Raw genomic sequence first — 130,409 nt, 5'->3', positions numbered from 1 at the left:
AATAGCCAGTGTGTGGTGTAAAGCCTCCATCTCCAACTATATGTGTTTATAACCAGAAGGTCAGACAGCTGCAGTACGAACTTATCAGGTGATGATAGCAACACTCTCAGCGCTTCACCTTCCCTGAAAGTGTCCCATCAATGTTCAGAAATTACATTTTGCTCTTTATTTCTATGAATGCTCTTTTCTAAGCACTGGTGACACGTAGAAATATAATATTTGTTTCTGTTACAGGTTTAAATTTGTACGTTTTGCCCCTCGTAATAGAAGCAACAGAGAACCTCTGGAACAGGCTTCAGCACCCTCATGACTCTGACTTGGAAAAATAGTTAATAAAATGTATGGATTATATACTTATATTACATTTTAAGTCAGCTGATTGACAGTATTGAGTCCAGAGTCCAATAACTCTTAGTTCACATTTTAATTATCGCCATGTTGCAGTTTTGTAGCCTGACTTGGACTAATTTCACTTATATTCTGCACATTTAAGTCATTCTGTGATTGTAATAGGCCACACTGTGCTCTTTGCATGAAACCCAGGTATGCATGCATCATAACACACATACGTCGTCTCGTGAAACTGAAGCGGAAATGTTCTTTCCAGCAGGTCAGTCAAGTTCAGTAATTAAGCTGACTAGACACCAGAAACAGTGACAGTTGGTTTTCAATAGGCTCCTGTGGCGCGTGTGTGCTTCATACTTGTCATACTTCACATTCCTGTTTACTCCATGCTCTGTAGTATCGAACCATCAGATGTCTGTGTCTTTGTACAACAAATAGCATCCTGTTGATTCATCAAACCAAGTGTGAGTCACTGCATTTCTTTTTCAGGTAATTTTATTCATCCAGAGGGATCGCTTATAGTTAATAATAATCAAAGGGCGTATAAAATACTGAAGCAGCTTCTGAGTCTGAAAAATGTGGAAATGCCATAAACCTGCATTCTTTTTTAATACAGCATGTGATTGCAAAAGGACTGTTGGGGAAAACAGCTCTCTGACTTGACCTCAGAAGATACTTTCCAGCTGAGTTCATGGGCTCAGTCACTCAGTTCAGATCATATTCTTTATGAAACAAAACCTATGAAAATATTGGTCATTCTATGTTTTATCGGGGATCACTCACTAACAAATTGTGATTGACATCCGCCTATAAGGTTGCAGTGCATCACTCTCGCCACGTGGTTTCAAAATCTTTCATGTCTTAAAGAGAAAGTAAAGGAAAACATGCTCCGTCATACTTTTAAAGTTTGTACTCCAATCTAATTTTGGCCAGCTGTAACTTCAGAATTTTAGCTACAGAAGTAAATAAATAAAAAGCTCGACTGCACGTCAGCTATTTTAACTATAAACTGTTCTGTAAAAACTTAATTAGGTGCTAAAACTGGAGAGATGAAAATTCAGCATTTGTGCTCCGAGAAACAAATAAAAATATGAGCATTTAGATCCTTAAATGAAGCTTTAGCCCTGTTGTATCTCCCTCTGGCCAACCTGCTGGTTCAGTTCTCCACCTCATGATTTGCAATAATTCATTAATGTTATTGACAGATGTACAAATGTGAGCGATTCCGCTCAATAACATGAGTCACAGTTATACCCTGCCTCCTTTTGTACAAACCGCCCAATGCTCACAATGGAACCAGGCAATTAAAGTACAAGATTAAAAACGTGCACATTAGAGGAACATTATATGTTTTCAGTCAGTAAGAACACATCGATCCAGGTTTCCTTCAACATAAATCAGAGTTCAAAGTGAGCACACACCTGAGCTGCAAGCCGAGCATGTCGGATATAATGACTGATGTCTCTGCACAGGCTGAATCGAATGTTTTGTAAAATGCTGATGAGCAGCTCTGTCATCTCATTTTACAGATACATTAACATGCTAATGAAAGTCAGCAGTAATCTGAGCTGTTAAGTGCTTCTGCCTCTAATCAGATTCACAATAAAACAAACCACTGAGTCCATCAAGATGCTTCAGGGTGAAGCTTCATGTTGGCCAAGGTTGGTCGAGCTTCACTGCAGCCTGCATGTGCTCAGTTTCCCCTCTGAAGAAACAGAGGATTTCAAACAAGGTGAAAAAAGTCATTAAATGGAAAGGCTGCTCCAAAGTCACGTGCAGCTGCAGCAAAGGCCCCGTCCTTCAATCTGGTTCATGTACATGTCAGGAGCTGCCACGTTCTGGACCCCAGCTGAAAAAACCCTCATCTAACAACAGCTTTTATTTGTTTAAACCACCATCAGATTTCTTTGACAAAGGGCCCCTTCTGTTTTTTTCTTCGTTCAGACTGAGGAAGTTTAATGCCATGCATGATTTTATGTCAGCACGACAATCCAACAAGACTTCCAAACAGGCTGCGGTATTCCTTTTGAGGTTGAGATAGATTTAAGAATCATCTGCATAACAGTGAAATGAAAGTTAATACTTCCTGAGCCCAAAGCCTCTCAGGCCCAAACGACGAGTTTATTAAGGCTGTTGTGTTTTTAACATGTTTTAATACTTTGTTTCTTGTTTATTTAATCTGAACAAGCCCCTAAACACAGTCAGTGATCACTGTCGGCCTCTCTCAGCTTTAATCATCACTGTTCATTTTACAGCTCAGTTTTAAACCCTTCCGATGTAACTGCAGCCCAGCAGCAGTATATGAATGACTAACCTGGTATTGTGGATGGATTATCTCAGATGTTCTCCTGACTGAAGTTTGGTCCGTTTGACTTTGGGACCTGAAGCGGAGTTTGGGCCCAGACACGGCTAATGACGTCAGACTTGAATACCGTACACAACCTGGCTAATCAAGCATCATCCGGTCTTTGAGCATGAGTCTGTTTGGAAGAGGGGAAGTCGAGACCGCATGAGTTACAGTTTCAGGTGCGAGCTGCACATTTCAGACAGAAGCTAATTGTACAGATTTATGTTTTTATTCTTGAAACAGTCCACAAGAAGGCAAAAGTGAGGCTTATTTTGAACTTAAAAAATAAAATAGGTTAACAAAGAATAAAACATATTGGTTAAGAAGCTAAACAACCTTCAGAATGGAGAAGAAGGGTGGTTTACGTGACTTTGAACATGGCACGAGTGCTGGTGTCAGACAGGCTGGTACTGCAAACGTATTTCAAAAACTTGTGACCTACTGGGAGAACTATCATCTCTCTCTAGGGTCTGGATGAAAAAGAGAAAATATCCAGTGAGCAGCTGCTCTCTGGGTGAAACTGAATTTTTCCCTTCACTTGCCAAAGATGCCAGTGGTTCTAAGTTTCCTCAGTGGAAATGCGTGGATTAGGTGTCACACTTTTTTTCATTCAGAGTCCAATTTCATTTTCATTTGCTGTTTGGTTAAGTTTGGGCAATAAAACTACTTGATTAAGTTGTGCTGCCTTACAAGTTAACTTTAATTTAGTTTAGTTAACTTTAGTTTTCATTTTCTGTTGGTGAGGTTTAGATAACAAGGCTACTGGTTTAGGATAAAGTGATAAAAGGTCAGATTTATGCAATAAAAACTCTGATTTAGGTTTAGAAAAAGATCACGAGTTGATGATGCTTCAGCTCACAGAAAACTTATATGGTGCAGATACAAAATAAAGTCCTATTAAAATTCTTTATTTAAAAATATAGAACAACCTGTGTCCATGTAAACAAACACACAGTCTTGCCATGCGAATTCATGTTTACCAGATATCTAGCTGTGTTGTTCCTTTCTTCATTAGTATCATTATTAGTAGTAATTATAGTAATTATAGTTTTTATGAAACTGTCTTATCTCTTCAGCACCACAATAATCATGATTATCATGTTTACTGCTCCCCTCTTTCCTTATCTATTATCTAATGATGATTCAGCCTGCTGTCACCCTGCAAAGGTCACAGTCATACTGTGTGCGTGTGCTTATTTGTGCGTCTGTAACAGTTTGAATGCTGTATGTGGTAAGACCTACACACAGGAGGAGGAGTGTGTGGGAGTTACATCAGTACAGTGAGAGGAGGAGGAGGAGGAGGGAGATCTGAGCACGATCTGAGCGTGGTGGTGATGGCGTCTCCTGCTGCTGCTGTTAAATGTTGATCATGTGAAGGATCTGATGCTACGAGAAGCCTGAACTCTGGTGATGTTCTGTGTTTATCTTGATCTTCTTGTTCATGTGAAACAAAGAGCGAAAGCATGAACACATCACAGAATAACAGCTGTGCAGAAACAAAAGCACCACACTGACACGACACTCAAAACTGCTGCAAATGACACGAGTGTGTTATTAGGCTGCAGTGGCCGGGCTTCTTTTTGTACTTGTTCTTGTGTCTATTTGCATCTTTGAGGTCATCTTTGCAAATTATTTGCAAATCACTTTGTTTCTATGTGGTCTTTTTGCATCTTTCCTTTACTGTATGCATAACTGCAGTCATTTTATTGTCACATTGTGCCCGTCTGCCCTGTTCTGGACTTTCCATATTACTTTTGTGCCTGTTTTAGGATCTTTTCTACAACTTTGAAGTTGTTTTATGTCTCCTTTTGTCCTCTGTACCTTTGTTTATTTCCATAATTTCTTTTTGCATTTCTAAAATTTAGTTTTATTCTCTTTGCAGTCTTTTTTGTGTTGCATTGTGCCTATTTGTTATTCGCTTCTTTGGCTTTTTTGTGTGTCTGCTTATGGTTCATTGTGGTCTTTATTTGCATCTTTGAGATTGTTCTGTGTCTTGAATTTCCAAACTGTGTGACGGCCGTCCTGTTAGGCACAAATTTTCCCATCAGCTATTCTCCACAACCGCCTGATGTACCCACACACCTGCTCCCAGTACCCTCATCAGCTCAGCAGTACAGCTTCCTGCTCTTGGGCCACAGCAGTCATTTCTTCCAGCCTTTTTGCCTCTTTGATTTTGATTGTTTTTGTGATGCAGGGTCTCTGTGTGTTCAGTGACTCAGTAAATGTTGCCTTTACTCCACCTGTTCTTCCTGTGAGTCAGAGAACATGTTGGTTAACTGACCCTGTGGACAGATCAGGACAGCAGGTCCCTGCACACACGCATCTAACAGACCAAGGCTGAAAGAGACGTCAAACAGAAAACAATGCTTTGCATTTTTTCACTCTTTTTGTAAAAGTAAAAACATTTGAGATTGCATGAAAGGGAACAAAATGTGCTGAAAAATTCATAAACTAGTAGAAAGCTGTCAGAGGGACCAGCTTGTTTATAATTACACATTTAAAAATATCTCTAATACCCAGAGATACGCGTACAGACTAAATGAAATGTCAAATGTTGTTTTTCATTTGTTTGTTTTAAAAGTCAGAATTTAGACGGCTTGGGTTAACATGTTTATTTTAAACGTTTTTAGGAGCCAATATTTATTTGTTTGTTTTTGTATGAGTCTGCATTATGTCAAATATCAGCACACTTTACTTCCATCATGGCAGAAAGTCAGAATTTCTCTACATGAGTCACGTCACCTTCATTTCCCCCAGAGAGCAGCGGGCAAAGAGGCGGGGTTTCCCCTGTGAACTTTCTCTCCGCTACGTGATGAGATCCTGTTGCCAGTGGTGCTTTCGGGTTTTCTGGTTTTTAACCTCAGCTCACACACTGAACAGAATGAAAGTCTGGAGTCTCTAGTTTTCAGATGACAGACTTTCCCACCTCTGTTCTGCTTTTCCCACGGTCATTACAGATTGCTCCAGCAGTAAATGTTTGGCCACCTTTTGGGCCATTTAGCAGGAACTTTCCCTGGTCTCTTGAGTTTCTAACAAGCTTCTTGTTGCTGCAGGGGAAAGGGTGGGTATGAAAGTGTCACTTCCCTGAAACGTCCCTGAGGAAAGCAGCCCTGTTGTCACCCCTCTCTGGTTGCAAACACGCCACAAACGAGCCCGATATCAGTTCAGTCAAAAACAGGCACGAGGCGGGTGGAGCTCTGTCAGCTTTCTCCAGAAATGTAAAAAGTTGTTTCAGGGAAATAATCCACCTTTTCTTTGTATGAGTCTTGATGAGCTTGACTTTCTACTTCCTCTCTGGCCTCACCCCCGCTCCCCCTCCCTCCCAGAGGAATGTACAGCAGTGTTCAGGTGATACCAGGTAACATTCCAACTTGGCTCGACCTCATTAAGTCCTTGAGCTGCAGGAAACAGAGCCAATGAATACTGCTGCTGCTGGTAATGAGGATAATGCTGCACGCATAGTGACAGCTGTGTTTACCTGTGACTGACTCTGCAGAACGAGACCTGGACTGAGACCAGATCTGAGTCTGCTGTTCGCTTACAGGAAATCGCAACTGTCTCAGCAACGGGAGGTCAAAAATGAAACGAGCATTGCAGCAGCAACAACACAAGCAAGTGTGTGTGTGGTGGAGACTAAGATCTGAAATTTACTATACTGGTGGAGACCAAACTCCAGGTCCCCACGAGTTTGAAGGCATTTTTCACACTCAAAATGTGGTTTAGTGTCAGGGTTACAATTAGGTTATGTTATGTTAGGGTAAGGGTCAGGGTAAGCAGCAATGAGATGTCCCCACAAGGATAGCAACACCTAACTAAGTGTGTGTGTGTGTGTGTGTGTGTGTGTGTGTGTGTGTGTGTGTGTGTGTGTGTGTGTGTGTGTAGGGGGGTAAACTTTCTAAACTTTTTTATTGTGCCACACCTAGTTGGATAAGTGGATCATCTACAAATCGTCTTCTAATTAGAAGGCGGGTGGTTTGATTCCTGGCTGCCCCCGTTTGCACGCTGAAGTATCAGCCAGATTTGGTTACTTACAGCACAGTGCACCACATGCAGTGAACAAAATGTGCACAAGATCTGGTTCCCTGTCAGCACCCAGACTCAGGATAGACTATTTGAGCTGATTCTGGGCATTCAAGCATGCTGTGTATATGCAGGGGTACACAACGTTTGCACACTAGGCCAAGGTTTGCTGTGCATACATTGTTTGTCTATGTTACTGTTTTGTGTGCACATGTCCTATGAGTTACCATCTGATTTGTGCAGCGGAAGCTGTTGTCTCAGTTGGAGTAATTAACACGTTTGCAGAACAGTTATGTGAAGTTTTCTTGTTTGCACAGGTTTTTCCCATAGCTGAACATATTCACAGGGGATATTTTCTCATCCGTGTTCACAATTCCCATGAGGATAATGTCAGATGTTTTAGACACATCATTTGTGTTATTTGTATTGTAAATAGTGATGTGTCTTAAACTGTGATCTCAGGTATGCTGTTGACTGTGACACGCATTTTATTCTTATTCATACTCTCTTGCTCAGCTTCACACAGGCTACGTTCTTCACAAACATCAGTATTTTGTTGGCACGAAGCTTCTATGTTTGCTCTGTCATTAAGGACTTTACTGGATTTCTGCAGAAAGCATCAACAGAACCATCAGAGTTCACTCTGCCGGGCAGCGTGAGTGAATTTCACGTGAAGCTGACAAGTCATTTTTCAGTTGCACGCGCTCGTGCCGAACGCACTGAAGTCATCGTCCTGTCTGCTGCTAACAGCGCAGAAAACACAGATGGTAAAATCATGATCCACCAAAGTGCAGATCGACTGCAGAACAGCAGCAGCAAAACATGCTGAGACAAAGAAACGGGTGAAAAACAGACATGACAAAATCCAGAAAACTGTATGAAAGTGGAAAATGTGATAAAAGCTGATGACTGATTCCAGTAATAAGGACAAGAAGAAGAAGAAGAGGAGAGCAGCTCAACAACATGACTCAACAACATGACTCAGCACACCCAGCCCAGAGCTGGCCTGCTGCCAGTCTGTTTACTGTGAGCTTCACATGTCTTCATCTGATAATACAAACATGTAGCATTCTGTTTTTATTTGTTTTTAATGCATTTATTGTTTTCTCCAAATGAAATGTTTTTTCTTTGTTCGCCTTGTTGTTGTGTTTTGTTTTTAAACCTCAGCAACAAACTGCCAAAGCTTCCTCTTACAAGCAGAAAATGTTTATGAGCTTCTTTGCAAATATGTTTTGCTGCCGCCTTTTAAAAAACTGAATCAGTAACAGTCAGCAGCAGATCTTAGTCACCTTAAGCGGCTGGAAAATCAGTAAAAGTTTTCACATGCATTTCCAAACACGCAATAATTATGTGACTCTTTGTCTGAAAACAGACTGGGAGTCCCAAAAAAGCTCAGTGTGAGTAAAAACTGTGAGTCACGTTCAACCGTGAAGGAAACACAACACGTTTTGAGCTATTTTTGGGAGAACTGATGTTTCGTTCAACATAAGAGAGGAGACAGAGTCTGATCTTTCCAGACGGTGAGGTGGTCAGTGAAGCAGACATGTGAGTCAGGACAGACTAAACTGTCTGTCCCTCTGTCTGTCTGTGTGTGACTCATGTTGATTTTGGTTTTGTTCATAACAACCTGCAGCTGATAAAGCAGCTGATACCTGGTGTCAGTGCCCCCTCTGCTGGTCAAAACATGAATTAGCAGATTTTGCTAGCTCATTGTAGCGACCAGCTGTCGTTACTGAACCATCAGCGCCATCTGCAGGAAGACCTCAAGTCTCCTGCCACAAGAAATCCTCATGTTTTGCCTCACAGTAATGAAAGTTACAGAGTAGAAAGCATATCTAATGAAGTTATTCAAGCAGTTATTCAAACAAGCACAAATGACCAGTTCACACAGGAGGAGCACTAGCTCGGATAGTGAGTTACATCAATAGTGTGGTTGCATCACTCAGATACAAACATGTGGTAAGTATACACAAACAAAATACTGCAATTTCACTCATAATAACTGAAGAATAGACTTCTGGGATCTGCTGGTGGTACAATTTAAGACATAACAATCATTTGCCTGTTAAACTGCTTCTGAAGACGCTGGCTGTAAAAAAGAAAAATTAACTGAGCTGAAGCCGAGCAGACAACTAGCAGCAAACAACAACCGATAATAACCTGATTAAAAAAAATAAAATAAAAATCTATTATTGTCGATTCATTTCAGTTTTCTTTATATAGCACCAAATCCCAACAATCAGAGGACCTCTTCACAGGGAGACCAAAAACGTTTTTTCACAAATACTGGGCCTTCTAGCATCGAACGATGTGTGAATTGTCTCACTTCTGTGGTTAGACTCAAGTGGACTTAAGAGGAACTGCAGTTTTTGGCTGTAATAATTTGTGATTTCACAGTTACAGTTCTTTGAATATTCTTTTTTAGAAAGACATAAAACATTTAATGGAGAATAACTGCTGCTGCTCATTCACATAACCACATAAGATCAGTGGACTGAAGTGTGTGAGTGTATCCAAACTGTCAGTTTCACGTCAAGAAAAGACAAGCCTGAGAAACTAACACACTGAGATGCCGGGTATGTACACACATGTATACACACACACACACGCACGCACACACACAAGCGTGCATGCTTCCCGGAAACAACCAGAAGGAGGTGATGCTCACATCCTCCAGACTCTTCCCGGTTATCATGCCCCCCTCACGCGATGCAGCGCACCACAGCCCCGGAGAAAACTGATTGGCTGTTGGGAATCCAGCCTCTGGGGGACAAATCAGAGAGCATCTCTGTGATGTGTCCACAAACGAAACACAAGGCAGCGATAAGAGGAAAAAGAGACTTCCCGGCATCAATGTCAGAGGATAGTGTGTGTGTGTGTGCGTGTGCGTGTGTGTGTGTGTGTGTGTGTGCGTGCGTGTGTGTGTGTGCGTGTGTGTGTGTGTGTGTGTGTGTGTGTGTGTGTGTGTGGTATTAGACAGATCAATATCAACATAACAGATGTGTTTGAATAGAATAGCCCTGTACAATGATAATAAACACTAAACCATAACAGATGTGTTTGTGTTGAACTGCTGCTGACTGATGAACACTGAGCCCAGGCAGAGGTCTGTCCTTCTACCTTTCTGAGGACCTACATGAAAACATGATGCATTCCCAGGCCCCTGATACTAATCCTAATCTCAATATAGTTCAAATTTGACCCAATAGAATTTTAGTTTCAGTGTATTTTAGTTTCAAATCCAAACAACAACAAAAGCTGTCTTTGTGCCCGCTTCATGTAAACTTTCACAGAAGATAAAAATAAGTAGAAGAGGTCATCCTAACCCAAGTCTGCCCTCTGAAATTGGATCTTTTATAAGCATTTCAATCCTTTCCAAGAGGAATATCCCGAGATGTCTGGCACCAGCAAAAGAAAAGCAAGCTCACACTTACCGGCCTCATTATAGTTTTATCAGAGGAAACTCGGACCAGACTCAGGTTTACGGGGCACATCGTGACTCATCTGTGACCACCAGCAGCGTTAATCGCATACAACATCTAGAAATATTGTCACCATCACCATGGAAAAGCCTGTTAAAGCCCAGAATACTGCAGATTTTCCCGTTTTCCCCAGTTTGGGTTTGCGTTACTGAAATTAAAATAGTAAAGGCGAGTCACTCTGGAGACACTGAAAACCTTAAGACATTCAGGCTCAGTGTTTCCAGCTGTTTCCAGATAAATAGCTGGAAATAGCACAAAGTGGATAAGACACATCACAGATGATTTGAGACACCTTTCTTTGGTTGTCTGCTCCAGAGCCAGCATGGTGGATTCTTTGAAAACTTTCTCTTACACTGTTAAGTAACACATTTTGTATGTGTACTGGGAAGCACAATACTAGCATAATACAGTGCAGGGCTGCTAACAGAGGTGATAAGTAATAACCATGAAATACCAGCTCCAATGGACGAGGTTGTTCTCACTCCAACCGTGTAGTAGACCGACGATTTGTTACATCCCGAGGCGTTCCTCAGGAATGCGAAAGCTGACCTTCCGCGTTCCTATGATACGCGTCGGGTTGTGGATAGAATCCAATAGATTGATGCTCCCGGCTGTTCTCATGTTTCCTAATTTTTCCAAACTCCTAATACAGGATGTGTTGTTTGGCTGAAAGCTTAGCATACCAAAGATTTGTCACGTAGCATAAAATGTTACACTTTGGGAGTGAGAACGGGTTGAATGGACATAAAACCAGCGCTGAGATGGTGAAAATGATGCTTACAGAACTGGTGGAAACCAAGAACTGAGCCTAAAATCCTGAAGACACATCAAATTTATTGAAATTCATGTTGTGATGTGCAGCAGGCAGGATTGGACCCAAATGCAGGACTCTCAAAGATGGGACTTAAACTCAAAACACAGCTTTTATTGCTAGAAAAACGCTCGAGGACAATAAACACACAAACAAACCAAAACCTCAAACGTGAAACGAAACACTAGGAAACTAACAGGAGCACGAGACAAACACACAGCATGAAGAGGACACAACACACGGCGTAAATACACACCGGAGCAATCAGGGAATGGGAGACAGGAGGGAAACACAGCTGGGAAAAATCAGACTTAACGGGACAAGGGAAGCAAAACTGACAGGAGCGTCTCATGTCAGTGTTTCAAAGTAAAACAGGAAACACGACAGGCACAGACGTGACACTGAACACTACACTGAACACGAGGGGACAAGAACAAAACCTAAGGACTAAACTCTTAACCAGAATTAAACTGAAACATAGGATAATAATAATTATCAAAACAGCACAACTAGAGAATCAGAACATAAATAATAACACAGAATAATACCAAAACACAAGAACCTGAAAATACTGATCAAAATGATCCGAACCATGGCATTAAAAATACAGCTAATGTAAAGAGCACATTTTTGAACATGCATTTCATTTTCATATCACCCCAACTGAAAACAAATGAGCAAAAAATGTTTTTTTAGTACCTAAAAATGTAAAGATTTAAAATAACCCAAAAACAAAGATGAATGAAGCTTTAAATGTTTCAGCTTGGTAGTGCTGGATTTCTTTTTTTTTTTTTTTTCAATTTCATTGTGTTGTTGTTGAATTCTTGCAACACAAACTGAATCCTGTATTTGAGCTGCGGATGTTTAGGAGCCCTGGAGTAAAGCTTCTTTTTTAAACCTGCAGCAGCATCTTGTGTAAAACTTGCTCAACCACATTAAGAGTTTCCACAAACTGACATGAAAATCCAGAGGCCAGAACATCTGTACCTGTTCTGCAGGTGACTCAGAGTTTGAGGCTGGTGTTTTCCATTGTTTGAGTTCAGGACAGCAGATCAAACACAAACAGAGGAAACATGAGTCACATCAAACTCTGGAATCTTTATTTATGCATTTAATCCACCTGATTACACCATGTCATTCCTGCCATTTTACTGAATTCTTTAAAGTTTTTATCAAAGTCTTTGTGTAATGAAGGTAGCTTCAGTTTCACTTTTTCCCAACTCGTCTTCCTATCTTTTACGTATGCTTGCAGATTTTGATTTCTTGTGTCTCTACAAGAATGAGGTACAAAAAAGCAAGATAACAGCAGTGACACCTTGCACAAAAGTTGCAGGTATTATTCTAGAGACCGTTGCTACAAATGAGACTTTATTTCATAACACAGCTAACAGTGAGGCATGGTGACAGTTCAAGAACACAGCATGATGAAAAGCTTTATACAGTGAAATTAAATACAAAGCTGACGTGTACATAACATGAGCTCGTCTAACGTGTTCTAGTGTTTGTGCTTCGTAAAGTTTTTAAGCTCACTTATTTTCAGATTATAAATTGTCAAGTAAAATGGAAGGAAAGGCATTTTGAATGTAGCACGGTCAGCTTTCCTGCCAGGTAAAGGAACAGCCCAACATTTAGAAATCCTGTTGGTGTGATGAGAAAATACATATCTGAGGTCTTCAAGAGTATTAAATATAAAGGCTAGCTTAGCACAAGGTATGCAAAATTCCAGTTTAGCTCCCACTGTGGATCAGCAAAGTGGGGAAACGAGGATTCCCATAAAATCAGTCCAACACCAGCGTTTTCCCTGCCTCATGTTCCCTGCCCTGCTCAGTGTTAATAATCCGCACTGTTTATTTCATAATAAAGTCTCATTTGTAGCAACAGTCTCTAGAATGACACCTTGCACAAAAGTTGCAGGTATCATTCTAGAGACTGTTGCTACAAATGAGACTTTATTTCATAATAAAGTCAAAGGACAAACTGATGACATGTTAGCTGACTTAGAGGCTGCTGACCTTTCTTTGGACAAACATGTTTAAAAACACACTTAAAAAGTTCCAATAGACTAACATTACCTGTGAATGAAGTTAATTCAGAGTTCATGACCAGGTGCTGACATTTTAATGATGCAGTTAATAAACTGACAGATATGAACTGAGTTTAGAACGACAGACTGAATTACTTTATTTTCAAGTAGAACTTTGTAAGGTGAAAAACAAACTTTCTCACAGAAACTTAGGTGAATAAATGTAACAAGCACATTCAGTCTACAGTCAGAGAAGGAAGCAGGAAGGGTGGAGATATGAACTAAAACAACAGGAATCACAGCTTTCACGCTGGGTTTATGTCCCTTGTGTTTTTGTCATTTTATGATCTTAATTTATATTCACTGTGTTTTCAGGTTTAAAAGATGAGAATTTTTGGTGAAGAAAAGCTCACTGTGTACTTTTAACACAGGCAGTGCCTTGGCTGTCCCATCAGATGTTGTGCTTTTTACTTTTAAACAGACCCTCTCACAGCGTAGCTTAGCCATGACTTAGCTTAGCTATGTTAGCTTAGCCATGACTGTTATGTAACCAAGACAAAAGAAACAGAAACAAAACAAAGACTAACATGTAATAATGAATAAATAAGAGAAATTAAAGCATTGTGTAAAAGAACTCATATCACAAAACTAAAATAAAGCAAATACATTTTTATTTATAGTTGGCCTATAATAAAATTTTGAAGAGGTGAATAAATGCTTCTAGGTTACAGAGACTGTCCATTCGCTTCTGCTTATCCTTCTCAGGGCAGTGTTGCCAACTCCTCAGTAAGGAAAATTGCTATTGGCTGTTCTAAAAGTCATCGCCTAATTTGCATAATTGGTCATGCTAATGTAATTGTAACCTACCTTGTTGAAGAGAGAAATAACAACGTGGAACGAGACATAAAGTGAGCAAAGCACGTCTTAAATGCAGTTAGAATTTATTTAGAACTACAAATTAAATTTCTTTTAGCAATCATTGTTTTTTTTAATGTCACAACTCCAACCCTGCTCCTTTATCCGGGCTTGGACCGGCAAAAGTGACCCGAAATAGGCACTGTGGTGGAGTTACTTTGTGTGTGTGTGTGTGTGTTTATAAGTAGTTTTAAACCTTGTGATCCACAAAACAGCATAACAAGAATTGACTGGGTTACAGTTAGTGCGGGAGTGGCGGCTTTGCTCGATTCATGCAAACTCCACACAGAAAGACCCCGGAATCAAACTCAGGACCTTCATGCTGTGCGGTAACAGTGCTAACCACGGTGCCACCGTGCTGTTACAGTGACTGTTTATTCTTAATTTGATTGTCTTGAAGTGCATTTCAGAGGGGTCCAAGTTAAAACAGGTAAACAGTAGTAAAGCAGACTTTACTACTTTATTTATTTATTTAGATTAAAAAAAATAAAAAAGACAAAATTCAGGTACAAACTAGACTGTGTTGTGTGGCTGCAGGGGAAAATCCACCAAGCAGTTTGCACAAACAAATGACCAGTTACTCACACAAACCCACATATCTTGTACCGCACAGTGTGTGCTGACAAACAAATGTTCTCTGAGTCAACTGCTTGCACAGCAGCTTCTGGACAAAAAGTGCATAATAATAGTTTATTCAATGGAGTTACGGAGGACGAAGAAGGTCTCTAATATAATCTGACATTCACACTCTCTGGATTTCCGGTTACACAGAAGTGCCTCACAAGATAACCCAGACTCAATGGGTCTCAAGCTGTAGCACATAAAGTCACGTTATAAAGAAAGTTGACCCTTTTCAACTGTTAAATTAGGTTGAGTTTGCTCCTCACGAGTAAGACATCTGATTTATCTCTGTGCTGTCAATGAGACCCTTTGATGTGCCAATTTAAATGTCATTCATTAGATAGATAGATAGATAGATAGATAGATAGATAGATAGATAGATAGATAGATAGATAGATAGATAGATAGATAGATAGATAGATAGATAGATAGATAGATAGATAGATAGATAGATAGATAGATAGATAGATAGATAGATAGATAGATAGATAATATATATAGATGCCGACCACCAGATGGCAGCAAATTATTTTGTTGGGGTAAAAGCTTCACTGTTGCTAAACAACTGGTGTTTGCATAGAGAGAAGAGAAACAACAAGAAGAGTCCCTGAAGCCTTGAATATTTTTCAGTTTACACAACTTAAATACAAGCATATTGTCCCTGTGTTGCTGTGTGGGCTCTGGGTCAAAATCCATCCTTCACAGGACTTGGCCTACCTGGTCTGCTTAGACTGGGTCCTTGAAAGGCACCGAAGACCGGAAGTAAACAGTTAAATGTGACTGTTTTAAGTATTTCGTCGTACACTTTTCACACTTCTCAGTGATCATAACCAATCAGCAACTAGTTTCTAATCAGTCTTCAATCGTTAGGCCATCATCGGCACTGATGCCAGTGATGGCTTTTTTCCCCTTTATTCTTTTTTTCTAAGGTACTGACATTACATGTATGGGGTACTGTTGTGTTGTTGTCTTTACTGCAGAAAAAAAAATTTCATTATAGTTTATTTCCAAAAACTGCACAACACTCTTTAAAATTCATGCAAGTACAAGTGTACAAACCACTGACTCATTTTTACTGATGGATGCAATTTGAGATATAGCATAGGTAAGAAAATATAACTAATGCTCACATTGTTGGCAAGAAACTAAACATAAGGACTGGTTCTCATACAGCACTTTTGTACTCTGAGCACTCAAAGCGCTTTGCACAACTCATTCATTCACCCAATCACAAGTTTTTAGTGCTATCTAACTAACATTCATACACATTCACACGACCAGCCTGGGGTTCGTATTTTGCCCAAGGATATCTGGCATGCAGACTAGAGCAGACTAGGATTGAACTACCAACCTTTAGGTAGTTGACCTGCTCTACCACCTGAGCTACAGCCGTCATATGGCATTTGTATTTCCATGTTGCGACTTTAAGAGCTATTTTGTAGGTAGCACATTAACAGAACAATGCTGCAGGATTTTAAAGTGGAGCTTAAGCCCAGGTCAGTAAAGTAGATCAATACAGCTGTTTTAGTATATACACGTATCTATACCTTCACTATGATAACAATCAGATCCGTGCCACCACACAAACTGCTGTCAATGTCAAATTTGTATCAGATGTTTTCTGTTCAGCTCTTTTATTGGCTCTGTGGGAGCGGGGGGAGGGACTACTCCCATCTTTACCACTAAAAAATAATCTGTATTCCGGATTCTTTGGAGTGCAATATATATCCTTTTTATTCATTCATAGTTTGTGAGTGTCATTCATGTTGAGGAAATACAAATGAAAGCATCTTGCGTTCAGATTAAGTCAGTTAACCTGAACATGTACATGCAGTAGTGGAATGATAAGATCGTGAATTTGCTGATAAAAGAATTTATTGGCATCAATAAACTGCTGAGAGTTATTTCTACTGCCCACGTACAAAGTGCAGCCGTTTCTGATATTGCTAAAGCTGAACACAGCTAACAGTGAGGCATGGTGACAGTTCAAGAACACAGCATGATGAAAAGCTTTATACAGTGAAATTAAATACAAAGCTGACGTGTACATAACATGAGCTCGTCTAACGTGTTCTAGCGTTTGTGCTTCGTAAAGTTTTTAAGCTCACTTATTTTCAGATTATAAATTGTCAAGTAAAATGGAAGGAAAGGCATTTTGAATGTAGCACGGTCAGCTTTCCTGCCAGGTAAAGGAACAGCCCAACATTTAGAAATCCTGTTGGTGTGATGAGAAAATACATATCTGAGGTCTTCAAGAGTATTAAATATAAAGGCTAGCTTAGCACAAGGTACGCAAAATTCCAGTTTAGCTCCCACTGTGGATCAGCAAAGTGGGGAAACGAGGATTCCCATAAAATCAGTCCAACACCAGCGTTTTCATGTTCCCTGCCCTGCTCAGTGTTAATAATCCGCACTGTTTGGGAGCTAGTATGAACACAGAAATACATGAAAGGAATTAGCATAGCTCCACCGAGCTGTGTCTCTAATGTCCTGCTATAGTTTCATTTGTACACAGCTACACCTGCTTTCACTACGTCAGCCTGGATTTTGTTCAGGCAAAAATAGTGTTTGTTTAAAGTAGCACGAACAGCACAAATATGTACAAAGAGATGTTGTACTGGTCACTGCTGGTCATTGCAATGATGCGCCAGTATGACTGCCATAATGTTCAGAGAGATGTGATTTTTAAACAGGATGATTTGTTATGGGGCAAAAACTGTAATTATTAGAAAAGCTACTTGGATACGTTTAACGTGTGGTTTTAAAAGTTTTCATCCTAAAATGTTTATTACGAGTAACCATAAGAGTTCCAAAGTATAGTGTCTAAAATCAATATTGGAACTATATGTTACAATCATGCAGCATAAAACTTCTTTCACAGGTGGATACAAGTATCAAACTTCAAATATTCATTCTTAAATTAATAGTATTTTTATAATAATAAAAGCAATCACTCAAAATCCCACGATGGGGGCTAAACTAGTAAACTACACATGCTTTCTGAATGATGTCAGTGTAAAATTATAAACCATGTGGAAGAAGTCTGAACCCATCGGGTTTTTTATATTCATTTGATAAAAGGCTGTCAGTATAGTAGTGCCAGTAATACTGTTTCAGTCACATCTCCTGAAGCGAACTCTTATAGTTCTCACTGGTTACACAAAGCTCCTCTACGACACACTCAAAAATAATGTTGTTTACGGTGGTTCAGGATTTACTCAGACGACCTGTGGCTCTGTCTCCTGCATCTGTGTGTTGGATTCTGAACCATAAAATAATGTAAAAAGCACCTTGAGTAAGAAACTCAGGTGAAAATATGAAAATCTGAGTGGCAAAAGGGGTGTGACATGCAAATTTTGGAGTTTGGTACACTCTAACAGGTCCAGTGACATGGCTGATCGAGACACGTCTCACATGTTTCTGGTTATTTTAAATAAAATGTTTGCTTAGTTTGATTCTTTTTCAGGACAGTCAGTTAACATGAAGTCAGCTTAAAAGAAGAATTAGTTACTGTGATATTTTAGCTTTAACACGCTGGTAAATTTTGTAAAACACATTCTCAGCTTTGGAACAGGACTTCTTGTTCCTTAGATGTGACATTACTTTCATGGGAATATCAAAAGTCAGCACAAACATTTGATATTACATATAGGAGTGAGTCAGATCTCATAGTCAGACCCCAGAGCGAAATGACGGCAGAGATGCATCTCACAAGCTCAGGCAGTGCAGCTACGTGCACATATTTATGCAAAGCTCCTGTTTGATGCACTCAGAGATGCACAGACAACTGTTTCACAGTTTCTGCCACATTGAAAATAATATTTGAGTCTTATGGTCTTCTAAGCCGCAGGTTTCCTATTTGAATAATGACCAACATTAGCATTACTGACTAACCTGAGCTTTGAGGTCAGTTTCTTTTTATTAATATGTAAACTGTCATGACCACTGATCAGTGGCCGTGAGTACTGTCTAAAAAGACCTGGGAAAATCCTGCACTGTAAGATGGTAAAAGATGTAACCCTGTCCTTGGTAGAGAAATGACTGTTTCCTTTTCATTTTAATAGTAACGTATATTAATTATTTAAAAGCATCCAAAGTCAGGGTCAGCCAATCAGAGGAAAGCTACATTGCAGGGGAAGGAGCTAAAACAGCTTATTTGAGACGGACGATTAACTGAGGAATGGCACCAAGGCCTGTGATCAATAACGATCACTGTGAAACTGAGGCTCACAATAAAAATACAGAGCTAGAAACTAGCAGAGTGGACCTGTTTTAATAATGTTTGCCTCTCTGTCCTGACCCTGGTGTGTGAAAATAACTGATCTTTTAAGAACCACAAAAGTAGTTTTGGAATTAATTAATTAAAAGCATCTAAAAACTATCAACACTAACAGATAGTGAGTTAGCATTGCATAAGCATAAGACAGCACAGTTCATTATCTTAGGTTTGCTGGAAGTTTCCCCTGCTGCTTCCAGTCCTTGTGCTAAGCTAGACTAAACACGTCCTGGCTCCATCTCTGTGTTGGACACGCAGAGATGAACCACTACAAAAGGTGCTTCCAGATATTTTGGATTGTTCCTTTAAATCACTTATACAGTAGCTGCATGCTTCCCTGCACCTCCCTGCTAATGCTAACAATGTTTTGTTTTCTGTGTGTTTGATGAAAATGAAAACAGTGCAAAAGGCCAGCTGGAAAATCACTGAAGCCGTTTTGTAGTTTCCTGCTGAGTTAAGGTGAAATCTGATGTTTCCACTGCAGTCCGTCAGCTGAGAGTTCAGAGGCTAAACACTGTTAGCTTGCATGTTGAAGATCTAATCACAGCAGAAAGCTGAGCTCCAAGATAAAAAAACAGCCACGGCCACCAAGGAGGGAATCACAATAGAAAAGCAGTTAGACTTCTTAGATAAAGGATTATTTAATTATTTTTCTGCCCTATCTGCAGGACGGAGAATAAATGTCTGGTATATATGTGATGAATAGTCCTGAGGCAGCCAATCAAGAGTGCCACAGGATTTCAAAAACGTAAACCATGCTCCCCTCTGCCACTAGGGGGCAGCAAGCAGCCACAAATGTTCTTTTTGGGAATGCCTAATATATTAGCATGCTAGCATGTTTTAGCAAACCTGACAGCCCCAAATACTAGTGTTGAGCATGTCATACAGATGACTAAAGTAAATGTAGTATCACTGAGTTCATATTCTGCAACATCAGATTTAGCATGCTAACATGTTCCATCCAGTTCCTGGGTTTCTTGCTCATCATTGCATGTTGCTAGAATATCAACGGGGGACAAGTGAAAGCAGGCCAAAAGAGTTTCATCATTCTTGTGAGCTAATGGTTAATAGTTAATAACTGTTAGATTTTAAAAACTAGTGCTTTCTGGTTGTGTACTTAAACTTAGCTTAAGTGTGAAGCCTGCTGCGCTGGTTTTATTTCCACTATTTTAAGCAGCATGCCGAAAAATAAAATCTTACACAGGAACTACTCTGCTTTTTCTTACTTTGTTACATAAACATTTGAACATGTATTTATTGGGATAAACTCCTTGAGATGTACCATCTTGTGTTGTAGGAGGTCATGTTAAATTAATTGATATCCAGGGTACCACTATAGCTCACCTGGCTGCACAGGTGACCCTGTGAAGGCTATAGTCCTTTAAGTCCACCCTAGGTTGTTGTTTGTGTGTGTGTTTGGGTTTTAACTGTTTTCTTTTTGTTTACACAGTCATCTGCACACAAGCATTGCATGCTGCCCCTCGGCAGGCTTCCAACAGTGGGCCAATTCACACAAAGGACTCGGAGAGAAAGGGACCTTTACAAACCATGGAGGAGAGAGCTGGTTTTAGACAGAACTGAGGGGCTCTATAAAGGGCCAGTATACAATGAGTTTCTGTGAACTAAGAATCATGCAAGTCTAATGTTGTCGAGTCCCAGAAACATAATGAGCTGAAAATAAGATCATCTCTAAAATAAAGCTGTCAGGACCAGTTGGGTTGGTCCTGTAGGAACTGCTGGAACAAACTCGAGCTTAACCATAATCTGATTTTTGGCTCAACATTTACAATGACATTAGTGAAGTACTCCTTACTCTTTCATGTAATTGTTAATAGTGGCAGGAGTTAGTTGAGTGTGTAAAAAGTTTTTTGTTTGCTTTTTTTACAAATAGTTTAGACCATAAACACAATCCATGTCAGGTGTAGCAGGAGCCCGAGGTCTTGATATAAATATTCAAATATTCCAGATTCCATTTTAAGTTATTAGTCATTTTGTTCATTTGGGCTCTAGCATTCAGACAGACTCTAAAGTCTGTGAGTCCTTTGGAGTGAGTCCTCTGCAGCTGCCAGCTGCTCTACATGACACTGCACTTTCCCTTCAGCTTGTCAGCTCGTTTCTGTTTTCCCGACCGTTTCCCGTCGATGCTCAGGCTCATGTCCCGCTTCTTCTCTAGGGCCAGCAACTCCTGGAACAGTTCCTTGACGTTGGTGTTCGTCTTGGCCGACGTCTCCATGAAGGCACACTTCCAGGCAGCCGCCTGAGCCTCACCTTCCTTCATCTCCACCTCACGCTGAGCCGTTTCATCGCTTTTGTTGCCCACAAGCATGATGGGAATGGATTCCACGCTGCCTTTAATGGCCAAAACCTAAATGGGCATGAGATAACATCAGTTAGGACTAAACATTAGGTCATCAAAGATGAAGCTGTCAGTCCTGAGCATGACTTCTGCAGTGAACTGCATATCACTGAGGCATTTTTCACTTTGTTTCTGCACCACCAGACTGACGGTATCATCTGTGGAGGTGTGTGTTTGGTGTGTGCTTCAACATCTGTGATAACAATGGCGTTGGAAAACCAAAGTTTCTGAAAGATTTTTGTGAGTTTAATGTGCAGTGGTGCAATTAATCTGCAGAGTGTGACCTGTTGATAGATGGGTTTGAGCTCCTCCAGTGACTGGCGGCTGGTGATGGAGTACACTAGGATGAAGGCATGGCCTCTGGAGATAGACAGACGCTGCATGGCGGGAAACTGGTGACTTCCTGTTGTGTCAGTAATCTCCAGCGTGCAGACGCTCTTATCACAGCTGATCACCTGCAGGGATGACAGGCACTGATGTCAGGTATTAACAGTGACAGCAGATTTGATAGGAGGGTTTCGTTTACACATTTCTGTTACTGCAGTGTGGAAGGAAACATTATCCAGACGCAAGTGTCAGTTTCTTTTTAACTGCTTCAGCCAACCAGCTTTTTCTGCTTCTTATCTGAGATGCCCCAGATAGCAATGAATCAGTGCTGATGGCCTTATGATAATTCATAAAATGGTTCTAAGCCAAATATAGCAAAAGTATTCTACATCAAACTTGAGCCAATTTTGGTCAAGACCTGGTGCACTTAATAGTTTGCTGTGAAGACTGAATAGAGCCCAAATAACACTAAACGATGTGGGTGATGTTTGGCAAAGCTATGGCATGGTTGGGGCTCACTCTGTGTTAGTAATTGCAGAAACCTTAAATGTATGCACAGTTCATTCATGGTATTAGAAACTTTTACAGCCAAACTTTCTGATCATGCGTGAAGATGCTCAAGAGCCCCACCTGTCTGTAGGTGTCCTCGACTGTGGGGATGTAGGTGTCTCTGAAGGTGCCTTTCACGAACCGAAGCACCAGCGAGCTCTTCCCCACCCCGCCGGCACCGAACACCACCACCCGGTAGTCATTACTCTGCTCTGGCATTCTGGGAACTACAGTTCACCTGCTTCTCTGGCTCTACGATCTGTAAGCTAAAGAAGACAGGACAAGAACATAAGCTGGATTATTTAATACGACTGGATCAAAATGAAAGGGTCAAAACGATGTCCTGCACATTATATCACCTTAAACATTGCATTCATTTGAAGTGTGGGGCTAAAAGTGAAGTGTGGACAACTACTCTGTTTCCCTAGGTGTCCATGAAGGTAGCAGAGCACCTTCCAGGTCCACCTAAGGTACAAGATAGTAAAAAGCCCAGCTTTGCTTGTGCCTCGTGTAGCTCATCTCACCTTTATAAGAACACTTTATTTAGTTTTGTTAAAGCTTTACACCTTACAGCTCACCCACACAGAGTTTTACACGTGCCTGTCGACAGTTATTTGATGGCCAATGAATTCAATTTAGATTCATCACTCTATACAACTTGTTTTCAGTCCAGTCTTGTGTAATTTGGTATACCTCGGCCTTTTCTTCCTGTTTCACCTCTTTAACGATGTCTCGTTGACAGCCAGACTTCCACAGAGACCATATCTGATGAATCTTTGGCGAACAGTCGATGGATCGAGGGTCAGATGCGTCTGTCATGTCCTGTGTCAGGTCTTAGCTGCTTTTTTCCTATTTCTTAAGGACAGGACTTTCGGATGCTGTTCATCGGATGTAGATAGTTTTTCAGGCCAATTTTGTTCAATTTTCAACTATTTTTGTTCACAACACAAGACTGACAAAAAATGCCAAGACATGGCAAGTTTTAGCTAAAAGCCCTCGGAATCACTTTGCTGGTGCAAAACTACTATCTTACATCTATTTGTGTTACCTTTTGCATTTAGAGATTCAACACTTTCGTTGTATATATGCAGTGACAATAAAGGGCTATTCTACTCTATTGTATTCCTTTCTAACTGAAGAATTTGAAACAAATGATGTGTTTTTGTGACATGCTGGTAATAACCAACAATTAAAACTGGTCCTTTGCTAAGTTGTCATCCCTTAAGTTAGGTCCCTTTTTGTGTCTAAATAATTCAAAGGTAACTGTTACGCAAGTTCACAAAGAAAAAACACTCCTCTAAAAATGATCAGGTACAATGACCGGACTTTAAATTATTGAAAAATCATTGAAATGACTGAAAAATGTAGAATTTTTCTTTTTGGTTTTTCTTTAGTACTTACTTTCATTATTGGTTTAATCACTTGAAACAGTACAAATACATACAGGCAAATTTAAGTAATTTCAGGATTTCCAGGCTGTGAGCCTCCCTCCACCCCTTCAGAATGACTAACGTGCACAAATGACACTTTTCCATGTCGTTAAAGAGGAGAGCTGAAAACAAACCCCAGAGAAGGAAAGACAACAGCGAATCTAAAGGGAGCTCCTTCTCCTCCTCACCAACGTCACCACCTCCTTATCTCTGCCACAGATTCAGACCACCAGCCAATCACCACCTCGTTAATCCATCAGCATGACGAGCATCACACATACACCTGCCTCATGATAGCTTCCATTGTGCTTCTGGATATAACCATGGCAGCATCTCAATGTACTGTGTGTGTGTGTGTGTGTGTGTGTGTGTGTGTGTGTGTGTGTGTGTGTGTGTGTGTGTGTGTGATAAAGAGAGAGAGTGTGTTTCCAGTCGCCGTGGTGACGGCACTGAGAGAGGAGAGCAAACATGTCATCGGCACCAGCAGGGCTGTTGTCAAGGTAACCTGCCTGCCCACATCACTTGATGTCACTTCCTGCGCGGAGGCAGGCAGCAGGGAAAACACCTCCAACTAAAGCAGCAGCATCAGAGCTGCAGACGCAGAATCTAAAAAAAACAGACCAATGTGAGACCAGGATATGAATTTCATTATTCTAATTATTACTGTCATTGCTACTGACAGTGCAGGCCTGCTTTAAATGGAGACGAAGCAAGAACGATAAAAATTATTTTTATCGTATAAGTTGTGCTTAAAAAGATTATTCCACTCTGCTCAGCTCACCAATCGATCAGACTGATAAAGAAAAATCTTCTATAACAGGCAAAAGTCAAGTTATTTGGTGGATTACGCCCTCTGATGGGCCAACACACAATAAACACAAAACTCTATCCACAGCCTCGTTCATAATCCGTCATCCTGTTTTATCATAGTCATGGAGAGGATCTCAGGGCGAAGTTGAGGTGCGTCCGTTTTTGCAGATGAACACAAATGACAGCATGCACTGATGAAAGTCAGCTCTTTCAGTCTAAGGCCATTGTTCTCCAGCAGAAAAAGTCGATTCTTTCTCACTCCAAGCTCCAGCTGCTGAGGTAACCCTCTAAGTAGAGCTGGGCGATAGAACGATAACGATATGTATCGCGATATAACTTTTACTCGATAGAGAAATTAAGCTATCGCGATAGACCTCGCCTCTCTTGTCCTCTTAAAATAAAAAAAAATAAAAAATAAAAAAAGGTCAGCCAATCCAAATTAAGTAGCGCAGAGCCGAACCAATCACAGCCGCAGCGTCACGTCGCGTGACTTGTTACGTACAGCACAAGTGCCAAGCCGCACGTGTGTTTGTTTGGGAAGCAGCCAGCGCATAATGGAGGAAATGAGTGTGCCGACTAGAGAAATCAACCGAGCGTGACCGAAGAGAAAACAGATGATGGTTCCAACGCCGGAGAGATTGTCGAACGGAAGAGCCAAAGAAGTTCCGTAGTGTGAAGGTATTTCGGCTATTTCAAGTCTGACAAAAAACAGAGTAGCTGCACTGTAAATTGTGCCGAAATCAAGTCTGGAAATACAATAAACTGGTGCATGCGTCACACTGTGCGCCACGTTATTGTTTCGGTGAAATGAATTTCTACAATACTGTTAATTCTACTCTCTGCAGTGTTTAAATGCTTACATATACACACAGTTACTGTCCCTCCACACATACGACTCGGTTCTGCTTCTATGCCCCAGCTTTGTTTACTTTTTCCCACCGAGGCTTCTAGACTTCTGATTGGCCAACATTTCTGCACGGTTAGGAATCTAGCGCCACCTGCTGCTTTGGCATGTTCATAGCAGCGTTTTCCTTCATTTCTGCCTTTATGTGTGGACGGGATTATTTTTTAAAACGAAAACGGAAAATCTCCGTTTTCAAAAATACCCGTGTACGTGTGGACGTAGCCTCAGTCTCTGACTGGAAGCGCTAATTCGTCATTCGGCTTTTGTCAGACTAAAGTAACTGTTAAAACTGTTTGAAAAGCTAAGCTATACAACAAGGAGAGATTGAGAATTTCCTTTTAGTTCTCAGTTTATTTGATATTGACAAAAGTTAGTCAGTTTTGTCTGTTATTCTGTAAAACAAACTAAGATTTATTTTTAGAATTAATATTTTGTTTCTAAGTGGAATTGACAATTTAGTCTGTTTCGTTTGTTCTATTTTGAAACTTAAACGCTTTAGCGGCTGCCTTTTGTGTAGTTTACAATATTTGCCTTTATTTATCTGAAAAAGTCTCATGTTCCTTAAGTACATCTACCCTGTTGAACTTATTATGGGAAATAAATATTTAAAAACAAGCTTCTGATTATTTCACATTTTACTTGTGAGCAACGGCACATTTAAATCTTACAAATATAGTTATTTGGCTTATATCGTGATAGATATCGTTATCGCCTGAAATGAAAAAAACATATCGTGATATGAAAAAATCTCATATCGCCCAGCTCTACCTCTAAGGTATGAGGAAAAAAACACTCTTTACTCAAAATGATAGAGATTTTCATTGAACTGCCTTTGAGCTAAGTTTAGACTGGGACTTGCCCACTTCATGCTCCTAACTGTTATTTTGCTCAGCCTAGAGCCACTAAAAAGGAAGTCGCTGAGGTGGTTGATCAGGATGCCCTCGGGTGCACTGAGGAGCTTATATCCAGCCAGCATATCATCCAGCTAGGAAGTTTCTACAGATGCCTCAGGATTTCTGAAATATTACTTTGCTGCTTTAGTGGCCTGCTTCTTTAAGAATTTAACTCAATAAATATTTAACTTTCAAAATGTAAGAGTTGAAAAAAGACTCAAGGTGGAGCCTCCCTCTTTTTATTGTGTCGAGCTAAAGTTGAGTTTGTATCAGGCCGTATAAAAAATGCAGTTTTATCAAAGCCACCTGCATCGCTCAGTCAGGCACAATGTGAACACAGTGTGACATCGGTCTGTTAGTTTCACTCATAAATTTTAAACAAGCTGAGTTACTGGTTTGAAAGGGTGAATTTTAACGTAAACCACAACCTTACCCAGTAACTTTAACTTTTTACAGAAATTTTAATGAAGTGATTAATATTAACATTACATCAACATTTTAGAATAGTATTAATGCTATTTTTTGTAGTATTGTTAGCAGCATTGTTTAGCCTGTTCATGCTGTTGGCTGCTATAGGGTGTCACCTTTCATGAATTCAAGCCTATTGCTAGATGGTTGCTAGGCAACATGACAATATTATAATATATCATGTATTATTTAGATATTGCAGAGTTATATGAATGTTAGTGTTGTGAAATTAAAATGATAGCATTCTTTTTTTTTAGCTATTATAGGTGTGTAAATGCTAAAAACAGTCCATTTTAGCCTATTGCTAGTTGGTTGCTAAGACGACACGATAGCAGCATAATAACTGATATAGATGAGAACCTACAGGGGGCGTGTGCAGACTCTGTGCCAAGTTTGGTTTCTCACCTCCTGACTGTTTAGAATGAGTTGGCAAACAGAGAGATTAAATGTATATATTAAGATTCTTGTGACACATTGTGTCCTTTTTCTTTCTTTTTTCTGTATTTGTTTATTTTTCCCCATCCTTAAATCCATCCATTTTTCTTATCCAATTCAGGATCGGGTGGGTGGGGGCCTGGCAAGAGACAGGGTACACCTAGGACAGCTCGCCAGTTCGTCACAGGGCTGTTCACACTCACATCCACACCTACAGCATGTTTAGAATCATGGGTTAACTGAACAACCATTTCTGACTGTGGGAGGAAGCTGTGGGTCCTTTCTTATTGTTTTTCCATTTTTTCTTACCACATTCAAACCTTTCCCCTTTGTGCCTTACTGTGTGTTAATATAAGACATTCTATTAATAGTTTTCGTCTATTTCTTCTATAGCTTTGGTGATTTAAATGAAACTTCACAGGATTTAATGAAGGATTACAACGAACCCGAAACATGAAATTATTAACACGTTATGTAATTTCCCTCCTGTCTAAAATAAGAAGGTGTGACCTGAAAAAAATAGCACAAAGTTCACACACGCATTTTATCGCGTAACACTCAGTCACTTCCTGAAGAGTTAACAGAACCTTGAAGTCTTCATTCTAAAATGTAACAACTGGCGGTATAGAAATGTTATTTTTTCTCTAAAAAGAGAAGCGTCACCACAATGTGACTGCATGAACTCATTCATGTCCCCACATCGTGAGAAATCCAAGTACTCACACTTACACTGAGGTTGCTGCAGTTTCACACCTCCAGCTGAACTCCTCACATCATTCACACTCTGTTGAAAATCTCAGTGTTTAATATCCTGCAGCAAAGAGCTGAATGTGATTCAGAAAGCCACTTCTTCCTGGAGATGAGTTGGAGTTGCTGTTAACTCTCTGAGATGTTTGTGGAGAATAACATCTGAATGAATCGTAAACTGAAAGCTTTTCAGATAAAATCTGATTTTGAGGCGTGAACATGTGGGAAGCGAGTATACCGGTCCAACAGGAAGCTTGCAGCAGACTGAGGAGTACAAAAATGCAAATAACTCATATTTCAGTACTGTACTTTTTCCTTCTACTTGTGTCACTACATACTTGTGCCTGTCTGCTTGCCAGATCAAAATTTTAGGATTTGATTAAGAAGTGGATTTTAAAAAACACACATTCTCCTCTAAAAGCATCCAAATGCTCCTGCTTCTCAGATGTGAGTTTGTTTCTTTTCTGTTTCCAGCCTTTAATCGATCCATTTTCTATTCTTTATCCAGCTGGAGGTTGGAGCAGTCTAAGTAGAGATCTTCCTCCCTCTGCCATCTCCTCCAGGTCTTCCAGGGATACTGAGGCAATCCCAAGTCAGCCACAGGGCATAATCACTTCAGCGTATCCTGGGTCTGTCCCCGAGGTCTCTGAGCAGGCACACAAGAGGCATCCCATTCAGAGCCACCTCAGCTGGCTCATTTCTTAAGGAGGCTCCTCGCTGCATTTCCACTTACTTATTTTTTAATTTTAATTTGTTTTTGGCTTTTAAATATGAGGATAAGTAAGAGGATGATCAATGTTATAACTGGACTATTAATACAAAAATACAAAAAGAGTAAGATACATTCCAGAGTAAGATCCATCATATTGACTAAATAAAGCCAAAAGTTTCAAACACTACAGTCGGTGTATCGCTGTGTTTTTGCCATGGACCACAACCATCGCCCACTGGTGGCCATTAAGAAGAACACATCTGCACATCTGTGTTGGCTTCATTTTTCAGACCCGGAAGCTACATTTGTCCTTTTATATTGATATGGATACTCATACACTCATCTCAGGCACACAGCGCTGACACTTCACTTACTTCCAAAGCTTTTTATATGCACTGTTAATGGCAGCACGCAGCATCCTGAACGCCAAACAATCGAACACTTCAGAGAAGAATCAGTCTCAGGCCAACTAAGATTTCTTATGCTTTGCTTTAATGTTTGGTGTTCCTCATGTTTAATGTGGTCTATGCCGCCACAATCATCACAGCACGAGTAACTAATTATCACAGAGCACGTTAGCCAAGCTTTGATCAGCAGTTAGCATTATCCCAGCTAGTTGCTGTAACTGTTTGAAAACGACAGACTGAAAATCAGCTTCTTCAACTGCACAGGTGAGCCTGTCATTGGCTAACAGCCACATGGAGCAGAAACACGTGACGTCAACTCATTCAAAGTGAATGAGAAGTGAGAGCAATGAGGTCTGAAGTGTATCTTTGTGACTCCTGCCAAACTGCAAACTGCGAATTATATTTTTCACTGCGAATATCCAAACCATGCAGCAACATAGTAATAACTAACCTCCAGCTGTGCATGGGCTCATCCCAAATGTTCTTCTGGCTAAAGTTTTCGATGCCATATGATGACATTCCTCTCTCCAGATCAGGAATGATGAGAAGAACCGAACGCTTATCTTACCTGTGTTAATGTGTTTGCATTCGTTTGGCAATGGTTCTCTATGTGACTGGTTCAACCCTCTAAGCCACCAGATGTGCATGCTGTTCACTTCTTTTTCCTGTCTGTGCTCACATCCAAAGTTATAGGGTAGATGTAGTATTTAGTATAGTGTCATCCAGACACCAGATAGTTATCTAAACTCCACTAAACCTCATAAATCCTTTTCCGTGGACACTTGAACACCTTTATGAACAGCCACGCTGACCATTTTATGTCAGACTTTGGACCTTTTCTAACTCTCAGAGGCGCCTCTGCCTCTGTTTGCTTTTGGGAACTTGAAGAAGCATCTGACCCGGAAATGGCTAATGACGTCACATGCGCGTCACAGCGCCGACACTAAAGGAAAACTTGAGTTTATCCCTAAGACAGCAACGGCTTTGACTAAAGAGCAGTAAATCATTCTGGGACTCAGTGAGTTTGGTAATCGTTTAACTAACATGTAATAAAAATCAAAATACTATCTGTGTAAATATCATCTCAGTGCAACTGTTGACTTCTCGTGTTAGCTATGACATCACACATAATGCAACATATAGTTCACAAAGTCATTTTTCTTGCACAAACTAATGACACAAAAAGGTTACATCAATCATTGATAAACAGTATTGATTATGATTTCATTAGCTGTTAAGACACTAAAACAAGCTACTGTATTTACTGCCTGCTCCCTGCCTACATATGCACTCTGAGTATGAACCCAATCTGGATGTGTTCTCCAAACCAGTTATTATCTAAATACTGATCATTACTAAATGCAGTTCACTATTTCTTAACTATAAAGGTGGCTAACTAAAGTATACTTGACTCAAATACCATTTATCAATGATGATGACTTCCATCACTGAGTATGATAAGGCTGGGCTGCTGATCATTCTGTTCTGAGACTTGCACCACATTTCGGTCACCGTGTGACTGTTCTTTAAGTTAAAACTCAAAAAGCATCTTCACTACAGCAGCTTTTACGGTACTATTTTTTGTGCTCGTGATGGCATTTCACGACTATAAAACACTGTCACGACACACACACACACACACACACACACACACACACACACACACACACACACACACACACACACACACACACACACACACACTGACCTGCAGCTTTGTTCTCTCAATCAGCTGCAGCTCCTCGGTGTCATTACCTCCTCACATCATGTTAATCACTGTGACTGCACTCAATAGTAAGACTGCTCCTCGGGCGTGCGCGTAGTCGGGCACGCGCGTCTATAACCATATATGAACGCGCACACCTATGCGCGCGCGCACAGATTGTTGGAATACAGTCAAACCAGCACCGAGCCGGGTGGTGAAATCAGACCGGCCGTGGAGCTCTGCTCCTCGGCTGCTGCCCGACATCCTCCCCGGCTGACGGTGCGTTTGTTTTTTTCCGGTGTGAGTGTCAGCGCAGTGGCGGGTGTGGGTGTGATGCCTGCGGACTCACCTTATCTCCGCGGATCCTCTCCGTCGTTCCCTGTGAGTGTGTGTGTGTTTGCGGGGTTTGTCTACTCCGGAGCGGCTGTGAGCAGCCTGAATCCTCGGCTGTCTGACTCACACCATCATCATCACCATCATCATCATCACCATCATCAGACCTGCTGCTGCTGCTCAGCGCACACCAGACCTCCTCTTCCTCCTCCTCCTCCTCCTCCTTCTCCTCCCTCCTCCATCACCTCCTTCCGCGACTCCGCTGGCAGGACAAGACTTCCGTTCGAATGGATTTTCAGAATAAAGGGCTCTTGCGGATGATCTTACTGAAGTTACAGACTGCATACAATATTATTTAAAGCTTCAAATCCGCTACACCAAATATCTGTATTCTCAAGGATAAATGGGTAGCACTAAAACATGCTAAAGATTTCAATTGTTACCTTCAGTAGTTGGCTGTGTAACCCTTTAAGGCACATTCGTCAGATTTGAGGTTTTCTGCTGTGAAAAAAGAGACAGTAAATAAATTAAGGCTTCTTTTCCTCCTCGCCCAAATTTGAACATTTTTAGCTTTTTTAATCCCCGCACTCCCCCCGTTACACTCACCCGTACACATCACCGATAATAAATACGATTATAAAACTTTCTGTGAATAAATAACTTTCATTGTGTTTTTTTCTATTTTCAAAGCATTACGCGCTTTTAGGTTGAAGGCTGAGAATAACCGGAAGTCTTCTTTTCATCCTCCTCCTCTAAAATAAAAATACATTTTTCTTCACCTTCACCTCCTTTAGCGTCAGTCAGACACGTCATCGACAGGAAAAAATGCAATGAGCAGAATAAATAGAATACAGTAGAAGTAAAAATCACGCTTGAATCCTATCAGGTTACATTAGAAATACGCAGTATTGGCTGTTCAGGCTGCCTGTAATATAAGCTGTGTACCTGTTAGTGATCAAATGTCCCTGTTTAGGGTTGTGTGACTCCTGATCGTCTGATCAAATGTACCAAAGTCATTTTGTGTTTTGGTTTTCCTTCAAAACAATTATCTCGATCCTTCTTTCATCAAAAGGAAAACAATAGATGCAAATAAGACTAATGTAATGTTACGTAATGTTACAGTGAGGCTTCAGTAGTGAGTGATCGATATCGCATTGATTATTGTCCCGTGGTGCATGAGGACAAAGAGCTGCTGATATAACAGATGAAGCATGTGTTGCTTGCAGGTTTGGGGATTGCATCTCGGTGTTTACATTGATATGGTTATGTGTAAGTGTTTGGAGTTATCACAGGCTACAATCTAAATTTTGCGTCATGGAAAAGTGAAGAGGCTGGAAGCGCTTTCCTGATGACTTCATGCTCTTAATTGTTAGTTTGAAGTCTTACTGAACACAGCATGATGATACTCTGTAAGTTATGGTCCCACTTAGACTCTTAAAGGACCATCAAGAAGTGTAACAAAGCTTTTGTGACTAACAAGTCCACTGTTCCCCACAAATAGACTATATTTGGGCAGAGCAATATTATATTTTGTGACTTACTTTAATTTTATTATCTACCTGAGACAACAATGTGACTGATTTCCTAATGTTTCCGTTTTTTTTCTCAAAGTTGTAGTAACCAGCTTGGCTCCGGTCCTCCTCGTCTTGTGTTTCCCTGACTGCAGGTTAAACTGTTGTGGCATTTCTAAAGATCACTCATGTGTCTCAAGCCTCTTTTACAAACTCCATCTCCAGTGTCTTGAACTGCAGCTGCTGATGACAGTTTGAAATCTGCTCCAGATCTGACTAATAAGACCCTCCAGCAGGTGGAGAACTGCTGCCGCTACAAGGCTGCAGAGAACAAAAGACTGCAGCTGCAGTCCAAGATGGTGGAGCTGGAGTAAAGGGATCGGTACTCCTGATAGCCTTTTTCTGTTGTAACTGAGCACTCAAAGCACGTTGTACTGTAAGCCACATTTATTAGTTTCTAACTTACTCACAATCACATGCTGATGCAACCCCCCCCCCCCTCCCCCCTATCTCCTGATCATCCATAAAGAGATGATAAAGCATTGGAGAGTCAGCTGATTATTCATCTATCATTTATTGTCAAAGAATACATAGTATTATTTAATCATTAATTTAAGTATATGTGCACCTTTTTTAAATGGGTTGCTTCTGAAGGATGTCTGCGCTCACCATTAGACATGGGGTGAGGGGCTTGGTGGTTTGCAAGGAGCCCAGTAGACATCTGGGCATCTCCTAGGTGAGGTGTTTCAGGCATCTCTCCCTGGGAGGAGACGCCGGGGAAAACTCAGGATACACTGGAGAGATTTTGTCGCTCAGCTTGCTGGGAATCCCTCAGTGTTTGCCAGGAGAGCTGGAGGGTTGGGTGGGGAAATCCAGATAAGTTGCATATGTATAAGTGGTGGATGGGTGCACAGTATCCCTCAGTTTGTAAGTCAGAGTCAGCTGATTTATATTGTCTGTATTACTGATATTGCAGCCAGGGGATGCTACTGTGTTGCTAAAATCGCTTTTTACTGATAATGACTGCTAAAAAAATGTGTGGTCTTAGCCTTCTGCTTTTCTTTTCCTTTTTTTGCGGATGAACGGATGGATTTAAAAAAAAATGCTGAATGTGTTGGAAAGACCCGGATAAAGTAAAATAGAAACACGGTCACTTATCTCCCTCTAGCGGGAACGATGAAGCACTGCAAAGCTAACGTTTATGTGATGGTAATGAGTCAATGTCTACTATACTGAAACAAAGGTAATTAGGCTGTCAAACATTCTGTTAACAGTTTAATAATTATTCTAAACTTAGCCAGGTGAATTTCAATATTCATCAGTTTTTTGACTGTTGTTGTTCATAATCGGAAATTAATGTTTTTCTTGATAAACTGGTTTGATGCATTTGAGGTTTTGCCCAGTTTGATCAGATATTTCCTGAATGCAGCTAAATTTAGGTTTTGTATTTAGACAGAGAGGCAGGTTTCAAGAATACTATAGTCTTAGCGATGTTTCTAAAGAAAATCAGCTCTTTACAATTACACATGTAAACTGATAAAAGGATTTATTAAATAATGTCTACAATCAAAGCCAATGTGAACATTTCTCTGAACAAGAAGGAAAAGGATGCAGGAGGAAGTGGCAGAGATTCAGTTCCTGACTGTAAAGTGAACTAAACACAACAAACTAATTAATTCTAATTTAAAGAAACAGAATGAATCACAAGTACTGCATTAAAATATGCTGTGCACAGCACATAGCCTCCATAATGAATGTGAGGAATATTATTTTGTTATGAATAAATTATTATTATAATAAACAGTGTGACATTCTCATATAACATTCTTGTTATTTTGGTGCAGAAGCATCAGTGCACCTCCCGTTCCTCACATTCTCAAATCACGCTGTTGTGATTTCACAGCTCTGCAGCTGTGAAGGAAAAGACTGCAGCAGGAGCTGCTTGTCTTCAGGCGTTTCTGACAGAAACACTTTAAAGCCGCTTTCAGAAGTCGGCTGAGGTGATGTGCGAGGAGCAGGTTGTGGTAGATCACTGGGTTCATTCCACCTGGGAGGCTGTGGTCCTGTGTTAAAACAAAAGTCAGCATTGATTTATTATTTCTAGGTATAGTTGATTTTTTTCTCAGTGTTATTTGTGTCTTTACTTGCTGCTTAGTTACCGTTAGAAACTAATATTTTAAGAGCCATAAGTTAGGTTAAATACCATTTGAGTAAATTATTGAATTATACAGTTATATCTACAGTTTTAAGATTTTGGTTTAGGTTAAATGTTTAATGTTTTTCCAGTCCTGATATCCCAACAACACGACTGGTCAATAACACTGATAGCTGTGGAGTAATGTAAATTATAATGATGCAGAAACAACACCAACAATCATATCAAGAAAAAAAAGACCAAAGAACATGTGTAATGTTTGAAACAATAAAGTAAGCCGAGTAAGCTTTTCCTGACCAGCTGGATTCTCAAAGTTTAAGATATATTAAGTTTTATTGTCATTATTAGCAACAACATACATGCATCAAAATTAGAAGCACTGCTGTATTTGGTGCATACAAAGATAAACATTTATACAATAAGAATAAAATATAATTCCTAGAAATATATATCCTGTATTTTCTTCTATCATACATAAAACAATAAATGAGATTAAAAATCTAATGATACCAGCTCAAATGATGGCACAGGTGGGCAGTGGAATAAATGGACATAACAGAGGTGTTTTAGGTTTGGGGCTATTGCACATAAGGTGAATATTCCACAGTGGTGAGCATGTAATTGGTCTGTTGTAAGTACTGAACAGCCTGATGCTGCACTGAAAAAAGCTGTTTTTCAGTCTGCTGGTCCTGAAACTGTGAAGTTTGGCTTGTTGGGCTGATTAATTCTGCAGTCTTACGTGTACTTTTTTTTCCAACAGCTGTTGGATTGATTTCCCTAAACTGCCATCGTTAGTTGTGTGTGGAGTGCAATAACTGTAGACACAGGAGGCAGGAGCCATGAAACACAAAGCCAATTGATTAGAGTCCAAAAAACACAACGAACAGGCAAACAGGGAGCACAGGAAACGCAAACCTACAGCTATGAATGGCAGGACTACGTATACAGTGAGGACTGACTGGGAATGGGAGACACAAGGGGAACAAAAAATAGGTGAGGACACCTGAGACAACAAGCTACCAAAGTACAACAGGAACTAACCTAAAGAACAGAGACAAACTACACTGAAGAACAAGAACACAGGAGGACGCAAACACAACAAATAATCAACTAAACAACTAAAACCTCTCAGCAATCAAACTAAATCTTTAAAGCACAAAAACTTTACACAGTGGAAACTTATATAGAAACCAGCTGTGATTCAAACAGTGAATGAAAAGATATTCCTTTTTTATGTAATGTGTTTGTCTTCACCTTAAGGATCCCGTCTCACTGCTTTGACTTTATATTTTTTATTCCACATGCATTTGAATATCATCTGAGCTTTCTCTGTTTTTAGCCACATTTAATGAGGTGTGATTCATGTGTCCCTCTCAGACTGATGCGTCTGTTCATTTGTGCGTAAACAGTGAGGATAACTTTAAAAGGATGATTTGCTTTTGTACTGAGTTCAGCGGTCTTTAACAAAACCTTTTTCTATTTCCATATAACTCCCCCCCCCCCCCCCCCCCCCGACTCTGTCTCCTCCCTCCACCCCCCCCACCCCCCTCTCTCTCCCTCTCTCTCTTCTCTCTGTGATCTTCAGCTCTGCTCGGAGTCTCAGAGTCATGAGGTAAGGACCGACCGCTCCTCGGTTTGTCGCTTCCATCTCACCCCTCATTCCCTTATAATCTGGCTTTTTCCGACCGTACCGACCCTCCTGTCCTCTCCCGGTCCGGTTCGGTCCGACTAGATGTGGTTCTCTTCCTAAACGCAGCGGATAAAGACATAAAGAGACTCGCCGATGAGCGCAGGTCAGACGGGAGGAGGCTGATGTGTCCGGATTTTAAAAGCTGCGGCGGAGATTTCAGGTTTGAGTCGGATTTTTAATGTTCTTGTTTTCCTCCACCCTGTTTTCATTTCATCCATCATTCATGCGGGGTATTAGGTGATGGGGTTGGGAAGGGAAGGGAGGGCTGTATTTTCTCCTTCATGCATGCAGATGGATGGAGGAGGATGGAGGAGCTGATGAATCATAGATGTCGTCAGAGAAGCAGCAGCTAAAAAGGAGGTCAGATTCAAGAATAACAAGAAAGCGTCCTGTAGAAAAAATATCTGTTTTATCGTAAAAACAAAAAATCAAATCGAAAATCCTCTATGGATATTCATTCAGCCGAAAGTCACATGGAAATTTACTGTGAGGTGTTTTTTAAGTTGGGTGATCATTTTGGGCCTTGAAGGTCTCCTGCAGTCTCCCCCAGTATGCGCTGGTTTCACTGGGTTCACTGGTTAAGGATGCATCACCCCACTCTGTTAAATATTCATTTATTCTGCTGGAGCTGTCGCAGCTTTCTTCAGCGTTTCTCTGTTTATTGTTTGTCTTCATCGTGATTGAAATGTGCTGATTTTAAGAAAATACGTGGTGGTGATTGTTCCTCTGGACCTGCTCTGCTTCTGCTTTTATGTCTGTCAGATCGAAGTTTTATGTTGGTTGTTTTTCATATATGCTCCTTTTAATGCACATGCATAATCTGTGAATTGGTGAAGAAAAGCAGGCCATGCTCCTGAATGATTTATTGCATTGATTAGGCCTGCAGAAGGTGAACATGAAGGGTGCAGCTGCTGTAGGTTTGTATTTTCTGTTGTGTGGTGTAGGGGAGGGTCCAGGATTACTGAACAAGCTGGATTGGGCAAAGGGGAGCATCAATAGGCCCAGGCTCTGATAAATAAAGCACCTAAACTTTCCTTAGAAAGAAGAGTGAAAGCAGAGCTATTTTTCTTAATAAAACTGAATGAAAGTTTTGCATTTCAGGGAAAATATTTCACAGGAAATATACAGGAAAGAATTCTGAAAGGAATGAAAAAAGGTGCAAAAAAAGGTACTTTCATGGCACCTTAATGCTGTCGTGTGAATTTAGGCCGGACATTTAATCAGAGTTGTATTTACGACCTTTAACATTTATTAAAATTACACATAGCAAATTATATAAAATCAGTATAAAAACATAAGAAACATCAAATGTAATGAAAGTTCAAACATCAGAAGAAGTAATTGTTCCACATTCTTTGCAGCTTTATGTACACATAGAAAGAATAAGAATAAGGTACCGTTAGGGACAATACTGTTTTGGCAGATGTAGGTCAGTAAGTAAGAGGAGACCGATCGAGATAGTGAATAGTATATATCTGTGTCCCTGGAAGGACAAAGGAGATCACGGTTTATCACGAGCCTGAACACAAACCTGCCACAGGCCCACCTGCCTACTCTGTAAACAGGGTGTCTGGTATTTGTACCAAGCACAGAGTTGTAGAGGAAAATGTGAGGTAGCTCACAATTACAACATGTAATACTTACCTTTTGTCCTGTTAAATTATTGTTACGTCCTTTATTCACCATGTACAGTACAATACTCGTTAAGCAGTCTCACCTGTATGTGTTAGCAAAATTTAATCCACAGTTAAGAATTGTTTTCCTCCACGTACGTCAGAGGATGCAGCTCACTTTCCTTGTCTCAGGTAGTCCTTGAATGCTCCACGACTATCACCGTAACAGTTAATATTAGACCTCTGTCGTAATCCTTAGATTGTTCAATTTAGAAAACATTCAAACAAAAATCCCTTTATGCAAATATTTGAAATACAACAACTGTCGTGGGCTTCCACTGGCTGCAGGGTGCTGGGTATGTGGCCATTTGCCCATGTGGTAATCAGTCCAAGCGTACAAAGTGCAGTAGTGGGTCAGAGCTTAAGAGGGTCTATAACTTTTGGATGAATAATGAGGAATAACAACAACCAAATAAAAAATTAAGAAACGTATTGTGTGAGTATTAAACTGCTGGCGGGATTTATTCTACATTTACAGATAAATCTCTGCTGTCAGTGCGGTGATCCTTCTACAGCGATGATTGCAGGAGCTGCTCTGCTTCTCCAGTGTCCAGCCTCATCATCAGAGAGAGCTGGATTACATGATGAGAGCTATTGTAAAAATCTCATCCTCAGTAGCTGCTTTGACTGTATGAATAATTTCAAATCCTTCATCATAAAAATATTTCCTTTGATTAAATCACAGCAAAACTCAAGTTGTTTTTTAAGCCAGCCCACGGTTCTGTTGAGACCCTAACAAAGGCGCATGACTGCTCTCAGTTAAACCCCAAGCTTAATAAGATTTCTGTGCTGTGCTCTACAGGATTTTGAATCATTTTCTTCTCTCTTAACGTCTTCAGAGAAACTTAAAGAAGTCCAGACGCTTTTCTTTCCAAGTTCCTTAGACTACAGCGACCATGATGACTGCGAACCTTCACAGACATTATTGAGAATAATGTGAGAGAAACTGTGGGGCTATTGCCCTTTAGTGGTTTGACTGATCACATGAGAAACAGAGACAGTACCTTCAGTTTTCTGGGATTTGTTCTGTATGTAGACGTCTTTTCCTGGTGATCTGAAGCTTTGTTATAGTGAGTGTGATGGAGGCTGCTGGCACAGATGGAGGGTGTGGCTCCCAGCAGCTCCTCTGCTGTCTCACATCTCTGTTTGCTCAGAAACACCCTTCACAGTAAAAAATGAATACATAAAGAGAATAAAGAAAACTTTGAAGTAGCTCAAATACAGAAAATAACAAAACAAAGCTGTCAGTTTGCATTTAAAGGACCATTCTGAAGCTTTTTTTAATAAGCATAGAAGGATTAGTGAAGAAGCCTCAGGGGGTCAATGAGGCCCCCGGTTTAGAGACTGAGAGTCAGAGTCAGACAGAAAATACAAGCAGAAATAGATAATAGATCAGATATCAATAGATAAACAAATATATGAAAAACACTGAAAACTAAGAAAGACAGAAGGACCACTGCAGACAGAGACAGCGGTCCAAAATACACGAGTGTTGATGTAGTCAGTCTCATTCAGTCTTCTGTAGGAGGAGACGCAGTCTGATGTCTCACAATCTGTGTGAACCTTTTCTTTTTTTAATGTTCTTAATTCTGATTTGTTTCCAAATATTTTCCTCCAATTGTACGTAAGACAACAGAACGCAGAGATTATCATAAAGTCCTCATCATGATATCCGAGCTCACGGGCCCCAACCAAAAAGTGGAAACAAACATCGAGCTTTCATTTACAGGAAATAAACAGAGGCTTTAAAAGACACAAAAACAGAGCTATAGTGCACGAAACCCCTGTTATGTTACCCAAGTGTTGCACCAGTGGCTCCTCATGTGTTGTGGGTATGACAGTGTTTGTGTTAGGTAACACACCGATAAACCAGGAGAAAACGTACTGGAAGCCTCTGCTGCACATCAAGTTACAGTGAAATGCTGAACACTGTTTTCACGGTTTTACAAATCCCAGGATGCACAAAATGAGGGGTTTTATTTTATTTTAGTGAACTAGTTTAAAAGACAATGAACCAACTAAAGACCAAAGTGTTATGGAAGGCTGAACACTCTTATTAAACAATCTATTAAGATTAAGATAATAAAAAAGATCCATTTCAGATCTATAACTGTCAGACAAGAAAGAGACAGAGGTGGCAAAAAGGGGCTGAAGATCTTATAAGGAAACAGATTTCATATCCAGAATTTGAGCTGAGCTCTAATTCGACTTTTGACTTCAAATGATTAATTATAATGATTACAGTAATGCTTTTTCGCCCCTGCCTGAAAGCTCAAAGTCGCTCACAGTCTAGTTCAGCTCAAGCCACGGTGACCTATGGACGGAGTATTACTCGTTGTTTTTGACTCTGCATCGTGGTCTCTTCCCGCTGCGCTCTCTGTAGTACACAACAGTTGGATGTCAGCTCCAGCTCTTTGTCACTCGCCGTGTGGCTGCCTGCGGCCTGAGAGTCTGCTGCAACTGTCATCTAGACTCCCCTCCTGCACTCGCTGACTTCCTGCAGTCGTTCTTGTGAGACGGGCTGTGTGGTCAAAAACACTGCTGGTCCAGGCCGGGTGAGCCTGTGTCCTCCACCAAAGTCATCTATTTTTCATTTTTACATGTGAATAGCAAAATAACTGCATATTGCTGTTTTTGAATAATCTTGTTTGATCATTCTGAACGGCCTTTAGCCTGAAACGCCTTTCAGAGTCATTATGCTTGTAACCCTGTTGTAGTAGGTCACATGACAGGGTTATTCCCACTTCTGGTTTGCCGCCTGCCACTTCAAATCAAAAGAAAAGTCTAATGAAACGGCAGCATCCCTGCATAATAATGTGACAAAATAATTTTCTGTGGGAAACCAGCATCAAAGGAAGGAAATCAGTGAGCTGATCAGCTGGTTTGCTCAAAGTGAAGAGCTGATTTTATCTGTTTACTTTAAATATGCTCTCAGACAGTCACTCAAAACTGTTATTGATGAGCACAGTGCACATGCACTGACGTCCAGTCTGTTTCCTCTTCGTTCTGTCATATTTCTGATGATTTTCCTCCTTGAATCAGAGGAAAAGGTCATCTGACCTCTGGCAACGTTGTTTCTCGGACTCAGCGAGACTCGCAGACAGATCTCTGAGCTGGAAAGTTGGAGGAGGAGCTTATGCTATGTAGGGGTTAGTGTTTTCTGTCAGACTGGGCATCAGTTTAGTCTGTCACCTCTGACCTTTGACCTTCATTCCATCATCTGTTTGGGATTGAAGCTGTTGCTGCTATTTGCTCTCAGTGAGGGAACTTTTTGTGATTGAGCGTTGGATTCATGGCATTCCAGATGTTCTTGCAGTTTGAGAAAAAGGACGAAAAGCCAAAAGAAGAATTTTATCAAAATGCGCAAATAAATTGAGCTCAGATGAAAGTAGATTCATAAAAATGTGATTAATCAACAGTGCTGCAGATTTATTTGCTGCATCATTCAGCTGGTTTTGCGTTGCTGTATTTGCTTCACCTGCATGAGAATGTAGGTCATTTGTAGGAGGTCGACTTCTGCAGCATAAAACAAAGATGGAGGAACGTGTTTCTGCGTTATTGCTCGCTGACACGTCCTCTCGTCCTGTCGCTGAGTCTGCTCATCACAACAGGAGCAGCTGTTTGTACTGACTGCTTCACTGTTATGTCATCAAATCAATCACCTCTTCGATCAGCATCTGCTTCCATGCTTTTCACTCTCACGCTTATTCTTCCGTAGCAGCCTCCACCATTCAGTCTCACATTTCATCAACAACAGCAGCAGCAGAGCTGTTTGGTGTTGCTGACAGGAAGTATCTGATTGTTGTGGTTAATAAAGAGGCGCTCGCTTTGCTGGAGCAAAATTTTCATCCATCATCCATCCATCTGTTCCTCCTCCAGGCCTCACGTGACAAACCTGAAGCTGATCAACCGGTCAGAGCAGCATTTTATTAACAGTTAGTAGCTGTTAGGACTTGATAAACATCCTTCCCTTTATGGTAGAGACATAAAAAATAAATTTTTTTCTTCTTATCTATTAAACTTTCTCTGTGCCTCGCCTGGTGAACTTTTGATAACAGTGATTCCTTCAGTGTCAACATAACTTTCTAATATTCATAACCTAATGGTACATTTTTAAATTGAGATCCAGTTGAGTCATTAATTAATTAATCATAAAAATATATCAAACTATATCAAGCGATCAATAGGACTAAATCATATGATAGCGCACTAGCATAACACATAAGTAACATAACATGAAGGTATTTAAGAGCTAGCTGTAGCTCATTGTTGTCATTAAACAGGTGCACAGTATGTACACTAACATCATGCACTGCATACACAGCCTCCAGTACCTGCATCAGTGCAGCTCAGTCATTGTTTTGACTGATATTGAGCTGCGTACACAACGATCACTGCAGTCATCTGTTATTTACCAAATCACAACAAGCACTACTGCAAGGCTTATTATTATTAGTGTTTTATGAGTTTATGTAGAACTCTTTTTATAATATATTTAAAACAAAGAACCAACAGTTTCTTGCATCAAGTATCTACAGTTAATCAAAAAGACATAATCAGGGTTGAAGAGGCCTGAACAGCACTCGTTTTCAGTGTTTCACAGTAAAATATATTTCAAGTAAATATATAACAATGAGACTTTCTGTGCAGAAATCTCCCCTCTGTGAGTTTGACCCACTTGGATGTAAAATGTGTTTTTATTCATGAAGTCCCAGTTCGAGGTTTGTAACCTGCTTTATTTTTATATTCGTGAACAAAGTGAGAGTCGATCAATCCTGCCACCTGCTCCACCCCCATATCCTCCCATCCTCCATCTCCCTACATCTCTGTCTCCTCTGGGACTGTCTGGTTACTGTGGCAACCGCATCCTCCAGGCATGAAAGAAAGGGTGAAAGAAAGAGGAGGAAAATGGAGCCAGCATCCTGTCAGTGTTTTTCTGCGGGTTTAAAACTACTTTATGTTGCATATTCAATCAGCACCAGATTGTATTATTAAACCAACATGATTTATTTTGTTTCAGCTGTTTAGACTGAAACAAGCTAACAAACACGCTTCCTCTGTAGAAAATGGGACAGCTGGTGTTCGTAATGTTGCACTCTCCTACGTGCAGCATAAAAAATCAGCAACATTTTGTCACATTCAGTCACCTCCAGGTGTTGTGAAGACAGAAGTGGCTCAGTTTGGAAATCTTTAAATGCTCAAGATTTATGACGTACATCTGAATTCATTCATGTGTTTTTGAGCTGCAGCTTTTACCATGTCAGCAGGTTTCAGCGTTTGTTTGTTATTTGATCGTTTTTATTTTTTATTCTTTTTCCTTTATCCTTCCATTCTTTCTTACTTTGTGGTTTTTTCTTTCTGCCTTTTGTCTTTCTAGTAATTTTTTTCACTGTGTATTTCTTTCTTTCTGTTTTGCTTAATTTTAAGCTTTTTGTTTCTCATTTCCCATCATTCGGTGTTTGCTTTTAAACCACGTGGTTGGTTGACTTTGACTTTAAGATTTTCCCGTTGTCTTTCATTCGTCATTGATCTTTCCTTTCTTTACTCTGTGTCTTTCTCACTGGTCTTTCTTAAACGTCCTTTCTTTCTTCCTCCTTTCCTTCTGTTTCCTCTCTTGCGGTCTAAATGCTGACACAGGATTTTCTTTTAGCATCTCTCTCTCTCCGAGTCAATCATCAGTCCTGTCAGGCCTCTGTGAAGGTTAATGACTTTCAGCCTTCTCCTCGAATCCAGCAAGACTGGATTAGTGTGTGTGTGTGTGTGTGTGTGTGTGTGTGTGTGTGTGTGTGTGTGTGTGTGTGTGTGTGTGTGTGTGTGTGTGTGTGTGTGCGTGTGTGCGTTGGCATTGCAGTGATGGTTTAAGGTTTACTGGCGGAGGTGTTTTAGTTTTTTGTTGGTTTAGTTGTATTTTTAATAAAGGTTTGTCTACTCACTGTGATTATTTCATCCTTTCTCATCTCATGCAGTCGACTCATATTGGGGTCACATGCATCGAATCAGTTGTTTCCATAGCAACAGTACCTTTAACAGGGGGTCCGTTAGCGCTCGTTAACTCTCTGTATGATTGGCCTGCCTCTCCAGAGCAGCTCTTTCTGCAGTCAGTGCTTTGCACTGACTGCGGCAGTGCGTGTCTGTGTGTGTGTGCGTGTGTGCGTGTGTGTGTGTGTGTGTGTGTGTGTGTGAGATGAAAAGGGAGGCAGAAAGAGCCATCGCTCCATGCAAATCTGTCACCATGGTAATGAGGGGGGTGAAGATGAGCATGTTACCCTGTTAAAGGGAATAACCATATATGCGAGGACTTTGATGGGGAAACACACACACACACACACACACACACACACACACACACACACACACACACACACACTAGCTCAGGTCTGTACTGTCTGGGGACCTTCACACACATTTAGACTGCTATACTTACGACCTGTATTGGTTTGTTTTTGTGGGCAAACTCTGTGTGTGACAAATTGAATATTAGTGATAGTGTAGTTACAATAATTTGAATGTCTCCACTCAAAGAAACCAAAGTAATCAAGGAACAACACAAAGTGTGACGTCTTGGATTCAAAATAGCCTCCTTTCAAACAGATTTGTTTTGTTTGTTTGTTTTGACATTTAATAATAATAATAAGCTCCTTTTATAGCGTGTTATTGAAGTTATTACTATGTGCAGTGGTTTCAGTATCCAAATAGGTAACACACCCAAAGAGTGATCCGGACCTGGGCTTTGCTTGTTGTGATGATGGACATTAATGGAGTTCATCAGAGTGATATCAACTTATGGCAGCACCGATTGTCAGCATAGGTCAGTATAAGTGCCAAAAACTGTAGTTCATCTAATGGCTACTTGAGGCTGTGTCCAACAGCGAGTAAATTCCCAGAGACTCGCAAAATGTCCAAATTTAAAGAAAAAAAAAGTTTATAGCCTAGTGCTAAATTTCCTTCTTTGTGACCATTATACCAACTTTACAGTGGGTATAATTTTTAACCCATTGAAATTTTTTATGGCATAACGTGAGGTTTGATGGAAAGCTGGGTGATGACACTGGCGGGTGTGGCCAGCTGGCTGCTGTGCTTCACCTTGGCTGCAGTACTTTGAACAGGACCTCTGGATTATCTTTAATTCCCTTAATGGAAATGTCAGACAAATAATATGTGGGTAGGTTTAGGTCACTCGCTAAAATTCACCTTTTTAGTGACTGAACTTCTATCATATTATTTGTATGTTACTTAGTAATGATTTGTAGATGTCTTTGTGGCCTCCTACAGCAGACAGTTTTTCGTAAAAACTAAATGAAGGACCAGAATGATGGTTTTTGCTGCTTCTGCTACTCTTCAAGAGTTCAGCTCTCAGATGGATTTAGAGAGATTTATTGGATTAGGATGCTGAGTCATTCATCACTGTCAGAGACAATGAGCATTTCTGTGCTCCATGGGTGAAGCTAATGTACTGCCCTGCCGACTAAACTGACTGAAACTATCTTTTCTTGGAGACAAATGATTATTAACAGATTTGAGGTGTCTCTCTTTTGAGGAGCCCATTGTCTGTTATTCCATCCACTAATAAAACCAGCAGAGTGAAAGCTGCCATTCGCCAAATGTACAGTTATTACTTTGTGAATAAATTGATAAAAAAGCAAAGCACAGCACATGCGGTCCATGATCAAATCAAAGGGTGGTACAGAGCCTCAGTCCTCTGCAATCTTCCTGTAACACGAGATCACATCCAATAAAATCTGGATCATGCTGCCTCTCTCAGACCTGCAGCTCTTACCCACAATCCCCTGAGAGGCAGAGGAGGGAGAGTAGAGGAGAAGAGGAGGTCAGCCTCTCATAATGAATGCAGGAGTGACATTTGGTGCACTGACTCCACATTTGCTGAGCTGGACAGAAACCTGACGAAAGAAAATCCTTGAAAACATCTGAATAGGAACCAGACGCAGGACAGTAGCGTCAGTTTATTCACAACGCAACACAAACAAACGGCAGTGTGCGTCTCTGTTTGCCACTTCTCTGCAGTGAAGGTCACACCCTGGTTTGGACTAAAAACCACACTGAGCATGTGCAGCTCTGACCCTAACTGTCACAGAGCCTCAGTGTGACATTCATGCATTCATCTGGTTTTAACATTTGTTTCTTCATCATTTTAACTATGCATTGTGCACAAATGTGTTCATGATGCACAACTCTCGTAATTGTCTTTCCCAAACCCCTGACATTTTAAACAGTGGTCTCCCATGGGAAATTTTGAGAAGCTTGATTTCCTGAATTTTGATGAATATTTATGCACCGATTTGTCGCTGAAATGGTTATTTTTATGAAGCAGATCACAAAACTCAGGCTTGGGCTCAGCTCAAAGCACTCAGGCATCTGTGCCTTTCAAATACGATTTATTTTTATTCAATTTATTTGTTATCTGTGTTGCGTCACCAAACACTCCTCTGTTCTTCTTTGTGTGTTCCTGCAGTTGGAGATTTAAATCTTTTAACTCAAAAGTGCTAAACATCATTTTTTTTAAAATCAAAAAGAAAATGTAAAAAAATGATGTTTCCTTAATGAGATATTTGTAGCTGCACATAATTGAGTTTGAGGCCGTTTTTAGGAGACGTGGTTGTTTTATGTGCGACACAGTTGTGAAGAGTACTGCGGAAGTCTAATGCAGAAATATGAGACGTGACTGAGTGGAAAATTTGAAGCTCGGGCTGTTTCAGGATCAGCTGACTGGAAAGGGGAAAAAGCCCGAGGAGAACTTAGATAATATGTTATCTAACAAGAGCGTCCTGCCCGGAGGAGGCGAGGAAGCAAAGTTACCCATCACTCATACTTTCACACACTCCTCCCGTTCAGCTTCAGGTAGTTGCTGCCTGTGTGATGTCATCAGACCTGCCTCCAGCTTTTAACCATCCTCTTATGTGTGTGTGTTCCTGCAGGAGGCGCTGCAGAGTGTGAAGATGGCCAACACCGTGGCTTCCTACGACCAGCTGGCCCACCAGGTGGAGGCGCTCCGAAAGGAGAACTCCCACCTGAGGAGGGAGCTGGAGGATAATTCAAACCACCTGTCCAAGCTTGAGACCGAGACATTCGGCATGAAGGTCAGTGACGATCGAAGCACTTCGAGCCTCTCTGCAGCCGCTGGTTCCACCCGTAAATTGCATATAAATGATGGGCGTAGTTAAAGTCAAGGCAGAGCAGGAAGTGTCTGAAACTTTTCTCGTTTTAATGGCCAGCAGGGGGCGACTCCTCTGGCTGTAAAAGAAGTCTGATTGTGCTGAAGAACTACAGGAAACAAACATACTACTGAAATAATGTGTGACCTCATTAAACACTTACCAGCTGAGTTTATGGTTTCAAAAATTTTAACATAAAATGAATTATGCTAGAGTAAACAAAGACCATAAAGCAGGAGATGATGTAGGGTGTTTTTGGATCGACAGGGTGCTGCCATGTCAAATATTCCCGTTGCTCTTCATGTCTATTTCCAAACAGGCAACATGGTGATTGTTATAATGCCCAAGTGGAGATTTATAAAAATAAGACTTCCCTCACCAGCTGGTGACTTTAAGGTGGTTTTGTCTTTTATCTTTTATCTGTGGTTCCACCTAATTTCATATTCCTCCGTTTATTGCTAAATAATTCTTTACTGTAAACTTATATTTAATAATGAAATTACAGAGTTAAACTTGCTAAACTATATCTAATATTTTTAATGAGTTTGATTTTAAGATTTATCACAATAATAATGTGGTTGAAACAAAGTCCCGAGCCATGCATGAACTGGTCTGCCCTAGCACAACACACACAAACAATTCAATTCAATTTTATTTATACAGCGCCAAATCACAACAAAAGTCGCCTCAATGTGCTTTATATTGCACAGTAGATTGTACAATAATAGATACAGAGAAAAACCCAACAGTCATATGACCCCCTATGAGCAAGCAATTTGGCGACAGTGGGAAGGAAAAACTCCTTTTTAACAGGAAGAAACCTCCGGCAGAACCAGGCTCAGGGAGGGGCGGGGCCATCTGCTGCGACCGGTTGGGGTGAGAGAAGGAAGACAGGATAAAGACATGGTGTGGAAGAGAGACAGAGGTTAATAACAGATATGATTCAATGCAGAGAGGTCTGTTAATACATAGTGAGTGAGAAAGGTGACTGGAAAGGAAAAACTCAATGCATCATGGGAATCCCCGGCAGTCTACGTCTATTGCAGCATAACTAAGGGAGGATTCAGGGTCACCTGGTCCAGCCCTAACTATATGCTTTAGCAAAAAGGAAAGTTTGAAGCCTAATCTTGAAAGTAGAGATAGTGTCTGTCTCCTGAATCCAAACTGGAAGCTGGTTCCACAGAAGAGGGGCCTGAAAACTGAAGGCTCTGCCTCCCATTCTACTTTTAAATACTCTAGGAACAACAAGTAGGCCTGCAGAGCGAGAGCGAAGTGCTCTAATAGGGTGATATGGTACTACAAGGTCATCAAGATAAGATGGGGCCTGATTATTTAAGACCTTGTATGTGAGGAGCAGGATTTTGAATTCTGGATTTAACAGGAAGCCAATGAAGGGAAGCCAAAACAGGAGAAATCTGCTCTCTCTTTCTAGTCCCTGTCAGGACTCTTGCTGCAGCATTTTGGATCAGCTGAAGGCTTTTCAGTGAGTTTTTAGGACTTCCTGATAATAATGAATTACAGTCGTCCAGCCTGGAAGTAATAAATGCATGAACTAGTTTTTCAGCGTCAGTCTGAGACAGGATATTTCAAGCAGTCTTACATATTTGTTTAATATGTGCGTTGAAGGACGTGTCCTGGTCAAAAATGACTCCAAGGTTCCTCACAGTGTTACTGGAGGCCAAGGTAATGCCATCCAGAGTAAGAATCTGGTTAGATACCATATTTCTAAGATTTTCAGGGCTGAGTACAATAACCTCAGTTTTATCTGAATTAAGAAGCAGAAAGTTAGCGGCCATCCAGGTCTTTATGTCTTTAAGACATTCCTGCAGTTTAACTAAGTGGTGTGTGTTACTTGGCTTCATAGATAGAGTTGGGTGTCATCTGCATAGCAGTGAAAATGTATGCTATGTCTTCTAATGATACTGCCTAGGGGAAGCATGTATAATGTAAACAGAATTGGTCCTAGCACTGAACCCTGTGGAACTCTATAATTAACCTCAGTGTGTGAAGAGGACTCTCCATTTACATGCACAAACTGGAGTCTATTAGATAGATATGATACAAACCACTGCAGCACAGTACCTGTAATACCTACAGCATGTTCTAATCGCTCTAATAGGATATTATGGTCGACAGTATCGAACGCTGCACTGAGGTCTAGCAGGACAAGCACAGAGATGAGTCCACTGTCAGAGGCCATAAGAAGATCATTTGTAACCTTCACTAAAGCTGTTTCTGTGCTGTGATGAGCTCTGAAACCTGACTGAAACTCTTCAAATAAGCCTCTGCAGATGATCTGTTAGCTGTTTGACAACTACTCTTTCAAGGATGTTTGATATGAAAGGAAGGTTGGAGATTGGCCTATAATTAGCTAAGACTGCTGGGTCTAGAGATGCTTTTTGAGTAAAGGTTTAACTACAGCCAGCTTGAAGGCCTGTGGTGCATAGCTGATTATTAGAGATAGGTTGATCATATTTAAGATCGAAGAATTAATTAATGGCAGGACTTCTTTGAGCAGTTTTGTAGGAATGGGGTCTAAAAGACACGTTGATGGTTTGGAGGAAGTAATTATTGAAGTTAACTCAGAAAGATCAATTAGAGAAAAAGAGTCTAACTTAACATCAATGGTACTAAGAGTAGCTGTAGATAATATTACATCTGTGGGATGATTATTGGTAATTTTTTCTCTAATGATAAAAATTTTATTTGTGAAGAAGTTCATGAAGTCATTACTAGTTAACGTTAAAGGGATGGTTGGCTCAAAAGAGCTCTGACTTTTTGTCAGCCTGGCTACAGAGCTGAAGAGAAACCTGGGGTTGTTCTTATTCTTCAATCAGTGACGAATAGTAAGATGTTGTGGCTTTGCGGAGGGCTTTCTTATAAAGCAGCAAACTATTTCTCCAGGCTAAATGATGATCCTCTAAATTTGTGACACGCCATTTCCTCTCCAGCTTACGAGTCATCTGCTTTAGGGTACGTGTTTGAGAATTATACCACGGAGTCAGGTACTTCTGATTAGAGACCTTAGTTTTCACCGGAGCTACAGTATCCAGAGTCGTACGTAGTGAGGAGGTAAAATTATTAACAAGATAATCGACCTCTGTTGGAGTAGTGTTCAGATAGCTGCTCTGCTCTGTGTTGGTACAGGGCATTGAAGATGATAACAGTAGGTGGATTATATTCTTAAACTTAGTTACAGCGCTTTCAGAAAGACATCTACTGTGATAAAGTCTACTCTCCACCGCTGTGTAATCAATTATTGTAAATGTAAATGTTATCAGGAAATGATCAGACAGGAGAGAGTTTTCAGGAAACACTGTTAAATGTTCAGTTTCTATGCCATATGTTAAAACAAGGTCTAGAGTGTGATTAAAGTGGTGGGTGGGTTCTTTTACATTTTGACAGAAGTCAATTGAGTCTAATAACAGATTAAATGCCATGTTGAGGCTGTCATTTTTAGCATCTACATGGATGTTAAAATCACCCACAATAATTATTTTATCTGAGCCGAGAACTAAATCAGATAAAAAGTCTGAGAAATCAGACAGAAACTCTGTGTAAGGCCCAGGTGGATGATAGATGATAACAAGTAAGACTGGTTTCTGAGTTTTACAGCTGGGGTGGACAATGTTAAGCATCAGGCTTTCAAATGAATTAAGTCTGTCTGGGTCTTTCATTAATTAATAGGCTGGTGTGAGAAATTGCTGCCACACCTCCCCCTCGGCCTGTGCTTCGAGGTTTCTGGTAGTTAGAATGACTCGGGGGTGTTGATTCATTTAAACTAACATAATCATCCTGCTGCAACCAGGTTTCTGTAAGGCAGAGTAAATCAATTTGTTGATCAATTATTAAGTCATGTACTAACAGAGACTTCGAGGAGAGAGACATAATATTTAATAATCCACATTTCACTGTGTTACTCTTTGGTTCAGATGTGGATACTGTATTGTTCTTTCTTTGTGATTGTTTATGTTTAAGTTGTTTGTTGATGGTTTTTAGTTTGTTTTTTGTCTTTTTGGAAGCTGACACAGCACGGTGCACGGTGGTTAGCACTGTTGCCGCACAGCAAGAAGGTCCTGAGTTCAATTCCACCATCAGGCCGGGGTCTTTCTGTGTGGAGTTTGCATGTTTGCGTGGGTTCCCTCCGGGTACTCTGGCTTCCTCCCACCATCCAAAGACATGCAGCTAGTGGGGATAGGTTAATTGGATAATCCAAATTGCCACTAGGTGTGAATGTGAGTGTGAATGGTTGTCTGTCCCTATGTGTTAGCCCTGCGACAGACTGGCGACCTGTCCAGGGTGTACCCCGCCTTTCGCCCTATGACAGCTGGGATAGGCTCCAGCGCCCCCCGCGACCCTGAAAAGGATATGCGGAAGCGAATGGATGGATGGATGGGAGCTGACACAGTCTCTGTGGAGATGGGGTTTTGGGGGGGTAGCAGGAGGAGAGAAGCTACAGAGAGGTGTGTAAGACTGCAACTCTGCTTCCTGGTCCCAACTCTGGATAGTCATATTTTGGGGGGTTTAATAAATTTGTCCATATTTCTAGAAATGAGAGCTGCTCCATCCAAAGTGGGATGGATGCCGTCTCTCCTAACAAGACCAGGTTTCCTCCAGAAGGTTTGCCAATTATCTATGAACCCCACATTGTTTCTGGGACACCACTCAGACAGCCAGCAATTTAAGGAGAACATGCGGCTAAACATGTCACTACAGAGTCCCACATTGTTTTGGCAAAGTTGCACACCGAAACAGAATAAAAAATCTGACATGTCAGTAACCAGCTGGGCTGAACATAAAATGTCCATAACATGGTTCCAGGGTCACGTGTACTCTTCTTAAGCTTGTTGATTTCATATTAAGATTATTTTAGGATTATTTGTTCAAACTGCTAATCCTGATGTTAAAAAATAAACCTTTAAATTCAGATTCTCTTTCATATTTTTGAATTTTATAGCCCGTAATCAGACATCTTAATCAAATCAGCTATTTCTACGTCAGAATAATGAATAAATTCACACTGAGAGCGAGAAGGCTGTGAATCAGGCCAAGACTCAAAGGCTGCTGGATGTAAATCCCATCAGCTGCAGGCACACAGACACACATGTTCATGTACACATGTACGCACTGACTCACGTGTCCAGATGCTGAGAGCAGCTAGATTATGAGGCAGAGATCAGCAGGTTTTAGTCAGAACCAGGACAGAGAACGGAGAGAGCAGACATACACACAGAGTTCACTGCTGCACCAAGTTCACCTGTAGCAGGTAAGTCGACTGATAAAAACACCTTTAATATCCAAACTGATAGATTACAACTAGCTGGTGAGAAGGAAGGACTGCTTTTTATTCTGCTTTTTATCTCTATCAGTGATGAGGTGACGTTTTATCTGCTGCTTTTAGGGATTATTATCTTTTTATGTTTATTAATCTCATCAGTCAGGATAAAAATGAAGATAAATCAAAAAATCATTTTGTCTGGTTAGTTTGAAAAAAATCACTAACAGTCATCAGATATTTCTGTGTGTCATGTAGCAACTAATGTTTATACTGCAGTCATTTTAATATATTCAGTTTAATACCTGTAAGTAGTAACTTCATGGTGGTTTAACCACAGATCTCATGAGATTCAATAGCTGAGTTTTATTTATTTTGGTGGGAAACCAAGTCTTTGTCAACTGCAGAAGAAAAACAGAGCTTTCACTGAGACTAATCGCTCCTGCTTGTACACGGAGGATAATCTTTCTAGACTGTAAGAGAAAATGTTTTTAATACCACAAAAATCCCTGCACTGCTCGCACTGTGCGGATTTCATTCATTTGTCTCTGCGTTCCTGGAATATGCAAAAACAACGTCCATGTAAGTGGGATTTGCTGGATTTTGAATATAAGCTTTAATTCATACAGAGAAACACAGAAGACATGTTTCTCTGTGTGCACAGCTCAATCTATATGAATACCAAAATGACACAAAAACGTTTAAAATACAAGTTTGTAATGAAAGTGTGTTTTAATGTATACTTCAACAACAAAAACACAAAAGAGGGTTAGTCAGTTCTTTCAGTTTCCAGAAGCAATACAAAGTAGGTCACAGAATAAAGTGAGAATAAAACCGGACTTTAAAAATGAGGGAAAATGACTTCTCCGTGATGTTTGAAGCTTCTTTGTTGTTATCAAGTCCGCTTTAAATCAAATATACCTTACAGGCTACAAGACCAACAATAATACGCCTCACAGAAGGACCCCAAAAGGCTTATGTTATTATATATAAGATACTTTACTGCTTAATTGAGGATATTCGTTTTAAATTTTGATAAAATAGAGGCAGTATAATGTCCTCGTAAGTGGATATCAGGCCCTTGTAGAGCAAAATTTCCACATATGTGGACGCCAGGTCCTAGGAGGTTAAATGGGCAATTTGATTGATTGATTGAATCTTTATTTTGAACATGTTGAAAAAGTACAACAAAATAGAATTAAAAGAGACAAATGAACAAAGCAAAACAAAAGGGAAACGAGCAACCACAACTCCAAATAACGTTCATGTTCAAAAAGGAGCAGGAAGAAGCATAAACTTATTTAATCCCACCCCTTTTCCACTATCTAGTATCAATAGACTACAGAAATACCTCATTGCAATTACATTATATGTTATGTGTAATTAATTTTTTTTTTTAATTTATATTTCACTATGAAAGTTTTATATTGACCTTAAATACAAATCCAGCATAGGAATTATTACATCTAACACTCATTTAAAAACACTCACCACTCAATGTTACAATTAATCACTTTACTGTAGCGAGTGTATTTTTGTAGTAGATGAGACCAAGAAGAACGAGATCAGGAGGGAAGTGTTTGCGAAGCTGACCCAAAAGCACTCGCGGAGGAGAGGAAACTAAGTATAATAAAAAGCAAGACGTTTATTTAGGCTGATGAACAAATAGCCAAACAAGGCGAGACAAAACAAAGAACTAAACTAAAACCTAAACTGGAAAAATAAAACTAACCATGAAAATGAGGACAAGAGACAACATGAAACTGAACAGGAACATCCAAAAACATGACTGTGAAATAATCCAAACATAAGTACAACAGCAGAAAACAAGACTCTGTGAGCATGACTTGACATGAAGACAACAGACAACCTGACATGAAGAGAAGGAGACAGAGGACTTAAATACACACAAGGGTTTATAATGAGGGAAGTGGAAACACCTGGGGAGACACAGCTGGAGCTAATCTGACATAACAAGACAAAGGAAGCAAAGCAGAAACCAGACTTTCAAAGTAAAACCGGAAACACACAAACACAGAGGCAAGGATGACAAGAGAACAGAGACCTGAAACGTGGGACAGGAAGGCACAGAGTAGAAACACCGAACACAGGGGAGGCACAGAAACACAACCTAAAGACTAGAAATCAAGAAATACTAGTTAGAAATACAAAAAGGAAACCAAAACACTAGCAGAGATAAACCACGATGAAATCAAAGATGAATGATAACACAAAACACTGGGTCTCAGACCCAGCCCCTGACAAGGAAGTGACCTTTTGACCTGGAAATGTCTTTTGTGGAGTTTCACCCGGATACATTCATGTTGTTTTCTTCTTAGGAGGTGCTGAAACAACTGCAGAGTAAGCTGGAACAGGAGGCAGGGACCCTGGCATCGTCTGGAAGGAGCGACGTGCTGCACCAGCTTAAAGGTCGAAATCTGGCTTGACTTTTTTGTAATTTGAGGATTGTTTCTGCCTGAGGACCATTTTCTAGGAACCATTTAAGGAACTTGGGATGTTCACCCCCAGAAAGTTCCCCTCATATTGAACAACATTACAACTTGAGAACCAGGTTCAGATTTGCTCGTCCCTTTTTTCTGGATTTAGAAAAAATGGTTTATGTTGACAATAATTTGCTTTAAAATCACAGTGAGAGAAGGTTATAACTGTCTGTTTAGTCACTGTACATCTGGAGACTACATTTCCCCCTTAATTGTTGTAATTTTCCTTCTAATTTCTGTCCCGGTTGCACCTACCTGACTCTGCTGGTGTGTGAAGCTCAGAGCTCAGAGTCTCCAGTGAGACTAATCATCACTTACAGAGAAAGCAGATTGACTCATTCAGCTAATCTGATTGGCTCCAGCAAGCCAGGCCTCATTCAGTTAAATAGCCAGTTATTGTCAATTACTTTGTCTGGACAGGAATTTGTTCATTTCCAGCTGACAGATGTGTTTATAGACTTCAGCTGTCTGTCAACTCAGCTACAAAACTGAAATTAAATCAGTCTAATTAATAAACATAAAACCAACAGTTTAGCTGCATTAACGCTGAATTTAGACAACTTTACTTCAAATGTAACCATACAAACTTAAAAGTGGTGGTCCAGTTAAAAAATAGAGTGTTTTAGTATTATTTATGGTACTGGTAACCAGTGAAAGCCAGCCAGGTTAGACAGATGACAGATTTTATGACAGAGCATTTAAATAAAAAATAGATTGTTGCTAATGACAGAATATTTTTGTTTACACGTTTTATGAGTCACAGAAATTTAGCATTTAAACACCAAAACATCCAAAGAAAAAACAGATTTGCTGTTAAAGTCTGAAAAAAGTGGAGACGTTTGTTGTTTTTTTTCCTTAAATATAATGTTAGATCACAATAAGCAAAATGAAGACAAGCCTATCACCTGCATAGAAATGACCAGATGTAAATGGCCTGTATTTATGTAGTGCTTTACTTAATCCCTAAGGACCCCAAAGCGCTTTACACATCCAGTCATCCACCCATCCACACACTGGTGATGGCAGCTACATTGTAGCCACAGCTGCCCTGAGCCTCGCCTCTGTCAGTGCGGACACTTAATGGATTAAACACAGTATAAGTCCTTTAACAAAATAATTTTATGCAGAAATATTGCAAAAAATGTGAGTATAAATATGCTGAAGAGTATTATTGACGAATAAAAGATAGTGACTGTAATTCTAAAATCAAACGCTGAATATCCCGGGGCTGCTGTTACATCATAGGCAGAAATTCCAATTTTAAATAAACCAGATTTAAAAGTAGAGCCTGAGTTGTTGATCTGATGGCTCTTGACCCTCCTTCACCTCCTCCTCCTCCTCCCTCAGAACTCCACATGGACCTCACCAATTACTACGAACTCAAACATCAACCTCATAACCTGAGGCTGCTGACAGGCTGCCTAGGAGGGGCGGGGCCAGGTGTTGGCGGAGGTGCAGAACTAGATGATCACCTAGCTCTGGCCCCGTCCTCGTGCTCCTCCTCCTCCTCGATGGCCGCAGTAAGCAGAGGTAGGAGTCCTCACCGATCGGCATCCTGTCAAAGCACAGTGTCTGCCGGGAAGACTGCCGCTGTCATCCTGCCGCATCACTTCCTGGATGGAGCCCCGCCCAAAATAGCTATGATCACTGGAGCAGACGGACGAGTGATTGACCATCACCTGGACGAGCTGTGCAAGGAGAGGTAAGCTGATTTCCATAAATATTAACTGAGGCACCTCAGGGTGGGAGGTCACATGGGACTGGTACAGTCAAGTTCACGGACCCAGAGCCTTCATCTGAGTTTACAGATGACACAACGTGTGAGAGAGCTGATTAATCAGCAATTTTTTAAGATTTTAAATAGTGAAATGTATAATAACACAATATAAGTAGTGTTTAATTGTGAAATGTCCAAAAAAAAAACTTTTTCTAAAAGGAAATTAGACCTGCAGGCTAATGTAACTTGTTCCATGGTAGTTAAGATGAAGAGCTTTTCATCTGATGTAGCCACCAAACGAATGGCAATAAGCTCCGCCTTACTTGATGCTAATCAGGTTTTAGCCTGTCAGTGTTATGATGTATGGTTATGATATAATAATAACGGTTACAACTATCTACAGGGACCTCCTGCTGGGGGAAATTGACCGAGAAGAGAGGGAGCGCTGCTGGTTCTTCAGCCAGCTTGAGGAGCTGTCACAGAAACTGGCCCAGCTGCCACGCATTGACACGGTGAGAGTTTATTGATATAATAAAGGATATAACCACAGAAATGCAACCTTTGGGTGTTTTTACTCATACATGGACTTGTTATTTTGTCCAGTAATCAGAGAAACCTTTGACCTCTGACCTCGGTGTGTTTCTGCTGCTACAGTTTTCACTACAGATAGACATGATCCGGCAGAAGCTGGAGTTCGATGCTCAGAAGATCCGGTCTGTGATGGAGGAACGCTTCGGCACCAGTGATGAGGTGGTTCACAGGACGCAGGTGAGTTTGATCAACTCAGTTTCCTTAATAACAACTGAAAGAAGCCAAACACTGGACATTGACATTTCCATAGTTTTATGAAGTCCGTTTCTGAAGTTTGGCCACCGCTGTAGGTCGTGTTTGGATAAACTAGCTAGTGCTGTCTCAGTTTGGCCCAAACGTGTAGGTTCATCACACAAACACACACCTGCCAGTCAGTCCTAAGTAACCACCAGAATTTCTCACACATCTTTATTAGTATAATTAACCTCACAGTGTGTCCGATTATCTGTCACATAACTGCACTGAAATGTGTCATCAACAGTACGAATACGGCAAACAGGTCAACATCAGTAACTGCCAGCAAGTGGATGTGAGGCCTAGTAGGCAGTCAGCTGCTTTACCCACCTGTGTTAGCGTCCACATCACAAACAGTTCACATGTGTAATGAAGCAAAGTCAAAGCCTCCATGAATTTAAACAGCTGCTGTGAACGGGTATATTATAGTAGGCAAATCTCTCAGAAACCCCATGTCAAATGTAACTCTTGATGAGCCATGCGATAGCCAACGTTGTTACTTTCTTTTTTAACCCTGGATATCACAGTAATATAACTGAAGTGAATTATCGTGAGAACCCTAATCCACGCAGAGGGTTCGTCGTGGGAACAAAATGGCCATGAATAAAGTGCAAATCCACAGCTTGAGTCATCAGTCCCGGTATTCATGATGACATGTCAGAATAATTAGATTATAAACTACAGCGACTAGAGATTTCTGCCCATGAGCTGTGTCAGCGACAACTGCTGGTGGAAAAAACACATCTGGATGCATCTGAAATGTGTGTGTCTGTGTGTGTGTTGCAGAAGCGTGTTGCTCGTCTAGAGCAGCTGGAGAAAGAGCTGCAGGAGGCCCGAGGGAGTCAGGAGAGCCAGCTGCAGGTCAGATATACTGTACACTCTAACACACACACAGCAGTGTGTGAATCCACAGGATATTTGTGCATTAAATGTGTTAGTGATGAATTCTGTAGACGCTTTAATTGGATGCAGAGATGTCACATGGCGACTATAAGAGCTGTGATTGGTCAGCTGAGGCTTCTGGTGTCTGATGCTGGTGGATTTTTTTCTTGTGGGTGACCAACAGCAGAAATGTGTAAAAATCTGTTGCTAGAAAAAAGCAGGAAAGGTTAGTATTCATGATTGCTGTGATCCAGTGTCGTGATTTTTGAAACGATATCAGCATGAATTCAGACAGAATAAGGAAGTCGTGTTTATATCGATGTAGTTTGATGTTTCATCACATAACGTGTTATTTGCAAAGCTGTGGGTATAGTTTTTGCATCACTGCTCTCACTGCGTTGTCCAACTTCTGAAACCCCGCCCCCAATCTACCTCTGAAGCCCCGCCCCATGGTCCCACTCCCCTGAAAATTTGCCCTCAGAAGTTCTCCTACAGCATGGAGGTAGACTGCATTGCTCCAACAATGAGTAACACTGATGAATAACTCCACATGATGCTCTCAGCCATGAGAAAAGTCTCATTTGGGTATCCTGGGGTCGTCCTGTTGTCACTTTAGTGCATGTTCCCACTCCAACTCCACATGACAGAGAGACACTGAGCCGTTGTATGCCCACACCCAGAACCCCGGGTACAGTGGCTCAGTAAAGGCGCAGCTGAAAGTGTGGAGGTGGACCATCATGTCCTGAGAGACGCAGTAGAAGGACAGAGCGCCTGCAGGCCAGTTTAGATAGATACCAATTCTGTGGGTGAAGTTCTCAGGTGAGAGCGACTTTAACCTCTTTCTGTTGTGACACGGAGTGTAGCTTCCCTCTGCGCACTCCACAGTCCAGGAACGCTCGTTGTGTCCCAGCAGGCAGTTCACCGTGTCTCCATCTCTAGAGATGTTGTTGTAGGTGACACCGATGTCAGCACCACCTCTCCACTCCACCTCCCAGTACACCTTGTCGAGCAGTCCCTCCCTGCACAGGACCTGAGGACAGAACTCAAACCGCTCCGGATGCTCCGAGTATTGATGGTCTGACCAGACACGAGTTGCCTTCCTGTTACTGTCAGTTAGAAGGATCTCAGAGTTGGCAGTGTTGGGGTCAAGGGTCAGGTAGTGGGCAACTGAAGGTGAAACAGGAGAAGCTGATTAGCCCGGGACTGAGCTTGGGACATGACCACCTCATGAACAGCCATTCTCAGAATGAGTAATTACATTTAATGGTCTTTACTTTAAAAAGTGTTTTTTCTTGAAGGAAATTAGAGTCAGTACTTAATGATTATAGGCTGCGATACCACCCTGTCAAATATCCCAAAATCTCACAGCTAGATTGAAACTATTATTCAGGGAGAACATTACCAGGAGATTGTGTAGAAAAATTAAGGTATTGGAAATGAAAGGGTTTTAAAGTGGCCTTTAAAGACACAGAGACATTAAAGAAGCAGAGGTACAATTACAGTTTTTCAGTGCCCACAGGTGTCCTCCTGGCAACTCCCTAAAAGACCAGAAACAGTCACAGCATAAAAAACATGTAACATCTGATCAGCGTTGCAATTACATCTATTTGGAGATCGAATGTTTGAAATGGTTTGGCTCACTTGAGGTCTGCTTTGTCGGTGTTTCCCACAGCGATCAAAGTGAGCCTAGACATCAAAGGACACTGAACTGTTTCTGAAGGTTCATCTTCTTCCTCTTCCTCTCCTGACGGCGCTGACGAGTCATGTCCCCCCTTCCCGTTCTCACCCAACTGATCAACTGAAGAAAATAAATGAATAGAAAAATAATCAAATGAAGATTTCGATCCATCTGTTTGATCTAATTGTTTAAACAACTTCAGCAGATTTGATTCATTTGAAGCTGAATGAAGAAAAAAAATTTTAATTTACCTTCAATTTTCATCAGACACACAAACACACATATGAATATGACAAAATAATAAAAACCAGAAGCTGTGGTAGAGTTTGACTGTAAACATGTGTGTGTGGGGGGGGGTTTAAAGCAGGACGCACCTTTCTCTGATGCATGCATCGCCTCCTGGCTCTGTTGTGTTTCAGAGGAAGCCTTCCTCCTCTCAGTTACCTCCTGGGAAACATTTGCATCCAGCTTGCTGTCGCCTGAGTCGTTCAGCCTCTCCGTCGTATTGTTATTAGTTTCCTCGGTGCTAATTGGGTTTTTGTTGGTAAATCCATTATCCGTTTGTTCCTCTGCCTTTACTGAGAGTGTCTTCCTAACTTCCTGACTATCGTTTGTTTTGGGGGTAATCTTTGAAAGATTACTTCTCTTGAACAGATTCAGGAGGGACTCGTCACTTCTTTCAGCTTTAGTGGCTTTTATCTTGACAGCGTTGGAGGAATCTAGCTTTGCAGCACCATCTTTGTCTTCATGCTCCTTTGAAAGGCCGATTCTGAAGATGCTGGAGATGTCTTCTTTGAAATGATTCAAGTCCTCTTTGAGCAGAGTCAGAGTGCTGGTCGGCTTTTCTGGTGGCTGTGTTGTTTTAGGATTTGTGTCTTTGTCCTTGAACACTTTCAACAGTCCTTCCTTGAACTGGCTCAAGTCCTCTTTGAAAAGAGTGAGCGGGCTGACCGACCTTTTCTCCGTCTGACTCGTCTTGAGTAAATCTCTCGCCTGATCATCTTTACCGTTACAGTCCTCTAGGTGAAGTTTGTCGTCCTCGTGTATGTCAGTCTCTGTCTCATCCTGTTGCTCTGAAGGTTTTTCACTGTGGCTCATTTTGTTGTTCTGTGAAACTCTTTAATCCTTGTGACGTGTTCACAGCAATCTTTAAGATATTGATATTTAGGCTGTGGGGATCACCTGTACGAACAGACATGTGTGGAAATGATAAATTTGATTTCTGACTGTAGCACTGCTAATAAAAGGATTTTAAGGAGACAGCAGGGCTCTTCAAGTGTCTGACCAGGATGCCATCTGGATGCCTCCAAAGGGAGATTTTCCAGGTCAAAGTAAGGATTCTAAATCCCTTCTGGTCTGGTGAAAGGGGAACCCGGGGTAGTTTGCTCAGACTACTTCCTCTCTAACCCAATTCTAGCTAAACAATGACAAATAACAAAATACATGTTCTCTAAAAAATGTTTCAGGAACTAAAATGTTTCTTCTGGACAGAAAGAAAGTAACTGGTAAATTTCTCCTGAGCTCTGAATGACAGATATTAATATTCAGTCTGCTACATTTAAAAATACGACCATTTCCTGTCTAAACAGCTGATTCGGTCCTTTTAAAGAAATACTTGAATCATATGATTTTCTGAATCCAGATTTCACAGAAACAGAAAGCGCGTTCATACGTAGTTGGTAAATCTCAGGTCATGTTTAGGCTTGTTAGGAGTTAATCCAATAATCTACTCTTAACAACAGCGTCTCATTGAAATACTCACATCTGCTTCACGTTTCTTCTTTTTTCATTTGCGAACCACGAAAAGATTTGAAAACAAAACACCAAGGCCTCACACACACACACACACACAGACACACACTCTGTCTCTGCTGTAAATCTGTGTCTCCCTCTGGTTTTCTTGCATTTCTGAACTGGTTTCTGGTTCAACCAGTTTGTCTCCATGTTTTCACCTTACTGCAGAGCAGACGATTGGTTGGCTGTGGGGAGTGCTTCCACTTTGCTTCTGCTGTGACGAAATATGAAGTCAAGTTCAGTTGCATGGCTGTAGTCACATGGTCCGGTGCCCTGAAGCAGAAACTACATGTTGGACTACCACTGACCATCAATGTACACAGCAGTCCAGTCCAGTAACATGGCCTGAAATTTAAAATATTATTATTATTATTTTACCTGCACAACTGGTCGGCATTCTTATGCACAACAAATGTTTGACAGCAGACCATTGGGTGCAATACAAAAAGCAATAACAATGTTTCTTCCCAGACTTTCTTTCTTCACACATAAACAGTCTTTGATGTGGAACCAAGTGCTCCATAAGAAAATCCCAGAAATTAGATATTCAGTTCAATAACTGAGCAAAAACTGTTTGTATCTCAAAGGTGCTTTAAACTCATTTCTGATAAAGGTCAGTCAGTGCAGCTTTACAGCTAAACCGAAACAAAAATGATTTATCAGTCAAGTGTTAGTATTTGGTCAGATGTGAAGTGAGATGTAGCAGTTATATTTTTCCCAATAAAACTAAATCCTGGCATCTTATATTTATGATGCTAAGCATTTTGCATATTAATTTTCATTACTTACTTTTGCATTTTTAAAAAATGGGATAGCTCATGTTTACTGAGCATTAGCCTCCAGAGCTGGAAAAAGAAGCCACAGATTAAGAGTGGAAGGCTGCAGTTCCTCTAATGGCTGCATGTGGCGGCTTTGAAAAGGAAGTTAATCCTCAAAAACACGCATTTTTAGAATGACCAACTTTACAGCAGAAATAAACACATTTACAGCCAGTTTTGGTCTCTGCAGCTAAACTTTCCATCTTAGCAACTGTACCAGGGATAATGCTTTTTAAAAATAAGTCACCTGTTTAAATGAGACTAAGGCTTAAACTTGATTCGAGGTGTTGCCTCTTATTCACACCTGGATGCTGACACAAGCAGCTGTAGATGCTAGCTGTCCACTATGGCTGGCATCAGCTAATCGAAGGCGCTGCCTGGACCTCAAAGTGTGTCCAATGTGCAAAATTATTAAAAAATAAGTGCATATAAGTGTAACATGTTAATTAAAAGTTCTTTCCAACTGCAGATGGAAAGAAACTGTTTTTGTGAGGTATTGGTCCAGATGGACTGAGCCTTCTGCCAAATGAGTGACTCAAAAAGCTGATCCTATGTCCTGCCTGCTGGGTTCTGCAAGCTCACGCTGGTGATTTTAACTGATTTTTCAGCCCAGCAGATACTGCTTATATCTATCTGAAATGTAAATACTTGTTCGTTTAATGGTTCTTTATAACAACAAACTCGGGACCTTTTGATTTGATTTTACTTTTTTCTGACACTAGAAAAATGTATAAAAAATTATATGAGTAAAGAAATTCAGCTTTATAAAGAAGGATTGTTGGTGATTGCAGCAAACCTGAACTTATTTGAAAAACTCTGTAGAACCATCAGTTTATCAGTGATCTGCCAGCTGTGTGTCAATTAGGTGAAAACCTTTCATTTGTGGCTCCTATGAAAAAGTGTTATTTCTTAAAATGCATCAGAGAGTGAAGAAAAAATAAAAACAGACAGAACAGATTTTAAGCAGCTCCGCTCTCCTGCTCTTCAGCTTCCACTCGTTGCTGTGCAGAGAAACCTGTTTTTTTATGTAGCTCAGAGCTGCGTTACGATTGGCTGTTGCCAAGCTGCAGGGTTGGCACTGAGCAAGTGTGTCTGAGATAAAGAGAGCGAATCGGTGCTTCTTTTCTCTGCTCTGCCTCCCTCTGAGAATAATGAGACCACAGAAATGGATACGTGGATGCCAGACAGTACTAACAAATATCACCTCATTAAAAGGGTCAATTCACCCAAATTACAACAGCTCCAGCTCTTCTCCTGCTTTGGGATTCAGGATCTGTCCTGGTTTTATTTATCCAGGTTTAAAGATATCTGTCTCCATGACAACAGTAGAGACAGAAGGAATTTATTTTGTGTTGCTCACAAATTTGAAACATGAATGTCTTTTTAAAAGGATTTATAACTTTACAGGGGATTAAAAACAGATGATAAAAAGATTACAGAAAGAGCAGTCCATAAAAATGTTCTGAGAGGCGTCTTTAATAAGATTCTTGTGGCAAAAGCTCAGCGTGACCTGATGGTGGCAGTAGCCTATCTCACAGTCTCTGACTCTGTGGATGATTGTGCAGCACCTGGATGGCCGGTCTAAGGCTGAAAGGTTTCAAAATAGTGTTTGAGTGTTTATGTGTTTTAGTCTTGCTAGAGGTGGTCGTCCTCCCTCATAGTGAATGAAAGTGATCATGTTTTATCTCCGCCGCATGCTGTCCGCCATTTTCTCGTCACGTTGCAGCTGCTCGTGTTGGAGGATGTTTGGATCCGAGCCAAAGATTCAGTCTGTCCAACTGGAGGACGGAAAAATATTCAGGAGGAAAAAAGAGATTAACACACACACACACACACACACACACACACACACACACACACACACACACACACACACACACACACCGCTTTGTCTGTAGACAGTCTTTGGCTCACACATCACACCCCTAGGCGTTACCATGGTGATGGGATGAAAGGGGGGGGGGTCTTTGATGGGAGTCTCTGAAGGTTTCAGTCTGTGAATCCAAATGAAGCTGTGTGTTTGTGAGTGGATGTCTATCTGTGTGAGGACCAGTGTGAGGTTTAGACCTGGTGAGGAGGGTCTGGTTTTCACTGCTGGACAGACCTTCAGCGGACTCAGGTGTGAAGGGTCAGACCTGGTTTTAGGGTTCATGCTCTGGTTTAGGGGAAGCTCTTAGGAAATAAAGGTCCTCACAAAGAAATTAGAACAAATGGATGCAAGAAGATTGTGATACAGGCTCTTAAATGAACATTTCACAGTAAAGACATCAAAGATCCTACATCATCCACATGTCCTCTGTCTAGTGTTTCCTAAGAAATCTCACTATAAATTCTGCAGATGTGTAGAATATTTTAATCGGTTCGTAGAGCATTAATAATAGAGTTTGACATTGATACACTGGCCGATATTCAGCCCATTCTGCTCATCTCTGTCTTGCAAATCTTTTAATTCTTGGACTCTACTAGAGTAGCTTTGCATGATTCAAGGTTCAAAATAATCCTTATTTAGCTCTACTGAGCTTACTGCAGCCCTTCAGTTCATTCCCTGTCTGAAACCAGCTGTTTTAGCTCCTCCTCCTTTAAGGCCAACCTCCATGTCATACAGCTTGGCTGCTCCACATAAACACGAGGTTTGAATAGCAGGGTCTTACACAAATGGCTTTTCTTATTATAACATTCATGTTAGCCTAATGACTAATCCTGAACACATCAGCATGTGTCAGCAGCTTATTTAAACCATATATTAACATTTACAGCCCACCGTGTGCCTGTAATTGGTAAATGTATTTTTCCAAGAAGAGGGGTGACGAGTTGCTCTATTTATTTAGAAGACACACTCGCTTTATTTGGAAAAATGCAGGAAAACAGATAAAGCCCAGATGTCTCAGTTTTACAGAAGCTTTCACTTGTGGATCTGTTGACAGCGTGAACTTTGTCTCAAAACCCCACATGGGGATGTGATGTGATTTGTGCATATCAGGCGATTCGTGCACACGTTGTTAAGGTTCTGTAAGTGAGCAAGAGGGATTTTACCTTTTTAGACATTTGTATGCACAGAAAACATTTTGAAAGAGAAAATTATCTGACTTGTGAAGATGAATTTATAAATTATAAATGATCAGCATTTATTCAGGTTTGGGTATATGCATTTGTAAAATAGTTTTACATGTGTTCATATTGCTTTATATTTTTGTGTGAAATGAAACACGCACTTATGAATCTTTGTGTACATTTGTGGATCATACCAAACGCATTTGTAACATTTTTGAGACAAATTTTTCTTCATATGAAACAACGATCAATGTGTCCACACCAAGATGATTATTATAAATAACTTAAATTAAAATTAAATGTATACAAATATTTACTGTACATGAATAAAAATGTGAAATTATCACCTGCAGATTTATCACCTGCTTCCATGTTTATTGTAGTACCTGTTCTGAACAGGTTTGTTTGAGGTAAACATCTCCCATAATGTTAATGATAAAAATAAAACTGAACTGAAAATATAATTTATTTTTTCTAAATAATGATAAAGGAAATTAATTTAAAAAATCAAAAAGTATAGCTGTATATGCGAAAGGTGGAGATCAGACTAGAAGTAGGTCAAAGATACCATCTTTATGCATTTTTCTTCTTCTGTCTTTCTGTGTGCAGCTCTCTGGTGCCGAGAAGCCCCCTGCTGGAGAACCAGAGAACAGCAGCTCATCATCAGCCACAGCAGCAGGAACAGAAGCTGCAGACGGTGGTAGCAAGGTAACAACACACCAAAAACTCAATTAATGTCTACAACATTGTACTTATAGAGTGAAACTTACAAAAGCGTACCCTGTCATTGTATAGTTTGTAACTATGGCTGGTGGAAGTGGATAAGATCGTTACTGATGTTTCCTCCGCAGGTGGAGATGGTCTTCTGGTTGCTCTCCATGCTGGCTAACAGAGATAAGGAGGAGATGTCCCGGACTCTACTGGCTCTCTCCAGCTCTCAGGACAGCTGCATTGCCATGAGAAAGTCTGGCTGCGTCCCCCTTCTGGTCCAGATTCTGCATGAAGGCCCGGACGGAGGCAGCGGTCCTGGTGAGACAGCAGCGGGTGGTACCACAACAGGCTGCAGCCGTGAGGCCAGGTCCAGAGCAAGCGCTGCCCTCCACAACATCATTTACTCACAGCAGGATGAGGGCCAAGCCCGCCGGGAGATGAAGGTCCTGCACATGCTGGAGCAGATCCGGACCTACTGCGACAGTGGCTGGGACTGGATCGAGAGCCACGCCGGGACACCTTCACCAGGGGGAACCAGAACCACAGGTGAGCCATGTTTAAAAAAACAAACAAAAAAAACCTGAACATCAGAACCCGAGCAAAAAAACATAACGGGGTTCACTAACTGGTGGGTGACATCACAACACCTACATCCATCTTTTGTACAGTTAAAGATAAACAAACTTACATGTTACATTAGTTGTATCCTACAGTAGAGGACAAAAATCTATAAATCTATAGATACAGACAAAACCACCAGTGATCCAAGTTCCAGTAAATCTGATGAAACCAAAACGACATGTTCAAAATAACGCAAACTTATGTGGATTAAGTTAAACATCTTGTTTTTCTCCACAGATATCCCTGAACCCGTGGACCCTCAAATCTGTCAGGCCATGTGCGCCATCATGAAGCTCTCCTTCGAAGAGGAGTTTCGACGAGCCATGAACGAATTAGGTTTGTTTGACACCAAAGGACCAGTTTGCAGTTTCTTTGACGCTTTCGTTTTTATGCCCGATTGCACTTATACAGTGAAAGTATCAGTTATTTCCTGTAATGCATAGATTTGATATTTGATCTGTTTTATTTTTAATGTGTTTTTCAGCTATTTCAATTCAATTTAATTCAATTTTATTTATACAGCACCAAATCACAACAACAGTCACCTCAGGGCGCTTTATATTGTAAGGTAGACCCTACAATAATACATACAGAGAGAAACTCAACATATGACCCCCTATGATTTTTTTATTATTCAATTTTGGAATTTATTTTACAATTACCACAAAATATTTATATTTTAAATAGCAAACATATTTAATAAAGCCATGGAATATAAATTCTGTTTTATGTCTCATCATTGGGGGAGTCACAGTAGAGCAGTGGCTGTCGCGTGGCAAAAGTAATAAAAGACGTTAAGACGAAGTAAAGGTTAGAAGGAGTTTTGGAAGAATTTAAGATTTGAATTTGGGCCAAAGTTTGGGAATGACTCCAGTAAAGTATCAAGTTTAAAAATACTTTGGTTTATCTTTGCTACAACAGAGCTTTGATTTGTAGTATGTGTTTCGGTATTTTCACATGAGTTTGTTTTTTATTTCTTTCAGGCGGTCTGCAGGTGGTGGCAGATCTGATCCACCTGGACCAGGAAATGTACGGCATGCAGAACGACCCCATCAACATGGCTTTGCGTCGCTATGCAGGGATGGCTTTGACCAATCTCACCTTCGGGGATGTCGTCAACAAGGTACAGAAAGGCACTGTGAGGAGGTTAACTGACAGCAGTGCAACAATAGCAGCACCCCACTCACACCTGCACTCCCTTAATCTGCCTTTTTCAGAATGATCACTTTAATTTAAAAGTCCCAACAGAAGTCTGATCAGGACAGATAGTTTTGCTGTCAACACAATAAATAAATAAATCTTAAATTTTCTTTTTAATTTATTATTTTCTCTGATCATTTTTACTTGCTTTACTTTGACAGTAGCATCATTTAAATCTGGCTCAGCCCTTTTTACTGATCCACTACAGTAATACATTCATTTTACTCCCGCAGGCCACTCTGTGTTCGAAGAAGAGCTGTCTCCAGGCTTTGGTGGCCCAGCTGGCCTCCGACAGTGAGGAGCTCCATCAGGTGGTCTCCAGTATCCTGAGGAACTTGTCCTGGAGGGCTGACATCAGCAGTAAGAAAGTCCTCCGAGACATCGGCTGTGTGTCTGCACTGATGACCTGCGCGCTGCAGGCCACCAAGGTAATGAAAACAAATCTCCCCCCAGAGAAGGAGAAGCTTTTATTTTGGAAGATCATAGAGAATAATCTGGAGGAACAGAATGAAACAGAATTTATTACAACTTTTAAAGTTTAAGCTTTTTTCTTTTTGTTTTTTACCATTTTTCCTTGTCATACCTAAGAAACCTGTTTTTGTGTTTTTTGGTTCTGCAGGAGTCAACGTTGAAGAGTCTTCTGAGCGCTCTGTGGAACCTGTCCGCTCACAGTATCGACAACAAGGTAGCAATCTGTTCGGTGGATGGCGCTTTGGGCTTCCTGGTCAGCACACTGACGTATCGCTGTCAGACCAACTCACTTGCCATCATCGAGAGCGGCGGAGGAATCCTTCGAAATGTGTCCAGTCTGGTTGCCACACGAGAAGACTATAGGTGTGCTCATGAGACTCAGAGGTTTCACCCTCATCTAACGTTCCCAGACAACAATTATTTCCATCCATGTTCATGATAAACGTTTCATGTAAAAACTTTAAACATGAGCATACAGTGGGGCAAAAAAGTATTTAGTCAGCCACCGATTGTGCAAGTTCCCCCACCTAAAATGATTAAAATGATGACAGAGGTCAGTAATTTGCACCAGAGGTACACTGCAACTGTGAGAGACAGAATGTGAAAAAAAAATCCATGAATCCACATGGTAGGATTTGTAAAGAATTTATTGGTAAATCAGGGTGGAAAATAAGTATTTGGTCAATAACAAAAATACAACTCAATACTTTGTAACATAACCTTTGTTGGCAATAACAGAGGTCAAACGTTTACTATAGGTCTTTACCAGGTTTGCACACACAGTAGCTGGTATTTTGGCCCATTCCTCCATGCAGATCTTCTCGAGAGCAGTGATGTTTTGGGGCTGTCGCCGAGCAACACGGACTTTCAACTCCCGCCACAGATTTTCTATGGGGTTGAGGTCTGGAGACTGGCTAGGCCACTCCAGGACTTTCAAATGCTTCTTACGGAGCCACTCCTTTGTTGCCCGGGCGGTGTGTTTTGGATCATTGTCATGTTGGAAGACCCAGCCTCGTTTCATCTTCAAAGTTCTCACTGATGGAAGGAGGTTTTGGCTCAAAATCTCACGATACATGGCCCCATTCATTCTGTCCTTAACACGGATCAGTCGTCCTGTCCCCTTGGCAGAAAAACAGCCCCATAGCATGATGTTTCCACCCCCACGCTTCACAGTAGGTATGGTGTTCTTGGGATGCAACTCAGTATTCTTCTTCCTCCAAACACGACGAGTTGAGTTTATACCAAAAAGTTCTACTTTGGTTTCATCTGACCACATGACATTCTCCCAATCCTCTGCTGTATCATCCATGTGCTCTCTGGCAAACTTCAGACGGGCCTGGACATGCACTGGCTTCAGCAGCGGAACACGTCTGGCACTGCGGGATTTGATTCCCTGCCGTTGTAGTGTGTTACTGATGGTGACCTTTGTTACTTTGGTCCCAGCTCTCTGCAGGTCATTCACCAGGTCCCCCCGTGTGGTTCTGGGATCTTTGCTCACCGTTCTCATGATCATTTTGACCCCACGGGATGAGATCTTGCGTGGAGCCCCAGATCGAGGGAGACTATCAGTGGTCTTGTATGTCTTCCATTTTCTGATGATTGCTCCCACAGTTGATTTTTCACACCAAGCTGCTTGCCTATTGTAGATTCACTCTTCCCAGTCTGGTGCAGGTCTACAATACTTTTCCTGGTGTCCTTCGAAAGCTCTTTGGTCTTGGCCATGGCGGAGTTTGGAGTCTGACTGTTTGAGGCTGTGGACAGGTGTCTTTTATACAGATGATGAGTTCAAACAGGTGCCATTCATACAGGTAACGAGTGGGGGACAGAAAAGCTTCTTACAGAAGACGTTACAGGTCTGTGAGAGCCTGAGATTTTCCTTGTTTGAGGTGACCAAATACTTATTTTCCACCCTGATTTACCAATAAATTCTCTACAAATCCTACCATGTGAATTCATGGATTTTTTTTTCACATTCTGTCTCTCACAGTTGAAGTGTACCTCTGGTGCAAATTACTGACCTCTGTCATCATTTTAAGTGGGGGAACTTGCACAATCGGTGGCTGACTAAATACTTTTTTGCCCCACTGTATGTACAAGTAATCCCAGTGAGCTAATTGCTTAGACTTCAGACTGCTCTCAGTGCTCAGGTTAACACTTTTTTTATTCATGGATCTGTATGATGTCACAGAGGAGCTGGCACAGAAGCCGCAGCAACAGGATATTAATAAATTATGCAGATTTTCCCCTAAAAACGGGGCTCTATTGTAATTAGATTTCTATTCACTGTTTTTTTTTTTAGATCCCTTCCTCCTATTCCTGTATTATATTAAAATTAATTTGGAGACATTTGTAGAAAAAAGTATCAGATTTTATTCAGACGTTGTATTACATTACGTTGATGCATTAGAAAGGAGATACAATGTGATGTTCACCAGATATATGATCAGAAACCATACAGTAGTATAAAATAACATAATCTGAACTAAACATAAAAACCTACAACTACAAAAGAGGGATTTTTCAGTTGTATATAGCAAAGTTATTAAAGTGCCTTCTACATTCTTTCTTTCTTCGCAGGCAAATCCTCAGGGACCACAACTGCCTCCAGACTCTGCTGCAGCACCTGCGCTCCCACAGCCTGACCATAGTAAGCAACGCCTGCGGGACTCTTTGGAACCTTTCGGCCAGAAGCCCAAAAGACCAGGAGCTGCTGTGGGACCTCGGGGCAGTTAGCATGCTGCGCAATCTTATCCACTCCAAGCACAAGATGATAGCCATGGGCAGCGCTGCAGCTTTAAGGAACCTCCTAACCAATCGACCGCTTAAATATAAGGACACTGCGGTTGTATCCCCCGGGTCTTGCATGCCCTCACTCTACATGAGGAAGCAGAAAGCTCTGGAGGCAGAGTTGGATGCCAAACATCTCGCAGAAACCTTTGATACCCTTGAGAAACAGAGCCCCAAACACCTGACCCTCAACAAGCCACTACGTTACATCGAGAGTTTGGCAAAGGATTACGCATCTGATTCCGGTTGTTTTGATGATGATGAGGCTCCAAACATCTCAAGTAGCCTGGACACTGGGAGTTTCTCCATGCTGTCCATGTTTCTCACCAACTCTAACCTCCTGCAAAACCAGCTTCGCAAGAGGGATAGTGAGCCTGAGCGAGATGTAGACCCGCCTCAGACTGTCGAGAAGAAACATGCTTCTCCTGATGATGTGGTCTCTGCTGCTGCAGAGAAGCTAGCAGAAAAGATCACCAACACAGTTGCCAAGATTGACAGGTTAGTGGAGGACATCACCATGCACACATCCTCAGAGGACAGTTTAAGCCTAAGCTCTGAGGACCACCTGGCAGACTGGCCTTATGGACTGGATGAACTCAATGAAGCCCGGGCAAAGTCATGTTCCCCCTGCCGTCTCTCTGATACAAGCAGCTTAGCCCACAGGGAGCGGCTCAGCAGAGCCCATGCCCTCTTGCGCCTCAAAACTGCCCATACTAGTGTATCAACAGATAGTCTGAACAGCGGCAGCACCAGTGATGGATACTGCGGAAGCAAAGACCAGATGCGCCCTTCACCAAAAGCTCTAATGATGCAACAGCAACGACCCAATCAGCTCGACCTGAAAGTGGCCCATCAAGAGTATATTAATGTAGGACCTGCTGCCCTGATTGAGAGTAGCCAGCAAGAAATTCCAGAGAGAGATTCTGCTGAAAACAAAAATGTAAAAGTTCTAGAGCTCAGCAATGCAAACACAGAAAAGAACCAAGATCCACCTGTACAAACACCAGTTAGTGCATCCACTAAAGTGTCCTCTGATGTCAGCATGACTTCAATAAAACTTTCTCCTACTTATCAACAGGTCCCTCTCATTCAGAGTGTAGCCAAATTTGGTGTAGCAAAGACTGCTATCAATGTCCAGGCTGCCCAAGCAATGAGGCGGCAAGCATGGGTACCTACTGTGATGACAGGAGGGAGTATTGCAAAATTTTCTCCAATCACTTCAACCCGAAGCCCAACCATCGGAACGATGGAGACAGTCCAGAAATATTCTGTGGAAAATACCCCAATCTGCTTCTCTCGCTGTAGCTCGCTGTCCTCCCTCTCCTCAGGCGATGGAGCTCTGGATGGGCAAAGTGAAAATGAACTGGAAAGTGACTCATCATTAGAAATAATTGAAGTGGAAGATGGAGAAATGGTGAAGAGAGTTGAAGAGGATGAAACCTTGGAGGATCTGAGTGACAGTCAACTGCTAATGACTGATTCAAAAACCTTCCCAAGCAAAGAGACAAATCCCATTGAGATCCCCTGTCCAGCCAAAAGGGAAAAAGTGTTCCTAAGAGGAGCTTCACCTGCCATACTTGAAGACCGATCACCTTCTAGTTCATCTGAGAACTACATCCATGAGACACCCCTGGTAATGAGTCGCTGTAGCTCGGTCAGTTCACTGGGTAGCTTTGAGTCTCCTTCCATTGCCAGCTCAATTCAGAGTGATCCATGCAGTGAAATGATTGATGGAACAATAAGCCCAAGTGATCTTCCTGATAGCCCAGGGCAAACCATGCCTCCCAGTCGAAGTAAAACTCCATGTTGTGTTGAGCCCAATGGGCCAGAAACACAGATGACAGGAATAGCAGGGCAATGGGAAAGCAGTCTGCGGAAGTTCATGGAGATTGCAGACTCTAAGGAGAGGTTTAACCTTCCTCCTGATTTGGACACAATGATCTACTTTACTGTGGAAAAACCCACCGAGAACTTCTCTTGTGCTTCCAGTTTAAGTGCTCTACCTCTACACGAGCACTACATACAGAAAGATGTAGAGCTCAAATTAACTCCCCTGCTCCAGCAAAACGACAACCCTGAGGAGGATGAGCAAGGACATGACAATGGGGAGCGATACAGTGAGGGCAATTCAGATGATGACATAGAAATCTTAAAGGAATGCATCAACTCAGCAATGCCATCAAAGTTGAGAAAAGTAAAACCTTGCCTGATGACCACGATCCCTCCTCATATTCTGAACTCCCAGGGCCGAAAACCAATTCATCTTCCAGTTTACATGATGCTCCCAAATGGCAAAACCCAAATGTGTCCCGGGAGAAGAATTGTCATCCCTCAAAAAGACTTAAAATTTGATGATTCATCTTTTACTGATTCAGCAGAAGGAACACCTGTCAACTTCTCAAGCACGACATCTTTGAGTGATGAAACACTGCAATATCCAGTGAGGGAGAGGGGGGCTAAAGACTGCACAGCTAAAGGGATGAACAAACAGAACGATGAGGCAAAGAGGATTGAAGACTTGCGAATATTCTCACATTTCCACAAACCCAACCGGATGAACTACTCACCTGAGATACAAATGAGCAGAACAACCAGACATGTCGTTCCCACTCAGAAGGTGCTGATGCAGAGCAAAGAGGTAGCTGATAGAGTGGCAAACCAAAAAAATCGTGAACAGTCTCCTAAACAACAAAGAAGGAGACAAGATCAAGGCCCCATCAGAAAACTGGAACTGCCTGTCATTAAGCAAAACACAGAAAGTAACATCAATATGGGTTCACAAAAAGGAAATAAAATGTACCGACAACCAACATTGTCTTCAGAGGACAGCAACAGCTTCTATGACAATGACAATGAGGTCATGAATCGAAAACATTTCAGAGAACCATGCAAAAGCAATCTTTCCCGAAGCATGACAAATATTGGCCGGTCAGATAATTCCCAAGCAAAGTCCAGAGGGTTTCACAGGATAAAACAGAATCTGATAAAAGATGAATCAATGGCTTGTTATTCACTCAGCTCCTCTCTCAGTTCACTGAGTGATGCTGAATATGATGATCATAAATCAAAAGCCCAACAAATATGGTACAAGAACAGACACAATAAAGCAGTGAACATAGTACAGCAAACAAAGCCAGTGAACATTCACTGCCAATACGAAGAGCAAAGCTCGCCAAGCTCTGTCAGCATGGATTCAGAGGACGATCTCCTTCAAAAGTGCATAACATCTGCCATGCCCAAACAGAGAAGGAAGTTGGCTGCCAGGAAAAAGAAAGCAGAAAATACTCAAAAACAAAAACACAAGGTTTCTGGTGGGTGGGACGTGGATGAGGAAATAGATAGTGATGACATGGCATGGGATAAAGAGTCAGACCTCAATAGTGTTGAATGGAGAGCCATACAAGAAGGTGCTAACTGTGTGGTCACTGGACTACAAGCTTCAAAGTCTCAAGACCCGTCCTCTGAAGAGACTGAGTCGGTCCTGTCATTCATGTCAACATCCAGCTTTACACCCAAAGAAAGAAAGTTTGCTAAGGACAAAAAGGCAAATAAACCTTTAGACTTTGCACAGCGCAAGCCAGTTCCAAACTTACCAGTGGTTTTCAGAGGCAGGACAGTGATTTATACACCGAAAAAAGAGACGGCTCCATCACAAAGACCACCTCCCAGAAAAGTACCAACCAAAACAGATGCTCCAAAGAATCCAAACCTAGCGCAGCACAGATCAAAGAGCCTTCACCGGCTAGGCCACCCCCAGGATATGGAACTGTCTTTGCCAAAGAGGAGCTCTACCCCACCTCCAAGAATACCAAAAAGTTCATCTTCTGGATCATCGCAGAGCTCAACACCATCCAAACAGTCACAGAAGAAGATAACTTCTCCAGCTCAGACTAACAAATCCATCCAGAAAAAGAATGCTACACCAGCTAGTAGCCCACCAGCTACTAGTCCTCCTGAAAGAAAAGGACGCTCTCCTGTTGTGAATCAAAATGAGAAATCCCCACCACCTAAAACTCAAAAGTCTCCTGTCCGAATTCCTTTCATGCAAAATTCTGTCAGGCAACCCAGACCATTGTCCCCACTGGTAACAAACCAAACAACTGGTAGACAAACAAATCAGGTCAATGGGAAAAGGGTGGTACCAGCAAATCGGTTTGATCTCGTTAGGATGACTTCTGTCCATTCAAGTGGCAGTGAGTCTGATCGCAATGGATTCTTGAGACAGCTAACTTTCATTAAGGAATCAAAGACCATGTTGAGACGTGACAGCTCTGCTCGCAATACACCAGGATCTCAGAATGGATCACCTCGCAGAGCAGTTCCTGGAGCTTCAGCTGTCTTCTTGTGCTCATCCCGATGTCAGGAACTTAAGGCTGCTGTGCAACCCCCAAGAAGGGTGCAAGTAAAAGATCCAGATCAAAAACAACAAATCCAGAGGCCAAACACCGGCCTTCACAAGCAGACAGCAACTCTATCAAGAGCAACATCCAGTGAAAGGGACCTATCTTCAAGACGCTCAGCTAGGAGAACAAGCTCTGAAAGCCCCTGCAGGGTGGCTCAGCGAAATGGACCTGGAAGACTTTCTGGACTCAGGCAGCAGCAAGACAAGGACACCTTTAAACGTCATGCCTCATCACCAAGCATAAACATACTGAGCCGAGTGACCAGTCGTTCTTCCCTCCGCTCCTCTTCATCTGATTCAAGTGGAAGAGCGAAGAGTGAGGATGATACCAAGAAGAAAGGGCAGAGGTCCGCATCTCGTCTAAAAGATGGAGTTACCTGGAGGAGGATCAGGGATGAAGATGTACCTCAAATCTTGAAGAGTACTCTGCCAGCAAATGCATTACCTCTGGTGCCTTCTCCTGATGGAGAAAAGCCAAAGCCACCAGCTCTTCCAGGAAAACTGCCAACCATTCTACTTGCATCCCGCAAGACAAGTGATGCAACCGTCCAGACAGAAGATTTATCAAATAACAAGACCAACTCAAGTACCTCACCTACAGTCGAAACAGCTCCAGTGATCTCTGAGGAAGTAGCAAGACTGGCCCTCCTCAGAAAGATTAGTGCCACCTCTGGGAGTAACCTCCAGGAAGGAGATTCCGAAGGCTCTCTGAGGAGCACCATCTCCACTGGAACAGCAGATAGCCACATGGGTGGAGTTGTGACTTTCCGACAGGGATCCCCAAGCAAGGCTGCACGAGTCACTCCATTTAATTACATCCCCAGCCCCATGACATGCTGTCTACAAGACAGCCAGAACCAAGTAGGGACAATAATTGAGAAGTCAGGGGGGAAAAAGTGAGCCATGGGGTATTTGGTGGATTATTGGTTGATACAGATGACCCAGCACTCAGATGGACAGATGAGGAGTGTGCTGGTCCCCATACCTCGGGTATTGACCCTTATTTAAACCATTCACTGGAATCAAAGTTTTTCTCTGAGCAATTGATTATGGCTTCCTTCTACCATTCATACAAAGTTGGATGTATGCATTGAGGCAAGTTTGACCTGAACAAACACCAATAACTGTCAGTTATTGCACTTCTAAGGAAAATCTCACATGAAGAGAACGTGCATTTTTGTACTCCTTTTTTTTGTATTTGTAGAATAATCATTGCCTAGTAGAAATTAGAAATTTCAGCACGTATATCATCAGTCTCTTGGACACAATCGATTAAAAAGACCAATATTATGCAAACTTTTGAATGATCACTTGGTTGGACTTCTACATAAAAAGGTTCAAACTGTGGCAGACTGTTGACAGACTCTTACTGACATAAATACACTAACATGTAAAGTATTTTTTACATAAATACATCATCGCTTGGAGTCCTCCTTCCATGCTCAGCTGAATATGATGTTAGCCTTTCCTGTTACATACAGAGCCCAGTAGGTTTTCCACATTTCCGAGGAAACCAGTTGCTCAAATGCACTTTTTTCCCCCAAATCGCTGTTCTCGATCAATATTACACTTGTATTTCTGTGAATTTTCCTATTTTATTAATTTCCTGATGTGTGTATACACTTTGTGGATGTTTTTTGAAAACTCAACGCATTGTTGTCTTTTCAAAGGCATCCTTTGTAATGCGTTAAATGATAAAAATGTAACTAGTACAAAACTGAAAAATCTGGATACCAAAATGAAAGTGAAAATGAATATGTTGAGGTTTTGGGCGTGCTTACTCGACAACATGAATATACAAGGTGTGATCAAAAAGTTACTTTTAAAAAGGTCCAAAAAGAATTCACAAACCTTTCCTGATTTACAATTGGTCAGTCTCACATTCATGGTCATCATTTTTAGATCTCTCTAAAAGTCCTGCTTTTTGATGCACAACATTTCAAGTCATTTCCACTGAATGTTCTCACCAAGTGCACGAGGACAGGACTTCCACATAATCATTCAAATAAAGCCACATTAGACGCTATCTGGACATGCCCAAAAAGATGAGCTTGGACAGAAAGTCAGAAGTGTAAATCGAAATGATTTTCTTGGTCCTATTCTCAGAACTTCTTGTTCACACCTTAAAAATCCACCAAACATATTTTTGTCCAGTCTTGCACAACAGCTATACCACACATTTTCAGATTTTTTTTACATTAACACAAAGGTGATAATTATGTTTATTTCAAGTGAAATGTTGGTTAATCTTCCTAACATTTTGTCCATTCGCTTAGAGGGGCAAAATATAAGAACTATCCATTATGACCTTGACAGTGAACAATACCATTAACACCTTTCTGACAATCTATTAGCATCATAAAAGCAGACATCATGCCGCAGCTGTCGAGTCAGATTGCACATGTGTTTAGTGAATGTCTGAATGTATATTGCTATACAAAACTTTTACTCTACAGCAATGAATTATAGCAGTTTAAATTGAGCATTTCCATAAAACAGTTCTACTCTGTCATTTGAAAATTGCAATGACCCAAACATGCAGAAATATTACAGCATCTTCCACAGAAAGCATCAGCAGATTCTGAACGATTTCACTCTTTCCAGTTCTCTTAATGTGTCTTAATCAGTATTGTAAATATGCAGATATACTACAGCTCCGTGGTGGGTAGAAGAGCCTTGGTGTCGCTCCCTGACAGCATGCTAATATATTCACTGACTGTATACACACACCTGTTAACATTGTGGACACTGAATAATATTCAGTGTTAATATACTCTCCAAAGCCCGACAACAGCGTTACCTGCCATCTGTATTGTTGTGCTGCAAAAACCTATAAAGATATAAGCTGTCAGCATAGATGAGCAAAGCGACTCCATGCCTCTGACGTTGTGTTTGCTACTAGATTCAGGTACTGTTTGCTACTTCACTGATGGTCGGGCTTTGAGTGGACAGACGTGCGTTCTCACAGAAGTCATCTTCTGGAAGTCTTTATAATGTGTTAATATCCGCTTAACTGTATTGCTGTAAAAGTAGTGATAGGTGGAAAATACAAAGACGATGAATATTCTCTGTAATTGTACCATCACTCTTTCATGTGTGCCCGCTGAGCTGAATGGGATGAAAGTTAGTCTACGTTAAGGGGGCCGGTAATTTAAAAAAACATAATTCCTTACTGTGTTCTCAAAGCATGTTTCAATAAAACCCAAGAAGCTTCCGAATGCAATCCTTTCAAGTCCCAACACCAATTTAAAGTTTTAAAAGTGATTCACTACAGAAATCTCTCTCTTGAGTGTCAAACACGATTGGATTTTGTGCAAAGCTCTGGAAGAAGTAACTGAAAACATCTGCAGAACACTGCGCACATGATTACAGTAGTGTGGTTCAACAAAGCTGAGAAAGTCACAGTGTTTTAGTCTTTTAAACTGTTAGGAGAGCAGTTAAGAGGTGCAGCTGTTTGCTACTTTATCACTTAGCAAACCAGAAAAATCAAATAACCTGTTAAATCCTTAGCTTGACATATTCCCCATGAAAAAGCAAAGGAAGAAAAGTCACATCAATAAGATGTAAAAAAAATTACCTGTTCTGACATAACATTTAATCTTCATTTGATATTTTTCACTCTTTTATGATGTAGACCTAACAAGTAATTGAGTAAATAAGTAGAATATTAATCAATAATAAATCGGTTAAAAAAAGAAATCTGATCTGAGCTTTCCTAACCAGGGAAAAATATTCAAACTTAATGATTAAAATATTTCTGAACATCCAGTGAAAACCTTTTGAGCTTGTAACTGTAGACCTGAGAGGAAACTAGCTGAGTGTTTGACACTCAAAAGACAGATTTAGGGTGCAGAATCACATTAGCAGCCCCATCCAGACTGAATGAGGTGTGAACAAGATGAGCAGGGAGACAAATACCATCTGAGTCTCTGCTGGTGCCTTGTTTATGCGTGACTGGAGACAAGTTTAATGCAGGTCTGAACCTAACTGTGAACTTGGTCGAAGCATCGTGAGCATGAACAAGGCTCCAGAGGTATCATGGTAACGTGCAAAACAGACGTATGTCATTTTAAATGTCTTCATTCAATAAAAAGTGATGTGTTTCCTTAAACAGCTGTGTCGACGTTCTGTCCAGTCAGGGGTGTCCACACCGCCGGAGTCGTAACAAGTAGTAATTTGCTTTGAGCAAATGTCAGGTTTCACTGGTTAGTGTGTCTTTATAGCCGGTAGGAGCGTTCTTACACGGATTTCACTTTATTTGGACCCAACACTAAAATGTTCTGGTAAAGTGCTGCCCTCTTCTGATGGCAGTTTTATTGCATACAAAATGTAACTTGTAAACAAAATCTCCCAAACTATGTATTAAAAAAGTATGGTTACACTGTGAAAAGCAGCAATTTTCCAAAGATGATTAAAAGCTTAATGCGTTTTATAAAAAATAACTCTGAGCAAATGATATTCAAACAACAGCTTCTTCATAAAAAATGACTTTCAAAGTCAAATGTCAAACATACATCATCTCTAAATACAACCATTAATTTTTTAGCCTTCTTTTTCTTGATTTTGAATTAAAGCCTTAATGACCTACAGGAACCCGTAGAAACAACAAACTGGCAGTAAATGTAATTTGGGCAACAATTCTTAAGACAAGGTGCTTTCTTGCTTTCTTTAAGATACCGATTAACCAAACAACTCTGATCATTTTATTTTCCCCTTTACAATATGTAATCTGGCACTTTTGCTTGATCCATTACATCAACATTTATTTCAATCTGAGTTAACATACAACTGGAAAAATGTGAAATATTAAACTGCTACATGACAGACATTAACTATACTAATTATAATTTAGTAATGATTGACATCAAACTCTTCATGTTGCTTCACATTTAAAGCTTTGCTCAGCATCAGACTTATTGTGAAGTAGTCTTGATCTCCAACAATCCTTAGGTATACAAAATCATGTACTTCTGCTCTAGGGTTAGAGGTCAGCTAGTGCTGTGCGCCTGACGCAGTGGCACCAGCGCAGGTTTGTGCCGAGTCAGTGAGTTTGAGAAGACTTCAGTGAAACCGAGCCAGACCACGAATGACAAGGAGAGTCTGTCCAACAGGGAAGGTCAAATCAGAGCTGTTGACTTCTGATTTCTTCCACCTCTCTGTCTGCCTGCTCTCCTGCTGCTTTCAGCTCTACCCTCTGCTGCACCAGCCGGTCCCGAGCCTCCTGCAGCTCCTTGTTCAGCTCCAGATATCGACGACACTTCTGGAACCGTAGCTCCACCTCGCTGTCTGCGGCACGGGGCACGTCTGAGGAGGAAACAGAGTAAACCTTGAGATTTCGATCAGTTTATATATCTGCTATAAAGCAGCAGCGTCGGATGAAGTTTGAAGCAAGAAATCTACAGTGTCCCTGAGAGGTCAAATACACGGCACCTTAGAAAAACACTACAAAAACACACTAACAGACCTTGAACACTGGGGGAGAGAGTAACATGATTAAACTAACAGTAAATGTGTTTCTACATTATTAGGAGTCATGCAATTAGCTGTATCTTTTTCTGCCTCAAAGATAGGGCTGCTCGATTATGGCAAAAATGATAATCACGATTATTTTCACTGAAATTGAGATCTCGATTATTTGACGATATTTATTTAACCCTTTAAGATCTACCATAGAACCAAGTCCGCCAGAGCTTATATTATTTTTTTACATGTTGTAGTGCCATTTGTGGGAGCATTTCAAGTTGCTATACAACTGTTATAGCCCATATTTTAATAATATGTATGCATTAAGTCCATAGTAATTACATTAATTGCAAAAAAGTGCAATAAACTACAAAAAAATTGAAAATCGTTTTTGGGTTTTTTACATATATTTCTACTTGGATAAATTTAAGAGGTTTATCCCTCAAAACTTTAAATACAAAAAAGTTGCAAAAAATAGTTTACAACAACAGGAAATTTATTTTGAGTGTCTTCATAGTTTTATTTTGGAGATACAGCAATTTTTATATACTGCAGGAAAAACAAAAAACAATCCTATGATGCAAATTTGCAAAGAAAACAGCAGGTGCATCAAAATAAACTATTTCCAGCAGTGCAATTCGAGTTCTAAGCATCCCAGCAACTATTCAGAAAAGTCAAACATGACCAGTATAAGCTTTTAAGGCCTACAAGTAAAAAACTACAATTTCCGCGAAAATGACGTCACTTCCGGTTTCGGCCAGGAAATGGCGGACATGCGATAGTTCGAGCTGACTTCTGTTTTAATGTGTGAAGTGTTACGAACAGCTGATCGGATCGGCAAAGCGTGTTTCTGGAATATTATGTTTTTGTTCCTGCAAGCGCTTTTTATGCAATTTTTGCAAAGATTTATGTGGAAGGAAACCGTGACCGAGGACAACCTGATGGCATCAGATGTAAGTACAACTCCTCCGGTTTCATATGCAAAACAAAATATTGCGCTAGCTTACACGGTTCAGGTTCTACAGGGATTTAAAAATAGTTACACAAAACTGAGCGTGCTGCTCTGACCGGCTTTAAAGGGTTAACAATAACAATGTATTGAATAATGACTTTGAAAAATAATATAAAATAGTGTGCAACACCACTGAAGGTTTTTTTTTACCTCTCTTTGCAACCAACGGCAGTCACTCTCCTCTCCAAATAACTTCTGCTTAGCTTTCCGAGCTTCCCTCGGGTCCTCTTAATCAGCGGTCTCCAACCTTTTTTGCGCCATGGACCGGTTTATGCCCGACAATATTTTCATGGACCGGTGTTGTGCCAAAAAATGATTTCCGGTATTTGCCAAAAAGCGATTGCTCATATTTAAAGTGCTATAAGTAACTTGTTGGGCTATAATATGTTAAACATATGTCAAATGCATCCCTTATGGATGACATAAAGACATAAAAATAAAGTTCTATCTTATCTTATCTTAATCGGCTCAGTCATTTTTAATGATCGTTGAAAGCCCAGATCGTAATCGTGATTAAAATTCGATTAATTGAGCAGCCCTACTCACAGATGAACTTCCTTTTAGCACGTTTCAGTCCAATCCTGTGCATGTACTGCTTTCTGTCACTTTTGCAGCCATTACATCACGTTATTGTCTCCCCAAAATCACTCCCATTGTGTTTTGTTGTCAAACCCAGCAAGTGCATGTGGCTGCCTGCTCGCCCACCGAGCCAAAGTGGCACCCCGTCAAACCACATTGCTTGACTTGGAGATTATAGTTTAAATCACTAAAATTGATTCAAACACAAAAGAGTAGATGACAACATCACACCACCCTACTTCAAATATGCTGAACTATTCAAAAATAATATAAAATGGTTTACTTTGTGGGTTTTTTCCTGACCAAGAAGCTACTTACAATGGCCAGTGAAATGACAATTTCTGCCCCTTATATTCATCATCAGTCGTGACAAAAGTGACTGTGGCTTCTGACATGCTGCTTTAATGAAAGATCCCAAACTTGCTCTTTCTCTGTCTCTCCTTCCCAGTGCTCCCAGTTTTAAAAGTTGCCACTCACTATCATCCCCACCCTATACACGTCCTTGTGGAGTCACCTTGTCCAGTCTTTTCTAGGATGCTGAAGATCGGGTCATCAGGAGCAGCTCTGTCGAGGTCTTCCAGGATCTGGTCCACGGTCGGGGGCTCAGGACGGCTGGGCAGCACCATCCGCTTCTTACTTTTAGAGCCAATATTCATTCTCCTACAGTTTGAACTCCAGCTGCTTGCATGCAACACAAACCTGACCCCGGGTAACAGAGTTTATTTAATGAGGTCCAAATCTGCTTCTCGTGTTCAACAGCAATTTTATCACCAAACTATTACTGTTTGTCTTTAAGCTCCATTTAGAAAAAAAGTGGAGGATCTTTCGCAAAATAAAAAGCGTTTTAAATATATTTCCAAACTGCTGCGTTCTTCTTCGCCAAGTCGGCTTAAAGCAAGTCATTCAAGAATTATCTAAATCATAAGAGTGTACTTTATGAACTTCATCCATTCTTTTCTCTTTATAGAGCCGAACACAGCAATGCTAGCGGCTAGCCTAATCACTGTAAAAACGATTTGCAGCTAAATGTAGAAAAAAAAATAAAACTGTAATTAACCGGTGGAATATTTTGAAGCCGAATTTTGGAAAAAATTCTGAAAATTGCTGAGAAGTATTTTTAACTACGACACATGCATTTATTTTAGCTGGATAGAGGTTCTATATTATTTCTGAATCTATGAAATAAGGGTTCGGCTGCATTAGGCGTAGCTGATGCACAGCACTTACCAGAGTTTGTCCTGGCTGGTGAAACCTTGCAGTGCGTCTCGACAGTCGTTCCCCGTCTTCACTGTTCGTTAACCCGGACTAAGGAGCACAAAAAAACAAGCTAATTCTGCTGATAATACGGCTAACATTAGCAAACAAACTTAAACCTACGCACGTCAGTACGCCGCCTGCCACGTCAGCACGTCGGACGCGTCACATGACAAGTCAGAAGCTAAAAACTCTTCTTCTGAATTTTGATGCCGGATTCACCATAAATTGTATGTAAAATTAATTCTCTGTCACAAACATTTTCCAGCAAGTCATTAAAGCCTTTGAAATTGTCCTTTTAAGAATGAATTTGAAAATAACGTAACAATACACGATTCAAACAGACTTGTGTGGAGAAAAAAGTGAACTGAAGAGAAGATCAGATCAAGAATCAGAGCTTGAATAATAAAATCATTTCAGTTCAGGTGTAGCATTTCCCATTTGGCTTTGCTCACAGTTTGCTTTAAAAAAAATGCCGGTAACATGTATTCTCTTATGACTGGAACAGTACCTCCTGACATGCAACCTCCTAAATGAGGAATCCAACCATGACGGGATGGACATATTTTAGCTTCACTGGGAAGGAGTTCTCATGTTGTTCACCTTCATACATGTGCAATAATTATATATGAATATTAACCAAACCAGCAGTTGTTCAGTACATTTGCTGAAAAATGTCAGAAACTGTTTAAACTGTTGCACATTCATTTTCTTTTGATAGAAGACGAATCAGTAAATCTGCTAGTTTGCAAAGAGTTTTTATAGTTTTTCCTGCATGCTTGGTAGGAGCTGGTGAGGAGAGTTGTGTTAAGAAAACGATGATCTTACTGTCATCATTAGCAGGGATGGGCAAGATTTTCAGATATTTGTAAAGACTTTCATAGGAAACCCTGAATGTTTGTTTTTTTATCTTAAAGTACTGTATGTAATTTGTCTTTGTTTCCAGGATGTAATGTACCAGAAGGTGGCAGTAATGCACATAGAAACAATATGTGGGCAATATTTCAAAAATAAAAACAGAAGGTGCAATAAACTAAAGCATGTGTGACACAGTGAGGTTAGATTTTACTGTACGAACAGGAGAAACATGCAAAGCCAAGTACAGAACCAACTGCTGCTGTTACAAAGTCAAGTGTGCAACTACTTACATAACAAATGATAAAAAAAAAAAGGTCAAGTGCAAACTCCATCAGGTAAGCATGTCACAGTCTATCACAACAATGTGCAAACATGTGAACACATTAAAGAAGCCGTTTAGCTGAAGAGTGAAAATTGAATTATTCTGCACAGTTCTCATGTAAAGTGGATCTCATTTCCAGCTCCATGACTCTGCTTAGCTCACAATAGCACAAAAGCATTCATTTATCTCATTCATCTCAAATAGGAACAGGTCTACTACTCTAGTACACCTGTTTACTGTGATTATACAGTATTATCCAGGAACACATGACGTATTTCTTTGCACCCAAAGAATGTGACTATGACCTTCTGATCACTAGAGTACTGTCCATTTTTGCCTTGTTATGCTCATGATACACCTAAATAACAGATCTCCCTGGCAACACAAAAAAATTGTCATTTATTCTATGAGAAGAATAAAGAAGCTACTCATCTAAAGTCAAACTAGTAAAAAAAATAAAAAAAAATAAAGTCAAACTAGTCAGAGGGCAGAGCGAGTCACGAAGAGAAATAATTGGAATCCTTGGGCACCAAAAAAAGCAGTGCGGCAAGCGTTGTGCTAAACAGTAGATCCTGCAAATAAGACAAAACAGAAATCATTTCTGCTGAAGCCAGTTCATTCAAGTATTTGGAAAAATTTAAGTGCAGATGATGGAAAAAGTCTTTAGCTGCCCGGGTCTGAAAATAAATGATCACATCTGCAAAGACTTTGACAGACTCAGCTAAACAGTCCAGCCAGCTAGCAGTCCCATAGTTATGCTGCAAAAGTAGAATCCCCACAAACTTAGGTCAGACCAGCCTATAACAAAACCAACACTTAATTTTATTTCATAAAGAATCTTTAAATGTAAGGTGAACTTTTGACTTATTCTTATGAAGTGTGGATGTGAGCTTGATTTACTTTAGCAGACATTTAGATTCTGGGTCTTCTATCTGAATCAGGACAGTAGAAACAAGTAAAATCCAGGGCAACAATACAGCTTCTGTGAGTTATTTATAATCCAGATTCAGGAGGTTTGCATAGAAAAGATTTAATAACTTAAAAAAAAGAAGAAGAAAAGAATTGTTCCCAGAAATCTTGAAACAAAGAAGTAAAAAGATCTTTTCACAATGTCCTGCTGCACAACTACAACATGATTTTTAAAAAAAGGAAATCAGTCTCTTTGACAGAGGTAACAATCCTGTTGAAATCTGTCAGGATGATGAGGAAAAACCCTCTTTCCCTCCTTTTCTTCCTCACCAAGGCTCCTCCTCTTCCTCTGCTGCTATCTAAAGAACTGAATAAACAGCAAAGAAACACAGTCTCATTTATTATTTTACCGGATTGTGATTTCCTGCTTCTTTTTTTAATATGTCAAGTAAAATCCTACCATAATTATTACGTTAATAAGAAGCATAGACATAGAATGTATTTATTATGGCGTGTTTTCAACACACAAACTAAATCCTGTTACTTGGTTATTTAAAGTAACTGAGTGTTTGTTTGCTTCCTTTTCATGTTCATCTCCTTTAATAGTTAAAAAAAACTGATTGAATTCAATTACAGGACGTATTTAATCCCCCACCTCCCCTCAAGCTAACTTTTTACTCTCCAGCTCAGTTGTAGAAACTGTTTGAACAGAACACAAATATCTGGATGTGAAGTTTGACTTTCAGAAAATATTTTAGAAAGAAAGTTATTTATCACCTCTGTATTACTTTGATTTGTTATTGTGAGTAACTTACCATCAGTCTACACTGAGTTCATCCTGATGAGCAGACATATAACAGACACAACCAAAGGTTAGAAACAAAAAACATTAAAATGGGAAGTGAAAAGTGAATTATTTGGGGGCGGGGGGGGGGGGGGGGGGTTCCTAAAACAACCTCATGGATTAATTTGAATACTTAAATTAATCTCTGAATGTACAGTTGTGGTCAGAAGTTTACGCACACTCATCATGGGCATGAATGTCATGGGTACTTGGTTTGGGACATTTTAATGTTTTTCACTAATCCACAGATGGTCAGAAGAATACAAACATGAACACAACTGAAACACAAATAAACTCTAACAATTCTGCCAAGAAGAGTGGTTAAATATCTGCTCAAAGCTTGCTGATGGATACCAGAAGTGTCTGGTCCAGGTGCAACTAGATAATGGACATTTAACCAAACATTAGTGGGGGTATGTGACTGTGTGGACTAGAGAAAATCCAAAATCAGTTCAAAGTGCATCCAGTTCTTGTTGTTTTTTTTTAAACATGCAAGGTGTACAGTTATTCCACCGTGGGAAGAGGAACAATTCAAAGAAATCTTGAAAAGCCCAAAATACCATGAGATTCATGCAGACGATGCCAATGATGAGTGTGCGTAAAGTTTCTGCCACCATGGTATGTTGATACACATCCAACCCACATGTTCTGCTTTGGTGTAGGTAGTGTGGAAGGAGAGCTGCAGCAAGACTGTAATTCTGGACTTACTCACTTTCAGATAAAATAATAATAATAATAATAATAGTAATTTAGATTTTCTAAACATATTTATCTCATACTGGACCTTTAGTTCACCCTCTGGTCCTGATCTTTACTCTGACCCAATGTTGAAAACTACTAAGCAGATCATTTTCTAGTGCTTCTGTTTCTTCTGGACCACTAAGAGCTGCAGGTAAAGTTGAGGAGGGAATATTAGAAGGTCAGTTCAGGTCTTCACACCTAGGATAAAGTATCCTGTCTGTTTTAGCTTCAGACCATTAAAAGCACTGCTGGTCTACATGCTTCACACCACATTCACTGTCTGTACAACACTGTGCTACTTTTTTAACACTTAACCAGCTGACTTACCAAACTGGTTAACCCAGGAAAGGCTGGAACAGGTAACAAGATAGCTGTATTAGCAACAGGTCAGAGTTTATTCCTCATCTCCTATATGAACACATAAACACTTGATGTAAATGAAGGACAGGTCTGTTCCAGCATCAACTGTGAGTCCACTTTAGCCAAACACAAGCAACAAAATCATAACTGGAGTCCACTTAACAGCCACAGGTGTCATTAATAACCGTGGATTTCTGTAAGTTATGTGGACAACTTTTATAGAAACAAATCAGCTTTCATCAGAGCCACTTGATCTAAACAATTCTTGAACTCCAAGTACTGATCCGCTACATAAACAGTGTTAGTGGGATTCTATATTGAAGGGACTGCTGATCAGTTTTCCCAGCTGGGTTACTGACAGTAAAGAGAGATGCTACAAGGCTTTCTGAGTGAGAACACATCACTCAGCAGCTTATAGAGAGGACATAAACCAGCAGACTGCAAGTTTCCTGAGCTGCTTTCACTGATATAATTCAAAGTGAACGGACTGAGTAAAGGGTGAAAACGTGTATTTTACATACTCTTCTTTCTTCGTTCATCTCTGATGGACCAACTTTAGCTGTGGATGTTTCTCCTGATGTACTTGGTAAACTTTTAGCTTCAGACTGAGCAACAGGTGGCGATGGTATGATCATGGCTTTATTCTTCACCAGAGTGGTCAGGACTAAGGAGGGAGAAGAGCGAGAGAGGAAGTACGTACATATTTAAATCTTCTGTAAAAGGCCCTAGCGGTGGTCCTGGGCCAGTTTTACCTTCTCTAGTGAGGTTCTCGGCAGCACTCATGGCCTTCCCACCGAGGTCGCTGACCATGTTGTCCACTGTGGCCTCATGGCGAAGGAAGACAGGCCGAACCACTTTGTTGTAGATAATCTGTGAGCCATTCCAGGACATTGGTGCCATGCACCATAGTAAGAAGAGACACTGGAACCACATAAGAAGGAGATTACTGGAGTCACTGAAACCTTTTACCTGATCTCAATTCTAGTATGACGGTCATAGCCCTTCAAAAAAGGTAGTAGTGGATATAAATGCAATATTGTTTCTATATTTCGTCCTAAAAGAAGCATTTTGTTCTTTAGGGTATGCTCCAAAAAGGGGTCTAGCATGTATCATTGCTTGCTACATGTCATCTCACCTTAAAAGCGTAGTAAAATGGGAACCAGTAGAGGAAAATATCAGAGAAGAACTCGCCCAGACTGAAGACACCGTACACCACCCAGTAGGTCAACCATTTTGTGTCATCTTCTTTGCACGGGCTTTCGATGGCTTTGACTCTGCACAAAGTTGGAGTATTGTAAAAGAGCTGAGAAACATGTTGATCCTTCAAATATGATAAAGACTTCTGTGCCTCTGCACCAGTAACACGACTATTTGCTTTAGTCACTGAACCGTATTACAGATATAAATATCATAAACTTTAACAGTGAAATCAGTCACAATTTCAATGATGTCAAAATTATCCAGACAAAGTCATCTTTATCAGTTGTGCTTCTTCAAGGGCAAAACCAGAATACACACCAGACAACATCCTTAAGCTTAATGACATTAATGTCTGAACATCTCTAATAAAATTATTTTTTGAAATGTCTCCAAATGTAGTAAAATGTCTTTATATAAATGCATAAAATGTCCAAATATCATTAAATATATACTGTGGAAAAGATCGCTGTATGCCAAAAATGTCACAAAAAGATAATAATACCAAGAAAACTCAGTGTATTGTAGGCACAGTTGTTATACTGAGACTGCCACATGGATCCACTGAGTATGACAATGACTTCCTACCACAACGAGGAAAAGAAAAAAGAAAAAATTAAAAATAAAAACTTACGAATAATAAGCTGGATAAACAAAACCAATCAGGTTGCAGAGGAGGGAGGCACCATATCCGTACACCAGGTAGAGTCCGGTCAGCGAGACGGCACCTGGATGAAGACACAGATGTTTTGTTTTCTATGTACTGCTGCTATTTATTAATATAGTCTATTTCATTAGACTGCATTGCAAAAAACAGCCAGTTTAGCACAGACTCGACCAATTTGGAACCAAAATCATGCAGAAGAAAGTGTTTCCTGCAAAAGACTTCTTACTGACCAGCAATGTAGACGTGGGCAAAAGAACAGGGCCATAGCATTACATAATTTGATTTCATATCCAATGAACATGTGTTTGGACTATGAGAGGAAGCTGGAGTGTCCAGAGAGAACTCGTGTAAACACAGGTGAAACATGCTCCCCACAGAAAGGCACCAGACTGGATTCAAACTCAGGACTTCTTCTTGCTAAGAGGCAGCATTGCGATCTGTGGTTCCACCTAAATGTACATTTCCATATATTTCATAGCCTTCCATAACTTACAATGAAGAAAGGTGATGTCCATCATGAACAGGAAGTAAAACCTGTTTCGTTATCCATGTAAGACAGGAATAACAAGGTATATTCTCTGCACAGAGTGCAGAGCTCACAGGCCAACAGTGTGGGCGATTCAGCCAAATATCAAAACAAATCTGAACAACAAGCAAAATTTCACTGATTGGCTGACAGCCAGACAGACAGGAAGTACTGTAAAAAAGTGTCCTACCTCTGATCAGCTTATGTTGCTGTTCACACATGGAGGCGGCGCTGCTCTGCTGCCTGTCTCTGTGGATAATCAGCTTTAACGTCAAGGCTCAGAGCGGGAGACAGCGAGCACCAGGCACCACGCTGACATCATGTCCTGCTTAATGTGCTACAAATCCACTGCACCAGCATCAACGTGCTCTCAATACACTGCTGTTCCCTGCTCACTGGATCACTGTGTTCACACGGACCTGAGAGCCCTTTTAACACTACCAACAAAATACGCTGTTTGATCTGTATCTATTTTTAGAAAACAACAAAACTTTCTTGTAAAAATGTCGACATATTTATAAAACAATATAATGTGCAACAGCTTTAGAAATTCAGCAGGAAAGGCAGAAGTAGAGCAACGTGGTTGTTCTCTTCCCATTTTCTGTTAACACTGAACACACTGCTGTGATGTTTGAATAACCTTTACTGAACTGACTGTAGACAAATCAAGTATGGACACACTGAGGTTTTGCCTTTAAGATTTTATGGCAGAAACGTTTTTTATTTCGAGCCAAACAATGAACTCCTGAAGCCACAGAGGTTTTCTTTGTCAAAGCTGGATGGAAATATATCAATCAGCAGCGGTTTGAGAGGGAAAAGCCATTTTTATGGTGAATGGACTGGTTCTTATATAGCACTTTTCTACTCTGTTTGAGCACTCAGAGTGCTTTACACAACTTATACATTCACACAAGCACTTTGTTCGTAGCTGTTTCTAAGCGCTTACTGTCTAACATTCACACACATTCATACTCCCATCCATGCATCGGAGAGCAACACGGGGTTAATATCTTGCCCAAGGATATTTGGCATGCAGACTGGAGCAGACTGGGATTGAAACACCTTCCAGTTAGTAGGTGACCTGCTCTACCACCTGAGCTCCAGTCACCCCATTTTTAGTTTGCTAATTTGGATGATTTGCCCTTTAGAAATGAAGATGAAGTAACATGGTGCAAACTAATTAAAATTCCTGAAACCAGAAACCCAACAAGACAATAAATCCCAAAATAATTAAATATGAAGAACAGTCTGAGAGTCTGTGTAACTCTTCCAAGGCCGGAAGTTTCAACCTTCCACCAAAGGAATTGGGTCCCAGGATCAAGAAGGATATTTGGATCTGTATTAGTTTGTGATGTCCACACAGGACTAAAAATAATTAACAGGCCTCCATCTAAATGGCTAACATGTTGTGACCATGTTAGGGACCACATGGTCTAGGAAACAACTGACAGTAAAGATGTATAATAAAGTCAAAAGAAAGAATCCTGTTAACAACCTCAGCTTCTGTTACCCTCTTGATACCCAAAAGATTACCAAAAATCTGTCGATGGGGAGAAGGTTAGGATTTGTTTTTGGGGGATTATTTGGGGGGTTTTTTGGAGTTTTTTGTTGTTGTTGTTGTTTTTGTTGTTTAGCTTTGTTTTGCTAAATTTGTGAAAACATTTTAAAATCTATAAAATCTGACGTCACAAGTGAAGTCTTGTGTATTTTGCTGTAACAAAGTTTCTTTTAAAAGATTCTCCATTTGTTGCTGCAAACGTGTGAAACTGGATGAGCTGCCAGTGTGGGTACGATTATTCTTTTGATTGTTTCTAAGCAGTTATAATTCTCTTATATCACCTGTCATTGTTTAAAGTGCCCTTTATGCTTATGAAATAATGTATCATTATAAACAATGACTGGCTTTGATCATTAGCGTAGGACCAGCATCAAACTGGGGTAAAACCAGTCCTTTAAAGCTGCTAACATAGTTGATCCAGGAACTAAAACATAAGAAGATAAGGAGACTTCTGCCCATCACTGCTTAGTCAGAGAAAGTACTAAACAGAAGACTTTCAGCTTTCAGCTCAGGGTGATACATGTCCTATCAAGGAACTGGACACAATGAAGCAGGCACTGCCACAAAACCAGGAGCTTAACGATGCTAAAACCCCGAGGGCCGCAGAGCCAGTTTATCTGAGTTCAGTATGACAAAATATTTATCAGTGCAGAGGATTAACTGCAGAATAAACGAAGCAGAAAACCTCCTGAACATTCCCAGCTTCCTGTTGTGGACAGTAGCTGATCACAGGAGGATTAACTGAATCCTCTTCAGGTTTCCACTGGCCTGCAACAAGCTTTATACAAACCAACTACATCTAGAACGAGAGCAGAATGATCCAGAATTAGCCATGTGCTACTACACAAAGCAGCAAGTTGGGAAAAAATAATTCTAGAAGATTAAATCACACGTACCAAGAGCAATGACCTTCTTCTTGATCCCAGTTTTCTCCTCCATTTTCCCCAGAATATCCGTCACCACATTTTTCTCATTTAGAAACTTTTCAGCTCGGTCTTTGATAGAGCTGATAATATTCAGCAGGCCCATTGTCCTCAATCTGGTCCTCAGACAGCAGAGAAGTCGGAGGACAACAGCCTGCGGTGAGTCCGGGGCCAAGTTTAATCCTCTGACAACCACAATCTGCTATAATGAGGAGGAGGAGGAGCACGCAAGGAGGTGTTGAGAAGTTCTTTTTATAAATATTTTTCATTTATTAAAGACAGAGTAAAAAGTGAAGAAGCTATATACAGGATTATCAGCTAGGCTTTACACAGCTACACAACACTTTAGTGCAGTTTAGAACAATTCAAAATACTTCAGAGAGGAGTGACAAAAGTCTATTGTAAAAAGAATAAAGCCCAAAGCACACATAACAACTATTTAAGTGTAATAAGAAACATAATAAACATGATAACATAATAATAAACATGGGTTTCTGTATATATGATCCATAACAAAGGTTTGAAGGGAATTTAATACTCTTACCTGATGTTTTTCAAGAAAACTAACTAACCTTTCCTGGTAAAAATGTGGCATCATTCCTTTATGCATGTCAGTTTTCCATATATCAAAAATAAAAACAAATGAAATAGTTACCTGATTTAAAATTGACTCTTCTCACTTTGAGGGACATTTTGTTCTTGCATATTTGGAGCACCTCCATTTCTATTCCTTTAAAAAAAAATGCAGTTCTAAAAAAGTTTGAAAGTGACTGTCATGTGAAAATGGCCAGCTTTATATCAATAATAATAATAAAGAAGAATGAAACAAAGAAAAAGGATGCCTCACCAGTTGGAGGCATCACTTCCTGAAAAATGAGCGAGTCTACTGGATAAAATTCTTTACTTTCTCTCTTTTGGGGGGATTTTTTTTTTTCTGTCAAGTGACCTATATTTGATAACAGCATAATAAAAGGAGAAATTCTATTTTTGCGTGCCACCCTGATATTTCTAGTGGTCCCCATATGGCCACCCCTATGAAAGAATTCTGGAGGCGCCCCTGTCAGGTACAAATTTTAGTGTCCATAAAGATGCGTAAGAACGACGGAAATTTAAGCTTCCTTCAGAATGGCCCAGGACAAAGAGTACATACAAGTTGTGTTTTGTGTTAAAACCCTCAGTGTATTGTTTTTTTTATTATTTTTTTTCTATTATTTCACAGTTGTGTGTTCTGCCAGACTTGTTCAATTTAATATAAATAATTAATTAAAAAAATAATAATAATGCAGTGGCAGTGAGTAAGGTCGCTAAAAATATTACGACCCCTCAACTGCATCCTCGCATGATGACATCATTCTGCGACAAGCTTATGAACGAACTGAGTGAGTGTTCCTCAAAGAAGCTAAGCAACGTAAATTCTCTTTTTTAGGACTGATTCGCATCTGAAACTCGGAGACGACAGGTAGGAGAAACGCTTAGCTGTATTGTCAGCCTCGCTTTGGCAGCGTGGAAGGTTTATTTATAAAGCAGCGCCTATGTACTCAAAGGAAAATGATCAGCTAGCCACCCGTTAGCATCGTGCCGCTATGGTTTGACGAACACGTCACGCTCCTTTCAAATCTCTTGCAGTACATCGTGGTCTTTCTTCTAGAATCTAGAGCGACCCTCAGGTGTAATAGAGGAAAACTTAAAGACATATCTTTAACTCTCGAAATCATCTGTCAAATCCGGCCTGTGTTGCATACAGAAAGTAACACGGGTTGACTAAATACAAGCATTTTAGCATCAGCTTCGTCTTTTTGTTGACACATTCTTTCCATTTCGAGTCATGCTCAGTCTGAAGATAAACCAGCTGCTTGTTAACTTCAAAGGAGATAAATTCGTGTCCGACGAGTCAGTTGTAGTCTTAAGTTTTCAGGGTTTCACCAATACAGCATAACCACCTAATTCAGTACCGATTATAGTAATAGCGTTAGACTGCGAGCTTTGTCATAGCAGTTCCAGGAAACCCATTTTAAAACGTAACGTATACCCTCAAGAGCCAAATAAACCGTAGATGTGTGCTGATTTGTAGTTGTCCTAACTGGTATGCTAGCACGCCAAGCTAGAAATTAGCCAGAGATCTTGAGTCACTGTGTCTGCGGTGACTCCTCATAAACTTCACTGATTTGAGCAGTTTAAAACACGACAGACAGATCTCCTTTATCAGCCCGCATCAGCTGTTCTGTTTGTGTAATGGTTTTATGTTCAGAGGTGTTTAACGTTAGCTCTGCTCACACAGTGCTGGAGTTGCTAGAACATTCTCCATGCTAATACCAAAGGGGGTGGCTAAACATATGGTGTGGTGGAAAGAAGGTACTTCCATGTCCCTGACGAGCATTAATCACTGTTGATACAAGGTGTTAATGTATCATTAATAGCATTATCTGGCAGAATACCCAGACAACTAAACTCTACGCCCCCCTCAAAACAGCAATATAGCAGAGGCTGAAACAAAGAAGTTTGTGCAATGACAATAAAGGCATTCCTTCATGCTGCAGAGATCAAATTCAAAATAAGCAGGTGTGATCAAAGTACATCAAAGTTAGTACTCAATCCTGGTTGATACCAAAGAAAGTAATAAATATAACAAAATGTATGCATGCATATAAATACATGCTGCATGTCTACATATAGAGAGTGATGTGATTTAAAAAAAATCAAACACGTCTGCAATATCTGACAGCTAATGAGGTTAATTACTGACCTAATGAGGTGTAAAAAAGGGCATTACTGATGCTGAGTATTTCAGAATTAAAGATGGGGTCTGCAGTTTGTGAGATAGAAAGAGTTAGAGAGCTAGCAGAAATGTCATGAGGGCAAAAGGCTGGAAACCTTTTCCTGTGACCCTTAGGCCTGCAGGCAGCACAGTTTTGAAAACAGACTGGTTTTTATAGTGTAAATACGCCGGCACGGCAACATTTCTGGTTTGGTCCGTACCGTGTAAGGTGTTTAACATAAATTCCTATAGTCAACTAAAGTTAGCCACACTCGTAAGCTTGAAAACTCTGGCTTTAGGCTCAGAACACATTACTGATATGCTATGTGCTTACCCTCTGATCTCCTCTTAGTGTTGTTAAAAGAAGAGGTTATGTAGTACATATTGAAACTTTGCTGAAATATGTTGCTCACATCAAATTCAAAGTTGGCACATATTCTTTTTAATGAACAAATGCACTGCACTATTTTCATATAATGCTTAAGCGGTATTTAAATGATTTGGATTTCATTGCATGCATTATGTACATTTACAGGGTTCCGGTTCTTATTGGAAACAAGGTTTTAGTTGCAGGGTGTCTCTCCCTCAGTGAGCACAGAGACGCAGCACCTCTGCCGCCATGACAGACAACAAACGCCTCGCTTTCTCCATCATCCAGTTCCTCCATGACCAGCTCCAGTCAGGGACTCTGTCTTCAGATGCTCAGGAGAGTCTCGAAGGTGAGTCCTCAGACATGAAGAAGAAGAACATGAAGCTGCTCAGTTCATTTCTCTCCTGACTCAGAATGCACACTTAAACTTTCTCATGGGGAATAAGTATGATGTTCAGAGTTTGTGTGGTTTGCTGCCGTGTGTCGTAGTGTCTTATAACCACGGACCAGGGATATCATAATGAATGGAATTATTATTATTATTATTATATTTGTTTTTATTACAAAAGCTCAAACTTCCTGTGACTCCATTTGACTGTGATCTTGGTCAAAATCATCACTGACTGTTATGCCAGCAGATCTTCTGACTGAGTCAGCTACAGCACTAAAAAAAAGTTCACTTCAATATTTCTTTCCACAACATATATACAGCAGCACACATAGCCTGGCTTCATATGTCTGAGTCTGGGTTGGAGGAGCAGCAGAGGAAACAGAAGTACAAATACTTCAAAATTAAGCAGAGTAACTCATTTTTAGGTATCTGTACTTTACTTGAGTATTGTTTTTTATGACAACTTTTTACTTTGACTGTCTACATTTTTACACATAATCTTATATTTTTTACCGCTTAAATTTACCAAATGGGTTTGTTACTTTGGGTTTAAGACGTTAGTCTGTGCCTTCAAACATCAGACGGATTTGAGCCAAGTAGCCCAGTTGGGACCAGTAGCACATAAAAGACAGTCCTATTGGTGTATCCATCACCAGGTTGTATCATGTACAAAGAAATGAAAGAGGCTTTGTTTATAGAGCTAAGTGGAGCAGAACAATCCAGTGGTGTTCTTGGTGCAGATATCCCTAAGAGGAGCGAGCATACAGGGAATAACGTGTTAAGTAGCAGCTATTTTCAAATGCAGCGTTTCTGTAATTGCTCAACAATCATCAGTAAACACACAAACTGTTCTTGTGCAGTTTGTCATGGAGTGTGTTTGCTAGCTAAAGGTCCAGCTGCTGTATTTCTCAGGGAGAGAAAAGAATGAGAGATAACTTGAGTCAGAGATAGAGAAAGATGTAGGAGAAACAGGACAGTAGAGGAGGAAGAGGGGTTATCTTTGAAGGTAAGGACTGCCCGCTGACAAACTGATACTAATTGACAAGCTGGATATAAAAGCTACAGTGGGGCAAAAAAGTATTTAGTCAGCCACCGATTGTGCAAGTTCCCCCACTTAAAATGATGACAGAGGTCAGTAATTTGCACCAGAGGTACACTTCAACTGTGAGAGACAGAATGTGAAAAAAAAATCCATGAATCCACATGGTAGGATTTGTAAAGAATTTATTGGTAAATCAGGGTGGAAAATAAGTATTTGGTCACCTCAAACAAGGAAAATCTCTGGCTCTCACAGACCTGTAACGTCTTCTGTAAGAAGCTTTTCTGTCCCCCACTCGTTACCTGTATGAATGGCACCTGTTTGAACTCATCATCTGTATAAAAGACACCTGTCCACAGCCTCAAACAGTCAGACTCCAAACTCCGCCATGGCCAAGACCAAAGAGCTTTCGAAGGACACCAGGAAAAGTATTGTAGACCTGCACCAGACTGGGAAGAGTGAATCTACAATAGGCAAGCAGCTTGGTGTGAAAAAATCAACTGTGGGAGCAATCATCAGAAAATGGAAGACATACAAGACCACTGATAATCTCCCTCCATCTGGGGCTCCACGCAAGATCTCATCCCGTGGGGTCAAAATGATCATGAGAACGGTGAGCAAAGATCCCAGAACCACACGGGGGGACCTGGTGAATGACCTGCAGAGAGCTGGGACCAAAGTAACAAAGGTCACCATCAGTAACACACTACAACGGCAGGGAATCAAATCCCGCAGTGCCAGACGTGTTCCGCTGCTGAAGCCAGTGCATGTCCAGGCCCGTCTGAAGTTTGCCAGAGAGCACATGGATGATACAGCAGAGGATTGGGAGAATGTCATGTGGTCAGATGAAACCAAAGTAGAACTTTTTGGTATAAACTCAACTCGTCGTGTTTGGAGGAAGAAGAATACTGAGTTGCATCCCAAGAACACCATACCTACTGTGAAGCATGGGGGTGGAAACATCATGCTATGGGGCTGTTTTTCTGCCAAGGGGACAGGACGACTGATCCGTGTTAAGGACAGAATGAATGGGGCCATGTATCGTGAGATTTTGAGCCAAAACCTCCTTCCATCAGTGAGAACTTTGAAGATGAAACGAGGCTGGGTCTTCCAACATGACAATGATCCAAAACACACCGCCCGGGCAACAAAGGAGTGGCTCCGTAAGAAGCATTTGAAAGTCCTGGAGTGGCCTAGCCAGTCTCCAGACCTCAACCCCATAGAAAATCTGTGGCGGGAGTTGAAAGTCCGTGTTGCTCGGCGACAGCCCCAAAACATCACTGCTCTCGAGAAGATCTGCATGAAGGAATGGGCCAAAATACCAGCTACTGTGTGTGCAAACCTGGTAAAGACCTATAGTAAACGTTTGACCTCTGTTATTGCCAACAAAAGTTATGTTACAAAGTATTGAGTTGTATTTTTGTTATTGACCAAATACTTATTTTCCACCCTGATTTACCAATAAATTCTTTACAAATCCTACCATGTGGATTCATGGATTATTTTTTTCACATTCTGTCTCTCACAGTTGAAGTGTACCTCTGGTGCAAATTACTGACCTCTGTCATCATTTTAGGTGGGGGAACTTGCACAATCGGTGGCTGACTAAATACTTTTTTGCCCCACTGTACATGTAATGTCTTGATTTTTTAATCAAATACTATATATTTATGTGAAGCTTATGTGTAACATTCCTGCAAAATAGACATAATAATGATGCATTGCATTTATATAGTGCTTTACGAGACCCTCAAAGCACTTGATGCACGTGATGCACGAATGCATCGTGTCTATGAATGCATGTTGCATAAAATCCTGCCGTTTAATGCAGGATAAACAAGTTAGCTTGCTGTGCTGTAAAGCACTGTGTTGGGCTGGTGCACAACAGTTATTTTGTTTATGATCAGTATTAAGTCACAGAAAGGATGGCTTACAGGTTTACCCATCTGCCAAATTTCACTTTATCTCCTGACTATACTGTTATTGTGTCATTACAAGGATCAGCACAGGTTTACTTAGCTTTGGGCAAAAACAGCAAGTAGAAAAGAGCTACTGTTTACTCTGAAGTACATTTCAGAGCCTGTACTTTTTCACTTTTACTTGAGTGAAATTTAATCAGTACTTCACTTTTGTTTCACTTTTTTAACACAAGTCTCTGTACTTCTGCCCAGCAAAGAGTGCACATTAGATCAGTCTTTGAATAGAAATCTTGACCTAAAAACTATTCATTACTATAGCAGCCAGAGCCTTTAGATACTGGCGCTTCTTCATCATCCTCTTCCCCCCCTCTTTTCACTCCCAGCGTCCTTATATTGCATGTCACTAACTTTTGTAAACTCTCTAATTTTTTTGTTCTTTGTGTTCTGTTTTTATTTCACACTATACGGTGTCTTAAGACATCTGTTGTGTGTGCTGTAGAAATAAAACTGAATTGTAATAAATCAACAAGGAGCAAAGAGACCACTGAACCTGACACCCTTCACCTGCTGAATGCTGTTGCTCTGTGTTGTCCACAAAGATTATTAATAGAATCTGTGACATAGGGCAGGTTGGCAGTTTGCATTGCCATCACTAATTCAAAACTTGTGCCTGGTAGCCTGATAGAGACCAAATAGCTCACATAGCACTAGAGCTGGGCGATAGAACGATAACGATATGTATCGCGATATAACTTTTACTCGATAGAGAAATTAAACTATCGCGATAGACCTCGCCGCTCTTGTCCTCTTTTTAAAAAAAAAAAAAAAAAAAAGGTCAGCCAATCCAAATTCAGTAGCGCAGAGCCGAACCAATCACAGCCGCAGCGTCACGTCGCGTGACTTGTTAGGTACAGCACAAGTGCCAAGCCGCACATGTGTATTTGTTTGGGAAGCAGCCAGCCACCGTACCGCCCGGGTAATGGAGGAAATGAGTGTGCCGACTAGAGAAATCAACCGAGCGTGACCGAAGAGAAAACAGATGATGGTTCCAACGCCGGAGAGATTGTCGAACGGAAGAGCCATAGAAGTTCCGTAGTGTGAAGGTATTTCGGCTATTTCAAGTCTGACAAAAAACAGAGTAGCGTGCACTGTAAATTGTGCCGAAAGCAAGTCTGGAAATACAATAAACTGGTGCATGCGTCACACTGTGCGCCACGTTATTGTTTCGGTGAAATGAATTTCTACAATACTGTTAATTCTACTCTCTGCAGTGTTTAAATGCTTAAGATAAGATAAGATAAGATAACCTTTATTAGTCCCACACGTGGGAAATTTGTTTTGTCACAGCAGGAAGTGGACAGTGCAAAAGTTATGAGGCAAAAATTAGAATACAATAAGAATAAATACAGTACACAACTGTACAGAATAGAATAAAATAAAATACTATATACAGTAGAATAAAATAAAATAAATATACAATAAGATAAAAATAGAATACAAATACTATATACAACTGAGTAAAAATACAACGACAACTTACATATACAACTTACATATACACACAGTTACTGTCCCTCCACACATACGACTCGGTTCTGCTTCTATGCCCCAGCTTTGTTTACTTTTTCCCACCGAGGCTTCTAGACTTCTGATTGGCCAACATTTCTGCACGGTTAGGAATCTAGCGCCACCTGCTGCTTTGGCATGTTCATAGCAGCGTTTTCCTTCATTTCTGCCTTTATGTGTGGACGGGATTATTTTTTAAAACGAAAACGGAAAATCTCCGTTTTCAAAAATACCCGTGTACGTGTGGACGTAGCCTCAGTCTCTGACTGGAAGCGCTAATTCGTCATTCGGCTTTTGTCAGACTAAAGTAACTGTTAAAACTGTTTGAAAAGCTCAGCTATACAACAAGGAGAGATTGAGAATTTCCTTTTAGTTCTCAGTTTATTTGATATTGACAAAAGTTAGTCAGTTTTGTCTGTTCTTCTGTAAAACAAACTAAGATTTATTTTTACAATTAATATTTTGTTTCTAAGTGGAATTGACAATTTAGTCTGTTTCATTTGTTCTATTTTGAAACTTAAACGCTTTAGCGGCTGCCTTTTGTGTAGTTTGCAATATTTGCCTTTATTTATCTGAAAAAGTCTCATGTTCCTTAAGTACATCTACCCTGTTGAACTTATTATGGGAAATAAATATTTAAATAAAAACAAGCTGCTGATTATTTCACATTTTACTTGTGAGCAACGGCACATTTAAATCTTACAAATATAGTTATTTGGCTTATATCGTGATAGATATCGTTATCGCCTGAAATGAAAAAAACATATCGTGATATGAAAAAATCTTATATTGCTCAGCTCTACATAGCACATGTAACACGTGCTATAACACTACATGGATGCCGTTGAATACTTTCTCGAGAAAAACAAAACAAATGGTGTCTAGATGAGTAAACCATCACTTCAAAGTGTCCTTGAGAGGATAAAGAGTTGGTCCAATACGCCTCAATCAGTATGAAAACCTGATTGTTTCTCCTGAATTTGAGGTTCACCTAATGGCTCCTCCGTTACTCTGGCATAGACATTCTCTTATGATGCTCTGTTGTGGACACAAGACAGCTGCAAATATCTGTTGACAAAATTTATATCACTCTGACCTAAGCAAACCATAGTGGACTTCTAGACACAAAGTATAATAAAGGCTTCAGAGAGGGAAAGGCATTTATGCCACGGAATGTTTTACCACCATATCTGGCTATTCCAGAGTCGCTGTCCTCAAGTGTGCCTCTGAAACAGTTGGATCATTTTATCGACGTGTCAACCAGGAAACCCTCACAGCACCCGAAGAGCTCAAGACAAACAACATCTGCATAAAGTCCAGTCACAAAATAGTTTTTTAACTAACTCTGTGACCTCAGTTAATCCACGTTTCCCCTCAGAGGATGGAAAAGGACCTCAGGCTCTGCCAGATGCTCTAAGAGAATACCTCACTGTGGGCCAGATGTACTAAATTGGGCAAGATGCCATGTGAGCACAATTTCCAAATAGCACTCATAGGTGTGTTTATTTTTACAGGTGATTTACAAAAGTTGTGCTTTCTTTTTAAACACTGTCAGTCAGTTCATTATCAATTGCAAAAAATAAGACATGCAATTTTTAGTAAATCAGTTTGTGTGCTTGACTTAAATACTCTCCTCTCTGAACTTCCAGAAATAGATGTGCAACAGGGTCAGTCACAACAAACCTCAGTTCCCATTCCCATTGTCCCATTGTGCTCTCGCAGTAAATATCAACAATACTTTTACACCAGAACCAAGTTTGCAGTAGTAAACCTGGCCATACGTGCTCCCAGACTGTTTGTTATCCTCCCCCAACACCTGATCCAACTCCCCAACAGGTGAGAAGACCTCAGGACACACAGGGATGTTTCTGATTCCACATCTTGGAGTAGTTGAAAGATCACAACAGATTGAATCGTTCTTCCTTTTGTGTGGCTCTTTTATTTTATCTTTTAGAACCAGCTTGTTGTTGACATGATCTTATTGTTTTTCAGTTGCTGTTCAGTGTTTGGAGACGGCGTTTGAGGTTTCCACCGATGACCAGAGTCTCGCGGTCCCCATGACGTTACCGGAGATCTTTACCTCCGCTACAGCAAAGGTAAACGCAGAAGACCCTTGCAACTTTCCAAACGGTTTGTTTTGTATTGCAGAGATGACAAGTCTGAACATTTTGGCCTTTGCATCAATGTCCTGCAGCAAGTCTGAGTTAATTTCACTGTTCTTCCAAAGCCAGAGCTGAAATGAAATGCATAATAAATATCAGTATTATTTGCTGTGGCTTACAAAAGGCAAAGTAAGCTATTACATACTGGTGAAGATCCAAATGCCATTCTTTAAACGTTTAAATGGAGCACTGGCCTTAGTGCAGGTTGCACCAGATGTTAATTTTACATGAGCATTTTTTTTTAAGTGTTTCTCTGTGATCTTGCACACCTGAAGAGTCCGTCTGTCTGTTTTTAATAGTTGTTTTACAGGAAGTCTCATTTAACCCAGTGTTTGTTTGTTTGACAGTATTCAGCTCAGTCGCAGGTCAACAACAACTCCACCCCAAACTCCCCAACAGAGGAACAGAAAGCAGAGGCTGAAAGACTCAAAAGTGACGGTGAGTCCAGGCTGGTGTGAACACGTTATCTAGAGCAGCTAGTTTGTCTTTGTGTTCATTTGTAGGGTTAAGCTGGTACAAGGAAGAGATGATGCAAATGAACCTGCAGCTCCTTGAATCAGGTTTTTGGAAAGCTGTAGGAAGTAACCCTTGGTTTTCCTGACACTCTATAACAGAGACTCACAGAGGCAGAGCAGATACATTAACTGGAAATACAGCAGTCAGAAGTAAAGTTACGTGATAATTTACTCAAGCACAAATGCAGTACTGTTGATGTAAGCAGGCAATAACAGTGGCCTCAAGGCAGGTTAATGATGAAAGCTAAAGTGCTGACTTCTGTCTAATCATCTATCCTCAGTATAGAAATAAGAGGACATGTATTTATTGTTATCTGGTCTTTACGTCAGACATCAGCCGTGTCAGGCCCAAACTCTGCTGCAGGTTATAAAGTGAAACGAACACTGCAGCATCACTGAGAGTTAAAAACTGTCTAAATTCTTTCATCTTTAATATAATGATCAGCGTTGCTGCTTTACCAGGTGTAACAATGAAGTTTAACATCCAGGCATCCATGAAAACAGGATTTATTACATTTAACAGAGTTAGAAGTTAGCAGGAAGTTAGCTCGCTAGCTTCCACCTAAGCATGATATAGCATGTTCTGACTGAGAGATTTATGAATAAATTCAAACGTACAGCTCTGCTATCACTTCCAACATAAATGAAGACAGAAAACTAAACAGCAGTGACGTTTGTAGGGTTACTGAAGTTGGGTTAGCTGCTATATAATGATGTGCTACGTGATTGCTAGCCACACAGCTATGTTAGCATAAACACAGTGAAGCTGGAGGATGAACGCTAACTTTTTTCCACTCGATAAAAGTTAACCTGAGGGTTCCTGATAGTTAGGGACAAATGCAATCGCATGGCAGGATGCTGTAAACCAGAGGTGTGGACTCGAGTCACATGACTTGGACTCGAGTCAGACTCGAGTCATTAATTTTATGACTTTAGACTTGACTTGAAAAAATGTTCTAAGACTTGTGACTTGACTTGGACTTTTACACCAATGACTTGGGACTTGAATTGGACTTGAACCGGTTTACTTGAAAAGACTTGATATTTTACCCCAAATATAAAATTTAACATGCATATTATATAGAGATTGAAAATGTGACGTCATTCACGGGTAGAACCGCAAAGGATTCTGGGAACTCGTGGCAAGCGGTACTAGCGCACGCAGGCTTTCAATTGAAATCAGTCACACAGCGATAAAAAGAAACACAAAAATGTCAAGAAGCTGTTGTATTATTAACTGCAATAGCCGGTCGCATGACAGCCACGGGAAGCCGACGGGTAAAGAGATCGGTTGTTATCGGATTACGTCGTTGAAGAGAAATTGTTCGAGCCATGTTTCCAAAGTAACAAAGACGCGACGGATGGTCTGGATTGCAGCCATTCAAAGATCAAATATAACGTCCCAGAACACTCCAGCTCACAGGTTAGTCTGCTCCAAGCATTTACACGAAGGTCAGTCTGCTGTTGTAGTTAATACGTCATTTTCATAACATAATTGGTGATATAGGTTACAAGCAAGTCTGGCGCTGAACAGAAATTGTCGCGCTATGCTCCTTTGTTTATTGTGCATAAATAGTGAATTGTCCTGACACAATATTGCGTTTCGCTTCTGTTATTATGGTACATTGACAAAAACATATACTTTTATTCACAGGATAAAACAGGTTTTTTGTATCACTAATTGTCCAGTACGATTACAACATACAATATTGTTGTCACTGCTACATTTCTGTGATGCTACCAGAAATTATTTCCACTGCTAATTAATTACCGTTGAGCTCAAAGGTCCTATTAATAAACGGTTAACGAATGTGTATTTATGATGACGATTTGTGAGACTGGTAAACTTATGATACGTACGATGGTCTTTCGTTCTACACGGTGCATTTCAAGGTCCTGCACCCATCCGTCGGTAAACTGTACCTGGGCTTGTTGCAGTGACCGGAAGTTACTAAACTTCATGAGTGTATGCACTCACTCCAAGAACCGTATGATTATAAATATGCATATAAATATGCTAAGATGAGATAGCTGACTTCATCTAACTAGCAAATGTTGTCCAGGCTACGTTGGTGATACAGTTTTTTTTAATGTGTATGATATTTTTGTCATGCGATTTTAAAGCCGGTCCTACAACCGCATCCAAGAATAACATGCAGCTTATCTCAGAACTGTCGGTGAAAATTATTCTTGGAGCTAGGTTTAATTGAGCTGCATTTTAAAGAGGTGCAATTTCACAATTTGTGTATATTTTCTAAGTTCACTATTTTGTCATGTGTTGAGAAAAACACAGATTTTAAAATTACATGGTCTAATATTTACATTTAGCATAACTGCAACATTATTTTTTCGTTTTTTTTTTTTAAAGACTCGAAAGGACTTGAAATTCAAAGTTTCAGACTTGTGACTTGACTCGGACTTTTACACCAGTGACTTGAGACTCGACTCTGACTTGCCTGACATTACTTGAGACTTGACTTGAGACTTGAGGATAAAGACTTGAGACTTACTTGAGACTTGCAAAACAATGACTTGGTCCCACCTCTGCTGTAAACGGACCAAACTTCAGTCAGGAGAACAACTGAGATAATCCATCCACAATACGAGGTTAGTCATTCATATACTGCTGCTGGGCTGCAGTTACATCGTAAGGGTTTAAACACTGAGCTGTAAAATGAACAGTGATGATTAAAACCGAGAGAGGCCGACAGTGATCACTGACTGTTTTTATGGGCTTGTTGAGATTAGAACAAGGTACAAAGTATTAAAACATGTTAAAAACACAACAGCCTTAATAAACACGGAGCAGTTTGGACCTGGAAGCAGGATTCATCACGTCATCACTTAGAGGATTAAAATGAAGTTGGGAGATTCCAGCAGCCAAAACAATAAATGCAATTAAAATAAAAAAATTAAGCTTATAGTAGAGTAGCTCAGTAAAATAAAGGGTAATGTGACAAAAACTTTACTTAATAAGGTAAAAAAAAAAAATCATAAAAAGTGTCTGTAAAAAATAAATAAAGTCAAATAAATAGCTTAAAAAAAGTGAAATAGAGAAAGTTAAAGATAACATTTAAAAGTAAATATAAAAGTCTATGTTTCACATGATACTATAGCATTAGTATCTCTACACAGCAAAATACTAGGAAAAATCAGTGATGCCAAATGAATGGAATAAATATTGTGTAATAATAATTAATGCTAATGATAGCAAGGACAGCAAGTGAGAGATGACATTAGAGTGACTTTGCTGCAGAGGTGGGACCAAGTCATTGTTTTGCAAGTCTCAAGTAAGTCTCAAGTCTTTATCCTCAAGTCTCAAGTCAAGTCTCAAGTAATGTCAGGCAAGTCAGAGTCGAGTCTCAAGTCACTGGTGTAAAAGTCCGAGTCAAGTCACAAGTCTGAAACTTTGAATTTCAAGTCCTTTCGAGTCTTTAAAAAAAACAAACGAAAAAATAATGTTGCAGTTATGCTAAATGTAAATATTAGACCATGTAATTTTTTAATCTGTGTTTTTCTCAACACATGACAAAATAGTGAACTTAGAAAATATACACAAATTGTGAAATTGCACCTCTTTAAAATGCAGCTCAATTAAACCTAGCTCCAAGAATAATTTTCACCGACAGTTCTGAGATAAGCTGCATGTTATTCTTGGATGCGGTTGTAGGACCGGCTTTAAAATCGCATGACAAAAATATCATACACATTAAAAAAAACTGTATCACCAACGTAGCCTGGACAACATTTGCTAGTTAGATGAAGTCAGCTATCTCATCTTAGCATATTTATATGCATATTTATAATTATACGGTTCTTGGAGTGAGTGCATACACTCATGAAGTTTAGTAACTTCAGGTCACTGCAACAAGCCCAGGTACAGTTTACCGACGGATGGGTGCAGGACCTTGAAATGCACCGTGTAGAACGAAAGACCATCGTACGTATCATAAGTTTACCAGTCTCACAAATTGTCGTCATAAATACACATTCCTTAACCGTTTATTAATAGGACCTTTGAGCTCAACGGTAATTAATTAGTAGTGGAAATAATTTCTGGTAGCGTTACAGAAATGTAGCAGTGACAACAATATTGTATGCTGTAATCACCGCGCGGATAGGAGGCGGCTGGCTTGACCGCGGCTCACAAATGACGGCTCACTTTACCGCAGTCTGTAATCGCACTGGGCAATTAGTGATACAAAAAACCTGTTTTATCCTGTGAATAAAAGTATATGTTTTTGTCAATGTACCATAATAACAGAAGCGAAACGCAATATTGTGTCAGGACAATTCACTATTTATGCACAATAAATAAAGGAGCATAGCGCGACAATTTCTGTTCAGCGCCAGACTTGCTTGTAACCTATATCACCAGTTATGTTATGAAAGTGACGTATTAACTACTAAAAAACACTGACCTTCGTGTAAATGCTTGGAGCAGACTAACCTGTGAGCTCCAGGCCATCCGTCCCGTCTTTGTTACTTCGGAAACATGGCTAGAACAATTTCTCTTCAACGACGTAATCCGATAACAACCGATCTCTTTACCCGTCGGCTTCCCGTGGCTGTCATGCGACCGGCTATTGCAGTTATAATACAACAGCTTCTTGACATTTTTGTGTTTCTTTTTATCGCTGTGTAACTGATTTTAATTGAAAGCCTGCGTGCGCTAGTACCGCTTGCCACGAGTTCCCAGAATCCTTTGCGGTTCTACCCGTGAATGACGTCACATTTTCAATCTCTATATAATATGCATGTTAAATTTTATATTTGGGGTAAAATATCAAGTCTTTTCAAGTAAACCGGTTCAAGTCCAATTCAAGTCCCAAGTCATTGGTGTAAAAGTCCAAGTCAAGTCACAAGTCTTAGAACATTTTTTCAAGTCAAGTCTAAAGTCATAAAATTAATGACTCGAGTCTGACTCGAGTCAAAGTCATGTGACTCGAGTCCACACCTCTGCTTTGCTGTATAAAGTTTATTGCACAGTGCTCAGGTGAGTGGGGTGTTTTTGTTCTTTTCTGTTTTCTCGACTGGAGGCAACGACCAGATGAAGGTGGACAACTTTGCAGCTGCTGTTGAGTTTTACTCGAAGGCAATCGCCATCAACCCTCAGAACGCTGTCTACTACTGCAACAGGTCGGTCAGCATTTCCTCAGCATCACTAAATATTTGTTGTTCATTTTATTTTAAAAACAGTAAAATTGTATTTGATGATGAACCAGAAACAAAAGAACAAACACTTTTCATGTGTTTTCACTTGTTTTGTCACTTTAGATATTTTTACATACCTTGTTACATAAAACCTTTAAGTTTGAACCTTTAAGTTTGGTCCTTTAAGAAAACAAATTCTTCACATCTTGTCACATGACAATATTGTTAGAAACGATTTTTTCTGTGCTGTTTATGTTTGTTTTATGCAAATTCTCTGTTGCAGTTGTTTTGCTGTGTTCAGATTGTTGACGTTCACGTGAAGCAGTTAGTTTTTGTGTGTTTTTTGTGCAGAGCTGCAGCTTACAGTAAGCTGGGGAACTACGCAGGAGCCGTGCAGGACTGTGAACGAGCCATCAGCATCGACCCCAACTATAGCAAAGCTTATGGGCGGATGGGGTATGACAGCATCTTCTCTTTGTCTTTCATTGTTGCCGTGAAGCGATTTCACATTGACATCAAAAACATCTCACATGTAGAAAAAATGTCCTGTGTTTATCAGAGAGGAAACTGCAGGAAGGCATTTCTTTATTCTTAGGCAGCAGAGAGGAGCTTTCCTTTTACACCAAGGATGCGTCTCACAGCGCCACCTGCTGGTGTGGACCCGAGCTAATAGCAAATCTTGGTGTTTTTTTTTCCTATCAGCCTACTCTTTGACATGTTTGTGTAAAGTTTGGTCAGAGGGTTCCTTTGTAAGTGCGCATGTGCCATTAGCCTGCTGCCTGCTGTAACCTATAATTTCCTTCGGGATTAATAAACTATTTCTGATTCTGATCTGCACCCTGGACACTGTTGCATCACGGCTGTAGTTTTCTCCATTACATATACACGTTTATTTTTAACAGACGAATTAGCAACAAAGGCTCATCAGAGGATTGTTGTCTCTATGTCCTTTAAAATCAGACAGACTGGGGATAAAAGAACGTAAATGAAACCAGGTTCTTCGAACAAATGGATTCCACAAAGAGATCCAACTTAAAAATTTTCCTATAACTTTTATTTTCTTAATAAGTGACTTTGGAGCATCAGAAAAGAAAGCTTTCACAGTGTTTGGCTCCTTCAGATCTCAGGATTTATCTGTTGAATAGTAAAATAAAATATAAAAATTGTGTTTTCTTAAGATGATGAGTATTTATACTCTGCCTTTGTAAAAGTATTTTAGGAACAAGTAAAGTTTGCAGTTTTCATAAATGAAGCTCTGTGCTGAAGCTGAATATCTTTGGATTTTGTGAAGCTGGTCAAATAAACAAATCTTGTTTTACGATATTTATGAAGTGTTTTCACTGCCTTTGGAAGAAAACTGTCAGTTATTAAACACAAGTGGCAGATTTACTGAAAATGAAGGTCAGTGCTGACTGCAGCCGTAAAACCAAAGTCAGCCAGCACAAAGTTATTTCCACAAAGTTTTTACATTATTTATTTTTAACCAGTTATACAGGAGTTTGCAGTTGTTTAAGTAGACAAACATGCAGCATTAGAGCATGAAGAATGAAAAGCTGGAAGCTCCTTGCGTTCTGTTTTCAGCTGTCTCTGGCCCTGACTTGTCGTCTTGTGTTTCAGTTTGGCTCTGGCCAGCCTCAACAAACACACAGAAGCAGTCAGTTACTATAAGAAGGCTTTGGAGCTCGACCCAGATAACGACACCTACAAAACCAATCTGAAGATCGCAGAGGAGAAGATGGACACGTCCAGTCCGGTGAGAAGAGGCAGGATGAGGGATCAAATTTCCGACTTCCCGACAGCACTGTGTTTACGTGAACCTGTCTCTGTTCTCTCAGACTGCAGGGCTGGGCGGAGTCGATCTAGCTGGTTTGCTGAGTAACCCCGGCTTCATGAACATGGTGAGATCTGAGTGTTTGGCCTGTAACATTTCTAAGCGGTCACGGAGTTTTGGCAGCCATCAGAACCAGTTGCACTCGTCAGAGCTCACAGCTAATTTTCTTGTTTCGGTTTCCTTTAAATCACCTTTTCTGTTGCATCGAACCATCGTACAAATGATGAGACCACATTCTAAGAGTTTGCCTCTAATATACAAAAGCACAAAGTCATGTGACTTCAGAAATTATTTTGATAATAAACAAGCAAGTGAAGGTTAGCCAGCAACATGCTGCATTGGGTACCACATTATCAGTGTGGCTTACTTTAGCAGAAAGAAAGCCAGTTTTGGGCAGTGAAGCCAAGCTCAGTTCATGGAAGCCACACAAACTCCAACCTGAGCTCTTTGTTTGTCTTTCTGCTGACACAAAATCGAATCCCGTTTCATGCAATATAGTTCTTTGAGTCAATGAGGTCTCCTGATTTTGGCAAAATACGTTATCGGCTAACTTTCCTAATTGACAGTAAACATGTCGGTGCGGTGTAGGTGGCTAACCTTATCTTGCTTGCTCCTGTAAATGCTAGAAAAAATCTGGTTTTGATAGCATTCACATGCTATTGCTATTTGGTTATTTTCAATAGTAAATCACAAATCTGTATGATGGCCAAATTTGCATCCTCGTCAGAACCTAACGACCTTTCAGATGCAGAAACTGTAACATGCCTATTAGTCCATACAGCACATATAATGCTGGTGTGTGTCTTGTCAGTTTTGGTAGGTAAAACTCACTTGGATACTAATTTCTAAAAGATACATGCACACAGCAACATAATGAGTTCTGTTGACTCAACAGCCACGCATAGCATTGGTATAGTAATGTTTTTTATTTTCTCTTAATTACAAGACACTCCTTTAAAGAAGTGTAGAATTTCAGAAATGACCAGAAAAAACCACAGACACATTTGAACAGTGATTAAATTGCAGCTTACATAGACAGTGAGAACTCATTATTTTTAATTTAGGTATTTACAGTTTCTGTTTCTACTCGGTAAATTTTTCCATCCTACTCTTGTCTCTTTGCAGGCCTCGTCTCTGATGAACAACCCTCAGGTTCAGCAGCTGTAAGTCTGTCTCACTTCATCTGAAATCCATTCTTCCTCTGTGGTTTTTCAGAGTTAACTTCCTGTCCTATCTTCCAGGATGTCCGGGATGATGTCTGGAGCGTATGGTGGACTGGGAGGTGGGGGCGCTGGAGGGGGAGGAGGTGCAGCCCCGCCTCCTGGGGCTGCACCAGCAGCTCCTAGTGCTGCACCAGCAGCTCCTAGTGCTGCAGCACCTGGAGATTTATCAAGACTGATCCAGGCGTACGTACCAGAGCACAGGGACTGTATTTTAAAGCTGGTGGTGTCAATGAATAACAGGTGATTTTGCCTTTCTGTTTGCTTCTGCAGAGGGCAGCAATTCGCTCAGCAGATGCAGCAGCAGAACCCTGAACTCATCGAACAGCTGAGGAGTCAAATGCGCAATCAGACACCCAGCTCTGGGAATGAGGAGCAGCCGTGACCCTCGCATAGAGTAAATACACACTAATTCAGTTTAACACACCACAGGTCTTACTGCTGTTCTTCATCCACAGTGTATGAGATGAGCTTCATCCGGATGGTGTCACAACCAGTCATGCATGATTGCATAGTTCATGCAACGTAGAAAAGCTCAGACAGTGAAGTTATTTAATTACAGTCTGTGTGATGTAAGATTTATTTTCCTTTCTTTGCGTTTTTGGCAACTATCATAAAAATGGAACCACAGCAACAAAGACATCAAAGTTTAATGTAATGTTAATGTATCCACTATTGTTCCTGGTAATAACTGCTATTCGCTGAACTCCTGCGCATATTTACAATCTTAAAGTTTGTTCTTAGCACAAACTTAGAGCAGTAGCTTAAACTTAGCTTGTGTCTGTACACATGAAACTGAACCATAATCATTGTCATTATTTCCTGTAAATGGTTTTTTATCATGTCAGTGATCACTGATCACAATACAGAGCAAATTTGCTGGAGAGCTGACGGCCTCCTGTGAGGCCTCAGCGTTGGTCACAATGTTTAGGCAAATCTAGCAGTGCCTTCACCTCGAACTCAGAGCGAAGTTTTGAATATCTGCCTGTAACAGCAAACATACTGAGGAGGAGGAGGACACTGAAAGCTGGAATTTAAAAAGTCATATGCACTATAGCACACTGATCTATGAGATAAAAGGGATTCTACATATTTTTCACCTTCAGCTGTAAAAACATTCAGTTAAAATATACATCTCTGCCCCGATAGCCTGTGTTTAGGTGAGTCCTCATAGATACAGAAAAACTAATAATTGAAAATACAGCGTGACCATATTGATCGTGTAAGACTTTTACACTCAAGTACAAAAAATGTGTTCTTCAAGACATGAAGATGTTCATAATTTCATGCTGTAATGTGGAGCTGTGACTTTATTGATTCTCCTTTTGGCAGGGTTTATATTTTTGTTTCCTTATTTATTTCAGGTGGGACGGGTTTATGGAGGAGGAGGAGCACGCACTGTCTGACCTGTTTTTCTTTCTGATCTGGATCATAATAACTCGGAGGACTCGAAAGAAGTTCTGTTTTTCCATCGCTGATTAATTCCTGCATGAGAGAGAGAGCGCAAGCGAGTCCTCCCTTGTCTTTCAGGAGGCACGTCACCGAAAACTCCACCCACTTCCTGCAACTGTGTGGTTTTTAGATCAAATGCAGAATAATCAGAGAAGTTCTGATAGGATATTGGACACCAGATGTTAAGCAACTGTAGAAACCTGGAAAGTCTTATCCTCTAGAAACTACACAGTGTACCTGTAAATGCATTTTTGTTGTTTTTGATGGGTGTGTCAGTGTGTATGTGTGTGAGGATGAGTGTCAGGGTTAATTTAGTGTAAATGAACTAATGACTCCTCGGTCACACGAAGCTCTGAGGAGGCACCAGGGAGGCTGTTTGAACACAGTTTAAATAAAAAGACCATCTCAACATTTTACTCTTTTCCTCCAAAGTGTGGTTATCTATTTACAACCAGCAAAACTAATGCAGCTCCTCTTCTTCAGTGAAGTCTCTTCTTATAGCTGCTCCGAGTTGTAGTGTTGATTTAATTTAATTTAAAATAAGAAGAGATTCTGGCAAACCGTCAGACGTCTCAGGAGGGGAAAGCGGTGCTCTACCTGCACTGTGTATAGTGCTGGCGGAGCGCTGCTGACGTCGACTGAGAAAATTGTCAGGCGGTGGAAGGAATACTTCGAGGACCTCCTTAATCCCACTGACACGTCTTCCGAGGAGGAAGCAGAGTCTGGGGATGAGGGGAATGACCCGCCAATTTCCGGGGGCGAGGTCACTGAGGCAGTTAAACAACTCCTTGGTGGCAGAGCCCCTGGTGTTGATGAGGTCCGCCCCGAGTTCCTGAAGGCTCTGGACGGTGTAGGGCTGTCCTGGTTGACACGCCTCTGCAATGTTGCGTGGAGATCAGGGGCAGTACCTGTGGACTGGCAGACCGGGGTGGTGGTCCCCATCTTTAAGAAAGGGGACCGGAGGGTGTGTTCCAACTACAGGGGGATCACACTCCTCAGCCTCCCTGGGAAAGTCTATGCCAGGGTGCTGGAAAGGAGAGTTCGTCCGCTAGTCGAACCTCGGATACAGGGGGAACAATGTGGTTTTCGTCCTGGTCGCGGAACACTGGACCAGCTCTTTATCCTCTCCAGGATGTGTTGTTTTTGTATGTATACCGAGCTTCTTATTAACTGCACGCACACACTGATCTCTGCTCCGCTTCCACTTTATTTCTTATTCTTTTCCCTTGCCCTGAAGCTTCTTGCTCGCCAGTGAATTACACACATTGCAGCGACACAGTGCCATCTAGTGGCTGATACAAACATAGGTCAACATGCTACATCTCCCTTCTTAAAAAAAAAAAACACAACTCAGGCTTGTAAAATTTCTAAGGCAACTGAAATTACAGGAATAACATCCTGAGCACATCCATTGATAACATAGCATTCGACTCAATACTGGCTATATCACAAACATAATAAAGAGATGCATTTAGTGACATCATTGGAACAACAAACATAAACAGCCTTTTTTTTTTTTTTTCTAGGGCAGCGATCCGCCTGCACCCTTTACAATATTACAGGTCCAAGACCTGTCTTGGTTTGGTAACACGCCCATAACGAGTCGTGTATCCAGGTGTTGTAATGTCTTTATCAGGGGGCTCCACAGGCGGGGGCTGAGATACCACAGAGCTGTTATCGCTGATGCCTGTAGGTTGAATGAACTCCTCACCTCCTACGCTGTTCCTGCTTTCGCGGGGGTGTCGGCGGTTACGCCGGTAAACTTGTCCTGTATCTGTGGTTATGTTGTAGCTTCTGGACGTGTCGGCACAACTTGTGACCACAGCTGGTTTCCAGGAACCGTCTTTTTGCCGGAACCGGACCGGTGTGCCAGGATATAGTTGAGGCAGAGGTCGGGCGGCTCTGTTGAAATAAGTCTGCTGGCGCTGCTGGCAGACCTCTCTCCTCTCACGCACTGTTTGCTGGCAAACTACTTGGGGTTCCAGCTGTTTTGGTGTTGCAGGGAGGATGGAGCGAAGTCTCCGGCTCATGAGTAGTTGTGCAGGCGACTTTAAGTTGTCCACGGGGGTGTTCCGGTATTCTAATAGGCTCAAGTAGGGATCCTTATGTTCCGCTTTGGCCTTGTCCAGAAGTTTCTTTGCTGTCTGGACTGTTTTCTCGGCTAGACCATTGCTCTGTGGGTAATGGGGACTAGTAGTGGTGTGGGTGAAACTCCATGACTTTGCGAACTGTTGAAACTTACTCGAAGCATAGCACGGACCGTTATCACTAATCACCGACTCTGGAATACCATGCCTAGCCATGGCTGACTTTAGTTTGTGGATCACTGCTTCTGCAGTGCAGCTGTGCAGTCTTTCCAACTCGAAGAATCTACTGTAGTAATCTACCATGATGATGTAGTCTTCCGAGTTCCAAGTGAACAGATCGGTGGCTATGACCTGCCACGGTCATTCTGGTATTGCATGTGACAACAGGGGTTCCTTGGGGTTAGCAGCTTGTCTCTCCTGGCATGTGCTGCAGGCTCCGACGGCTTCCTCAATCTGCTTTCCCATGCCTGGCCAAAACAGAAGGTCTCTGGCTCTGTTTTTGCTCTTTTCTATGCCCATATGGCTGGAATGAATCCGATCTATCATGTCCTTTCTGAGCCTTTTTGGGATGATCATTTTCTCTCCTTTAAACATGATCCCGTCTATCAGTGAGACCTCATCCCTGTGGTTCCAAAACTCCTGAATGTCAGGCGGACATTGAGACCTTTTATCTGGCCATCCACTCAATGTGGTCCGTCTCAGGCTGTTGAGCTGAGGATCTTGGGCTGTTTCGTTTCTTATCTCTGAGAGTCTCTGATCACTGACAGGCATGTTGCTGAGGACTGAGTGGATCTGCGCATCCATCCCGTCACATAGTGATTTGTCGTGAAACTCTATGGATTTCCGGGAGAGCGTGTCGGCTACCGGGATGTCTTTCCCTGGCTTGTGGATGATGCTGATGTCGTACTTTTGCAGCTGTATTATCATCCTCTGTAGCCGTGGTGGTGCTGATGCTAGTGGTTTTTTGAGTATGGACTCGAGTGGCTTGTGGTCCGACTCAATGGTCACATGTCGCCCGTACATGTACTCGTGGAACCGCTTGCAACCAAAGAGAACAGCATACAGCTCTTTTTCTATTTGGGCATAGTTCTGCTCAGTGCTGTTAAGTGACTTGGATGCGTAGGCGACTGGCTTGCCGTCCTGTAGCATCACAGCACCGAGGCCACTTTTGGATGCATCGACCTGGAGTCGTAGCGCTTTCTTGGGGTTGAAGAAGGAGAGAACTGGGCCTGGTTCTTTAGTGATCAGCTCCTTCATTCGTTGAAAGGCTCTGTCATGGTTCTTGTCCCATACAAACTCACTGTCCTGCTTTAACAGCTGGCGGAGCGGAGCATTTATCTCTGACAGGTGTGGGGCAAATCTTGCTAAATAATTAACCATCCCCAGCACTGTTTCCAGTTCTGCCCTGTTCTGTGGGGGCGCCATGTCTTGGACTGCTTTTACTTTTTGTGGATCTGGTTTTAGTCCTTCGTGTGACAATGTGTGACCGAAGTAACTGACCTCTTTGACGCAGATGGTGCACTTGTCAGGGTTCAGTTTTACACCTCTCTCTCTGCTGCGCTGCAGCATGGCCCTCAGGTTGTCGTCATGCGTCGCTGGAACTCATCCTGGGCTGAGATTATGCCGAATGGCAACCTGAGGAAGCGGTACCTGCCAAACACAGTATTAAATGTGGTTAACAGAGATGATTCGTGGCTTAGCTTAATGGCCCAGTAGCCTGATCTGGCGTCCAAAACACTGAAATACTTGGCCCCAGCAAGTTTTGTGGTGACATCCTCCAAGGTGGGTAGAGGGTAATGGGGTCTTTGTATAGCCTTGTTGAGGGGTCTGGGGTCCAGACATACTCTGAGTCTGCCCGTCTTGGGTTTTTCCACGACAACAAGTGCATTCACCCAGTCCGTAGGATCTGTGACCTTGCATATGATTTGATTCCTTTCCATGTTGTCGAGCTCGTCTTTGAGTCGGGCTCGCAGAGCAATGGGAATCCGACGAGGTGGGCTGACTGTGGGTGCAACGTCTGGATTTACATGGAAACTGCATTCACCAGGAAATTCTCCTATCCCTTTGAATACGTCTGCATATTCGTCTAGTATTGCCTGTGAACTGTTGGTTGTCTTGCCTCTTTCCTCCGTCACTGCCATCACGATCCTTACCAGGTTAAGGTCACGGCAAGCTTTCATTGCTAATACAGGTGGGGCGCTTGTGTTAACAACATGGAATTCCAACGTGCAGGTCTTGTCTTTGTGTTTGCATTTTAACTGGCATTTTCCTTCCACGCTGAGTGAGTGTCCCCCATAATCTGTGAGCTTGTGTGTGACAGGCTTCAGTGTCACGTGTGGGAAGAGTGTCTGGAACATGTTAGCTGGAATTGTGTTTGCTTGCGCCCCAGTGTCAACTTTAAACCTCACTGTCTGTGGGGGGGGACCAAGCTGCATGTCTGCATATGCTTGCTCATCATTTCTTCCTTCATTTTCTATGGTGATGCTATCAATGTAGAAACAGTCTTGGTCCTCATCTGTGTCCATAGTTGACATTTCTATGTTCTCTCTCACAGTGTGTACTGATTTGAGGTGGGCTTTTGTCTGCGAAGGGAGTCTTGACCTGCATGCTCTCGCAAAATGGTTCATTTTCTTGCATTTTGCACATTGCTTCCCTTTTGCTGGGCAGGTGTCTTTATTACTGTGTTGTCCGGCACAATAGCTGCACGTTTTTAGTGTTGCATTAGCGTGTTCTTTTGGTCTCACGCTTCTTGTTTGATATTCTTGTCTGTGTGATTTCCTGCCGATGGCGTGCACAGTTTCTTGGCCCCTGGAGTGACCCATAGTTTTTAGCTGCTGCTTTGCTAGCTCGTGTGATCGTGCTATATCTATAGCTTTCTCTAGCGTGAGCTCTGCGCCTTGGCTGAGTAGCTTTTCTCGGACGTGTGGCGAGTTAGTGGCAAATACAATGCGATCCCTGACCATTTCATCTGTATTTGGGTACCCACAGTCTTTAGCAAGTAGTTTCAGTTCCGTAATAAACTGTTCAAATGTCTCATTTTCACCCTGCATCTTTTCATGAAACTTATATCGGGCGTAGATTGGGTTAGCTTTCGGTATGATATAATCAGTGTACTTATCGTAGTACGTCTGAAGCTTTCGGGAGTCGTCTGCCGTGAGCGTCCACGTGTTGTAGACGTCCCGTCCTTTCTCACCGACCCATAGAAGAAGGTAGCTGCATTTGTCTGCCTCCTCCTTCCCCCGAAGAGGACCAGCGAACATTAGCTCGGCGTGCTGCTTGAAACGCCGCCATGCCTCGGGCAGGTTGCTGGAGTCCCAATCCATACGCGGTGTGGGAACGCCGTAAGCCTCCATGTCTGCGCTGTCCGACGGCGAGGGATTGCGTAGAATCCGCTACTCTGACACCATGTGTTGTTTTTGTATGTATACCGAGCTTCTTATTAACTGCACGCACACACTGATCTCTGCTCCGCTTCCACTTTATTTCTTATTCTTTTCCCTTGCCCTGAAGCTTCTTGCTCGCCAGTGAATTACACACATTGCAGCGACACAGTGCCATCTAGTGGCTGATACAAACATAGGTCAACATGCTACACAGGATACTTGAGGGTGCATGGGAGTTTGCCCAACCAGTCTACATGTGTTTTGTGGACTTGGAGAAGGCATTCGACCGTGTCCCTCGGGGTGTCCTGTGGGAGGTGTTGCGGGAATATGGGGTGTCTGGCCCATTGCTACGGGCCATTCGACCATACAACCGTTGCAAGAGCTTGGTTCGCATTGCCGGCAATAAGTCGGACTCGTTCCCGGTGGGTGATGGGCTCCGCCAGGGCTGCCCTTTGTCTCCGGTTCTGTTCATAATTTTTATGGACAGGATTTCTAGGCGCAGCCAAGTGGCGGAGGGCTTTCGCTTTGGTGGCCTCAGAATCTCATCTCTGATTTTTGCAGATGATGTGGTTCTGTTGGCTTCATCGGGTGAGGGCCTCCAGCTCGCACTGGAACGGTTCGCAGCCGAGTGTGAAGCAGCGGGAATGAGGATCAGCACCTCCAAATCTGAGGCCATGGTTCTCAGCCGGAAAAGGGTGGAGTGCCCACTCTGGGTCGGGGATGAGTTTAGGGCTGCCACGATTAGTCGACTAGTCACGATTACGTCGACTATCAAAATCGTCGACGACTGATTTAATAGTCGACGCGTCGTTTGAAGCTTTGTAAGATCCCAAAAGACGCAGGAATAATAGCAGGATTTAAGAGTGTAATAACGGACTGAAACAGAAGATGGCAGCACTGCATGTACAAGGATGCCAGCTGCCGTTAAACCCCGAAGAAGAAGAAGAAGAAGCAGCAGCTGTGTCCCAGAATTCATAGCGCAGCCCAGCTTAGTTTCCAACAATGGCGGCAGCTAGTTAGTTTTAATATTACTCTTATTATTCTTTCTGGGTCACAAAATAAACGTTTAACATATTTTCAGGCGAGAATGTAGCTGTGCAAACCTCAAATATCTGCTCAGTTTATCAGGACACCACATATTTTCAAAAGCGCTCCGACGTTTTCGGAGACGTCTGTTACCCACTAGCTCGATAGCTAGCCGGGGGCTAGGCTAACTAGAGCCGTGAGAACACCGGACTCCCAGCAAATCGTTTTCAAACCCACCGCAGTCTTTCGCTACTCAGGTTAAACATGATATATGAGTCACTTAGATAACTTAAAAATGTTATTGTTTGGCTTTTTTCAGTATTTTATTTGTTCCTGTTTGGCTGAGATTAAAGTTATAATTTTTACACCGCTGAATAAACGTCAAGCAGACAGCTGATCATCAGAAGTGTGAGATGCTGGAGAATTTACTCCGGTGTCCTGTTATATTTTAGAAAGCAAGGAGTTTATTAAACTTCACCGAAACAATCTGCAAATTTCATTAAAATGTAATAAACTATCATCTTGTCTTTATTTTTAGTTAGCACAGACCTTAAACACTTAAAGCTGTAAGCTAATGATAGTTATATAAGAGCAGATGCTGCTGGTGCAATAAGCTGTACGTTTTACATCCAATGGATGATGATCTGATTAGTCGACTAATCGCAGAAATAATCGGTGACTAGTCGACTATCAAAATAATCGTTTGTGGCAGCCCTAGATGAGTTACTGCCCCAAGTGGAGGAGTTCAAGTATCTCGGGGTCTTGTTCGTGAGTGATGGGAGAAGGGAGCCGGAGATCGACAGACGGATTGGGGCTGCAGCTGCAGTAATGCAGACGCTACACCGGTCCGTCGTGGTGAAGAGGGAGCTGAGTGTAAAAGTGAAGCTCTCAATTTACCGGTCGATCTACGTCCCTACCCTCACCTATGGCCACGAGCTGTGGGTAGTGACCGAAAGAACGAGATCGCGGATACAAGCAGCAGAAATGAGCTTCCTCCGAAGGGTGGCTGGCCTCTCCCTTACAGATAGGGTGAGAAGTTCGGCCATCCGGGAGGGGCTCAGAGTAGAGCAGCTGCTGCTCCACATCGAAAGGAGCCAGCTGAGGTGGTTCGGGCATCTGACAAGGATGCCCCCTGGGCGCCTCCTGGGTGAGGTGTTCCAGGCATGTCCCACCGGGAGGAGGCCCTGGGGCAGACCCAGGACACGCTGGAGAGATTACATCTCTCGGCTGGCCTGGGAACGCCTTGGTATTCCCCCGGATAAGCTGGAGGAGGTGGCTGGGGAGAGGGAGGTCTGGGACTCTTTGCTTAGGCTGCTGCCCCCGCGACCCGGCCCCGGACAAAGCGGATGAAGATGGATGGATGGATGAATAAAAAAAGTCACAAGAAGACAAATCAAGAGCCAGAAAAAACAGAAAACGCTGGTTCCAAAAGTAGAAGTCTACTGAGTCCAGTAAAACACTGGACTAGATGATTTAATTAATTAAGTGTCAAATGTAAGATGGGTTGACTTAAAAAAAAATATTGAAAGAAATATATATTTACAGGAAAACATACACATTTATGAGGGGAGAAATTATAGTGAGAAGGAAACCCGAAGTAGGAATGGCAGAGTTTGGCCATTTCTCATGACTCAAAGGAATAAAAAGAAAAAAGAGGAAGTCCAGTTTATTCAATAACTACTCTTAACCTAATTTCACACCAATCGAAAACAATAACAACATGGTCGACACAATATTTAGCACTTTTGAAAACCTTAAAGAAATTACACGTATATCAAATTTGAATATTTTTCATATAACGGAATATGTTAAAAAAATGTATGGACAGGAAAAAAAAAATCATACTTAAAAATCCGTTAAAACAATTTTCCTTCGGCTGGTCCTTTCAGGGGTCGTGCGTCTCCATCCTTTGTCACGCCAGGACGCTGCACGTCACCCTGTTTGTGGACTACGTCATCACGCCCGGGGGGGTTGCGTTGCGTGATGTAAACGCGGAAGTATTATTGTGCACCTGCAGTAGATGAGAGCGGATGTTCTAACAGGTAAACACGGTGTTTGAGTGATATTTGCGGTTTATCTTGTTGTTTCGGAGCTAAAGCCGCTGTTAAGCGTGAACAGCAAAGGAAAACAACTGCTTTCCCTACCTGAGCGCCACACCGGTTTGTTAGCCTCTTTAGCCCCCCATGAACAAATGACAGAAAGCTAATGCTAGCGTCAAGTTAGCCGCTGTTAGACAGTTTTCGCACGGAAACAGTGCGGTTATTTGCCTTGTGTAAACTTTCATCTTTGTATTACACACTTGATGAAATGGGACCAAAGACGTGATTACAAGTTGTGACGCTGAATTACAATAATAAATACAAATTGATTAGACTGTCAGACGTAAAGGAGGACCCAGTTGTCTTATTATGAAATTACCCACCGGAAGTAGCATGTATTTCCGCTTGGTGGTTTGACATGTTTTTCTCCCGCATCATATTATATATTAATATAACAAATAAAAAACGGATAAAACCAGTGGGACAGAAAACCGGTGAATGGGGTAATCTCCACAATGGGAGAGCTCGCGGTGTTTGTGTTCTGACTAAAGGTAGTAACTGTGTCAAAGGCGACAACAACGCGTTTTAATGGCTGCCACAAACTAATGAAAATCCACCTTCTGATTACATATGACAATACAAATGACCTAACATTCAGATCATTTTTCCCTCAGTAACAGTTTTTCCGAAACGCTATATTTAAGTTTGTAAATTCGATATTTGATAATAGTTAATGTATTAATAGCACGAGTGGTGTCTAAACTCAGGTGTTGCTTTAGGTCATAGGTGTCAAACTCTGGCCCGCGGGCCAAATTTGGCCCACAGCCTAATTACATTTGGCCCGCGAAGCCATACCAAATTACTATCAGAGCTGGCCTACTGGTATTATACAGCTAATATATATTTTGTTTAGTATTAAGCTTTGCTTTGCTTGTTCCATATTCAGTTTTTTAGCAAAATGTGTTTGAGTCCATAAGAAAAGATTCATTCCTATATCTGGAGGAATAAATATATTTCAATAAATATTAACGTTAGCCCGCGACTTTGTTCCAGTTTTGAATTTTGGCCCACTGTGTATTTGAGTTTGACACCCCTGCTTTAGGTGACCTGCAAAGCCACTGTTTCATATTTGCTATTTGGTGTTAAGGCGACAACTCAGGTGATAATTCTCATTGAGATTGAGATTAAAAAGTAAAACATGTGGCCAAGAGTGCAGCAGGAATGGCGACAAATGTAACAAAGCAGTTCTATGGAAGGATTTTAGGAACCCAAATAGGGCTGAATTAAAATTAATGTAGAATACAAAGTAGGTACAATATTACAGTCTTTCAAAACAGGTTATTTCTTTGTTATACATATAACCCCTTTGTAAATCCTGTTGATGTCAGCCTGTTTACCAAAATAAGTAATAATACAGCATTAAACATAGAAAACGTATAGAAATGTCAGCAATACTTTTGTGACAGACAGTCACGTTTTTGGCACAGCGCCGGTGATCCAGATTAACTGGTGAGGATAAAACGGGTGTATCATACACCTGATGTTTTAGGAGGAAATAATGACAAACCAGGAAATAAACTCCAAAGGCACCAAAAAGGCATTTAACTGTTGGCATTGTCTCACAAAAGAACAATGCAGACTCTAACAAACCAACCAGATTAAGCTGTGATACATCTGCACCTGGATTCATCCAACCAGATTTTAGCCAGAGACTTCCTGTTCCCTGTTCAGTACATAAGAGATGACCTCTGCAGCTGTTTTTTGTGTTGCTCCATTACAAAGAAACTCTCAAGTAAATTAAATTTCAGTTTTATTTTCACTGTACTATACTTCTGATTAGTTTAATGGTAGTGTAAGTTGGGGTGTACATAAAGTGTTCGAAAGTTAATATAAGATTTGATATAAGAGTTAAAATTATATTAATATGCAAAAATATCGACTTCCAGGTGGTGATAATGCATAAACTCTATATTTTTATATGTTCCCCATATGGTATAATTACATACATTCTTCACTCATTTAGAAGTACAGATACTTGTATTTTTTTTTAAACTGGTAGAAGATGAAATACAGATTCAACTTATTTACTCAAATAAAAGTGAAAAATACGGCTGAATGTATTTAAGCTGTGAAATTAAAAAGCAGGTCTTTGAAGGACTTTTCTGTTTTTGTGCAAATCTAACTGAACCTCATGTCATAACAATATAATAGTAAAGTAGTATTAATACACGTGAACAGGAGCATTTATTTAAATTCTAATCATTCTAATGAATGTACTCCGCTAGAACACGTGGCTGACTTTGTCTGAACACCTAAACAGAAAAATTAGCATTGTTCTATAAATGATGCATAACTTATTTAAAATGATTTGAAATGGTGGATTTAATGTTGTACTAATAATGACAAGATTGGACCTGCTGACATTTTGCTTATTTCATGGTTTCTTTGTAAGGGAGCGGTACAAAGAACAACTGCAGAGCTCATCTCTGATGATTGAAACAGGAAGTCTCTGGCTAAAAGCTGGTCAGAATGAAACCAGGTGCCATGGAAAATAATGATGGAAATGAGAACATTTACTGAATTCAACACCGGTTAACCTGTAACTTCATCTTGCTCAGGGGCTCTGGCTTTGACCTCTGACCTTCCTCTATAAAATGTCAAACTTCTGTATTGCTTTTTAATTGAAAGAAAATCCAAACCTAAAGATGAGAAGTTATTTTATAATAGTTTGCTGTTAGTAACATGTTTAATTCGTCTCTGTTTAGCTGACTTAATGTTACATGAATGTCCTGATACTAAACTGACTCATTGAACTAAAGAAAGAAAGATGAACACCCCAATTAAGGTATAAGAAAGATGTGAAATATATATGGGGGATATTTGTCGGTCATAATCTTTAGATGCATTCTTCCAGCACAGACCAGTGCAACATGTGTTTATTTCTTGTGTTTAGACCAACATCTGCCTGTGTCTCCTCCACTAAAACCAGCAGAGATGTCCCAGCAGCTCCAGTAAAGCCCATCAGAAGCAGCAGACAGGAGATGACTTTGTGTTCACCGCTCCGTTCGCTCTAGTGTCTCTGAAGCATCAGGATGCAGATCCTGGTGGCCAAGCTGCTTGGCCTGCTGGGCTTGTTCGGCCTTATGCTGGCTGGTGTGCTGGTCCCAGTACGTCTCCTGCTCGTTGACTGTGATAGAGCACAGAGATACAGGAGGCCATTGTCTCTGTGCAATTCATTTGGAGGGGGCGTGTTCCTCGCAACATGCTTCAATGCTCTGCTTCCTACTGTCAGAGATAAGGTAAACACACATCCTCTCACCTTGCACATACTTTGCATTCTTAAAAGTGAAGCCAAACTTTCCAGATGAGTTCATGGGCTCAGTCTCTACTTTCAAGTCTTAGTCTGATTAAACAAAACACAAAGTTCATTTTGTAACTTATGTTCTCATCAGAGCAAAGACTTTGCTCTGATGGTTTGTGTTGTCGTTGGTATTTCATAGCAACTGCTCCCTCAGGATGTCCTGTTTCAGAATACTAAGATAACGATGAAGTTTTATCTGCTTATTGTTGTGGTTTTCGTTTTGCGCCTTCAGGTGGTCGATGTGTTCCAGCAGCTGAAGATCAGCAGCGATTATCCTCTGGCTGAAACAATGATGATGCTCGGCTTCTTCCTCACCGTCTTTATAGAGCAGGCTGTCCTCACCTTCAGGAAGGAGAAGCCATCCTTCATCGACCTCGAGACTTTCAACGCCGGCGGCTCCGAGGCCGGCAGCGACTCTGAGTATGATACCCCTTTTATCTCCTCAGCACGGGGCTCACCGAGCAACGGCGGTCACCGCTCCCACGGCCACCACCACGGACACTTCAACCCGGCCGAGCTGGCGGGGGCGGGTCCTCTGCGGCTGGTCAGCTTGGTCCTCGCTCTGTCCGCACACTCCGCATTCGAGGGCCTGGCGCTCGGCCTGCAGGAGGACGGGGCCAAGCTGGGCAGCCTCTTTCTGGGCGTGGCTGTGCATGAGACACTGGCAGCCATCGCCCTTGGGGTGAGCGTAGCTAAGGCATCTCTCGGCATGAAGGACGCCACCAAGCTGGGTGTGACAGTCAGCATGATGATTCCGCTGGGCATGGTGGTGGGAATGGGCATAGAGTCGGCCCAGACGCTGGCGGGCAGCATAGTGTCCGTGGTGCTGCAGGGACTCGCTGCCGGAACCTTCCTGTTTGTTACCTTCTTTGAGATCCTCACCCGGGAGCTGGAGGAGAAACAGGACCGGCTGCTCAAAGTGCTTTTCCTCATCATCGGCTACGCCGCACTCGCTGCTCTCGTCTTCATCAAGTGGTGACAGACACCCAGCGATGCCAAACTACACTAAGAGTTCACTTTAATGAAGCAATCAGTTGTGAGAGGCGGGAACATGTGGCGTTTCTATTTGCAGTTTTAAACAGGAAATTACTCTAAAATCAGACTTTTGCCCCTGAAGGACGGATGAGTTCATTTATGTGTTTAATAACTAATATCTGTAAGTGGCTGCAGTGAGACTGCTGCTGCTGCACATCTGGAGCTGTAATATAAGGACACTTCAAATTTCCTTACAGCTACTTTATAGTCTATAACAAACCATTTATGATATTTGTAGGCTGCTTGGAGATGCTAAACAAAGGGGCTTAAAATGTTTTTAACTTATTTTTATAAACCTTTCCGTTACAGTGATTGAATCTCGCATTAGAAACTGCAGGTTGAAGGGGGCGACTGCTACATAGGGCTAGCGCTGCATTCACATATATGTGGGGTAACCAAAAAGTTCCAGGAATGAGCCCCTAAAAATAAAAAGCCGTCACTGATTTACATGTAAGGTCATCTTCTTGGGCACTTCTAGACCGTTTTCAAGGCAGCAGCTATTTTTAGATTGCTTCATGAAAGCCCTGCTAGGTCCTGTTGTACTAAGCTTCCTCTGTCTCCTTCACTGTGTCGACATAAGCCAGAACTGTTTTTAATTTGTGGGAAGCTGAAAAGTGCAAATCTGGTGGTCTGTTAATGTGGAAAAAGGGGTCAGAACAGGGCTTCCAGCAAGACATCTAAAAATAGCTGCTCTGCTAAACACTACCTGGATGTGTCTGAGATGATGACATTGACCAAGAGATTGTTTCATATTAAATATGGTCGGGTTGTTTTTATTTTATAGACTCGTTCTCAGGCCTTTTTGGTCATACCTCATAAGGTAGTATGTAATACCTGACTTCTCAGGATTCCATCTCACTGATATTGTTCCTAACATCTAGCATCCTCCCAGTTTTAGGTCATTTGTTTCTACATAGTTTCAGGCCTAAACGTCAGTTTTTATTTATTAGAGACAGGAGTGGTTCTTACGTTTATGAAACGCTACATCCTGGACGGCTCTTCTCCAAACTCCGAGTGAAGTCGATTCTTGCCGCTCCACCTATCTGTAAATTGCGAATACAAATGCTTGTCCTCCATTTCTTATTGTCTGTGACATCAGGAAAGTGATGTCACTGATGATGATCAGCTGATTAGCTTTTTCAACATAGTGTGAAGTGAATTTTTCACAGAAGTTTTGTGGATACGCATTCACATTTTCGCTTTGTCCAATCTTACTTCTGCCAATCTGCATCTTTACACAGACTTTGCATGTAACAAACAAAGTCTATGCAGAGAGAGACTTTAAAGTTGTGATTCTCAAACGATGAATGACCATGAAAAACAACTTTATTTTAGGAAAAAAGTGTTTTCTGATGCTGCTCGCTGACCTTTTTTAATTCATCTCCTATCCTTTTTAACCCTCACCCATAAAAGGCTGGTGAGCTGTTGTTTGCAAATACAATAACTCGAGAACAAGGCTTGGTCGGCTTTTCTGAAAATCACCTGTGATTTAAAACTTTATACCATAGGAGGCTATGAGGAGGAGGCTGAGGTGGTGGCCCCCACATTATTTTTTATTGGTGATCTTTGTTGTTGTTGCGCTATGAGAAGCACTGCTGTAGAGAGATTCAGGTTTTCATACAAACTGGGAGACCAACTCAAACATTTGGATGTCAAGAAGACGACAGAGGTGCAGTATCAGCGCGCGGGGATGTTACTGATGATGCAAGCCGAACACGTCCATGTTTATAGTTTTATTTACTATTCGTCTGCTCAGTAACAAGCGTTTAGCTTAGAGGACTCAGAAACGGAATCAGAGTTGTCCTGCTCTCCTAGCCTAGAGCTGTGAGCCAAAGGTGAATCCCAGATATTTTCTGTTAGTTTGTCAAAGCTCTTCAGTTTCTCTGTTGTTTTTATATTCCTGCTGTATTCTCAGAAATGCCCACACAAACACACTGGAGCCTTTTAGCTGCTTTTTCTTTCTTCATGTGTTCATATTGAGATCTGGATCAGGTTTGTATTTATGATTGTTTTTGCCATCTTGTCTTGATGTCATTAATATGTTTTGCAAGGTGATTTTTTGTGTGTGTATTAGTTGGAAATAAACTGATTACTATCTGATACATCCATTTACGGCTTTGTGTTTGTTGTTTCACTCAGACTGTAGTCTGAACTTAGCCTAGGGCCTGTGCTATGAACCAGGTTTGGCATACCCAGGATATCACCACCATACGGTTTGCTGATAGCAGATTCAAAAACAAAGAGGTTAAATGCATAATACATGACAAAAGCAACGCAGCTGCACAGAACAAAAAAACTGGCTTAGAAATTGTAAACTTTTTGAAGGACATGAGTAGACAAAGGTTAAAGAGGAAATCAGGTGACTGGCCTGTAAAACCTTCAGTGCACCCTTACTGCTTCCATGGGAAGTAGAGAGCAAATAGCAGCACGATGCTGCTAATCAAATACATTCGATAACTGATCATCAGCGAGCATGAACGCCTCCATGAAAGCAAAAGTTTTGCCAGTTTGCTGGTCTGGAGCATTCAGGTGTGTGTTAACACATCGCCAGGAGTAGATGTAAATTCAGCCATAGCTCAGGCCGTGCAATGCTCAGAGAAACTGCAAAACATGGAAGAGCTGCATCTCAAACTCCACAGGTTTCTCTATATAGAACATGGCAGCATCGCTTAGGTTGGCAAAGTTGCATCTGAACAAACACAAGATTTCTGGAACAATTTCCTTGTTACAGAAGACCAAAGTGATGTTTGGCTATAATGCAAAAACACCGCATTTGATGAAAACCAAACACAGCGTATGAGCACAAACACCTGCACGTTGACAGTTGGTATGAGGTGCAATATCCTCTTAAGTTTATTGTACTAAGAGGATATTGCATATGAGATAGGTGGGTGGTTTGAGCTTGTTTTGCAGTATACTGCGAAGCCATCCCTTTCACCTCCTGCGTCTTTGCTAGTGTGGACCCAGAGCGTTTTCAGACGAAACCGCCATTTTCAAATCTATCCGGGCTAGTGTGGACATAGCCTTAGCCAACCCGTCAAGCTTTCTGACAAAAGTCACACTTTTCGAAAACTTCGGCTTAACGCTTTGGTAAAAGAGTGCTGATGCTGACAGGATGGGAGCTAAACAACTGAAACAGGTCTAACCAGTGTGACTTTTTCCCTTCTCTTGTGTAACTACATTGTGAAATAAAAGATCCTCAGGATTTTCTATACAGGCGCTGTGGAGAGCATCCTCACACAGAACATGACATTGTGGTTTGGGAACAGCTGTGTGAAGGACCAAAAAGCTCTCCAGAGAGTGATCCGTACAGCAGAACGCTGCTGCAGGATTGCTCTCCCCCCGCTTCAGGACACCTACACCAGGAGATGCCGGACTAGAGCAGCGCAGATACTGAAGGACCCGTCCCATCCTGGCAACAAACTGTTCCAACTTCTGCAATCTGGTAGAAGGTTCCGCATCTTCCGGGCAAGGACAGAGAGACTCAAGAGGAGCTTCTATCCCCAAGCCATCCGTGCCCTAAACACACACACCCGCCCTCTCACATCATCTATAATTGACTGAGACAGGACTCTTCCAAACACTAAACCCAGGCACAATGTACATTTCAATTCCTTTAATTTTAAATATGTTTATATTGTCTATCCTGTAAAATAGTCAGATATCTATTCATATTAATGTACAGAATTCACCTGCTTGCTGCTACTACTGCACATTCACCCAGTGTATATACTATATGTCTGTGTATATATATATATATATATATATATACATATATATATAATGTTCTTCCTCTACACCCCCCCCATTTTTGCACATGTCGAGGAGCGTGTCAGGCTACATTTCACTGTGTGTTATACTTGTATAACTATGCATGTGACAAATAAAGAACCTTGAACCTGAACCTTGAACCTTGAAAAGAAAAGAAGACTCATCTAAGGTGTTAGAACATGAAGTGAAAATGTATTAAATTACACCACAGTTTAGGAAACACCCACTCACCAAAACTGTGAATCCAGTATCAGTCTGACATTCTTAACCTT

General features: G+C 41.1%; 8 protein-coding genes across 17 annotated transcripts in view; 4 read left to right on the top strand and 4 right to left on the bottom strand.

Moving 5' to 3' along the window:
• Nucleotides 1-19,465: 19,465 nt before the first annotated feature.
• diras1a (DIRAS family, GTP-binding RAS-like 1a) lies at nucleotides 19,466-31,194 on the bottom strand. Of its 3 annotated transcripts, none has more exons than XM_026142801.2 (4): nucleotides 30,933-31,194; nucleotides 22,154-22,338; nucleotides 21,481-21,651; nucleotides 19,466-21,205 (listed from the first exon to the last, which is right to left on the bottom strand). In XM_026142801.2, exons 2-4 carry the CDS (start codon nucleotides 22,289-22,291, stop codon nucleotides 20,915-20,917), a joined length of 600 nt encoding a protein of 199 aa, XP_025998586.1. In that variant the 5' UTR covers nucleotides 22,292-22,338; nucleotides 30,933-31,194; the 3' UTR covers nucleotides 19,466-20,914. The 3 variants fall into 3 exon arrangements, with proteins under 3 accessions (XP_025998586.1, XP_025998587.1, XP_080145673.1); XM_026142802.2 differs by lacking the exon at nucleotides 30,933-31,194 and adding an exon at nucleotides 27,742-27,927; XM_080289547.1 differs by lacking the exon at nucleotides 30,933-31,194 and adding an exon at nucleotides 27,736-27,757.
• Nucleotides 31,195-36,147: 4,953 nt separating this feature from the next.
• apc2 (APC regulator of WNT signaling pathway 2) lies at nucleotides 36,148-77,631 on the top strand. 2 transcript variants are annotated; one of them, XM_026194173.2, is made up of 14 exons: nucleotides 36,148-36,432; nucleotides 46,879-47,040; nucleotides 54,730-54,820; nucleotides 56,239-56,593; nucleotides 57,012-57,120; nucleotides 57,263-57,376; nucleotides 58,220-58,294; nucleotides 66,266-66,364; nucleotides 66,508-66,913; nucleotides 67,226-67,324; nucleotides 67,972-68,111; nucleotides 68,422-68,616; nucleotides 68,808-69,022; nucleotides 71,237-77,631. In XM_026194173.2, exons 2-14 carry the CDS (start codon nucleotides 46,900-46,902, stop codon nucleotides 76,746-76,748), a joined length of 7,551 nt encoding a protein of 2,516 aa, XP_026049958.1. In that variant the 5' UTR covers nucleotides 36,148-36,432; nucleotides 46,879-46,899; the 3' UTR covers nucleotides 76,749-77,631. The 2 variants fall into 2 exon arrangements, with proteins under 2 accessions (XP_026049958.1, XP_026049959.1); XM_026194174.2 differs by lacking the exons at nucleotides 36,148-36,432; nucleotides 46,879-47,040 and adding an exon at nucleotides 52,318-52,381.
• On the bottom strand, nucleotides 58,613-61,890 carry LOC113037272 (uncharacterized). Its single transcript, XM_026194175.2, has 5 exons — nucleotides 61,756-61,890; nucleotides 60,368-61,175; nucleotides 59,957-60,113; nucleotides 59,816-59,853; nucleotides 58,613-59,482 (listed from the first exon to the last, which is right to left on the bottom strand). The coding sequence occupies exons 2-5, from the start codon at nucleotides 61,089-61,091 to the stop codon at nucleotides 58,923-58,925; spliced, it is 1,479 nt and encodes a 492-aa protein (XP_026049960.2). The 5' UTR covers nucleotides 61,092-61,175; nucleotides 61,756-61,890; the 3' UTR covers nucleotides 58,613-58,922.
• A 2,897-nt stretch (nucleotides 77,632-80,528) lies between the features above and the next one.
• c15h19orf25 (chromosome 15 C19orf25 homolog) lies at nucleotides 80,529-84,340 on the bottom strand. The gene is made up of 3 exons (XM_026194172.2): nucleotides 84,130-84,340; nucleotides 83,417-83,601; nucleotides 80,529-81,152 (listed from the first exon to the last, which is right to left on the bottom strand). The coding sequence occupies exons 2-3, from the start codon at nucleotides 83,556-83,558 to the stop codon at nucleotides 80,971-80,973; spliced, it is 324 nt and encodes a 107-aa protein (XP_026049957.1). The 5' UTR covers nucleotides 83,559-83,601; nucleotides 84,130-84,340; the 3' UTR covers nucleotides 80,529-80,970.
• Nucleotides 84,341-85,201: 861 nt separating this feature from the next.
• Nucleotides 85,202-93,246, bottom strand: reep6 (receptor accessory protein 6). Of its 5 annotated transcripts, XM_026143410.2 has the most exons (8): nucleotides 93,035-93,245; nucleotides 90,022-90,115; nucleotides 89,326-89,464; nucleotides 88,943-89,111; nucleotides 88,712-88,854; nucleotides 88,158-88,180; nucleotides 87,061-87,083; nucleotides 86,496-86,612 (listed from the first exon to the last, which is right to left on the bottom strand). In XM_026143410.2, exons 1-6 carry the CDS (start codon nucleotides 93,165-93,167, stop codon nucleotides 88,166-88,168), a joined length of 693 nt encoding a protein of 230 aa, XP_025999195.1. In that variant the 5' UTR covers nucleotides 93,168-93,245; the 3' UTR covers nucleotides 86,496-86,612; nucleotides 87,061-87,083; nucleotides 88,158-88,165. The 5 variants fall into 5 exon arrangements, with proteins under 5 accessions (XP_025999198.1, XP_025999194.1, XP_025999197.1 ...); XM_026143413.2 differs by lacking the exons at nucleotides 88,158-88,180; nucleotides 93,035-93,245 and adding an exon at nucleotides 90,771-90,935 and having other exon boundaries at nucleotides 85,202-86,612; XM_026143409.2 differs by lacking the exon at nucleotides 88,158-88,180 and having other exon boundaries at nucleotides 86,138-86,612.
• A 1,104-nt stretch (nucleotides 93,247-94,350) lies between these two features.
• sgta (small glutamine rich tetratricopeptide repeat co-chaperone alpha) lies at nucleotides 94,351-113,851 on the top strand. 2 transcript variants are annotated; one of them, XM_026142777.2, is made up of 12 exons: nucleotides 94,351-94,440; nucleotides 96,352-96,535; nucleotides 103,094-103,197; nucleotides 103,611-103,701; nucleotides 108,818-108,917; nucleotides 109,284-109,388; nucleotides 110,550-110,685; nucleotides 110,768-110,830; nucleotides 111,889-111,926; nucleotides 112,005-112,169; nucleotides 112,257-112,380; nucleotides 113,348-113,851. In XM_026142777.2, exons 2-11 carry the CDS (start codon nucleotides 96,436-96,438, stop codon nucleotides 112,366-112,368), a joined length of 1,014 nt encoding a protein of 337 aa, XP_025998562.1. In that variant the 5' UTR covers nucleotides 94,351-94,440; nucleotides 96,352-96,435; the 3' UTR covers nucleotides 112,369-112,380; nucleotides 113,348-113,851. The 2 variants fall into 2 exon arrangements, with proteins under 2 accessions (XP_025998562.1, XP_025998560.1); XM_026142775.2 differs by having other exon boundaries at nucleotides 94,384-94,520.
• Nucleotides 113,852-121,883: 8,032 nt separating this feature from the next.
• On the top strand, nucleotides 121,884-126,458 carry LOC113006919 (zinc transporter ZIP3). 2 transcript variants are annotated; one of them, XM_026143183.2, is made up of 3 exons: nucleotides 121,884-121,973; nucleotides 124,963-125,269; nucleotides 125,564-126,458. In XM_026143183.2, exons 2-3 carry the CDS (start codon nucleotides 125,063-125,065, stop codon nucleotides 126,308-126,310), a joined length of 954 nt encoding a protein of 317 aa, XP_025998968.2. In that variant the 5' UTR covers nucleotides 121,884-121,973; nucleotides 124,963-125,062; the 3' UTR covers nucleotides 126,311-126,458. The 2 variants fall into 2 exon arrangements, with proteins under 2 accessions (XP_025998968.2, XP_025998966.2); XM_026143181.2 differs by having other exon boundaries at nucleotides 121,893-121,973; nucleotides 124,960-125,269.
• Nucleotides 126,459-130,337: 3,879 nt separating this feature from the next.
• LOC145420311 (uncharacterized) overlaps nucleotides 130,338-130,409 on the top strand; it is a 1,402-nt gene continuing 1,330 nt past the window's right edge. The window contains exon 1 of the mRNA XM_080289397.1: nucleotides 130,338-130,409. This exon is cut by the window's right edge and continues 64 nt beyond it. The gene's annotated coding sequence lies outside the window, so the exon portion shown is untranslated.

Source organism: Astatotilapia calliptera, chromosome 15, assembly GCF_964374335.1.
Source record: "Astatotilapia calliptera chromosome 15, fAstCal68.1, whole genome shotgun sequence".
NCBI classification, from domain to species: Eukaryota; Metazoa; Chordata; class Actinopteri; order Cichliformes; family Cichlidae; genus Astatotilapia; species Astatotilapia calliptera.
Note: the sequence above shows the minus strand (reverse complement) of the source record. Positions and strands in the feature narration are given on the sequence as shown.

What these genes read in the sequence shown, in the direction of transcription:
- sgta (XM_026142777.2), top strand. Translation starts at nt 96,436, where the DNA reads ATGACAGACAACAAACGCCTCGCTTTCTCCATCATCCAGTTCCTCCAT. An exon ending in TGAAAGACTCAAAAGTGACG is followed by an intron (nt 103,702 to 108,817) that starts GTGAGTCCAGGC and finishes TCTCGACTGGAG; the next exon opens with GCAACGACCAGATGAAGGTG. An exon ending in AACCCTCAGGTTCAGCAGCT is followed by an intron (nt 111,927 to 112,004) that starts GTAAGTCTGTCT and finishes CCTATCTTCCAG; the next exon opens with GATGTCCGGGATGATGTCTG.
- reep6 (XM_080289750.1), bottom strand. Translation starts at nt 93,167, where the DNA reads ATGGGCCTGCTGAATATTATCAGCTCTATCAAAGACCGAGCTGAAAAG. An exon ending in GAAGAAGGTCATTGCTCTTG is followed by an intron (nt 90,116 to 93,034) that starts GTACGTGTGATT and finishes GTCTTCATCCAG; the next exon opens with GTGCCGTCTCGCTGACCGGA. An exon ending in CATTTTACTACGCTTTTAAG is followed by an intron (nt 89,112 to 89,325) that starts GTGAGATGACAT and finishes ATGTGGTTCCAG; the next exon opens with TGTCTCTTCTTACTATGGTG.
- apc2 (XM_026194173.2), top strand. Translation starts at nt 46,900, where the DNA reads ATGGCCAACACCGTGGCTTCCTACGACCAGCTGGCCCACCAGGTGGAG. An exon ending in ACGAGCCATGAACGAATTAG is followed by an intron (nt 67,325 to 67,971) that starts GTTTGTTTGACA and finishes TATTTCTTTCAG; the next exon opens with GCGGTCTGCAGGTGGTGGCA. An exon ending in GCCACACGAGAAGACTATAG is followed by an intron (nt 69,023 to 71,236) that starts GTGTGCTCATGA and finishes CTTTCTTCGCAG; the next exon opens with GCAAATCCTCAGGGACCACA.
- LOC113037272 (XM_026194175.2), bottom strand. Translation starts at nt 61,091, where the DNA reads ATGAGCCACAGTGAAAAACCTTCAGAGCAACAGGATGAGACAGAGACT. An exon ending in GATGCATGCATCAGAGAAAG is followed by an intron (nt 60,114 to 60,367) that starts GTGCGTCCTGCT and finishes TATTTTCTTCAG; the next exon opens with TTGATCAGTTGGGTGAGAAC. An exon ending in CCTGTGGGCACTGAAAAACT is followed by an intron (nt 59,483 to 59,815) that starts GTAATTGTACCT and finishes TTTCACCTTCAG; the next exon opens with TTGCCCACTACCTGACCCTT.
- diras1a (XM_026142801.2), bottom strand. Translation starts at nt 22,291, where the DNA reads ATGCCAGAGCAGAGTAATGACTACCGGGTGGTGGTGTTCGGTGCCGGC. An exon ending in TCGAGGACACCTACAGACAG is followed by an intron (nt 21,652 to 22,153) that starts GTGGGGCTCTTG and finishes TCATCCCTGCAG; the next exon opens with GTGATCAGCTGTGATAAGAG. An exon ending in TCAAACCCATCTATCAACAG is followed by an intron (nt 21,206 to 21,480) that starts GTCACACTCTGC and finishes ATGCCCATTTAG; the next exon opens with GTTTTGGCCATTAAAGGCAG.
- LOC113006919 (XM_026143183.2), top strand. Translation starts at nt 125,063, where the DNA reads ATGCAGATCCTGGTGGCCAAGCTGCTTGGCCTGCTGGGCTTGTTCGGC. An exon ending in TTCCTACTGTCAGAGATAAG is followed by an intron (nt 125,270 to 125,563) that starts GTAAACACACAT and finishes TTGCGCCTTCAG; the next exon opens with GTGGTCGATGTGTTCCAGCA.
- c15h19orf25 (XM_026194172.2), bottom strand. Translation starts at nt 83,558, where the DNA reads ATGAATATTGGCTCTAAAAGTAAGAAGCGGATGGTGCTGCCCAGCCGT. An exon ending in CCTAGAAAAGACTGGACAAG is followed by an intron (nt 81,153 to 83,416) that starts GTGACTCCACAA and finishes TTTCCTCCTCAG; the next exon opens with ACGTGCCCCGTGCCGCAGAC.